Genomic DNA, 144,179 nt, shown 5'->3' with positions numbered 1-144,179 from the left:
CAAATCCCCAATCTTCCTGTCCTGAAAGTGCATTCTCTTTCTCTTACCGCTCTCTTAATCTAAATATCCAGCTTGTGCATAATAAAATCACAGCTTATAAATAATATTTATTCAAGTACTTGGAGTCATTTTCTTTAGTGAAATGTATAATTGTCCTAGATGAAAGCATGTATGTATAGAGTCAAACAGAAAGAAACAATCAGCTCACCACGGAACAGAGGAATCCCTGACGCACGGAGAAAACCATTGATATGACAAAGGGTCACTTAGGAAACATTTTTTCCTATGTATCTATATAGTGTCAATCTGTTCCACAGCACCCTCGCACTATGTTTTAGCATTTTATAGCTTTTATACATTATTAAGCAGCACTGTTCGCACTTGTGTCGAAGGCTCAGACGAAGGTCAGTCATTTTTTTTCAGAAAAAAAAACAAAAACCGAATGGATCTTACTGGGTTCCATCTGGCGTTATTTGTTTCCACGATCGGACATTTTCCTGCAGGAGTTGGGTTTCTTGTGTTCCTCTAACAGAACAGAGATACAAAACTCCGTGCACAAGTGTGATCCGCGCCGTATTTGCGACTTCCTGGAAGTCTCATTCCCTTTGCCCTGTGTACACAGTTAAAAATAGGCAGTGACCCTGTCAGTTTGCGCTGTCACACAATGATCTGAGGTCTTGTTCTGTGTATGTCCTGTTCACTAAATAACAGCCGGTGGCAGCATTGTGTTCATATTCTAGCACTGACTGGGACATGACGTTCCTGGAAGCTTGTGAAATAGTGCGCAGTAACCTGGGAAGCTGTCCAGATTGTTTGAGTTGGTTTCTGAGGTGCCGTGTGCTCTCTACTTAGCAACAAACCAGCCTTTACAACTGTATTTGGCAGGATTACATTGCTCCTCTGTTGCCCAGAGGAAGCCGCTAGGTGATGTGCAGCATCTGGAACATGTAGTTCCCAATTAACATCATCATTATACTCCACAGTGTAATGTCATGACACATACCCCTCAATATATATAAATATATATATATATGTATATATATATATATATATATATATATATATATATATATATATATATACACATGGTTGGAAGGGGGGAACATCCTCAAAGATGTTTGTTTCTTCAGTACTCACGGGAATTAAAAAGTCACAGTATTAATCTTTCATGTCATAACTTTCACAAAACCTTACAAGCATTTCAAAGTTTTTATGGAAATCCTCTATTCTGGCTTTGTATCAATGCTATGGCTTTCGGAGGTGACAGAACTTTCAAAAATGCATCCACAGATAATGACGTTTGTTCCTCTTCATCCCATATAGCTGCCATGTTTGTGGCTTTGAGACCGAGCTGAATGTCCAGTTTGTGAGCCACATGTCTCTTCATGTAGACAAGGAACAATGGATGTATTCAATTTGCTGCAGTACTTGTGACTTTGTCACCATGGAAGAAGCTGATATGAGAACTCACATTAGCACCAAACACTCAGGTAAGGAAAGGAGGCCCTCAGAGACCGAAATAATGGACCACAGAGGAGGAGAGCACTTTATTAGTGGAGTGAAATGCAAACGAATAAAAATAGACAAAAAGATGAGAACTTTATGTATAAACTTATCTTAAAGCTATAAAAGTAATATGCTGTAGAAATATTAGCAGGGTTACCAAACAATATGGGCTCAAATAGAAATGGACCAACCGGAAGGTAATAAAAAAAACAAAAAAAAAAAACGGTCCCAACGGACAAGGTGCACACTGTCCTCTCTCCCACTGTCTTTGACGCCACTTGCACTGTTGGATCTACTTTTTATATGTTTTTAATATGTTTATCAATACTTGGACCAAATAATATTTTATTATTTTTTTTGTATCCATTATTTTGGACATATTGCCTGAAAGCTAGCTAGCATTGCATCTTTCATTTATTAAGGTTAGGAAATGTTCACAGATTAAGTTACAAAATTAAGCAAATACACGTTTTGGGCTATGATTTGGTCACTTGTAATCTTATAATATTAGGAAAATGTACACAAATAATTTATTTCATGCAATATTTTCACAGTTTAAACATTTTATAAAATACCTAGAAATTCTATACAGTTCCTCCAATTCCCATAATGTATGTCTGTCCAATAAGGGCTGACCATTTTACTGTACAGGGGCACACCATGTTGACAAAGGGAATGGTAAGACTTTGGCATCAATTTCATGCAGGTATAAAAGAGGAATGGCATAATGGAAAATGTCAAGAAAAGGTTCTTCAGCATTATTGATGTATAGGAAGTACAAATATTTGCTAGTGCAAAACATGTCAGGAATTCTGACAGGTCCACTGCAAGCCATAATAACACCTTCACTGAGAAAACTCGTGCATCTTGGCCAGTATGGAAATCATCATGTGCACCCAGCTCATGTGTGACATGGAGCCCAGTGTCTAGAAAAATTGTCTAAAATCGTACCATTTAAAAGGGTGTTTATTTTTCTCTAGGAGATGAAAGAAAGACCCCCAGTGAATCCGTAAGCCCTTCTTCTTCTTCATTGTCAGCTCTTAGTGATTCAGCCAACAGTAAAGAAGACTCGGACACCCCACTAAGAAACCCGACTTCAAACAGCTTGTTGGTGATTTCTGTAGGACACAGCTCCCAGCCTTTTGTTAGCAGTGAAGAGAAATCTGACAAAGGTAACTGTGGCTCACACAAGCTGCTACAATGTCCTCTCCGTCCACCTGTAAGCGCCTCTTTCTGTGCAGCGACAATGTCATTCCGCATTATAAGGAGCTCTGAAGTGAGCGAGTGACTATATATTGTGGTATGAGGTGGAGAATGGCAACACTGATAGAGACGGGATAGGATTCAATGCTTAAAATGAGGACTAGTGATCAATATAACATTTACACTATTGGTAACACTAGAACAACAGATCTCCTACTTGTATGTACAATAAATGGTGAGATGGTGATCTGGTATTGCTTTGCGTAAATGAGATTTCCGTTGGTTAAAGAGGTTTTCTGGGACCCTTATGGCCTATCCATAAGATAGGCCATAATTATTAGATCATTAGTGGTCTGACGTTTGGTGCCAACACTGATCACCTAATTGATGGGGTCAGGCGACTTCTGCCTTCCCTTCAATGTTTCCCAGGTGTAGTACTAAACAGTTTGCAATGTTTATGCCTGATACTGCAATTCAGTCTCCTGAAGCCTGAGAGACAATGAAGGGGTCAGTTGATTGTGGGGGTGCTGTGAAGTGGGCTCCCATGTAACTGATATTAATGACCTATTCTATGCATAAGCCATTAATATCAAAGTCCTGGAGGAACGCTTTACACCTTTCTTTTTATTGGTTTCATGTTATAGCTACTTTCTGCCAATATGTTTTTGCATGTCAGTGTATAAATGGCTTTTCCCAGTTTAAATGTTTCTTTCCTTAGCATCCACTATCTAAACAAATAACAAAATGAGCCTTAGTTACAATGACACCTCAGCACTACCTGTCCACCGCCACCTTCAGTCTTCCATGACATGGTTGCAGCAGTAACGTCATGACTACAGTACATGACCACTGCAGCCAGTTACTTGGCTCATGATTGGCTGCAACGGTCACATATTGTAGTTGTGACATCACCGCTGCAGCCAATTAATAAAGAACGTGATGCTGTGCTACAGGTAAAGAGAGTAAATAAAGCATTTTTTTTATTTTTTGACAGAACACAAAATTAAAGCCGAAAACCCCTTAGATCATTGTACAGTTTATTACTTTTGTTTAATTTATTATATTAGGATATTAAAGTTTTATGCTAATGGATCTTTTATAATGGCAGGTTTTGAATGTGTGTTCTGCAATTTTGTCTGCAAAACAAAACCAATGTTTGAACGACACCTGCAGATTCACCTGATCACTCGAATGTACGAGTGTGACGTGTGCCATAAGTTCATGAAGACACCTGAACAGCTGTTAGAACACAAGAAATGCCACACAGTCCCTACCGGTGGGCTCAAGTAAGGAAAGCAAGTACAAAAACTTTTCCTGTGTTAAGCATATGAAACATTCTGTTGTATGAAAATGATTATTTTTGTATATGTCTGCAAGATATTCTCTGGTTATGTAGCTAGGAATACACAGTCATAGCATGCCCTCATTCCCAAAATATTATCATTGATAGCATTTCAAGGGGTTTTCCCATGAACAATGTGTATTTTAATTAATAGATCTTGTAATAATACAAGTTCCACAATTGGTTGTGTGGGGTAAAAAATGTTCCTGTGCTGAGAACTTAAATATGTGCCCCTGCTATATATTGTGTAATGACTGATCGTGCAAAGCTGCTCCAGCTTATGGCCGGCAGATATCATAGATCTTGGTAAAGGTAGAAGGATAAGTAACTTATGATAAGTGAGTATACAGATGAAAAAGCAATTGCTTCTTTCTGAGTTAACACATTTCCCTGCCTGCTTTATCACAGAAGCAAGTATTTCTGCCACATCACCAGTCCTGTGAGCTGATCATAAATCAAGCTAGTGACATAATAGCGCAGCGGCTGCTTGAGCTCCTACGTCACTGACTTGAGTTATGATGAGCTCAAAGGGCCGGAGATGGGTCACTCATTCCTGTGTTACCTCAGAACAGGGAAATGTGTAACCTCAGAAAGCAGCAGCTGCAAACCCCTCCTATTTTAGCTGTATACTCACTTATCATAAGTGACCCATGTTTCATCATCGGCCAGGTGCTGTGATATGTGCCGACCATGAGCTGAGGGAGCAGTGCATGGTTGGATGCAACCATTACACAGTACATAGCAGGGGCATATTTTCAGGTTTATCTCAGCATCGGAACATTTTTTTTTAGCCCATCCTATTGTGGAACTTCACTATTATTCCAAGATCTATTGATTAAAATGGGACAGCCTCTTTTAAGTTTATATTTTATTTGTAATATAAGGAAACTTCCTATTCTGTTATGGTTATTAACCTTAGTAATACCATTCACATCACTTTGTGAACGGTCCAGAAAGGACTGTAGTGAAAGTATAATGTCTGCAAAGCTGAATAGGTCACAGGTCCTCAAGTAGCATTAAGTTTATAGAGCTAAATAGTAGAACTCCGTGGTGATAGGCGCTTACTAAAGTGGATTTATTATTCAAGAGAAACTGAATAAATCCATCTTTTTACTGTATAAAATATAAGTGCTTAGAAAAAGTTGGTTTAAAGTGAACCTGTCATTACGGAATTCCCTCTGTAATGAATTCCAGGGCAGCACAGTTACCCTTATTCCATCTAGCATTATGAGTGGAAGGCTGAAAATAGTTTTATATCCCACTGTGTGCTTTTGTGTCCCAGTCATGTGAGCGGGCACAGCATGGAGCAGTCACAGATGCACACCGTGTCTGCTCTGTAATCATGATCACTGGTACTTAATTGACATTGTGATCAGCACAATCAATTATTTTAAAAAAGCAATATCACGCCCTGTAGTTCCCTTTAATGTAGCCTTCTATCCATTTTTGTTGTGTGTTGTCATATATGGAACGATGTTTCAATGTTTCATTGTCCATGTAGTAAGTGATAAGTGACAACTAAACGGTGTAACCAAAAGAAGTATTATATTATCTTGACGCAGAGGTCAAATCTGTAATGCGACCCTGTTGGAAGGCAGCTTAATTTTTCAATTTAATTTCAAATTTTTTAGTATTTTTATATAAAAAGCTGTATAAATGCTGCAAGGACTCACAGAGAAAGCTCAGGAGTCCGGATTCTCACCTCCCCTACACTGCTCCCAGACAGCACAGCACACCATTCTGTGTGGACCAGGGAGACCGGACTTACGTGCATTTTCTAAGTCTGTAATTATATAGCTTTTCATACTAAAATACCGATTAATATGGTAGAAAATTGTACATTTCATATCACCAAGCTCAACTTCACCTTCAATATTCTCTGTTGATCTCAAATACATAACAGTAGATCTGAAAGAGCTGAAAATGTCAGGTTCTTAAAGGGATTGTACCTTTTCAGAAAAGTTATAAGCGTTGTTAGTAGTTAAAAAAAAAACAGACTGGGCTTTATTTACCCTGCCAGGGTCCAGTGTTGAGTCACTACTGATTTCAGTGTCTGTGATTGTCTGCAGCGTTGATACCATGTTAACACTGCTGCAGCCAATAATTGAGCTTAGCGGCTTTGTGAGTGTACTTGGCATGAACCGTTGAGCTCACTGATTGGCTGTCAGTGTTGCAGACAATTACAGACACTGGGAGCAGCGCCGGTGAATCGACTAATATTAATGTCTTACAGATTTCACAGCAAGTACACCCACCTCATCAGGCCCAAAACATTTATTTAAATGTGTATGCAGTCTATATTGTAAAATATGGTGACATATCCTTTCAAGGTTGACTTGCAGCCTTTCCAGAAATCAGAGGCTGCTTTTTGACAGTCTGGACTGCAGGCACAGACTACATACTGCCAGAAACAGACTGCTGCAGTAAGTTCCTTAAAATGTTTCACAGTATTATTAGAATGCTCAAGCTGCTAAATCGTAGTTTTTGAAAAGTTGTTCGTAGCTATGCATAGTCGCCTTTAGTTAGCGTCAATATAATCTCATTTATGTCTGCTGACAAGACTAACTGTCTATATGATTTGCATGGCTTTCTTTGTAGGTGCCCATTCTGCATTTACTCCACAAACCGCCCTGCAGCCATGGAATGTCACTTGAAAACGCACTACAAGATGGAGTACAAGTGTCGGATCTGCAAGACGGTCAAGGCAAACCAGCTAGAGCTGGAAGTGCACATCCGCGAGCATCGGCTCGGGAATCATTACAAGTGTGACCAGTGTGGCTACCTCTCAAAGACGGCCAATAAGCTGATTGAGCATGTGCGTGTCCACACAGGAGAGCGCCCCTTTCACTGTGACCAGTGCAGCTATAGCTGCAAGCGCAAAGACAATCTCAATTTGCACAAGAAGCTCAAGCACTCTCCCCGCCAGACCTTCAGCTGCGAGGAGTGCCTGTTTAAGACCACCCACCCCTTTGTCTTCAGCCGTCATGTTAAGAAGCACCAGAATGGTGAGTTCCTGGAAGAAGAGAAGAAATTCCAGACCGCAGTCCAAAAAGAGGCTACCCCTGGGCTCTCCGTCAATGACACTAGGAGCCTCTTGTCACCTCTCTCTGTCATGTCTGCCTCACAGGCTCTCCAAACAGTGGCTATGTCTGCTGCTCAAAGCAGTGGCATGGAGACGCATTTAGCACTTAAAGCCTTTGCAGTAAACGGTAACTTATCATGCTTGGATAGGTACCAGAACTCAGAATTTGCTCATCTCATTCCCTTAACAATGCTCTTTCCTATGAACCATTATGATGTCACATTCCATCCTCCCAGACCTCAAACGGCACCCCCCGGTGTCCCCACGCCGAAGCACTCCTTCCTTGCTTACCTTGGACTGACAGAAAGGGCAAAAACTGTTTAACAATGGCCCTTATTTTGTCTCTAAAATCCGGCAGGTAAACATTGCTGCAAATTATATGTTTGATTGGTATGAAGATTAGTTATTGGGCTCTGTGTGTATACTTACTGCATTTACATAAAGCTGCTTAATGAAGTATTCAGAGAGAAAACCTACTGCATACGTCTACATATCGAGGGGCTGGTGCCCCAATGCCGCTGCTTTTGGTGACGGCTTCTGCACTTATTAAATGATAGTTTCATGTTTCATTTGTATACAAGTATGTTGCAGCCTGATAAAAGTACTATGGGGAGAAACATGTACTATCTATAATATAAGTACTGTGGAGAGAAATGTGTTCCACACTTAATAAGAAAAATCTGTTGATAGAAATGTACCACCCATAATAGAAGTACTGTGATGAGTAAAGTACCACTCATAATAGAAGTACTGTGGAGAGAAAACTAACAGCCATAATAGAAGTACTGTGGAGAGAAAAATACTACCCATTATAGAAGTACTGTGGGGAGAAAAGTACCACCCATAATAGAAGTACTGAGGGGAGAAAAGTACCATCCATAATAGAAGTACTGTGGGGAGAAAAGTACCACCCATAGTAGAAGTACTGAGAGGAGAAAAGTACCACCCATAATAGAAGTACTGAGGGGAGAAAAGTACCATCCATAATAGAAGTACTGTGGGGAGAAAAGTACCACCCATAATAGAAGTACTGTGGGGAGAAAAGTACCACCCATAGTAGAAGTACTGAGGGGAGAAAAGTACCACCCATAATAGAAGTACTGAGGGGAGAAAAGTACCACCCATAATAGAAGTACTGAGGGGAGAAAAGTACCATCCATAATAGAAGGACTGTGGAGAGAAAAGTACCACCCATAATAGAAGTATGGTGAGGAGAAAAGTACCATCCATATTAGAAGTACTGTGGAGAGAAAAGTACCACCCATAGTAGAAGTACCGTGGGGAGAAAAGTACCACCCATAGTAGAAGTACTGTGGAGAGAAAAGTACCACCCATAGTAGAAGTACCGTGGGGAGAAAAGTACCACCCATAGTAGAAGTACCGAGGGGAGAAAAGTACCACCCATAGTAGAAGTACTGAGGGGAGAAAAGTACCACCCATAGTAGAAGTACTGAGGGGAGTAAAGTACCACCCACAGTAGAAGTACTGAGGGGAGAAAAGTACCACCCATAGTAGAAGTACTGAGGGGAGAAAAGTACCACCCTTAGTAGAAGTACTGTGGGGAGAAAAGTACCACCCATAATAGAAGTACTGAGGGGAGAAAAGTACCACCCATAATAGAAGTACTGAGGGGAGAAAAGTACCACCCATAGTAGAAGTACTGTGGAGAGAAAAGTACCACCCATAATAGAAGTATGGTGAGGAGAAAAGTACCATCCATAATAGAAGTACTGTGGAGAGAAAAGTACCACCCATAGTAGAAGTACTGAAAGGAGAAAAGTACCACCCATAGTAGAAGTACCGTGGGGAGAAAAGTACCACCCATAGTAGAAGTACTGAAAGGAGAAAAGTACCACCCATAGTAGAAGTACTGAGGGGAGAAAAGTACCACCCATAGTAGAAGTACTGAGGGGAGAAAAGTACCACCCATAGTAGAAGTACTGAGGGGAGAAAAGTACCACCCATAGTAGAAGTACTGAGGGGAGAAAAGTACCACCCATAGTAGAAGTACTGAGGGGAGAAAAGTACCACCCATAGTAGAAGTACTGAGGGGAGAAAAGTACCACCCATAGTAGAAGTACTGAGGGGAGAAAAGTACCACCCATAGTAGAAGTACTGAGGGGAGAAAAGTACCACCCATAATAGAAGTACTGTGGGGAAAAAAGTACCACCCATAATAGAAGTACTGTGGGGAAAAAAGTACCACCCATAATAGAAGTACTGTGGGGAAAAAAGTACCACCTAGAAATGCTGCAAACCAGTTTGCAGGACCTGGTGCAGCTGCTGTCTCGGTGACCTGCCTTACTGGAACTCAGTGGACCGTCTCCTACCTGTTAGCATCCGCGGCTCTTTTTTGACTAGCTGGTCTAGCGCAACAACCGTAAAAATGACATTGTGCCAGGCCAGCTAATCAAAATATGATGCCGTCAGGTAGGAAGCTGTTCGCTGGGTTCCTGTCTGGCAGCCACAGATTGGCTTCTGAAGGATGAATCAATTTGCAACACCTCTAGTACCACCCATACATACTATGAAGAGAAATGTACCACCCATAATATAAGCCCTGTGGAGTATCTTTCCATGTGCATTCTCAACACAGCGTATTTAATCGTATATATTATATTTTCCTTTCCATCCAGTACCGCTCCTGAGATCTGTTATTGGCTTTTCTTATGCCCTATGTCCGTACTTTACATGATGGGCTTCAAGGGTCCCAGTATAAAACGCCTTCACTTATCCATGTTACAGTTTTCCTGTAGATGATGTTATTGCAAATGTATCAGTTACAGGTAAAGGAAACCCTTAGGAAGTGCAGCTGGAATCTTCACCAGAAAGTAGCGTTCTCTTTCATTTTTCTGGCACCGTACAGGCACCGAAAGCTGACATTTTGAAACCTGCATTACAAATGACTAGAAACTGGTGACGTCCTAGATCTTTGCTGCTTACCTTGTGTAACATACTCTATTGTTGCTTAGGAATTGGAAAATCCTATAATTTGCAGGGTGGGTTGCAGGAGAATGTTGACTGATTTGCTGCAGAATAATAGGTCATATTAGTTGTTCTTAGATGTCTAGAGATGTAAGACCATACACTAGTTACCGTATATAGATATATTTACTTTTTGCAGTATTGCCTTTGATTTGCAGTCCACCCTGTTCTGTTATTCAGATTACCAACACACCTCCCATATGTCCGGTAAAGCAAGACTGGAGGTTGTAGGTAGGAAACCCTGTGCTGCTCTGCCACCTAATTTGGCCTGAGTAAATTACCATTGTAAGCTCTGTGTGACAGAAGAAAACATGCAGCGCTTACAGACCGACAATGCTGGATGTTGAACTGGCAGCTGTGTACTCGAACGCGTGCTGCTTTTGCATGGTGTTTTTTAATCCACTTGTTTTAACATCTTCCTGTTGCAAAACAGGTCAAGGGCCCATTAAACTAGTCTGAATACGCAGTATTTCTGCTGCCATTGTCTTAAGTCGCTTGTGTGGAAGTTCACATAGCAACTGGTTACAATGGCATCGGGACAAAGGATACAGCCTAATCATGGTTTCCATGGTTGTCTGCAATGTAAAATGATTTATCTCACTAGAATGACACGCAAGGGTTAAATACGGTGAGTATGCAGTGGGTACCTTTTTGTACTGAATATATATATTGCCGGTAGAAATTGATGTGATTCTGTCCAGTAAGGGATTATAAAGGGTGTCCGAGACAAGCTGGGTGATGCACCCAGGATAAAACGGCAGTTTTGCACAGTGCTTTGCCTTGCGCTAGTTCATGTATCTCATTTCCTGAACCATAATATACCATTGATTGTCTAAAATGTCAGTCCGAAGCAAAATAATCTCACACGTTAAACGTATAAAATAAGATTTTGTTGGTATGTATTCCAGATGATTCCAATATGTGGATCAAAGCTTGTGTCTTGTCAGACAGGTATTTACCTATGATGATGTGACGGTACCTATTTAATGAGAAGTGATGATATATACAGCAAACGAGCTCCTAAACCCACAGAAGAATTTATATTTATTGACCATGTGGTTTTTCTTTGCAATGGAAGCCAGCAGATGTGGTTTTATTAAAACTGGTGCACCAGAAAAAGTAACTGATGGGAATTTAGCTTTTCATTTTGCTGATTGGCAGCTGTTCCATATTTGTTGGTGCCAATTTTAATAAATCCCCTGGATAGTAAGTTGGTTATTCTTTAACCTTTATTTATAGCTGCCAAGGCAAACAGGATCATGGGGTGCATTAAAAGAGGTCTGGATACACATGATGAGAGCATTATACTGCCTCTGTACAAATCCCTAGTTAGACCGCACATGGAGTACTGTGTCCAGTTTTGGGCACCGGTGCTCAAGAAGGATATAATGGAACTAGAGAGAGTACAAAGGAGGGCAACAAAATTAATAAAGGGGATGGGAGAACTACAATACCCAGATAGATTAGCGAAATTAGGATTATTTAGTCTAGAAAAAAGACGACTGAGGGGCGATCTAATAACCATGTATAAGTATATAAGGGGACAATACAAATATCTCGCTGAGGATCTGTTTATACCAAGGAAGGTGACGGGCACAAGGGGGCATTCTTTGCGTCTGGAGGAGAGAAGGTTTTTCCACCAAAATAGAAGAGGATTCTTTACTGTTAGGGCAGTGAGAATCTGGAATTGCTTGCCTGAGGAGGTGGTGATGGCGAACTCAGTTGAGGGGTTCAAGAGAGGCCTGGATGTCTTCCTGGAGCAGAACAATATTGTATCATACAATTATTAGGTTCTGTAGAAGGACGTAGATCTGGGGATTTATTATGATGGAATATAGGCTGAACTGGATGGACAAATGTCTTTTTTCGGCCTTACTAACTATGTAACTATGTAATTTTTGCCTATTTCCTCCATTTCCACATGTCTTCTGTATCATGAAACCCTCGCCACAGTTGTTCAATATATAAATCTATTCTTTTCCTACTCTTCCCAATTAGTACAAGGATAGATTGAATCATGTATGGTCTCCATGAGGTGAACTATTGAAAGGGAGACATTGACAGCTGCTTAGCCCAATTTTAAATGGGTTCTATAAGAATGTATTAAAATGGCCCCTGCCACATAATTCAAATGGCAGCCCATCCTATTGATGTATCAGTATGAGAAACACATCTCCCAAGACCTATGTCTCAACTGACAGAGGAGCTGTGTCTAAAGAACACTTACCTCTGTAAAGTAAAGAAAAGGCTATGACGTGCAAATAAATCTTTTCCTCATCTGATTGAGCACAAAGGATTTTTTTTCTAGTCTCAGTCCTCCATGAAGAAGTTGGTGTATTTCTTCTCATGTACCAGCAAATCACTGGTAGGTGTGCTTACTATGCAGCTCCAATGTTAGTTTAGACAAAAGTTTCGGGTCCTGTTTTTCTCCAGACTGCAGTCCATCCTGACTCATGAATGGGATGGGCTGATATTTTTGTGGCTGGGTCCATTTTATTCCATTGTGGAAAATCCCTTTAAAGGGAATCTTTCACCAAGTTTTTGCCACCTAATCTGAGAGCAGCATAATGTAGAGACAGAGACCCTTATTCTAGAGATGTATACCTTACTGGGCTGCATGGTGTAGTTTTGCTAAAATCACTATTTTATTAGTATGAAATTATAACTAGAGGATTTATAAACCTGCTGCCATGTAGTCCTGCATATTCAAGAGCTCTGTATAACCCCGCCCACACCACTGATTGGCAGCTTTCTGCACATGTGCACAGAAGTTGCCAATCAGTGGTTTGGGCGGGGTTAGACAGAGCTCAGCATTGAGAAAACTGGTAGATCTGCCACCTATAAAAGTGATTTTATAAAGAGTACATCAAGCAGCCCAGTAAGTAACACAGTCTCTGCCCCTACATCATGCTGCTCTCAGATGGTGCCAGATTCCCTTTAGTGACAGGTCCAACAATGGTCCTCTCATCAGTTATGGGATGATAAAAGCATGTGCTACAAGTGGGAGAAGTCCATTGCATGATGGCGCATTAATAAGGTGGTGATGATATATTCAGGTCCCCGGCACATGCATTTCGCAGCAGGGTTTCTCAAGCTGGCAGAGTAAATTACTTTTGAAGCCATTAGTATTCCTATGTAGGTAACCCCTTGCAATTCTTCCTCTGCTACAATTATTGTCAATCATAGATTGTTTCACAGATGCTAAACGGCTCATTACTTTCACAATAAATGTCAGTAACTGACTATTAAACAACTTTTAGCACTCTTACAATTAATTACATGCAAAGATCTGTCGTGATACAGGCTCCCAATAGTAAAGGTGGCACTTTATCTTCCTGCTGTTTTCCACTCCAATAGCAGTCACATGGATTGTGAAACAAATATATGTATATGTTTTGTTTTTATTTTTAATGTTGAAATACGACTTCATATACAATTCACAATTGTATGTTTGGGATCTGTGTGAATGAAAAATGTCCTGAATACACAGCTAGTGATTGTGTGTGGGCTTGTGGTCACTGCCATTTATGTGCATGGTAGAATGTCTTTATTCTAAAGTAAGGCACGCTAAGCTAAGGGCACATTCAACTGAAGCCACCCAATACCATTACACAGGCATGATGGGTGCTGTAACGTATTTTTCAGTTGTGTTGCCGGAGGTCCATAGGTATAAAGATGTTAGTACAATGCCCATAGGATTTTAGTTTTTTTTCCGACAGTATAGATAGTTTTGCACTGTGAATTCATCAAAATAGTGTTCTTTGCTGAGTTATCGTGGCTTGGATAAAAAATGGAGCATCCAATCAGGTGGCGTTACTTCAGTTAGGCTAAACGAAATGAACTTGTGTCTTATTTCTACACCACTATGTTATGGCTTCCTTTCTTGTGGCCGGAGATATCCACTATTCTTCACTGACGAAGGACCTATTCATTATCCAAGAACTTGCATGCATAAGAATGCTCTTGTAAACTCGCCACTAATCGGTTAATGAACAAGACACTCATTTTCCACCTAGTTTCATTATTTATGGTGGCCTAAAATCACTGGTGTCCATATCACATCATGTAAACAGGACATGTGCTGCCGATAATATGCCAACTGTATGGCAACCGAAGGACCAAGTTAACTTTCAGTCCCCATATAGTTTGAATCTTTCTGTGTAACTGCACCTTGCTGAATTTTTAAGTTTGCCCGCTGACAGACTGTTCATGTCTTTGTCAGTGGGCAAACTTACAAAATCAGCAAGGGGTCAAATAATTATTTCATTCACTGTATATGACCATGTGCACCCCAGCGCCCCCCACCTATACTCCTGTATTCTAGATGATACTATACCAAACTACAAAACGGAAGCAGCTGCTTTTATCATTGGACGTTCTCCACACTCGTGATATGAGATGAAGTGGTGATCACACGACTGAGATTCTCCAGCACTTCTTGTCCATAATCCTTTAGCAGAACATCACAGACCAGCCTACCTGTGTCTATGGTGGCTGATATTATACGATCCATACTGCTGCGCGCCCCTTTATTCTCCATTGATTTTACACTTGGTGTCCAGTATGACGTTGTTCTATCTTTATTTCTTTGTATCACCAGTTTTTCCATTAACTGCATGTAAACCTATTTTCACGCTCAAATCTTTATCAGTATCGTTACCTTTGATAAAGCCTGGACTATCCTTGCTGAGCCTTTTTTGGCCACAAAAAATAGTTTGCCTTTGGCTGTATATTTCTGGGGCCTCTGTTCAATTAAAGGGAACCTGTCACCACGTTTTTGGAAGATGGGATAAAAATAGCGTTAAATAGGGGCAGAGGTGGGCGTTACATTAGTGTGTGTGTTATGCGTTTATTACCCACCTAAGTTGCCGAAATAACTTTGCAAAGTCTCCATTTTCGCCTGTCAATCAGGCTGGTCAGGTCGCATGGGCGTTGTCTTCCCCCAGATTTGGCGTAGTTTTCCGTTGGTGGCGTAGTGGTGTGCGCATGCCCAAAGTCCGGAATCCTCTTCCAGGGGATTTAAAATAGCGCGGTGTTCGTTATTGCATTGGTGATCGGTGGGCGCGGCCATCTTCCTTTGGCTGCGCGTGCGCAGAAGCGGCGCTCTGCTGGCCGCGGCTTCAGGAAAATGGCCGCCGCGATATCCATCTGCGCACGCGCGGCATCCCGCGGCCATTTTCCTGAAGCCGCGGCCAGCAGAGCGCCGCTTCTGCGCACGCGCGGCCAAAGGAAGATGGCCGCGCCCACCGATCACCAATGCAATAACGAACACCGCGCTATTTTAAATCCCCTGGAAGAGGATTCCGGACTTTGGGCATGCGCACACCACTACGCCACCAACGGAAAACTACGCCAAATCTGGGTGAAGACACCACGCCCATGTGACCTGACCAGCCTGATTGACAGGCGAAAACGGAGACTTTGCAAAGTTATTTCGGCAACTTAGGTGGGTAATAAACGCATAACACACACACTAATGTAACGCCCACCTCTGCCCCTATTTAACGCTATTTTTATCCCATCTTCCAAAAACGTGGTGACAGGTTCCCTTTAAATAAATTCATAGTTGTAACACATGCTGGCAACTAATTATCAAGGTTTGATACTTTCTATAAAAATATTTTCTTTTCTCTTTGATGACGTAAATGCCTTAAAGGTGAATGGAGTGGATAAATGGAGTCCAACAACCGTAATGTAGTCACAATTGTGACATTTATCATATGATTTGTTTTATAGCCCTAATGCCAATTTCACATGTCCTAGAGCCATGAACTGTGCTCGGATGACAATACCGGAACCAACCTTCATATGCCTATCAGGCAGCTACAGTAACTCATGGCGGTCAGGAAAGGTACTGTGATTGGCCTAAGGAAACAAAATATTAATCTTGTAGATATACCTTTTTAGAGATTTGTTTAGGCTGTCACATCCATATATAGGGCAATTATTAGATTTTCGAGTCAGGGATGTCTATATTGAGTGGTTTTGAATGTTTATGGCTTGTAGCCTGGTGTATGAGAAAAGTGTATAGTACATTGGGACTATGTACTGAATTTACCTTTTTGGACAGCACCATAAAAATTCCAGAGCTCAATACAGACATTGAAAACCTATCGATCGGCCTGGAAATGACTATCCATATAAACATGAGCTTTGTTTGCTGTCTGTATAGCTTCTCATTAAGTTGATTCCGTCTGATTTATCACTTAGCTGGTAAAACTCCATTGTTACATGCAGTACGCACTTATTCTCTGTGTGATGACGCTTACAGACCAATCTTCTCGGTAACAATTGTGCGAGGCAGCTTTCCTTGCACACCATTGTAATCTCTCAGGCACCATTTCACGCTTCATTGGATAGACACACAGAGGGAAATTGCAAGTTGCAAATATAAGCTTAGATACACCCCTGAGTAAACTTGGCTGAATGAGGCAAGCTAATAATCACAAGGCACTTTGAAACATGATAAGAAAGGGACTCAATGTTAAGCTAACAAGCTTGGCTTTCTGATGACTTTTTAGAAAGGTGAATACCCCTCTACCTGTACTGAGGTCCTAGACGAGACCTCTTCTATGTGATGCTAAAAGCATGGATATAACAAATGTGGCAACTTTCTTGCACTTTACTGCTAGCTGAGGCAGCAACGGTTGCATAACATTTGGTTGTATTGATACGTAACCTTAAAAAAGGAGAATAAAACATTGATTTTCTGGAAAAAGAAAAAAAAAAAGTAGCAGTACTTTTGGGGATTTTCATAAAAATATACTTTGTCTTCTGTTAAACAGACCAGAAAGCCTAAAGATACTTTGACGATATTATGTATGTTGATCAAAAAGTGAACTGTAATGTATTATAAACTGAAATGTTTTCCCCATCCGATGACATAAACACTTTGGTGTATATGAATGCTTTCCTATATGATATTATTCTATATGATATTATTGCTATTCACAGCACTGTGTCCTTTATTTCTGCTCACCTTTGAGCATGGAACAGACTGGGTATATTAAAAAAGTTTTTTTTTCCCCTTTTCTCTGGGAGAATGGTTACCTAACTAGGTATAAAAGCAGCAAATATGTTTACAATTAAAGCTTTCAGTTTTCTGTATTTATTGTTCAATTATTTTACTGTGTGTCTACACATTTATTAAAGACTGAAATGAGACTGGGGTTTTAATTAGAAATAAACTAACAGTTGTTACAACTGTGAACACAAAGGTACGGTGGTCCAGAACGTGGTTTTGACGCTGGAGACACGGGGCAAGAAAGTACGATGTGTTCTTTCCGGAGGCAGCACTATACGATGTGTACTTTCCAGGACCAACACTATACGATGTGTACTTTCCAAGGGCAGCACTATACAATGTGTACATTCTGGGGGCAGCACTGCATGATGTGTACTTTCCGGGGGCAGAACTATACAATGTGTACTTTCCAGGGCCATCACTACATGATGTCTACTTTCCGGGGGTAGCACTATACGATGTGTACTTTCCGGGGGTAGCACTGTACGATGTGTACTTTCCGGGGCCAGCACTATACGATGTGTACTTTCTGGGGGTAGCACTATATGATGTGTACTTTCCGGGGCCAACATTATACCATGTGTACTTTTCGGGGGCAGCACTATACAATGTGTACATTCCGGGGGCAGCACTACATGATGTGTACTTTCTGAGGCCAGCACTATACGATGTGTACTTTCCAAGGGCAGCACTATACGATGTGTACATTCCGGGGGCAGCACTACATGATGTGTACTTTCCGGGGCCAGCACTATACGATGTGTACTTTCTGGGGGTAGCACTATACGATGTGTACTTTCCGGGGCCAACATTATACCATGTGTACTTTCCAGGGGCAGCACTATACAATGTGTACATTCCGTGGGCAGCACTACATGATGTGTACTTTCTGGGGGTAGCACTATATGATGTGTACTTTCCGGGGGTAGCACTGTACGATGTGTAGTTTCCGGGGCCAGCACTATATGATGTGTACTTTCCGGGGCCAGCACTATACGATGTGTACTTTCCGGGGCCAGCATCATGTCTGCCATCAGGGCATTACTGCTTTGACTGGCGTATGGGGCCCGATGACCAGAGGGGGCCTGCATAGGACCCCATCTCTTTTGGTCACCGGGACCCAGCGGCAGGATTCTGCCACTGCGGAAACTGAATCTGCGTCCAAGACCCAGGTTCAGTTAAACTCTTTTGCCGTGCCCGCACAGCAATAGTTAGAAGCCGTGTGAGCCAATCGTAGGTCTCCAGATGCAGCATACCAGTAGCCCGTAATGGAACTTCAGCACCTCTCATGAAATATTTCCTCTCCTTGCCTTTCTAGTATGAGTAAGGTTTGATAAAGACCAAGTGGGTCGAAACGTTACCTTATACCATTGGAATACCTCATTGTCTCAACTGCGGTGAATCATTTAATTTTGGTGGTTTGAAAATAAAATTCTAAATTGTTTGCAACTTAAAGGAATTCTGAGTGCGACTGTTTATCCTTGAGCCAAACGGAGGCTGGCAGCTGATGTCAGCGTGCACATCTGCGGCGTATGACATCATTATCATTCGCCGGCGAGTAGGCGCTTGAACTGCGTGGAGGGAACTTCGCCGTAGGAGCGCGGCAAGGTAAGAAGAAAGGTTTTTTATTATTGAAAGCGACACAGGGGGAAGAATAGAGACGGGGCAAGAATGGAGACACGGGGCAAGAATGGAGACAAAGGGCAGGATGATGGGGCATGTTGGAGACAGATGGGGCAGAATGGTTACTGATGAGGGCAGGATGGGAGAACATATGGCTGGAGCCAAGAATGAGACACACGGGGGCCAGGATGGGGGATACTATTACCATAGGGGCTAATTAAGGGATATTATTACTGCAGTCATGTATTTATTTTACTTTTTGAGGATACTGTTTTAACCCCTTAATCCCATATGACGTACTATCCCGTCGAGGTGACCTGGGACTTAATTCCCAGTGACGGGATAGTACGTCATATGCAATCAGCCGCGCTCCCCCCGTGAGCTGACTATCGCAGCTGACATCCGGCACTATGTGCCAGGAGCAGTCACGGACCGCTCCTGGCACATTAACCCCCGGCACACTGTGATCAAATATAGCAGCGTTCCGGGGGCATAGGGAAGCATCGTGCAGGGAAGGGGCTCCCTGCGGGCTTCCCTGAGACCCTCGGTACAAGGCGATGTGCTCACCTTGTACCGAGGGTCTCCTCCCTGCAGGCCCCTGATCCAAAATGGCCGCGGCGCTACTTCCGGGTCCTGCAGGGAGGTGGCTTACAAGCGCCTGCTCAGCCTGGAGCATTGCCTGTCAAATCGCTGATCTGACACAGTGCTCTGCAAAGTGTCAGATCAGCGATCTGTCACTATATAGTGATGTCCCCCCTGAGACAATGTGATAATGTAAAAAAAAATATTAAGATGGGTAAAAAAAAATAATAATTCCTAAATAAAGAAAAAAAAATATTGTTCCCATAAATACATTTCTTTATCTAAATAAAAAAAACAATAAAAGTACACATATTTAGAATTGCCGCCTACGTAATGACCCGACCTATAAAACTGTCCCACTAGTTAACCCCTTCAGTGAACACCGTAAAAAAAAAAAAAACGAGGCAAAAAAAAAACTCTTCATAACCATGGTACCACTGAAAACGTCATCTTGTCCCGCAAAAAACGAGCCGCTATACAGCATCAGCGAAAAAATAAAGTTATAGTCCTCAGAATAAAGAGATGCAAAAATAATAATTTTTTCTATAAAATAATTTTTATCGTATAAAAGCGCCAAAACATAAAAAAATAAATGAGGTATCGCTGTAATCGTACTGACCTGAAGAATAAAACTGCTTTATCAATTTTACCAAACATGGAACGGTATAAACGCCCCCCACAAAAGAAATTCATGAATGGCTGGTTTTTGGTCATTCTGCCTCACAAAAATCGTAATAAAAAGCGGTCAAAAAATGTCATGTGCCAGAAAATGGTACCAATAAAAACGTCAACTCGTCCCGCAAAAAATAAGACCTCACATGACTCTGTGGACCAAAATATGGAAAAATTATAGCTCTCAAAATGTGGAGACGCAAAAACTATTTTTTGCAATAAAAAGCGTCTTTTAGTGTGTGACAGCTGCCAATCCTAAAAATCCGCTAAAAAACCCGCTATAAAAGTAAATCAACCCCCCCTTCATGACCCCCTTAGTTAGGGAAAAATAACAAAATTAAAAAATTGTATTTATTTCCATTTTCACATTAGGGCTAGGGTTAGTGTTAGGGTTGGGGCTAGGGTTGGGGCTACAATTAGGGCTGGGGCTAAAGTTAGGGTTGGGGCTAAAGTTAGGGTTGGGGCTAAAGTTAGGGTTGGGGCTAAAGTTAGGGTTAGGGCTACTGTTAGGATGGGGCTAAATTTAGGGTTTGGATAACATTTGCGGTTGGGATAAGGGTTAGGGGTGTGTCAGGGTTAGGGGTGTGGTTAGGGTTGGGATTAGGGTTAGGGGTGTGTTGGGGCTAGGGGTGTGGTTGGGGTTAGGGGTGTGGTTGGGATTAGGGTTAGGGGTGTGTTTGGGTTAGGGTTTCAGTTACAATTGGGGGTTTCCACTGTTTAGGCACATCAGGGCTCTCCAAACGCGACATGGCATCTGATCTCAATTCCAGCCAATTCTGCGTTGAAAAAGTAAAACAGAGTGCTCCTTCCCTTCTGAACTCTCCCGTGCGCCCAAACGGGTTTACCCCAACATATGGGGCATCAGCGTACTCAGGACAAATTGGAACAACTTTTGGGGTCCAGTTTCTCTTGTTACTCTTGGGAAAATAAAAATTTGGGGCTAAAAAAAAAACATTTTTGTGGGAAAAAAATGATTTTTTATTTTCACGGCTCTGCGTTATAAACTGTAGGGAAACACTTGGGGGTTCAAAGTTCTCACAACACATGTAGATAAGTTCCTTAGGGGGTTTCTACTGTTTAGGTACATCAGGGGCTCTGCAAATGCAACGTGACGCCTGCAGACCAATCCATCTAAGTCTGCATTCCAAATGGCGCTCCTTCCCTTTTGAGCTCTGCCATGCGCCCAAACGGTGGTTCCCCCCACATATGGGGTATCGGCGTACTCAGGACAAATTGGACAACAACTTTTGGGGTCCAATTTCTCCTGTTACCCTTGGGAAAATACAAAACTGGGGGCTAAAAAATAATTTTTGTGGAAAAAAAAAAGAATTTTTATTTTCACGGCTCTGCGTTATAAACTGTAGTGAAACACTTGGGGGTTCAAAGCTCTCAACACATCTAGATAAGTTCCTTAGGGGGTCTACTTTCCAAAAGGTGTCACTTGTGGGGGGTTTCAATGTTTAGGCACATCAGTGGCTCTCTAAACTCAACATGGCGTCCCATCTCAATTCCTGTCAATTTTGCATTGAAAAGTCAAACGGCGCTCCTTCCCTTCCGGGCTCTGCCATGCACCCAAACAGTGGTTTACCCCCACATATAGGGTATCAGCGTACTCAGGACAAATAGCACAACAACTTTTGTGGTCCAATTTCTCCTGTTAAGGCCCCGTCTCACATAGCGAGATCGCTAGCGAGATCGCTGCTGAGTCACAAGTTTTGTGACGCAACAGCGACCTCCATAGCGATCTCGCTATGTGTGACACGTACCAGCGATCAGGCCCCTGCTGTGAGATCGCTGGTCGTGTCGGAATGGCCTGGACCTTTTTTTGGTCGTTGAGGCCCCGCTGACATCGCTGAATCGGTGTGTGTGACACGGATCCAGCGATGTCTTCACTGGTAACCAGGGTAAACATCGGGTTACTAAGCGCAGGGCCGCGCTTAGTAACCCGATGTTTACCCTGGTTACAAAAAAAAACAAACAATACATACTCGCCTTTCGGTGTCCAGGTCCCTTGCCGTCTGCTTCCTGCTCTCACTGACTGCCGCCGTACAGTGAGAAGTGAGAGCGCAGCAGTGACGTCACCGCTGCGCTCTGCTCTCACTGTACGGCCGGATCTCAGTCAGAGCAGGAAGCAGACGGCGAGGGACCTGGACACCGAAAGGCGAGTATGTACTGTTTGTTTTTTTTGGTAACCAGGGTAAACATCGGGTTACTAAGCGCGGCCCTGCGCTTAGTAACCCGATGTTTACCCTGGTTACCCGGGTGCTGCAGGGGGACTTCGGCATCGTTGAAGACAGTTTCAACGATGCCGAAGTCGTTCCCCTGATCGTTGGTCGCTGGAGAGAGCTGTCTGTGTGACAGCTCCCCAGCGACCACACAGCGACTTACCAACGATCACGGCCAGGTCGTATCGCTGGTCGTGATCGTTGGTAAATCGCTTAGTGAGACGGGGCCTTTACCCTTGGTAAAATAAAACAAATTGGAGCTGAAGTAAATTTTTTGTGAAAAAAAGTTAAATGTTCATTTTTTTTTTAAACATTCCAAAACTTCCTGTGAAACACCTGAAGGGTTAATAAACTTCTTGAATGTGGTTCTCAGGTGACGACTATGCCTTACGTGCTTTATAAACGGTATTGGGAAGACACCGATATTACTCGTGGCCCCGATGACGATTTCACCATAATAGCCAGTAATGGTCAGCCATTGCCACAAGTGGGGTATAAAGAGGTCACCATCAAAGTGGGGCGGGTGGAATTGAAAGCCCAAGGGATTGTAATTGTTGATATTGACCGCCGTGAATGTAATCCCATGATGACCATTGGTACTAATGTTATAGAAAATTGTCTTGCAGAAATTATTGTCCTATTACAACAGGTAGCAGAAACAGCTGGCTACAGCGAACAATGTGCCCTGCAAAAAGAAATCAGGGCCCTGATGCAAAGACAACAGGTGGAGTTGACTGGTGGTGAAATTGGTTGTGTCACAGTGAGTGATTCAAACCCCATTGCGATACCCCCCAGGAGTGAAATGTTAATCTGGTGTCGGGCAGCCATAGGCCTCAGGGGTAAAGACTATCAGGCCCTGGTAGAACCTGTATATTTGGATAATAGGCCTACCCTCCTGACAGCCAGAGGGGTGGTTGACCTCCGCAAGGGGAGGGTGCCAGTATGTGTTCTCAATTGAGGGGAGGAAGAAGTCCAGCTAGCCAAATATGCCACACTTGCCAAACTGTTTATTGTTAATAGTAGTGAGGTACAGGCACCTGGGCCCTTGGTCCCATCCAATCCGGCGGAGAACGGTTCTGCAGGGCAACCGAAGGATTGGTGTTGGGAATTACACGTGGGCACTGACTCTACCCCACCTCACCAGAAACGGGGCTTACAGGGTGGTTCATGAGTACGAGCGGGTCTTTAGCAAACACCCCCTAGATTTTGGGCAGGTAAAAGGGATCCAACATCATATCCCCACAGGGGATAACCGACCCATAAAAGAGATACCGTCCTGTACCCCCAGCTCATTATCAGTACGCCAAGGACATGTTGCGAGAGATGAAGGAGGCTAGGGTAGTGAGGGACAGTTGTAGCCCCTGGGCAGCTCCATTAATCCTCATTAAGAAGAAAGATGGCACAATGAGAATGTGTGTGGATTATAGGCAGTTAAATCGCATTACACATTAAGATTCATACCCACTGCCCAGGATAGAGGAGTCCCTGGCCGCTTTAAAATCTGCTAACTACTTCTCTACCTTGGATCTCACCAGTGGGTACTGGCAGGTTCCCGTAGCGGAGGCAGACAAGGAGAAGACGGCCTTTAACTACATGCCCTTCGGATTATGCAATGCCCCGGGGACATTTCAGAGGATGATGGAGTGCTGTCTGGGGCACAAGAACTTTGAAACCGTACTGCTGTATCTGGATGTCTGCATTGTCTTCTCTAAGACCTATGAAGACCATCTGAAGCACCTGGCTGAGGTGTTTGAAGCCCTGTCCAACTTTGGCTTGAAGGTGAAACCATCCAAATGCCACCTGCTGAAACCCAAAGTGCAGTATCTAGGCCATGTGGTGAGTGCTGAAGGAGTGGCCCCAGACCCCGACAAGGTTACGGTGATTAAGGACTGGCCGAAACCCAGCAACCTCCATGAAGTCCGGCAGTTCCTCGGGTTGGTAGGCTATTACAGGAGGTTCATCAAGGACTTCACCAAGAAGGCTGCGCCATTGCAAGATCTGTTGGTGGGCCAATCCAAGAAGACCAAGGGGAAGAATACCCCATTTGATTGGAACGAAGGACTGGAAGGATCATTCACTTGCTTGAAGATGGCGCTGACGGGAGAAGAGGTACTGGCCTACCCTGAATATGATCAGCCGTTTGTACTGTATACGGATGCCAGCAACGTAGGACTGGGAGCTGTGTTGTCCTAGGTCCAGAAAGGCAAGGAAAGGGTAATCGCTTACGCCAGTAGGAAACTTCGTCCCACAGAAAGGAACCCTGACAACTACAGTTCCTTCAAGCTGGAATTCCTCGCCATCATTTGGGCAGTGACAGAGAGGTTCAAGCACTACCTGGCTTCAGCAAAATTCACCGTCTTCATGGATAACAATCCACTAACACACTTGGACACAGCAAAACTCGGGGCCTTGGAACAGCGGTGGATGGCCCGGCTGTCCAATTACGACTTCACCATCAAGTACCGGGCAGGACGCAAGAATGCGAATGCCGATGCCTTGTCCCGGATGCCCAATTTGCCAGAAACAGGGGAGGACCCGGAGGCACTTGAAGAATTAGAGCTGCCCGCTTTCCATCGCCCCAAAGCCACTCAGTGCTCCCATCATGTGAAGAACAAGCACGGAAACAACCAGGATGCCACGCTGAATCCCCTGCCCCACCACGGGTGGGCAGAGACCCAGGATGGTGACCCTGCGGTCCGTCAGGTGAAAGAGCTCCTGACGGAGGCAGGTTTGCATCCCGGCCCGGATGACCCACAAGAAACCCAACAGCTGTGGAAGGGGAGAAGCAAACTTTATTCACGATGGTAAGCTGTGCCGAAGAAGTATTGACCCCCGCACTCATGAATTGGTGTGGCAGATAGTGGTTCCCAGGCAAGATGCACCAATGGTTCTGGGAGCATACCACGATGGGGCTGGACACTTCGGGTGGAGGAAGTTGGAGAGACTACTCCGAGGGAGATTCTATTGGATTGGCATGAAAAGAGCCATCGAGAAGTGGTGTCGGGAGTGTGGCCCTTGCAGCCTACGCAGGAAGGACCGTGACAGCCAACGGGCTCCTTTGCAGCCCATCATCACCAAACGGCCGTTAGAACTGGTCGCGCTAGACCACGTGAAGCTGACGCCTAGCCGGTCGGGCTATATTTATGCTCTCACCATCGTGGATCACTACTCCAGGTTTCTGGTGGTTGTACCTGTCAAGGATCTAACGGCCAGGACGGCCGCCAAGACCTTCCAGCAGTACTTCTGTAGGCCCCACGGGTACCCAGAGAAGGTACTGACCGATCAGGGACCAGCGTTTGAAGCGGAGGTGTTCCAGGAGTTCTGCAATCTGTACGGGTGTAAGAAGATCAGAACCACACCGTACCACCCACAAACCAACGGGATGTGTGAAAAGATGAACCAAGTGGTGATCGACTTATTGAAGACCTTGCCTGTAGAAGAACGGAATTTGTGGCCAACAAAGTTGCCCGACCTGGTAGACATGTACAACCACATCCCAGTGAATTCTACTAACTGCACTCCGGCGTACCTGATGCGAGGAAGGTCCAGCAAGTTGCCCGTTGATCTGGACATGGGGGTTCTAACCCCCGAAGATACCTCGCCGGATGCCGATTGGGATACGGAGAGGCAGCAAAGGTACCGCAAAATACAGGAATGCATGGAAAGAAGTCTCACTCAGGCCAGGCAAAAACAGGAAAGGGACTACAACCAGCATGCTCCTGCGATTCCCTTGCCACCCGGTGAGCAGGTACTCAAGCGGAAGAGAAGGCTACACAAGCTTGACGACCAATGGGAAGCAGAACCGTATACCATCCTGCCGTCTGATTTCGACAATATTAAAGTCTGTCTCATCAGCAAAGATGGAGGGGAAACCTCAACGGCAATATCCAGAGACCACCTTAAGGTAAGCCCTGATAAGTTGAGGGAGAAGGAAACATCCAAGAGCCTCTCCACCTGTAGAAGAGGAGAAGATGATGCACACTGTTCTTGGCGATTTTCCCCAGTCTTGGACTCAAATAAATCAGGCCATCGTGGTACCTGTCTTAACGTTTCGTCAACCGAACCCGCCTGAACTAGACGTGGTGCCAGATCCTCCGGACCCGCAATCACCACAGACCCCACCGGACGATGCCATGCCCACCGTCGGACCCTCCCTCGGCTATCGGCGAATCTGCCGTACCCACTGTTGGTAGCAGCAGCTCTGAGAGATCCAGCATGCCAGTGCTACCCAGACTCACTAGAAGCGAAGCTAGAAGGCAGTGCACTACACCAGTGGTAGCGAGCATAGCGAGCCCTGCTAGGCCAATAGCAACCCCTGCACTACAGAGGTCTACACGTAGCACCAAGAATCAAACTCCCCTTTGCTACAAAACTTGGAGGTATTAACTAAAGTTGCTAATTGTATTTGTGTAAATATCTTTGTTAAAAGTTTTTAAAAAAATGGACAACGGAGCAATGGACAGTGAATTGCTCCAAAACTCTCAAAAGGGACCCCTTTGTTTACCCGGGGTCCCTGCTGTTTTAAAGTTTCAACCACTGAACTGAGAGTCATGAACTGTGCATGACGAAACTTTTGCAACGTTCAAGCGTCCTCACCTCCCATAAAGGGAAGCACTGTTATAAATTCACTTGTTCATAGCATTTACTTGTTTATAGTGTTTCAAAAATTTTGTCTGTTTTCTAATAACATGTAATGTTGTTTTTCTTTTCTCAGTCCGTGAGTACTGGATTTAACCGGGGGGGGGGGGGGGGGGGATGGGGGGGGGAGTGCAGCGCCACAGTGTCCTGGTCGTTGCAGTAATGTCGCTCTGCCACTAAGGGGAGTGATGTTACGTCTGATTGCACTAAAAGAGTTCACCTGACCAAGTATCACAGACACACACTACACTCCACACTCCGGCCACCAGGGGGGTGGCTCTATTAGGCCACTCCTCACACTTTGGTAAAACTGGGGGTTGGACAGGAAGTCAGGGAGAAAGCAGCTAGGGAGAGCTGGAGAGAGGTCCTGTCAGGGGTGGGATCCTGACAGCGGCCTAGGACAGACAGAACGTTACGGAGCCGTGCTTGAGTGTTACAGCGGCAGACTCCTAAGAAAGGACACGAAAGCGGAGTATATTGCAGAGAAGTGAGAAGCGAAATCACAGCGCAGAGGAGATATAACCAGAAGGAGTCATGCTTTTAAGACCGTGGCAACATCCTTCTGAGGCACGTAGCCGGTGGCCGGAGCACCGAGGAAGTAAGGGACTCTACGTATTACTTCAAACAGCGGCAGGACAGTTAACTATAGGTTGGCTGTCTCACCTAAATCTCCTACGAAGACAAAGGAGGCAATTGTGGGAGAGGGGCGTCTCTAGGGTCCCAGAATAACTCCAGGCCTACCCCGTCATACGGGTGCGTCCTAGCCATATCATCTGGGGGACGGAGAGAGAGAGAACATCAGAAACAGACAGCAGTTGTGAGGACTATCCCGTGGTGCTCAGCAGGGAAGAACAACAACACACAGGTGCTAGAAGGTAGGCACTGATTTCCACCTGCAAAGGGAACTCTGGATGTGCCTTCGGACCGGCCGGTCTCAGCCAGCCCTGTTAGCAGTGCTCTGGATTGAGGATCCTGAAGCCTTCAGTAAAGAGACTGCAACCCTGGGTCCTCGTTATTCATCGCGACCTGCACCACGCACCACCATCACACCTTTTCATTGGACGCACCTTAGCAGGGTCACGGACCGGGTCTAGCCACCGTGACAACCCCAGGACCGAAACAGAGAGGCCCGGTACCGAGTACCCCGCGGCCCTGCGTCTGGGGGCGCTCCATATGTGTATATATATATATTATACTGCTCAAAAAAAGGGAACACTTAAACAACAGAATATAACTCCAAGTAAATCAAACTTCTGTGAAATAAAACTTCACTTGGGAGCAACACTGTTTGACAATCAATTTCACATGCTGTTGTGCAAATGGAATAGACAACAGATGGAAATTATTGGCAATTATCAAGACACACTCAATAAAGGAGTAGTTCTGCAGGTGGAGACCACAGACCACATCTCAGTACCAATGCTTTCTGGCTGATGTTTTGGTCACTTTTGAATGTTGGTTGTGCTTTCACACTCGTGGTAGCATGAGATGGACTCTACAACCCACACAAGTGGCTCAGGTAGTGCAGCCCATCCAGGATGGCACATCAATGCGAGCTGTGGCAAGACGGTTTGCTGTGTCTGTCAGCGTAGTGTCCAGAGGCTGGAGGCGCTACCAGGAGACAGGCCAGTACACCAGGAGACATGGAGCGGGCCATAGACGGGCAACAACCCAGCAGCAGGACCGCTACCTCAGCCTTTGTGTAAGGAGGAACAGGAGGAGCACTGCCAGAGCCCTGAAAAATGACCTCCAGCAGTCCACAAAAGTGCATGTGTCTACACAAACGGTTAGAAACCGACTCCATGAGGATGGTCTGAGTGCCCAACATCCACAGATGGGGGTTGTGCTCACAGCCCAACAATGTGCAGGACGATTGGCATTCGCCACTGAGCACCAGTATTGGAAAATTTGCCACTGGCGCACAGCCCTCCATGTGCTCGCCAGAGGTAGTTTGACTGCCATTAGGTACCGAGATGAGATCCTCAGACCACTTGTGAAACCATATATGGTGCGGTTGGCCCTGGGTTCCTCCTAATGCAGGACAATTCCCGACCTCATGTGGTTGGAGTGTGTCATCAGTTCCTGCAAGATGAAGGCATTGAAGCTATGGACTGGCCCGCTTGTTCCCCAGACCTGAATTGGATTGAACACATCTGGGACATCATGTCTCGCACCATCCACCAATGTCACGTTGAACCACAGACTTTCCAGGAGTTGGTGGATGCTTTAATACAGGTCTGGAAGGAGATCCCTCAGGAGACCACCCGCTGCCTCATCAGGAGCATGCCCAGGCAAAGTAGGGAGATCATACAGGCACATGGAGGCCACACACACAACTGAACATCATTTCCTTGTCTTGAGGCATTTCCACTGAAGTGGGATCAGCCTGTAATTTGATTTTCCACTTTGATTTTGAGTATCATTCCAGACCTCCATAGGATGTTCATTTGGACTTACATTGATCATTTTTATGTTTTATTGTTCTCAACACATTCCACTATGTAATGAATAAACATTTGCAAATGAAATATTTAATTAAGCGATATCTAGGATGTGGTATTATAGTGTTCCCTTTATTTTTTTGAGAAGCGTGTGTGTGTGTGTGTGTGTGTGTGTGTGTGTGTGTGTGTGTGTGTGTGTGTGTGTGTGTGTGTGTGTGTGTGTGTGTGTATATATATATATATATATATATATATATATATATATATATATATATATATATACAGTACAAAGCAAAAGTTTGGACACACCTCATTTAAAGATTTTTCTGTATTTTCATGACTGAAAATTGTACATTCACAGTGAAGGCATCAAAACTATGAATTAACACACGTGGAATGATATACTTAACAAACAAGTGTGAAACAACTGAAAATATGTCTTATATTCTAGGTTCTTCAAAGTACCATATATACTCGAGTATAAGCCGACCCGAGTATAAGCCGACCCCCCAAATTTTGCCACAAAAAACTGGGAAAACTTATTGAATATCCATATTGAATCAGGAGCCCCATATAATGTTCCATACAGATCATGAAGGGCCCCATAAGATGCTCCATACAAAGTACGCCCCATATAATCCTGCACAAAGGTTAATAATGGCCCCATAAGATGCTCCACACATTATGGCCCCATGAGATGCTCCACACATTAGGGGCCCCATGAGATGCTCCACACATTAGGGGCCACATGAGATGCTCCACACATTAGGGGCGCCATGAGATGCTCCACACATTAGGGGCCCCATGAGATGCTCCTCATATTATGCCCCATAAGATGCTCCACACATTAGGGGCCCCATGAGATGCTGCACACATTAGGGGCCCCATGAGGTGCTCCACACATTAGGGGCCCCATGAGATGCTCCACACATTAGGGGCCCCATGAGATGCTCCACACATTAGGGGCCCCATGAGATGCTCCACACATTAGGGGCCACATGAGATGCTCCACACATTAGGGGCCACATGAGATGCTCCACACATTAGGGGCCCCATGAGATGCTCCACACATTAGGGGCCCCATGAGATGCTCCACACATTAGGGGCCACATGAGATGCTCCACACATTAGGGGCCCCATGAGATGCTCCACACATTAGGGGCCCAATGAGATGCTCCACACATTAGGGGCCACATGAGATGCTCCACACATTAAAGGCCACATGAGATGCTCCACACATTAGGGGCCACATGAGATGCTCCACACATTAGGGGCCCCATGAGATGCTCCACACATTAGGGGCCACATGAGATGCTCCACACATTAGGGGCCACATGAGATGCTCCACACATTAGGGGCCCCATGAGATGCTCCACACATTAGGGGCCCCATGAGATGCTCCACACATTAGGGGCCACATGAGATGCTCCACACATTAGGGGCCCCATGAGATGCTCCACACATTAGGGGCCCAATGAGATGCTCCACACATTAGGGGCCACATGAGATGCTCCACACATTAAAGGCCACATGAGATGCTCCACACATTAGGGGCCACATGAGATGCTCCACACATCATGCCCCATAAGATGCTCCACACATTTGCCCCATTTGCTGGTGCTGCGATTAAAATAAAAAAAAATCACATACTCACCTCTCTTCGCTCAGGCCCCCGGCACTTGCGATAGTCACCTTCCACATTCCATCGCTGCGCGCTGCTCTGTCTTCTATCCTCTGCACTGACTGTTCAGGCAGAGGGCGGCGCGCACACTAATCGTGTCATCGCGCCCTCTGATCTGAACAGTCACAGCCAGAGGACGGAAGACAAAGCAGCGCGCAGCGATGGAACGGGGGACAGGTGACTATCGCGCAATGCTCCCCCTCCCCTGATATACTTATGCAGCGCCCCCACCGCCGCAGGGCCGAGGGGTACCCGGTACCGAGCCTGTGAGTCTCTGCTCTGGGGTTGTCACGGTGGCTAGGCCCCGGTCCGTGGCCCTGCCGAGGGGCGCACAGTGGAAGGATATAATAATTGATGGTGGTGGTGATGCTGTAGTGGTGCAGTGCAGTAAATAACGAGGACACCAAGTTGCAGTCTCTTTACCTCTTTACTGAAGATCTCTGGGTCCTCAGTCCGGAATCCGGATAACCAGGCTACGCAAGTCCGGCCGGTCCAATGGCACCTCCAGAGTTCTCTTAACAGGTGGAAATCTGTGCCTTCCTTCTAGCGCTAATGTGTTGCGGTCCTTCCCTGCTGTGCTTACGGAAAGTCCCCACAACTGTTGTGTCCGTTTCTTAAGTTCCCTCACAACTCAATTAGATGATGTTCTGCTAATTCTCCGTTCCTCCCTGATGTTACGGTTAGAACGGCACCCGTTTGACGGGTAGGCTCGGAGCTCTTCCGGGACCCTAGAGTCGCCCCTCTCCACAAGTTGCCCCCCAAGACTGCATAGGTGATTTAGGTGAGACAGCCCGCCTTAGACTGACTGTCCTGCCGCTGTTTATATTGCTTGAAGCTGAATATTGTAATACTCCCTCGGCGTTCCGGCCGCCGGTTGTGCGCCTCAGTAGAATGTTGCCTCGATCTTACAGCACGACCCCTACTGGTATTCTCCTTGTTGCTTTGATCTCGTTTCTCACTCAGCACAATCTATCTCGCTTCCAATCCTTCCTTGGGCACCGCCGCTATACTGAGCAGGCACGGTCCCGTTACGTTCTCTCTAGTTGCCAAGTCTCTGTCAGGATCCCACTCCTGACAGAGACCCTACCGAATCTTCTCCCGCAACACCCTCTGCCACAAGGTGTTGCCTGGCTCCAACCCAGTCAGCTTTCTGTCTAACTTCCTGCCTGACCCCCAGTTTTACCAGTGTGTGAGGAGTGGCCTAATGAATAGAACCCTTAGCTCCCCCTGGAGACCCGGCGGTGAAATGTATTGGTGTCTGTGATACCTGATCAGATGAACTCCTTCAGTGCCATCAGACGTACCATAGCTCCCCTTAGTGGCGGAGCCACAGTACTGCAACGACCAGGACTCTGGGGCGCTGCACTCCCCCCTGGTTAAATCCAGTACTCCGGGACTGGGAAGAAAACAACAATACAATTTAGCAAAAAGACATACAATTTTGTTGAGTGCAATAACAATAAGTATATTTGAACAGAGATTCCCTTTATGGGAGGTGAGGACACTTGAACGTTACAAACATGGTTAAATATCATAGCAACATGCTATAAATAACTTTTCTTACCCAACCGGGTATTCTACTTAGTACAAATTCTTGAACAATAATTTAACATTGCCTTTAAGGACGTACACTCTAAATCCGCTAAAGACCTTCTTATAATCACATTATAAGGCAATTTAACTTTTACATTCTCCTTCTTTAAATCTGCAGGACCGCCTGTCCTAAGGGCACCAGACCTACTGCCTCTCCTTTCTTACAGGACCGCTCCTTTCAGCCCGAGCCTTCTGTCTTTTCAACTACTATACATAGTATAGAACATAACATTACTTTCAGTTTAGGATCAATGAGCCATTTCTTCAAGGCTCCTAAGAGGACTCACTAACTAACCCCATACGGGTTCACTCTCTGTCCTCATTCTTCTATCAACATTATCAAACATTTTTCACAATTAACTTGTTAAATACACATAACTTTCTCATGCAAACATTATCATCACTTTCTTTTTGTCAAGACATTATTGCTATCTGTCAGTCTTAAAGCAATACCATTCTTTAAGTGCAACTAATGGACATCCCCTTTAAGAGGGGACCAAGTCTTTATGAGGTAGCATATCTTCTCAAGCTACCAGTCCATACTCAGCAAAGGTTCCAGTGTGGTATCTTCACGAAGAGTCCTTTTTGAAGTAAAACCAGTAGGGAGCACCTTTAATAAGGTGCAAACTATTTACAAAAAGTTTGTATCATGCACTGTTCATGATTGCGGCAGTTCTTTGTAAACTTGGGTAAACAAGGAGCAAAAGGAAAATAAAACCAAAAATAAAAGCAATAGGGATCCCGGGTAAACTAAGGGATCCCTTTAAGAATAACCCAGGTCGGGTATTAGTAGCAAAAAGCAGGGAAACAAACAGTTAACTATGTACAGTTTCAGGTTTCCGAGGTTTAGTTGGATGGCTTCCAGGACTGCACCTGGCACTTAACCCTTTCTGGCCTGGGAAAAGTGAGGTCCAGGGCTACACCCAGTGCTGGACAAACGCCGTTAATCCGTCTTTCATGTACGGTTAAATCATGCGCGACGATGGAGGTCTGCGCAGCTTGAGTATGGACATTTGCTGCAGCAGAGGTAGCGGCTGCTGCAAGATCAGTCACTGGAACGGAGTCAGCAGCTGTGGCACTAGCAGTCACTGGAGTGGTGTCGGTCGTCGGGGCAGGGTCGTCTTTCATACCTGCTTCAGATGCGGTCCCTCCGATGCCGGTCTGCTCCGTCTCCGCTGGGGTCTGGAACGCTGGTTGCGGGGCCTTGTGCTGCGGCGTTGTCATCTCTGCATGCAGCATACCGCTTTCCGGCAGGGCCTTGCTTTCCAGCTTCGGGCCAAGCGAGGCTGCCGACAGGCGTCTGGTAAGGCTCCCGATGGTGGTCTTCTTCCACCCGGCCTCAGTGCTCAGCTGCGTCTGCAGGAGTTGGTGGGTCAGCTCGTCCGCTCCGGTCTGCAGGAGGTCAGCGTCAGCTATGGAGGTCTGGCTGCGGTGCCTCTTCGGGTAGCTGGGGGAGTCCTCGGCTCCGACCCCACGTTCCGGCTCCAGGCGGCTGGCCATGGCATCCTCCATGTCGTTGACTTCTTCTTCCTGGTCCTTTTCCCGCTCTCTCCTTCGTGGGCGGTTTCGTTTTCTCTGTCTCTGCCCACCATTGAGGATCAGGAGGCGGATCTCGGCTGCTGACGGACACGTCCTCAAGGGGCCGAGATATTTAGACTGGGTGGCCATTGTCTTTCGCGCTCTTCAGCTTGTTCACGCCCACTTCCACGCCCTTCTTCTTCTCCTGCGCTCTCCTTAGCGCTGTAATGGCGGCGGTTTTGGCGCGAACTTTTGGCGGCAAGTGACAATCCACAGTCTTTGCAATAAAGTACAGTCCAAGCACAATAAATCACAGTTCCAAGTATAATAAATCACAGTTCCAAGGCACACATGACCTGATTCTTCAGGCTTAAGTAGATCCTGTTCGTGACGCCAAATTTGCAGCGCCCCCACCGCCGCAGGGCCGAGGGGTACCCGGTACCGGGCCTGTGAGTGTCTGCTCTGGGGTTGTCACGGTGGCTAGGCCCCGGTCCGTGGCCCTGCCGAGGGGCGCACAGTGGAAGGATATAATAAATGATGGTGGTGGTGATGCTGTAGTGGTGCAGTGCAGTAAATAACGAGGACACCAAGTTGCAGTCTCTTTACCTCTTTACTGAAGATCTCTGGGTCCTCAGTCCGGAATCCGGATAACCAGGCTACGCAAGTCCGGCCGGTCCAATGGCACCTCCAGAGTTCTCTTAACAGGTGGAAATCTGTGCCTTCCTTCTAGCGCTATGTGTTGCGGTCCTTCTCTGCTGTGCTTACGGAAAGTCCCCACAACTGTTGTGTCCGTTTCTTAAGTTCCCTCACAACTCAATTAGATGATGTTCTGCTAATTCTCCGTTCCTCCCTGATGTTACGGTTAGAACGGCACCCGTTTGACGGGTAGGCTCGGAGCTCTTCCGGGACCCTAGAGTCGCCCCTCTCCACAAGTTGCCCCCCAAGACTGCATAGGTGATTTAGGTGAGACAGCCCGCCTTAGACTGACTGTCCTGCCGCTGTTTAGAGTATTGCTTGAAGCTGAATATTGTAATACTCCCTCGGCGTTCCGGCCGCCGGTTGTGCGCCTCAGTAGAATGTTGCCTCGATCTTACAGCACGACCCCTACTGGTATTCTCCTTGTTGCTTTGATCTCGTTTCTCACTCAGCACAATCTATCTCGCTTCCAATCCTTCCTTGGGCACCGTCGCTATACTGAGCAGGCACGGTCCCGTTACGTTCTCTCTAGTTGCCAAGTCTCTGTCAGGATCCCACTCCTGACAGAGACCCTACCGAATCTTCTCCCGCAACACCCTCTGCCACAAGGTGTTGCCTGGCTCCAACCCAGTCAGCTTTCTGTCTAACTTCCTGCCTGACCCCCAGTTTTACCAGTGTGTGAGGAGTGGCCTAATGAATAGAACCCTTAGCTCCCCCTGGAGGCCCGGCGGTGAAATGTATTGGTGTCTGTGATACCTGATCAGATGAACTCCTTCAGTGGCATCAGACGTACCATAGCTCCCCTTAGTGGCGGAGCCACAGTACTGCAACGACCAGGACTCTGGGGCGCTGCACTTATCTGGCAGCGTCTCACTGTCAGATGGTCTCCGGGAGCCGGCGGCATCAGCGGTCATGTACCGCACATTACAGTCATGAATATGCGTGCATATTCATGACTTTAATGAGCGGTACCACGTGACCACTGAACACAGGAAGAGCTGCCCGGAGACCATCGGAGATGCAGGGACAGCGCCAGGAACAGGTGAGTATATCACAGCCGCCGCTGCCCCTCACCCGCCGACCCCACACCGACACTGACTCGAGTATAAGCCGAGAGGGTCACTTTCAGCCCAAAAAAGTGGGCTGAAAATCTTGGCTTATACTCGAGTATATACGGTAGCTACCTTTTGATTTGATGACTGCTTTGCACGCTCTTGGCATTCTCTTGATGAGCTTCAAGAGGTACCTAGAATAGAAGACATATTTTCAGTTGTTTCACACTTTTTTGTTAAGTATATAATTCCACATGTGTTAATTCATAGTTTTGAAGCCTTCAGTGTGAATTTACAATTTTCATAGTCATGAAAATACAGAAAAATCTTTAAATGAGAAGGTGTGTCCAATCTTTTGGTCTGTACTGTATGTATATATACATAAATAAATATATATATATATATATATATATATATATATATATATATATATATACATAATATATATATTTTGCATGTTGTGCTCCCCACAAGGTGAAAAAAGATCTTTGAGGGCGTTAAAACCTTAAAATACTTTTTTTTTCTATTGCTAGTTGTCCCTGTAACTGGGACTGACATATCAGTCCCAGTAACAGGGTAAATTCAGCCTCCTCCTGGAACTGAAGAGCTGATTTGAGTATGCTCCTATCCAGCAGTGCCTGCTCCTTTTCGGCACACAACAATCACAAGATCACTAGGATGGGAGGATAAAGTGCTTCCTAAAATTTATACACGGGGCTTGATCAGAGCTGTGAATATTGTAATAAACATCTCTGCCTTTTCTATGGAATGTCAGGCCGAGCATGGCAGCAAGCTGTGTCTCAGTGCAGCTGCTGACTCTGTTAGGACGTTCTTGAACATCCCAGGATCATGGGTGATTCTCTGCCAGATGCTGCATTTAAAGTATTTGTCCAAGCTTAGAAAACCATGGCTACTTCCTTCCAGAAACAGTACTGGTCCATAAAGTGTGTCTGACGTTCCAGCTGGAAGTGAATGGTGCCGAGCTGCCATACCACACTGGCTGTGGACAGATCTGGCACTTGTTTTAGAAGAAAGCAGCAACGTTTTAAACCTGGAATGCTACTATAATCAAACAAAAACTTGGTGAAGCGTAAAGCTCATTATATTTATGCCTGATACAGTTTCCAAATTCTAGACCTCATAAAAAGCCACCCACAGTCAGCTCATTTTCTTAATCATTCTTTTTTTTAAGCCTATGTCATGTCTGCTGGCAATGTCCTAAATATTGGAGAAATGCAATTTTGGGAACTGCAGTGACAAACTTTCACACTAGTCCATGTGGACTCATTTCTAATTCCATGGTCACTTCCCTTCCAGCTGTGTAAACATCCAGTGATATCATGGCTGGAGTGTTACGGAATACCAAGAGGAGGAGACCCACCACGCTTTTCAGTTCAGGTAGTGCAATAATCAGCATCTCAGCAGCATACACTAATGTGCTATGTGACTTCTGTGCACAAGGCTGATGCAGCTACTCCGCTAAAGTATCATTGAAATATAGTTTAAAAGCACGTATTTGGTGTCCTTGAGTTCATTATTTATTCACAAAAAGGAAAGGATTCAGGGAAAATGGAAAATTATTGTTCTGGTAGACGTATTCTTTTTTGCTGTGATCCATTCACATTTTCATGTAAAATGCAGGAGTCAACAGGAGACAAAGTATGCAAAGTGAGCTAGCCCTTAGTTTCAAAGCAATGTGTCAAAATACAACGATCAGTGTAGACATCTTACTGAAATAAATGCTCAATGTAGACATCTTCCTGAGAAAAACACTCATCTTAGGGTTCGCTCACATCTGCATATATAAAATTGCTCAGATTCTCAGCCAGAAAAGTTGGCGAGTGTCCTGCGCTTGTCATTCCGTATGTCATGTGAGTGCTATGCGAGCATGCGTTTCTTTCTCGCCTAGCATCCATATATCATGCGTATGCATCTTTTACATACTATAATACTCTATGTAAATTTTTAAAAAAACTGCATGAACTGGGATATAAATTGGTGTGCATGCAGTGTGTAAGCGCATGTTCACACTGGTCACTAAACAGAAAAAAACAAAGACAGAAACATAAAGATTAAATATCCTACAGTACATATATAAATAGCATAGTGCATGAAAATAATATACGGTATTTAGTTAACATGTTTTTTTTAATCAAAAAAATGCGAAAGCCATCCCGTCACGGTGACCGTAATTGGGACAGTCCTAACTCTAATATTAAAAACCTTACAATTTGTCAAGTGACATGCATGTGGATAAGGGCTGAGATGGACTGAGCCCAAATGATGGACACACAGCCACAGGAGACCACATCAATAATGCCCAGCTCAAAGGAAGGCAGGCCACACATTTATGTCAATATCGGGTTTTTTCTGCCTGTTTGCATCATGTGTGGCCTGCCTTTCCTTTGAGCTGGGCATTTTTGATGTGGTCTCCCATGGCTGTGTGTCCACTATTTGGGCTCAGTCCGTCTCAGCCCTTATCCACATGCATGTCACTTGACAAACGGTAAGGTTTATATTAGAGTTAGGACTGTCCCAATTACAGTTGCAGTGACGAGGTGGGATGGCTTTCACATTTTGGTTAATAATAAAACATGTTAAATAAATACCATATATTATTTTCATGCACTATTGCTATTTAATTATTTATTTACTGGTATTTAATGGTATTTAATCATTATGTTTCTCTCTTTGATTTTTTCTATGTAAATTCAATCTAGTTGTTATAAATAATAAAGCAATCATATATAAAGATACAGATAGATGATCGAAAGATAAAAGATCTATAATAGATATACATATTTATTTTAGATAGATATATATCCTGCATATTTATAATTTCACAAGCCCCGTACATATTATAAACTTGCACACTTTAGTGTCTTTCATGTGACACTAAAGGGTGTTTAGTAGTGATGAGCGAATATACTTGTTACTCGAGATTTCCCGAGCACGCTCGGGTGTCCTCCGTGTATTTTATAGTGCTCGGAAATTTAGTTTTTATTGCCGCAGCTGAATGATTTACATCTGTTAGCCAGCATAAGTACATGTGGGGGTTGCCTGGTTGCTAGGGAATCTCCACATGTACTTATGCTGTCTAACAGATGTAAATCATTCAGCTGCGGCAATAAAAACTAAATTTCCGAGCACTAAAAAATACTCGGAGGACCCCTGAGCGTGCTCGAGAAATCTCGAGTAACGAGTATATTTGCTCATCACTAGTGTTTAGCCTTGTTTAACCTAATAAATAATTGAAAAATACCAACCTGGGGTTCCCCCTATTTTTGATAACCAGCAAAGGTATAGCAGACAGTTGTGGGCTGATATTATCAGACCGGGAAGGTCCATGTTTACTGGACCCTTTATTATTATTATTATTATTATTATTATTATTTTTATTAGTGCAATGTTTCACACGCACCCATAGACTTAGAGTACAGACCAAAAGCTTGGACACACCTTCTCATTTAAAGATTTTTCTGTATTTTCATGACTATGAAAATTGTACATTCACACTGAAGGCATCAAAACTATGAATTAACACATGTGGAATTATATACTTAACAAAAAAGTGTGAAACAACTGAAATTATGTCTTATATTCTAGGTTCTTCAAAGTAGCCACCTTTTGCTTTGATGACTGCTTTGCACACTCTTGGCATTCTCTTGATGAGCTTCAAGAGGTAGTCACCGGAATGGTTTCCACTTCACAGGTGTGCCCTGTCAGGTTTAATAAGTGGGATTTCTTGCCTTATAAATGGGGTTGGGACCATCAGTTGTGTTGTGCAGAAGTCTGGTGGATACACAGCTGATAGTCCTACTGAATAGACTGTTAGCTGCTTTTTTCTTGCCGTAATACAAATTCTAAGTAAAGAAAAACGAGTGGCCATCATTACTTTAAGAAATGAAGGTCAGTCAGTCTGAAAAATTGGGCAAACTTTGAAAGTGTCCCCAAGTGCAGTTGCAAAAACCATCAAGTGCTACAAAGAAACTGGCTCACATGAGTATCGCCCCAGGAAAGGAAGACCAAGAGTCACCTCTGCTTCTGAGGATAAGTTTATCCGAATCACCAGCCTCAGAAATCTCAGGTTAACAGCAGCTCAGATTAGAGACCAGGTCAATGCCACACAGAGTTTTAGCAGCAGACACATCTCTACAACAACTGTTAAGAGGAGACTTTGTGCAGCAGGCCTTCATGGTAACATAGCTGCTAGGAAACCACTGCTAAAGAGAGGCAACAAGCAGAAGAGACTTGTTTGGGCTAAAGAACACAAGGAATGGACATTAGACCAGTGAAAATCTGTGCTCTGGTCTGATGAGTCAAAATTTGAGATCTTTGGTTCCAACCACCGTGTCTTTGTGCGACGCAGAAAAGGTGAACGGATGGACTATACATGCCTGGTTCCCACTGTGAAGCATGGAGGAGGAGGTGTGATGGTGTGGGGATGCTTTGCTGGTGACACTGTTGGGGATTTATTCAAAATTGAAGGCATACTGAACCAGCATGGCTACCACAGCATCTTGCAGCGCCATGCTATTCCATCCGGTTTGCGTTTAGTTGGACCATCATTTATTTTTCAAGAGGACAATGACCCCAAACACACCTCCAGGCTGTGTAAGGGCTATTTGACCAAAAAGGAGAGTGATGGGGTGCTACACCAGATGACCTGGCCTCCACAGTCACCAGACCTGAACCCAGTCGAGATGGTTTGGGGTGAGCTGGACCGCAGAGTGAAGGCAAAAGGGCCAACAAGTGCTAAGCATCTCTGGGAACTCCTTCAAGATTGTTGGAAGACCATTCCTGGTGACTACCTCTTGAAGCTCATCAAGAGAATGCCAAGAGTGTGCAAAGCAGTCATCAAAGCAAAAGGTGGCTACTTTTAAGAACCTAGAATATAAGACATAATTTCAGTTGTTTCACACTTTTTTGTTAAGTATATAATTCCTCATGTGTTAATTCATAGTTTTGATGCCTTCAGTGTGAATGTAGAATTTTCATAGTCATGAAAATACAGAAAAATCTTTAAATGAGAAGGTGTGTCCAAACTTTTGGTCTGTAATGTATATATAGACTTATCTGTTTGATTGCGATCCGAATTTGGCATGCAATCACAGCATGCTGCAATTTTTTTTCCTTTCCAATCGCAATTGTTCCACTCCTGTTTTTGGTTTGAAAATATTGATGTAAAATATTGACTAAATACTAAACGTGTGAACATGGCCTTTCTGAAATAAGCGTTCAGTGTACACATCTTAGGCCACAATCACATGTTCAGTATTTGGTCAGTACTTTACATCAGTATTTGTAAGCCAAAATCAGGAGGGGAACAACCAGAGGAAAAGTATAATAGGCACTTGTGCACCACTTCTGTATTTATCACCCTCTCCTGGTTTTGGCTTATTAATATTGATGTCAAATACTGACCTAATACTGAACATGTGTATGTGGCCTTACTGAAATAAAAGCAGTGTAAATTGACTACGGGCAGTAGCCATGGCCGAGCTGCTACTTCACAACACCTTGGCTCTTCACAGGAAAAGATGGGTTCTGGCACGGTGTTGGTAATGTGAGGGCCTTGCGCCCATGCAGGTCACCTTAACCCAATAGTGTTGGCTGGCCAGGACCCCGAATTTCACAGTTTAATAAAGTAGAATCCCATTCACACATGGGTACTTTACTGATCTTGATAAGGGTTATGTACAAAGGATAGCGGGTAGACAGTTGTAAGCATGTTTCCTTCACACTGAAAAGTATTTTCACACACATCATTTACTTCCATTGTAGTCTACTCCAAGGCCAGGGAAACACACTGTTTTTCCCTACTTCACCACCACAACCCATCTTCTAGGCCCCAGTCCTGATCAGCAAGTTTCTCTCTACTCGCTCAGCAGTTCTGCCTCCTATTACTATGGAAGCCCTGGATCTACTGCTCCGGACCCCCACTAGTTCCACAATCTCAGTCCCCTTTAGGTCAGATACCTTCCACACTAGAAAGCTCTCAGGTTTCTCGTGGCACATTGTCCTATGCAAGGACTCCTTTAAGGTGGAAGGCAACTCTGTCTCGTCAGTAATTCTCTTCAGGATCTCACTATCCCTGTCCGTACATCTCTTTATGCTGTGAATCACCCCTTGGCAGCACTGCACATTTGTTACTTCTTCAGACTCTAACTGCTATCTCTTCCTAACCAGGAAATGCAGTCCTTTTTACCTATCACTAAGCCCTCCCCCTGTGGGCTAGTTCCAAATGTAACTGTGTCTGACACTGCTGTCTGTTGCTGGGCAGATGTAACCTTTCACCTACATTCTATGCAAACACTACAACATCTATCTATCATGCATTACATCAGTATAGCTTATACAATACTTTACATTATCACATGCTACATTATACATTACCAACATTATCTATAACACTATCTACAACATTATCCATAACACTGCTGTACACTATGGATTACATTGTAAATGTTTATATATATTGTGGACTCACTCAGCTGGTTGAAGGTAGTCACATGAACACTTTCCGTTTAAGTTTTCAGTTGGTTTATTAAAAACCTATTGCGTAAACCAGTCCAAAATTAGGTAAATAAACATGGCTCTTCTGGCATAACAGGAAGAAAACAAAATAATATACAGTATGGTTTGTGTGGCTGTGGGGATCCGCCCGCTCAGGAGAACAAAAACAAGGTTCAGTTCTCTTTAACATGAGCACAGCTCGGGAGATCTCATCTCCAGACACACCAAACACTGAACAAGTTCAAGGGCTCCACATTTACCTTCTGGACCACACCCTGGGATTGCAAATAATGGGTACAGCCTCCCACCTACTCTTGAGGTGTCCCCAAATCTCAGCCCTTAATATGTCCGATTAACCCCTCTCACCACATAGTGTGCTGGAGCATTTTTCCAGGTTCATATCACTGAGGCTAACATCCTTAGTGACACATGTTTTCCCTCCAGTATTTTACCAGTGACCTTCTCACAATATAAGTATATATCAAAATATATGTAAAAGCCACATAACACTTTTACAAATAACATGATTGGTGTCTTCAGGGATAGGAACACGACAGTCATTGTCCACACTCCTAACAGCTCGGTGTAGACATGTTACTGAAATAGAGTTTAAACAGTTTATTTCTGTGCCCTCCAGTCCGGGTGTATTAGATATTCTTTCTTTTGTGGTCTGTAATCAGGTGGATAAGATCCAGAAGTTCCTTTAAATGCTGTTGGAGGTCCCGTAGACAAAGTCCTAAGCAACCTCTCCATAGCTTTCCCTTCTGAAATTAAGTAAAATGATGTGTTAGATATGGATATATAGTAATATAGTAATAACACCAGCTTGTGGCATGTATATATACATATATACACAGTGGGTACGGAAAGTATTCAGACCCGTTTAAATGTTTCACTCTTTGTTTCATTGCAGCCATTTAGTAAATTCAAAAAAGGTCATTTTTTTTGCCATCAATGTATAGTACACTCTGCACCCCATCTTGACTGAAAAAAAACAGAAATGTAGAAATTTTTGCAAAATTAGTAAAAAAACAAATCCTTAAATATAATATGGTTATAAGTATTCAGACCCTCTGCTCAAACACTCATATTTAAGTCACATGCTGTCCATTTCCTTGTGTTCCTCCTTGAGATGGTTCTACTCCTTCATTGGAGTCCAGCTGTGTTTAATTAAACTGATAGGACTTGATTTGGAAAGGCACACACCTGTCTATATAAGACCTCACAGCTCACAGTGCATGTCAGACCAAATGACAATCATGAGGTCAAAGGAACTGACCAAGAAGCTCAGAGAAAGAATTGTGGCAAGGCACAGATCTTGGTCTGGCCAAGGTTACAACAGAATTTCTGCAGTACTCAAGGCTCCTAAAAGCTAAGTGGCCTCCAAAATCCTTAAATGGAAGAAGTTTGGGACCACCATAAGTCTTCCTAGACCTGGCCGTCCAGCCAAAGTGGGCAATCATGGGAGAAGAGCCTTGGTGAGAGAGGTAAAGAAGAACCACAAGATCACTGTGGCTGAGCTCCAGAGATGCAGTAGGGAGATGGGAGAAAGTATCACAAAGTCAACTATCACTGCAGCCCTTCACCAGTCTGGCCTGTCATGATTCTCAATGGCGAGAGAACATAGCCCAGCATATATAAGAACTAGCTCTTGGAAGATGGAATCTAAACTGACCATGAACTAAACCTGCCGCACAATTAACAGTGGCCGGGTAGCGTGCCTACGTTTTATCCCTAGACGCCCAGCGCCAGCCGGAGGACTAACTAATCCTAGCAGAGGAAAATACAGTCCTGGCTCACCTCTAGAGAAATTTCCCCAAAAGGCAGACAGAGGCCCCCACATATATTGGCGGTGATTTTAGATGAAATGACAAACGTAGTATGAAAATAGGTTTAGCAAAATCGAGGTCCGCTTACTAGATAGCAGGAAGACAGAAAGGGCACTTTCATGGTCAGCTGAAAACCCTATCAAAACACCATCCAGAAATTACTTTAAGACTCTAGTATTAACTCATAACACCAGAGTGGCAATTTCAGATCACAAGAGCTTTCCAGACACAGTAACGAAACAGCAGCTGTGAACTGGAACAAAATGCAAAAACAAACAAGGACGAAAGTCCAACTTAGCTGGGAGTTGTCTAGTAGCAGGAACATGCAAAGAAAGGCTTCTGATTACATTGTTGACCGGCATGAAACTGACAGAGGAGCAAGGTTATATAGAGACTCCCACATCCTGATGGGAACAGGTGAACAAAGAGGATGATGCACACAAGTTCAATTCCACCAGTGGCCACCGGGGGAGCCCAGAATCCAATTTCACAACACTGGCCTTTATGTCAGAGAGGCCTGACGAAAGCTTCTCCTCAGTGCAAGACATATGAAAGCCTGCATAGAGTTTGCTAAAAAAAACACATGAAGGACACCCAGACTATGAGAAATAAGATTCTCTAGTCTGATGAGAAGAAGATTTTTTTTGGTGATAATTCTAAGTGGTATGTGTGGAGAAAACCAGGCACTGCTCATCACCTGCCCAATACAATCACAACAGTGAAACATGGTGGTGGCAGCATCATGCTATGGGGTGTTTTTCAGCTGCTGGGACAGGACGACTGGTTTTCATTGAAGTAAACACAAATGCGGCCAAGTACAGAGATATCCTAGATGAAAACCACTTCCAGAGTGCTCTAGACCTCAGACTTGGCCGGAGGTTCACCTTTCAACAAGACAATGACCCGAAGCACACAGCTAAAATAACAAAGGAATGGCTTCAGAACAACTCTGTGACCATAATTGACTGGCCCAGCCAGAGCCCTGACCTAAACCCAATTGAGCATCTCTGGAGAGACCTGAAAATGGTTGCCCAGCAACGTTCACCATTCAACCTGACGGAACTGGAGAGGTTCTGCAAGGAAGAATGGCAGAAGGTCCCCAAATCCAGGTGTGAAAATCTTGTAGCATCATTCCCAAGAAGATCCATGGCTGCACTAGCTCAAAAGGGTGCTTTTACTGAATACTGAGCAAAGGGTCTGAATACTTATGACCATGTAATATTTCAGTTTTTCTTTTTTAATAAATTTGCAAAAATTACTACATCTCTGTTTTTTTTCAGTCAAGATGGGGTCCAGAGTGTACATTAATGAGAAAAAAAATGAACTTTTTTGAATTTATCAAAGGCTGCAATGAAACAGAGTGAAAAATTTAAAAGGGTATGAATACTTTCCGTACCCACTGTATGTATGTATCCAGAGAACAAATTTTTAAAAATCATTGAAAGCAGATATTGTAAAACAAAAGTTGGTGATAAAACTTAACTTTTAATTATAATTCATATCAAAAATATATGCTGACCACCAATGTTCTTTTTAGCAGATCACAACACCATAGTCACAAAAAACACAAAAATCCATTAGCATAGAGCTTAAAAAGTCAATAAGAACAAATGGTATTGAACCTTATTATACACAGGTCATAACGAAAACAAGTAATGTTCAAATCAAGTGACACAGAGATACCACTAACAAGTAAGAACATGCGTTTCCCTGGTTGTTAGGTAAGCTTCATCAGGGAGCCCTTCTTGTTACATTCTGATCAATCAGTGCATCTAAAAAGGAAAGTGCTTTTTTTGTCCAGCTCATAGGTAAAATTATACCTCATAGTACTTTATAACTCATAGGTATTATGATTGAAATAATCCACAAGTCTTTTAAATGCCTGCTCAGTGCCAGACCAGACAATAAAAATATCATCAATGTATCTACTCAAAATGTAAATCGGACGTAGAATCTGAAAAGACCACAGTATCGTCGCACCAACCCAGGAATAAGTTAACATAGGCAAGTGCCACAGGACTACCTACAGCTGTGTCCCTTAGCTTGTAATATGCACCTTTTCTGACATTATCCTCCTGTTTGGCACCAAAAGAGAGAAAATCTGTTGGACTAAGGTAAAACTCTGGGGACATCACAGGTTACATTAAAAGCTACCATTAGCCATGTTCAAGGTGCTATCTTACCTCCGCTATATTTGTGGCCCCTATTACCTGGTTGTGAGTATGTATCTATTCTACATCTTTACCTTTGTTCATACCTTTAGGCTATGTTCACACTTTGCGGTTTTTGCTGCGGATCCGCAGCGGATTTGCAGCTGCGGATCCGCAGCCGTTTTCCATGCAGGGTACAGTACAATGTTACCCTATGGAAAACAAAAACCGCTGTGCCCACTTTGCGTTTTTCCGCTTGAAAATCAGCGCGGATTTTCTGCGGAAAAAAAGAAGTAGCATGTCAATTCTTTCTGCGGATTCCGCAGCGGTTTTCCACCTGCACCAATAGGAAAGTGCAGTTGGAAACCCGCAGTGGAATCCGCAGTAGAAACCGCACCCAAAACCGCAGTGAAAACCACCGCGGATTTGCACTGCGGGTTTTCCAAATCCGCAGCTGAAAAATCCGCAGCAAAAAAAGGATAGTGTGAACAAGCCCTAAAATACACAGTTTGTGAATTGTCCTGTTGTGTTAGATACAGCCACTGATCAACTGGACCTAATGACAGGTGAGACGTGTCGATTTTCTCATTTGTTAGTTGTACCTTTATGTCACTTGATTTAAATATTTGGTTTTGACCTATGTGTAAAAAGGTTTAATACCATTTTTCCTTATTAGCTCTTTGGGCTCTATGACAATGGCTTTTTGTGACTGGTTGGAACATTATTGTGACTTTCATTTCCACATTCCTAGACAAACATATGCCCACTAGAAAAGGTGCACATTGGGGAATATTTATGTCCACTCAACACTGAATCCAGATGGATGAAAATTTTGGTGTTAGTATTTATTTTTAACCATGAATTTTAAAGGGAACCTTTCACCCCCCAGGCGTTTGAAACTAAAAGAGCCACCTTGTGCAGCAGTAATGCTCCATTCTGACAAGGTGGCTCTTTTAGTTATTGGTGCTGTAACTGCAGAAATAATCCGTTTTGTAATTTGTCCCAAATACCTTTCTTCAGTCCTGGAGGCAGGCCTTTCCCCCCCTGCTGCAGATGCCACACAGCCGTCACTCAAGTCTTCTTGGCGCCGGGCGCCGCCTCCTCACCGCTGTTTTGAAATCAGCCGGCGCTGCCTGTGAATCCCAGCTCCGCAGTGTCTTCTGATTTATTCTCACCGCGGGGCTGGGATTCACAGGCAGGGCGACCGCACAGGCGCAGTCAGCTAGACTGCATATGAGGACAGACGGGCAGCGCTCACTGCGCCTGCCCAAGGCATGACAAAAGAGCGCAGGCGCCGGCTCATTTCAAAACAGCGCTGAGGAGGCGGCGGCCTAGTCACACATCACGTTGCTCAGTTAGGACACTCTTCCTTGGGATTCAAATTGTGAACCTCTAGCATGGCTTGTAACAGCTTTAGTATTGAGCTACAGGCAGCACTGCTAAGTAGAGGTGCATTTTCTCTGCATAAAGCTCCAAATAGTATGGTTCCACATTACAGGCATAATGTACTAGTAGATAGAGATGTATTATGCATATAGCGCCATCATATTCCACAGCACTTTACAGGCATTATCATTGCTGTCTCCAATGGACTCACAATCTAAATTCCCTGTCAGTAAACATGGGGAGAACATACAAACTCCTTTCAGATGTTTACCTTGGTGGGATTTGAATCCTGGACCCCAGCGCTGCAAAGCAACAGTGCTAACCACTGAGCCACTGTGCTGCCCTCGCTATATACCAGTACATCTCTATATGCATATAGTGGAGAAAATAAGTATTTAATACTTTGCCAATTTTGCAAGTTTTCCCATATACAAAGAATAGAGAGGTCTGTAATTTCTATCAACCGTGAGAGACAGATTCTTAAAATAAAAAACAGAAAATCACATTGTATGATTTTTAAATAATTAAATTGCATTTTATTGCATGAAATAAGTATTTCATCACCTACCGACCAGGAAGAATTCTGGCTCTGACAGACCTGTTAGGGTATGTGCACACGCTGCGGATTTTGCTGCGGGTCTGCAGCAGTTTCCCATGCGTTTACAGTATAATGTAAACCTATGGGAAACGAAATCCGCAGTGCACATGCTGCAGAAAAAAACATGCGGAAACGCAGCGGTTTACAAATCCGCCGTGGACCAATCTACGTGTGCACATACCCTTAGATTTTCTTAAAGAAGCCCTCCTACTCTGCACTCATTACCTGTATTAATTGCACCTGTTTGAACTCGCTGCTTGTATAAAAGAAATCCAGAAAATCACATTGTATGATTTTTACATAATTCATTTGCATTTTATTGCATGAAATAAGTATTTGATACAGTAGAAAAGCAGAACTTAATATTTGGCATAAAACCTTTGTAATTACAGAGGTCAGACGTTTCCTGTAGTTCTTGACCAAGTTTGCACACACTGCAGCTGGGATTTTGGCCCACTCCTCCATACGGATCTTCTCTAGATCTTTCAGGTTTCGGGGCTGTCACTAGGAAATATTGAGTTTCAGCTCCCTCCAAAGATTTTCTATAGGGTTCAGGTTGGGAGACTGGCTAGGCCTATGCATAATGCTTCTTCCGGAGCCACTCCTTAGTTGCTCTGGCTGTGTGTTTTGAGTCATTTTTATACCGGAAGACACAGCAACAACCGATCTTCAATGCTCTTATTGAGGGAAGAGATTGTTGGCCAAAAGCTCACGATACATGACCCCATCCATTCTCCCTTCAATATGATGCAGTCATCCTTCCCCCTTTGCAGAAAAGCATCCCCAAAGTATGATGTTTCCCCCACCCTGCTTCACAGCAAAGACGGTTTCCTTGGGGTTGCACTCATCCTTCTTCCTCCAAACACGGTGAGTGGAGTTGATACTAAAAAGTTCTATTTTAGTCAAGTTTGACCACATTACCTTCTTCCATGCCTCCTATGGATGATCCAGATGGTCATTGGCAAACTTCAAGTGGGCCTTGGCATGTGCTGGCATGAGCAGGGGGTACCTTGCAAGCCCTGCAGGATTTTAATCCATGATGGTGTAGTGTGTTACTAACATTATTGATTGAGACTGTGGTCCCAATTCTCCTCAGGTCATTGACCAGGTCCTCCCGTGTAGTTCTGGGGCTGATTCCTGACGTTTCCCAGAATCATCCTTACCCCACGAGGCGAAATCTTGCAAAAAGCACCAGACCGAGGAAGATTGACTTGATTTAAGTCATCTTATGCTTCTTCTTTTTTCTAATAATTGTGCCAACAGTTGCCTTCTCACCAAGCTGCTTGCCTATTGTCTTGTAGCCCATCCCAACTTCGTACAGGTCTACAATTTTGTACCTTGTGTCCTTAGACAGCTCTTTGGTTTTAGCCATGGTGAAGAGGTTGGAGTTTGATCAATTTAGTGTGTGGACATTATTATTATTATTATTATTATTTATTGTTATAGCGCCATTTATTCCATGGCGCTTTACATGTAAGGAGGGATATACATAATAAAAACAAGCACAATAATCTTAAACAATACAAGTCATGACTGGTACAGGAGGAGAGAGGACCCTGCCCACGAAGGCTCACAATCTACAAGGGATGGGTGAGAATACAGTAGGCGAGGATAGAGCTGGTCATGCAGCGGTTTGGTCGATTGGTGGTTACTGCAGGTTGTAGGCTTGTCGGAAGAGGTGGGTCTTCAGGCTCTTTTTGAAGGTTTCAATGGTAGGCGAGAGTGTGATGTGTTGTGGTAGAGGGTTCCAGAGTAGGGGTGATACGCGAGAGAAATCTTGTATACGATTGTGGGAAGAGGAGATAAGAGGGGAGTAGAGAAGGAGATCTTGTGAGGATCGTAGGTTGCGTGTAGGTAAGTACCAGGAGACGAGGTCACAGATGTATGGAGGAGACAGGTTGTGGATGGCTTTGTACATCATGGTTAGGGTTTTGTACCGGAGTCTCTGGGCAATGGGGAGCCAGTGAAGGGATTGACAGAGGGGAGAGGCCGGGGAATAGCGGGGGGACAGGTGGATTAGTCGGGCAGCAGAGTTTAGAATAGTTTGGAGGGGTGCGAGAGTGTTAGAGGGGAGGCCACAGAGCAGGAGGTTGCAGTAGTCAAGGCAAGAGATGATGAGGGCATGGACATATTCTTTTATACAAGTAATGAGTTCAAACAGGTGCAATTAATATAGGTAATGAGTGCAGAGTAGGAGGGCTTTTTAAAGAAAAACTAATAGGTCTGCTAGAGCCAGAATTCTTGCTGGTTGATAGATGATCAAATGCCTATTTAATTTAATAAAATGCAATTTAATTATTTAAAAATCATACAATGTGATTTTTTTATTTTTATTTTTAGATTCTGTCTCTTACAGTTGAAGTGTACCTATGATAAAAATTGCAGACCTCTCCATTCTTTGTAGGCCAGAAAACTTGCAAAATTGGCAGTGTATCAAATATTTTATTTTCCCCACTGTATATACTTGGAGTAAAATACAGGTTAGAGGGTATAAAAGTCTTATTTTTAAAGGGGTTTTTCAGACTCTAGACAAATTTCTGCAGTCACTGTGTGAGCATGTAAGAGGGTGGTGCTGTTATGGACAGTAAGGAACACGCTGTCACTTTAAGAGACTGCACCCCCTTGTCTGGCGTGGTGGAATGTTCTGTTGGTTGGCAGCAAACAACCAGATCAACGTCTCTTTTTCTGGCTTGGCCAGGGCCTGAACCAGTCCCGGGGGGCCCCCAGCAGTCTAGTACGGTGGTGCGCACGGCTTTCTGCCAGCTCCGGGGTCCTGGAGGTGCTCCTGGAAACTGTAAATCCCTTTCTCGGTATCTTCGTGGCTTCTCAAACTCAGACAGGACAGCCACTCTTGCTGCACCCAGAAAAGTCTGTCAAATTTCACACATTCACTCCGTTATAGGCTGTGGGTCCTCTCATGCAGCAAACAGCACAAAGTTTTCTCTGCAGCAGCTTCAGTTCTCACACGCTGTCCAGGCTCCACCCCCACCCTCTGCTCAGTCCAGTTCATTCTACACAGTCTATTGCAGGGGAGAAGCAGAACATTCCATCACGCCAGACAAGGAGGTGCAGTCTCTTAAAGTGACAGTGTGTTCCTTACTGTCCATAACAGCACCACCCTCTTACAAGTGGGTGGTCAGCTAACTGCAAATGTGCAAATCACAACTGTCAGCTAGATTCTCATTCACTTCTCTCAATGTTCTGTTGAGAAAAGCAGAGGAGAATCTTAACGTCAAGTATGCAGATCACGTAATCGCCTACTCGCACCAGAAAAACGGGAATATTGATGGTGTGCATAAAGAGAGACTGCAAAAATTAGTCTAGAGCATAGAAAACCACTTTAATACTTTTTTTAAATCAATGTCACAAATCATCAAATAACATTGACATATTTGGTATCTTTGAAATCAAAACAACCCATACACTACAGTGAATAGAATATAGAATAAATGGTAAATGGCATGAAAAAATAGCCATGATTGTTTTTTTTAATAAATTAAACCCCATAAAAAAGTTAATACAAATTTAACCCCTAACCGCGTGTTTGGTAAAATTTCATTTTACAAAAATGACAGCTTGATTTGTAAAAAAAAAAAACTTACAGTGAAGCTTACATACAAATTAAAAGGTTATGGCTGCTACATCTATGAATGAGTGAATGAAAAAAATCATCTAAACGTCTGAACAAATGCATCACAAAAATGTGCAGTGTATACCCAAGGTGGGCCTGATGGGGGATGGACACCAGGCGCAAATCCTGCAGCATGTCACAGATAATAGTGTATATACTGTATAATAAAGTACACGAGAAAAAAACATCTACAAACGTTTTGGCCAATGTATTGCATTTTCATCTCATTGCCATTGATGCTAATGTACAATACATGGTCTAAAGTACTGAACATTATATTTACTCTACGAAGATCACAGTTGTAAGACGCATATTAGAAAAGTCATTTATGTTCACATCTCATATTGAGAAATATGTTTCAAAATAAATAATTCTGTAACCTTGGTGATTTGCTAGTAATAAGTGTTATATTTTCAGGCCCAATATTCACACATTTATTTTGCCTCTTTATACTTGTAATTTACTACATGAACTGTACGTAGGAGGTCTTGATGCCATTCATATTAATTTTACCTTCAGGCCGAGCATTTAGTAACCACCGTTGGGCTGAGGGAACATATTCCAGTTTCATATATTGTTCCAATGCCTGTTTAAAATATATAAAATGTTATGAACAGTGAATTATAGAAACTGTGCTGCTTTCTTCAATCAAAATGAACCCCTCTTTCCCACCCAACAAAAAATAAAATAGAAAATATGGAGATCGGGACAGGCCATATAGGTCAAACAACAAGGCTTTAGGTGCATGTCAGGCATTGAAACGGGGCAGTTCATTAGGGAGTTTATTCCAGAAATCTGGCATAAACACCATAATAAGTCCCAACACTGTATTTTCTGCAACTTGGCATATTGGGACTTTTAGCATTTAAACGTCAGTCCTGGCCAGTTATGTCAATATAGGGCATGGGTGGAGCATGGGTAGGAAGTCTGACCCTCAAATTCATCATAAGTTATGCCACTAAAGTGGAGTAGCATACTCCATCAATGTACACCAGCCTCAGGTTTGCATACATTTCTGGCAACTGCAGACTGTAGATTATCATGAGTCAGGACAGTCTACTTAGGTGAGAGCTTCAATAATGAATCACCAAAAAGGCATCTTTACTCCGGGCACATGGATAAAACATAAAATGTTTTCTATTGAATATTGAGTTAAATCATGTTGTAAAAAGTTACATCATAAAATGAAGTTTGGAGCCGAATTTTATGGCGTTACTCTGTTAGTTGTTTTTATTCAACATTCAATAAAGTAGATTTCATGCTTTACTCGTGTGGCTGGACTAAAGATTAATTTTTGGATTTTGATTGGAAAACTACACAAGAACATGGTCTGTGCCTTGAATTAAGCCTAGCTACACCCGTTGAGCTGGTACTGGCTTTGCTTTTATGTCTTAATGAATTGCTCTCAATGTCCTTTCTTTAAACTACTCTTCTTGACATAAATCGGCATAGTGGCCATAATGCATGTCTTACCATATCCTACCCCCCTCCTCAAGAGATGCCCCCTGGTGCACTTATTGTTACAGAAAATTAAGAGTCAGGTAAACTGTTAGATAGTTATAATTACATGTAAAATCAGGAATTACAATGTGAACTTTTGTTTTATCTATTTTACAAAAATATCAAAACTCTTACCTGGTTGAGTAAATTCTTCTTTGCTCTTGGATCCTCACTCATTGCTTGTTTGTCACTTACAAATTTTATCATATTCATAACTGCAGAATAGTCTGTAGTTATCACAAGAAGAATGGATCGTTTAGTAAATATATAAAGATCAGAAAAGGACCAGAAGCTAAAGATTTGGAAAACATTAAAAGCATAAAATGAGAACTAAATGGATAGAAAAGGAATATATAATATACAGATCTGGAGAGGAGATAGGAGTAGATATGTAGAACAGGAACAGAAGGATAGACTACTATGGGAACAGATTAGATTAGTAATGGTATTAAAAAATAATATGAAAGGATGTGAAAGAATAAGATAAAATGGATTACAAAAGATAACATTATAAAGCAACAGATAGGATAGGGTGAATAAGATTGGAAAGGATGGAGGATTAGATGAGATAAGAAAGGATGAAAGAATAAAGGACAGCATAGTGGAGTAATGAATTGTATAAGACTATATATGATAGGGGCAGATAAATTAGGTGTAAATTAGGATGACCTTACCCCTGCTGTATTACAGAACACCAGTGACTGTCTGTCCCCAGTCTCCAACATCATGTCCATTCTCTATCTGAAACTCAACCTTTCCAAAACTGAACTTCTTCTGCTCCCAGTGCCTACTAACTTCCCTATATCTGACATTTCCCCCTCCGTGGGTGGCACCATAATAACGCCCAGCAGCAGTCGTGCTGTCTGGGTGTTATGTTTGGCACCAATCTCTCCTTCACCTCCCATATACAATCTCTTGCCTGTGATGACATGGGATTTTGTGTAAAAAATTGATGGGCAAACAAATTTGTCTGGGCCACCATAACACTTATTATAGAATTTGAAAAAGTCAATTTCCATGAGGCCTTTAGTGTCAATTTGGATTCCTGCACTACCCATGAAATCCGGAATAACAGGCTGATAATTTTCAGGGGCTGGAGTCCACATGGGATTGATTGCAGAAGGGGCTGCCTTAGTCATAGGGAACATTGATGGGGGTCCCTCTTCAATAGATGAGGAGGAGGAAGAAAAATAGAGGAATGTGGGATCTTCCTCACTGCCGGAATCCGTGTCAGAGGCAAGGAAAGCTTACGCCTCCTCTGGTGAATAGTGTCTTCTTGACGAATAGGCCACTTTTATTTTATTCTTCAAAACACTGGGGATGTGTGTGTGCTTTTATACGCGTGTTGTGTGGGGAGTCTGTAAAGGGTACTATTTATTATTGAATTTACTATAAAAAGTAGAGAGAAAAAAAGGGAGAGCAAAAATGTAGAGAAACAAACAGATACAAAAGAAGTAAAAAAAAGTAGAGAAAAAAAGTAAAAAGGAGACATTTAGAAGAAACACTTTAGTCAGCGCTAACTAATCTTTTTTTGTGCAAAAGAAAAACAGACATCACTTAGGCCTCTTTCACATTTCCGTCGTGGGGCCTCCGTCGCAATGCGTCGTTTTGGGGAAAAAACGGATCCAGCAAATGTGCCCGCAGGATGTGTTTTTTCCCATAGACTAGTATTGCCGACGGATCACGACATATGGACATACGTTGCGTCCGTCGTGCACTGGATCCGCCGTGTTTTGGCGGTCCGTCAACACAAAAAAATGTTCAAGGGAACGTTTTTTCGTACGTTGGATCCACCATTTCTGACCGCGCATGCGCAGCCAGAACTCCGCCCCCTCCTCCCCGGACTTTAGAATGGGCAGCGGATGCGTTGAAAAACTGCATCCGCTGCCCATGTTGTGCCAAATTTACCCAGTGGTGTTTGGTAATGATCAATATGGTGGAATTCAATCACTATGTGGGGACGTTATTTAACCTTATGTAGCGGTATTATTGGTAATATTAGTTTGTAGTACATCTTGATTTCTTTTATCTTCAGGCAGGGTCATTTCCTAAATTGTGATCCTCATCTAGGAAAATGAGTATGGGCCTCTATGGACTGTGGGCTTTTGATTACTAGGACTGAACTTCAGTCCCAGTTCGGCCCTGCCGGCAATACATATGCAATGCAAGGTATTAGATCTGTCAGTGTTTCATTTAGAGGAAGCTTATTAGACTTTGCATATGGCAGGGTCTAACAGGCCACTATATCTGGCAGATCCGCAGGTTTTTGTTTGACCTCCGATTTCCAGAGCATTCATTGGTACCACGCGATCACGATATAGTGGTGACGACAGAGTTTAAGAAAGAGAACCTTCTCTATCACAACCCTTTGGATGCTGCGACCAATATTGACCACATAATTGAAAGGGTTCAACAGCCAAAGATGGTGCTGGCACTGGCCCTGGCAGTTGCTGCAAAAGCTTGGCTGTCAGTTAAGCAGAGCTCCACGGGTGATCTTTCAGTTAAGGAAAGCTTCTATACCCACACCATCACCTAGACATGTTAGTTGGTCCATTTGCTGGGACGTTGGAGAGCGAAGCCAGACAAATTCTTCATAATTTACGCCACAAAAGTTCTCAAAGTTACGACAGAAATGTACTTTGGTCCATGGCTGTTGTACAATTCTGATAATGGTGCACATCAGCAGAAAGAGAAGGAGCACCAGTTTCGGTGAATGGGTCCCTTAGTGTTTCCATTTACAGCTATATAGATGTCTGCGCTGGACAACAAGTTACATCTGTTTACAATGCTGGAACTCTTAGACTCTTCAGCAAAGAGGACCGATTTCAGGCAAATCAAATTCAAGTCAAATTTCCTGATATCCACAGGTCCTGTCAAATTTGAACAATGTGCGATTTGATTCTTGTGAATTGTCCTAAAACGGCCATTACTGTTTTACACATTGTAGCAGATTTTATATGTCACAGACCCCATGGTCTCTTTCTCTCCTTCCCTCTCTACTTCCTCTCTTTCTGTCTCCTACTTTCTCTCTCCCCATCACTCTCTCTACTATACTGAATCCAACTGAACGCCTGCTAAGAATTTAGGTAACACAGCACAAAGCGCTCATCACACATCCACACTAACGTCTTTCTTCCTATTAATCTTGTCTCATTTCTCCTCTGCGTTTCTTTTTTCCCACTTATCGTTTCTCTTACAGCTAGTTTGAAAAATTTTAACATTTTACACAATGACTACGGAGAACAGACACAGGCTTCACATGTCCTTAAGGGCATCATGACAACCACAGATTCTCCTACGCCAGAACTGTGCCCGTCTCTATTCACATCTGACTTCCGACTTACAGAAGCCACTTAAACACATTAAAACAAGCATGAAACCTCACACTGCTGGCCATATTATCTCAGCACAATGTAACTACCTGCAATTCCCAGCAATTTTTTTCATCACATATTGAATGTTTTTTGAAAAATTATCAAAAACCAGGTAAATTTGAAAATGTTCTATCAGCTCTACTCTTCAGTGTGCAAACGTAGATTAATTGTAAGTAAGGAACACTTTGCAGCACCTATTGATATGCAGTAAACCTCCCCTGCATAATCTTCTCCGAGAGTCGTTCCCTTAGATCACTTTTCAATATAATGTTGGATTTTCCACAGTTTTTGAGGGAATAATTCATGACAAATAGAACACTAAATAGAAACTCCCTGAGTTTTGCACATTCCCTTCACGTCCTGGACTATGCATAACATGGAAAGCTGAATACACATCTTACCTTCAACATTAGCAAGTTTGAGCCAAGCCTGGGCTGCCATATTGGAGTTTACGTCATTAAATATCTGTACCTGTGAAAGTACAAAACACCCTGTGATGGTTCTTATGTCATTTTCCAACAGGTTATATATATATATACATAACACAAGAACACAATATATATATATACATATATAAAGAGGTCAGCATAAATGAGTACACTTTCTCTGAAAAGTAAATATATATATAACATTTTTCCAGTGGGTTCTAATTTAAAAACTTGGACAGTTTGGCTTCAATGGTCTGTGTATCACAGTGGAAAAGGGAATTAACAGCTCACCTATGTTTTGAACTTGGGATTTTGGAGAGACTGAAGTGGGGGCTGTTGCAAAGTGGTGATCGGTTGAAAAAAGAGGTTCCCCAGTTCAACCCAAAGGGATTTGAGAATGAGTTACCAGTCATTCCATTAGTGAGCTTATTCTAATGACAGGGTGCATACCTCTTACCGTATGTCTCTTCTACGCTGGTTATTGACCAGTTAAAGAGGTTTTCCAATTACAGAACAGTGGACCCCAATACTCTAAAATAAGAAATAGAGAAGGTCTTCACCTCCCTCATGTCCAGCCTCAGCTCTAAGCAGTGATGTGCACTGTCGATGTGATGTCACTGCTATAGGCAAAAACCAAGGCGCAAGCAGTGGAGCGTAGCCGGCATTAGTTTAGGTATTTTAGAGTGTTTGAGGTCCAGTTTCTTGAAAGTGGAAAACACCTTTTAACAGTTTAACTTTTTTTGATCATAAATCAACTTAGAAGTTGGTTTATATGAGAAATTTAAAGGAATACTATTTAAAAATACCCTTTTTGGATGTAAGAAACATTAGAAGTGTGACCTTCAGATGGTTGCATTTGTTTTACCATACCTTGGTCTTGTCTCCACGTTGGAGTTTTTTAGGTCTAGTGGGAGAAATGTTTGTTTGTTCTTCACCTGCAAGAAACCATTTCTTAAATTATTATCACAATTGGTTTACTTACATCTAAAACATCTGGAGCTGAGATGCGTGTTAGGCCGAACGCTATTTCTCCTGACTGCACCAGGTATCCATGTTTATTTAAATTGTGGAAGAGGTAACAGGGACCTGGCATGTTGAAATCCAGCAGTAATCAGAGTGTCTAAGGCTGTCTTCACACTACTTTTTTTTGTTTTTCTTTTTAACTGCTTCAAAAATGCTTGTAAAACAATTATTTTTTGTGTTCATTTACACATTGCTTTTCATATGAAGAGTTGTTTGAGCATTTTGTTTTCCTAAAGGGGCATTGTGGAAAATAAATGCAAGTCAGTTCTTTGAAGAGGATCCTGATGGAATTCATTCTAAGGCGACATTCACATGCTCAGTATTTTACATCAGTATTTGTAAGCTAAAACCAGGAGTGGGTGATATATACAGAAGTGGTGACGTGTTTCTGTTACACTTTTCCTCTGATTATTCCACTCCTGGTTTAGGCCTGTTTCACACGTCAGTGGCTCCGGTACGTGTGGTGACAGTTTCCTCACGTACCGGAGATACTGACACACGTAGACACATTAAAATCAATGTGTCTCTGCACATGTCAGTGATTTTTCGCGGACCGTGTGTCCGTGTGCAAAACACTGAGATATGTCCGTTTTTCTCCAGCAATACAGTCCGCAAAGCATCCCGCACACATGCACACGGAGAACAGTGTGCACTCTCCTCCGTGTGCACTTACCGCCGCAGGAGAAACAGCGCTAGAGTTAAGCGCTGTCCCCCCTGCGTGTGGTGCTGAAGCCGGCATTCATTCCTTCTCCCCAGCGTCAAAAACGCAGCGTTTCCTGAACGTGGACACATACCCTGATCCTTCATATATTCCAAGATGTTAAGATATATTCAGTGCACAGACCTTACCACTCAATGGTATATTCCATGTTGAATTCCTTGAACTAACTTATTCACTATCATAAGCTAACTTTAGAATTCAGCAAGGTAAGGAATTAAATAAAACATAACTTTTAAATTATACCATACAATGTACAAATCCAATATATATATATATATATATATATATATATATATATATATATATATATATATATATATATATATATATATATAACCAATGCAACACATAAAGTGCTAATGCTCAAGATAATCAGTGGTCAAAATAAAAATTGGTTTGATCTCACCAATGTGGTTTTCTTTCTGCCCCAGGCACACAAAACAGGATCAGGAGAGGAACAATGATAGCAGGGGGTGGTTTGAAGTTACTCTTCTCCTCTAAAACTCCTTGTCATGCCCCTGCATTCTGCATTGCTCCTGCCCTTACAAGGGCAGTACCCAAGTACAGCCTGCCCTCAAATTACCCATAGGAATTGTATGGTTTCCCAACGCGTTTCCCCCTCCGTTCAGGGGGTTCATCAGGGAGGGGATTAAATAATATATGGGAATACAGGTTGGACTCTTGGAGTGGCAAGTATACCAAAAAATGAGTCTAATTGGGTCAGTGTCCCTACATGGGATTTGGTCTGCTTCATCATCATGTCCGGTGTCATGTTTTATAAGTTCAGTAGATTCACCTCCCACTACAGAGGCGTCTGATGCCATTTCCAGTCGCTGGAATGCAAGTCCATATGCCTGGAACGCATGCCCCGACAGCAGTGTGGCTTCTGGACCGCCGGAAGATCATGTGATCGCAAATGCTGTCACTTCTGGTCTTTGGATTGCGTTTCTCCTGTGTTGAGACACATACAATTTCCGTAGCATCACTTCACTTCCAGTTCAAAGGTAGATGATGTGACTGGGAATCTCCTCCACATTACATCTCACATATACTGTAATTGAGCCGCACGGAGAAACGTTTAGTGTAAACTGTGGAGTATCTATAGCAACCATAGTATCATACTTATAGGGAAATTCCTATACTGGTAAATCTAGCCCAGACATACACTCCTCTGACCTATTCTATGTTTGACTTTTTCCACAATAAGTGCATAGTAAAAAACAGGGGAGGAGGAGGAAGCTAAACTGAAGTATTGCTGAAGATACTGCTCAGTATAATCAAAGGGAAGGTTACATTGGTCAACACAAAAAAAATCATCAGCAAAGGTAATATGTCTGTTTTATGGAGTTTGATGTGCTGATTCAAAAAATAAGCTTAGTTTTGCTCTATCACATAAAGTTTCTGAGATAGAAGTAATTTTGTTACTACGTTATTTCAGCATTTTCAATGTATGTGGTTTTTTATATGTTATTCTCATTTCTTTGCTTGTCTTACTTAATTGTGAATTTTCTTACAGGGACAACATCATTAAAGGTTTTGGTGAGTTTTATGGGAAGGAGTATTGACAGTGCAGTCAACCAATGACTGCTTCTCAGAAAGTCACATGTTATAGGGAGGAGCTAACTGTTATGAGACGGTAAGGTTTGAGTTAGTCAGAAAAGGATGGTGATGGCAGCAAGGACTTGTATGTGAGACTCTGACAGGAGACAGGCCTCTACAGGGATCTGATTCCTGCCACAGGGAGATAGAACGGAAGGCAGCGGACAGCCGCCATTGTGAGAGAATTTTCACTGCATTTCTGGGAGGGCAAGTCACCTAGACTTGACTAGAGGGAAGAAAACAGCTCAGCCACTGAGGTGTAACTGAGTGAGGGTCTCCACAGAGAGAGAACCTGAAAGCAGCCAATATCACACTGAGAAACTGCCTGTCTGCAAATGTTCATCTGTAAGGAATAGGCTGACCCGTTTACCTCACAACTTTATATAGTTATCTACCAGGTTACCTCCAGTAAAATCAGTTCTAAATACAAGCTGCCTCTGTCATCTCTGGGGAAATATCTACATATAGTTGGTCGGCTCGTCGCATTTTTTTCGAGTTTGTCACCACCATTGAACTGAACTTACTGTTTGATCTGATTTAAAAGAGAAAAATGCCCCAACAGTGTATCAATCCAAACAGATTCTGCTATGTGTATGGTTCTTTTACACCAAAAGGCCAAGTATGTTCAATCACTCATGATAAACCCCTACGTGACATGCGCCGTACTAGTACGGCGCTGCGGGAACTGCATTTGTGCCAGCAGTAGTACTAGTACGGCGCCGTGATCACCGCAGTCTCACGGTGAGAGCCGCGGTGAGCGCGTGCGGGTGTCAGCAGTATGTGACAGCTGACACCCCGCAGCAATTCCCACAATTGGTGCTAGTAGTAGTAACAGCGACATAGAGGGGCATTGGGCAGGGACTCCCTGTGCGCTTCCATCAGAATAACGCGATGTGATCGCGTTATTCTCATGGTCTCCATGGAGACCCTCAGCCCCAAGATGGCCACGGTGTCCTTCTGGGTCCTGCAGTGAGGTGACTTGCGAGCGCCTGCTGAGAACAGGTGTCGGCAAGCCTCCTTTACTGCCTGTCAGATTATGTTCAGCATAATCCTTTAGTTGCTCCAACAAAGATCTTTCTTCCTCCACTACATATAAAGTTGTGATTGATTAAAAACTTTGTGAAAGCCATGGCAAAGACAAATTCACAAGGGTTCCAGTATATTTCACAGAAATTCTCCGGCATTTCACCAGCAAAACTGAAGGAAGGGGTATTTGTTGTTCCTCAGATCAGAGAGCTTATGAGAGATGATGTGTTTGAAGGAACTCTAAATGATAAGGAACTGAGATCTTGGAATAGCTTCAAGTGGATCTGTGAAAACTTCTCAGGAAAGAAAAATCTCCAGAATATGTTGAAGGTATTGAGGAACTGCTAAATGCATTCCAGTGTCTTGGATGTCACATGTCTCAGAAAATGCAGTTTTTGCATTCACATTTAGATTTCTTCCCTCAAAATCTTGGAGATGTAAGCGATAAACAAAGCGAGCGGTTTCACCAGGACATGAAAGTAATGGAACACCGCTACCAGGGTTTTTGGAATGACTCAACGATGGCAGATTACTGTTGGTTATTATATAGGGACAACCCTAAAAAATCATATCAACAACAGTCTAATGTCAAGCACTTTTAATTTTTGCCCATATTTTGGTTTCTATTTTGCATATATAAATCCATTTTAATTGACTGGTTTCATGTATACAATGCCCCTAATATCAATAAATGTACAAAAATATATAAGGACAAGATCAGGATATGTTCAAATATAAGGAAGGGAGAAGGAGGGGTGGCAGGAGAAATATTGGGGGACTTGAATTTTGAATTGAATTTTTGTATAAAGACTACTACAGTTGGAAGAAAGAGATATTCTTTAAAGCGAAGTGTGAGGGGGACATCAAGTTTTATGAGGTTGTGGAACCAATGTGTCCCTTATAGCGCTGTTTCCACAATGGATGGATTCTCTTAGAGGAAGCAACTATAACTAAGTTGTTTTTTGTGTGTCCAAATGGAAGATCCATCGAGACTCCCTCTGCAACACCATCCTGTCAAAGTCTCCTCCTCTAATTAATGGTTTAATTTTGTCAATGCCCATGAATTTGATCATTTTGATATCCACCCCCCCCTTCCATGATGATCATTGACATGTTTCACTAGTGGTGTGTCCCTCTCATTGCGAATGTCCCCCCAAGTGTTCCCCCACCCTTCTCCCGAATTCCCTAGTTGTTTTTCCAAAATATGATTTACGGCATCCGCAAGATGCCTCATAAATAATCCCCTTAGTTTCACAATTTATGAAATCTTTCACTTGGAAAGTTTCATTGGTAATGTCATTGTTGAATTCTTTCCTAGTCTCAATAAATACACATGCTACACATGTGCCACACCTAAAATATGCTAACTTTACAATAAGGGAGATATTAGAGTCAAAATGGATATAGATTAATTCAATTCTCACGCAGTTGATGCTAGGTCCGTCAATGAGCCATAGACAGGTTTAATTCTGATTTTAATAGCATGATATGAATGTAAGTCGTTTTTAGTGATGGGCAAATCTGTGGATGTTCGGGTCTGGCAGGTTCAGCCGAACATCTAAAAATATTTTGCCTTTGGTACCAGAACCAGAATGGTACCCAAACCTGAACCCAAACCACATTCAGATGAATGGGTAGCCAGAACATCTGTTGTTTGCAATGTTGTCATCTGCATAACAGCATGGCAAACCCAGGCTCTGATCTGCGGTAAGATCGTTGCCACTGGTCACAGAGCTGTGGTTCTCATGCTATCAGATGACAGTGATTATCAGGAATAGAGGGGTCCCTCTGTTTTTTTAAATTATTAAAATAAATTATTTAAAAGAAAATACGTTGTGGATTCCCTCATTTATGACAACCAGAAAAGCTAAAGCAGACAGCTGGGGGCTGACTGGTAAGGGGCCATGGATATTTCACCCCCTAGCCTAAAAATAGTAGCCTTGCAGCTGCCCCAGAAAAGGCGCTGTCTTGCTAATCTTTGCTTTGGACAGGTGAGGGATATGGTTGTTTATTTTTTATTTATTTTTTTTACAGGTGACAAGGGCTTCAATGGATGAGGCATAAGTTGAGTAAAACTGTGTTTTTTATTTGTATTTCAAATAAAGGAGCCTGTGTTTTTCTTTCAATTAAAGTACTTTATTTTGACTGTTTCTTTTTTACAATCTAACTATGGGTTTAGTAATGGGGTGTATTATAGACAGCTCTCCATTACTAACCTGTGGACTTGATGTCAGCGGCCGTAAAACAGCTGGCATCAACTCCACAACGATTACCCCACTTGCCACCGCACCAGGTCAAGTGGGAAGAGCAGGGCAAAGATCCAGAATTGGCACATCTAGTAGATGCATGTTTTCTGGGGTGGCTGCAGGCTGCTATTTTTAGGCTGAGGGTAATATCCATGGCCCCTTACCAGCCTGAGACTACCAGCCCCCAGCTGTCTGCTTTAGCTTAGCTGGTTGTCAAAAATGTGGGGAACCCCATGTCATTTTTAAAAATTACTTATTTAAATAATTTTAAAAAACAGTGTGGGGACCCCTCTGTTCTTGACAATCAGCTATGAAAAAGCTGTTAGCTGAGGTTTGCAGCCCACAGCTGTCAGTTTTGCCTGCTCTGGTTATCAAAAATAGAAGAGACCCCACGTAATTTTTTTGTATCATTATTTATTTTTAGCACACGCACCAGCTGATGAATATTCCCATCAGCGGCGCCTTCTCTTGCTGTTATCAGCAACAGGAGGCATAGGCTGATAGGAGTAGTACTATCTCATCAGCCAAAGCATGTAACCAAAGGTAACCTTTTTAGCGCCAGTCACAGCTGCTGGCTCATGCTGTCATCTTACAGCGTGGAAACTGTAGCTCTCTGACCGGCGGTAGTGATTTTACAGCCTATCAGAACCACCGGTGTTTCTCACTCTGTCATCCAGATGTCAGTATGGGAAACACCCGATTTTCAGGGTGATGAACCCAAATAGTAAAATGGACTTCTTGGAGAACAACGTGTTTGGGGTTTTGTGCCAGAACAGTAGGTGTTCCATATGGACCCCGAACTTTACTGTTTGGGTTCACTCATCGCTAGCAGTGATCAGCGAGTGTGCTCGTTACTCGGGATTTACGAGCATGCTCGGGTGCTCTCTGAGTATTTTGGGCATGCTCGTAGATTATGTTTGTGTCGCCGCATCTGCATGATTTGCGGCTTCTAGACAGCCTGAAACATGTGGGGATTCCCTAAAAAACAGACAACCTGAAGACATGCAGGGATTGCCTAACAGCCACAAATCATGTAGCTGCGGGACACCAACATAATATACGAGCACGCCCAAGGTACTCGGAGACCACCCGAGCATGCTCGGAAATCTCGAGTAACGAGCACACTCGCTCATCACTAATCGCTAGTCATATTACTGTATACCAAAGTAATATATAAAAACCCATTTACATATTTGTTTAAAACAATGTACTGTATACATGAAATACATCTTCAAACAGTAGAGATATAAACATTGGATACAAACGTATGCAATGCAGACTTTCATTGGCATAAACACCTGAGTGATCCCCTGTAGTGAAAAAAAGGATTCATGACATACCAAACAATTAGCCCATAGACTATAAGGTACTTAGAGAATATATCTCTACATTTTTTGGGGGGATGGATGAAGTTAGCTAATGTGCATGAAATATGATGGGTTTCTTTGTAGTCATCATTTCCTGAATACGATTACCTTTTTCTTCCAAAGAGATGTTTTTCTTACAGTTGTAATGACCTGGGATGTTATGTAGTGTCGTAAATAAGAATACCCTATAAAAGACATTAAAAAAAAACCATGATCACATGTTTTATTAGATTATAATCTGCTACTAGTATTACCACTGACAGATCTTCATCATGACAGGGTTTTCTGTAGGCATAAAAACTAACAGGCAGGCAGTTGGTAAAAGAGGCAACTACCTAACTGTCCTACCTGGTGCCAGCTCAGAGCAGTCACCGACCGCTCCTGCTGGTGATTTAGCTGCTCTTAGTCATTCTTCCAGTCTGCTCTGTGTACGGGGCGAGACTGCTGGCATCACGCTGATTGACAGCCGGCTCCCCGCAGTTAGGCAATGGGAGCCTAACTGCTCCCATTTGCCCTTTGGGGCAACTGTTTTTCCTTTTTTTTACTTCTATGCCTGTATTTTGGGCTAACATATTTTTTACAATTAGGTTTCATAAAAAATTTGGCAAAATTTACGTTCCATAGCCTCGGTGATGTACGGTCCCTTGCTGGATGCAGAATAAGTAAAATAAGAATTAATCAGGGAGCTCATTCTGAAAGAGAGTTTGTAACTCTCTTATCTATCTTTTCCTGAGCTTTTATGTGCTAATTTTTGATCACAAAAATGGTCAACTTTCTTTGGATGTGATGTGTGGTCATAAATCAGTTCAGAGGAGCTCAGCAAACGACAGATAAAACAGTTATAAACTCCCTGTCATAACAAGCAGATTTGTAGCCAGCAATGTGCAGAGAAATAAACAGGTGTAAAATCTGTTACCAGTTTTTTGTCACACAATTTTCCAGCAGATTAGGCTGGAATAAGACATTGGATCACAGGTATCAAGATCTCATTATATTCAGCTTCCTATGCCCTACATGCCCACATAGACGGCTTAGGGGGCTGATCCTACTGATTCCCTTACAATTACTTTTGGCCATACAGTGTCTACATTCGGTGACAATTATTATGAGCCAGCCAGTTTGGAGCTGGTTATGGTGGAAATGGTGTGTCAGGAATACAACGTTTTGGAGAACCCAATATTAGGGTTGAGCGAAACGGGTCGATCATTTTCAAAAGACGCCGACTTTTGGCTAAGTCGGCGTCTCATGAAACCCGATCCGACCCCTGTGCTTGTCGGCCATGCGGTACGCGACTTTCGCGCCAAAGTCGCGTTTCAATGACGCGAAAAGCGCCATTTCTCAGCCAATGAAGGTGAACGCAGAGTGTGGGCAGCGTGATGACATAGATCCTGGTCCCCACCATCTTAGAGAAGGGCATTTCAGTGATTGGCTTGCTGTCTGCGGCGTCACAGGGGCTATAAAGGGGCGTTCCCGCCGACCGCCATCTTACTGCTGCTGATCTGAGCTTAGGGACAGGTTGCTGCCGCTTCGTCAGAAGCAGGGAGAGCGTTAGGCAGGGTCCACTAACCACCAAACCGCTTGTGCTGCAGCGATTTCCACTGTCCAACACCACCTTCGGTGTGCAGGGACTGTGGAAGCTATTTTTATTTTTTTTTCCCCTCAGCGCTGTAGCTCATTGGGCTGCCCTAGAAGGCTCCGTGATAGCTGTATTGCTGTGTGTACGCCACTGTGGAAACCAACTGCTTTTTTCAAAGCACATATCCTCTTGTTCCTTCCTTTCTGCACAGCTATCTTTTTTGTTTGTCCACACTTTTTATTTAATTTGTGCATCAGTCCACTCCTATTGCTGCCTGCCATACCTGGCTTACATTACTGCAGGGAGATAGTAATTGTAGGACAGTTTTTTTTTTGTTTTTGTTTTTTTTTGTGGGAGATTAAGATTGGCATTTCTGCTACAGTGCCATCCCTGTGTGTGCCATCTCTCACTGAGTGGGCCATAGAAAGCCTATTTATTTTTTCCGTGATTTGTGTTCTAAAATCTACCTCAACACAAAAACACTACATCAATCAGTGGGAGAAAAATATTGGCCTCAGTCAGGGCTTGTGTGCCACTGCTGTGTGTGCTATCTCTCATTCAGTGGGCTATAGCAAGCCTATTTTTTTTTTTTTTTTTTTTTTTTTTTAATATTATTTGGTTTCTAAAGTCTCCCTGAAAAAAAAAAAAAAACCTAAAAAAACAGTGGGAGAGTAATATTGCCCTTTCAGCTTGTGTGCCAGTCTTGACTCCTGGGTGTGCCACCTCTCTCCCTCTCATTCAGTGGGCCATAGAAAGCCTATTTATTTTTTTTTTTTAAATATTATTGGGTTTCTAAAGTCTCCCTTAAAAAACAAAAAATACATAAAAAAACAGTGGGAGAGTAATATTGCCCTTTCAGCTTGTGTGCCAGTCTTGACTCCTGGGTGTGCCACCTCTCTCCCTTTCATTCAGTGGGCCATAGAAAGCCTATTTATTTTTTCCGTGATTTGTGTTCTAAATTCTACCTCAACACAAAAACACTACATCAATCAGTGGGAGAAAAATATTGGCCTCAGTCAGGGCTTGTGTGCCACTGCTGTGTGTGCTATCTCTCATTCAGTGGGCTATAGCAAGCCTATTTTTTTTTTTTTTTTTAATATTATTTGGTTTCTAAAGTCTCCCTGAAAAAAAAAACAAAACCTAAAAAAACAGTGGGAGAGTAATATTGCCCTTTCAGCTTGTGTGCCAGTCTTGACTCCTGGGTGTGCCACCTCTCTCCCTCTCATTCAGTGGGCCATAGAAAGCCTATTTATTTATTTTTTTAAATATTATTGGGTTTCTAAAGTCTCCCTTAAAAAACAAAAAATACATAAAAAAACAGTGGGAGAGTAATATTGCCCTTTCAGCTTGTGTGCCAGTCTTGACTCCTGGGTGTGCCACCTCTCTCCCTTTCATTCAGTGGGCCATAGAAAGCCTATTTATTTTTTCCGTGATTTGTGTTCTAAATTCTACCTCAACACAAAAACACTACATCAATCAGTGGGAGAAAAATATTGGCCTCAGTCAGGGCTTGTGTGCCACTGCTGTGTGTGCTATCTCTCATTCAGTGGGCTATAGCAAGCCTATTTTTTTTTTTTTTTTTAATATTATTTGGTTTCTAAAGTCTCCCTGAAAAAAAAAACAAAACCTAAAAAAACAGTGGGAGAGTAATATTGCCCTTTCAGCTTGTGTGCCAGTCTTGACTCCTGGGTGTGCCACCTCTCTCCCTCTCATTCAGTGGGCCATAGAAAGCCTATTTATTTTTTTTTTTAAATATTATTGGGTTTCTAAAGTCTCCCTTAAAAAACAAAAAATACATAAAAAAACAGTGGGAGAGTAATATTGCCCTTTCAGCTTGTGTGCCAGTCTTGACTCCTGGGTGTGCCACCTCTCTCCCTTTCATTCAGTGGGCCATAGAAAGCCTATTTATTTTTTCCGTGATTTGTGTTCTAAATTCTACCTCAACACAAAAACACTACATCAATCAGTGGGAGAAAAATATTGGCCTCAGTCAGGGCTTGTGTGCCACTGCTGTGTGTGCTATCTCTCATTCAGTGGGCTATAGCAAGCCTATTTTTTTTTTTTTTTTTAATATTATTTGGTTTCTAAAGTCTCCCTGAAAAAAAAAACAAAACCTAAAAAAACAGTGGGAGAGTAATATTGCCCTTTCAGCTTGTGTGCCAGTCTTGACTCCTGGGTGTGCCACCTCTCTCCCTCTCATTCAGTGGGCCATAGAAAGCCTATTTATTTATTTTTTTAAATATTATTGGGTTTCTAAAGTCTCACTTAAAAAACAAAAAATACATAAAAAAACAGTGGGAGAGTAATATTGCCCTTTCAGCTTGTGTGCCAGTCTTGACTCCTGGGTGTGCCACCTCTCTCCCTTTCATTCAGTGGGCCATAGAAAGCCTATTTATGTTGTGAATTTGGATTCTGGCTCCCCCGGTGGCCGCTTGTGGAATTGGACTTGTCATCCTCTTTCCTGTTTCACCTGATTCCATCAGTAGTGGGTGTCGCTATTTAAGCTCATTTCTCTGGTGGTTTCTTGCCGGTCAACAATGTTATCTGATGCCTCTCAGTGCTTGTTCCTGCTTCTAGACAACTATTAGATAAGTTGGACTTTTGTCCATGTTTTGTTTTGCCTATTTGTTCCAGTTCACAGCTGAAGTTTTGTTACTGTGTCTGGAAAGCTCTCGTTTATCAGGGATTGCTACTCTGGCGTTATGAGTTAATGCCAGAGTTTAAGGTAATCTCTGGATGGTGTTTTGTTAGAGTTTTTCTGCTGACCATGAAAGTATACTATCTGTCTTCTGCTATCTAGTAAGCGGACCTCAAATTTGCTAAGACTATTTTCCTGCTGCGTTTGTTGTTTCATCTGAACTCACCGTCATTATATGTGGGGGGCTACTGTCTTCTTTGGAATATTTCTCTAGAGGTGAGCCAGGTCTTATATTTCCCTCTGCTAGCTATTTAGGTCTTAGGCCAGAGCTGGGCATCTAGCGATAAATAGGAAATGCTACCTGGCTATTTCTAGTTGCGCGGCAGGCTTAGTTCATGGTCAGTATAGTTCCATCTTCCGAGAGCTTGTCCCTCTATAGGCTTGCTATGATCTCTGCCTGCAGAGATCATGACAGTTTGACCGGCCCATAAAGTGTTAAAGACCCAGGTTGAGAAAGGAGAGTTATAAGAAGTCTGCTGGAATTTTTTTTTTTTTTTTTTTTTTCCTCCAGTCTGCCTTGCTGCAGTCTTTTTTCTATCTCTCCTCCTAATCTCTGTATGCTCTGTGTGCACCTGACAATAATGGATCTCCAGAGTGTAACTGCGGGTTTGAATAATCTCATCACGAAAGTACAAAATTTACAAGATTTTGTGGTACATGCTCCGGTATCTGAGCCGAGAATTCCTTTGCCGGAGTTCTTCACAGGGAATAGAGCTAGCTTCCAGAATTTCCGAAATAATTGTAAGCTTTATTTGTCCCTGAAGTCTCGTTCAGCTGGAGACCCTGCTCAGCAGGTTAGGATTGTGATTTCCTTGCTCAGGGGTGACCCTCAAGATTGGGCCTTCTCATTGCCAGCAGGGGATCCTGCGTTACGCGATGTGGATGCGTTTTTTCTGGCCTTGGGCTTGCTTTATGAGGAACCTCATTTGGAACTTCAGGCAGAAAAAACTTTGATGGCACTATCTCAGGGGCAAGACGAAGCTGAAGTTTTCTGCCAAAAATTCCGTAAATGGTCTGTGCTTACTCAGTGGAATGAGTGCGCCTTGGCGGCAACTTTCAGAGAAGGTCTCTCTGATGCCGTTAAGGATGTTATGGTGGGGTTCCCTTTGCCTGCAGGTCTGAATGAGTCCATGACAATGGCTATTCAGATTGATAGGCGTCTGCGGGAGCGCAAACCGGTGCACCATCTGGCGGTGTCTATGGAAAAGACGCCAGAAAGTATGCAGTGTGATAGAATTCTGTCCAGGAGCGAGCGACAGAATTTTAGACGGAAGAATGGATTGTGTTTCTATTGTGGGGATTCTACTCATGTTATATCGGCATGCTCTAGGCGTACAAAGAAGCTTGATAAGTCTGTTTCCATTGGCACCATTCAGTCTAAGTTTATTTTGTCTGTAACCCTGATTTGCTCTTTGTCATCCATTGCCACGGACGCCTATGTTGACTCTGGCGCCGCTCTGAGTCTTATGGATTGGTCCTTTGCCAATCGTTGTGGTTTTGATTTAGAGCCTTTGGAGACTCTTATTCCTCTGAAGGGGATTGACTCCACCCCATTGGCTAATAATAAACCACAATACTGGACACAAGTAACCATGCGTATCAATCCGGATCACCAGGAGATTATTCGTTTCCTGGTGCTGTATAATTTACATGACGATTTGGTACTGGGATTGCCATGGTTGCAGTCTCACAACCCAGTCTTGGACTGGAGAGCAATGTCTGTGTTGAGCTGGGGATGTAAGGGTATTCATGGGGACGTACCTTTGGTTTCTATTTCGTCGTCCATTCCCTCTGAAGTCCCTGAGTTCCTCTCTGATTATCAAGACGTCTTTGACGAACCCAAGCTTGGGTCGTTACCTCCGCACCGTGAGTGCGATTGTGCCATAGATTTGATACCGGGTTGTAAATATCCAAAGGGTCGTTTGTTTAATTTGTCTGTGCCGGAACATGCTGCTATGCGGGAATATATAAAGGAGTCTTTGGAAAAGGGACATATTCGTCCATCTTCTTCTCCCTTGGGAGCTGGGTTTTTTTTTGTCTCAAAAAAAGACGGCTCTTTGAGACCATGTATTGATTATCGGCTTCTGAATAAGATCACTGTTAAGTATCAATACCCATTGCCATTGCTTACTGATTTGTTTGCTCGTATAGAGGGTGCTAAGTGGTTCTCTAAAATTGATCTTCGTGGGGCGTATAATTTGGTGCGGATCAGGCAGGGGGATGAGTGGAAGACCGCATTTAATACGCCCGAGGGCCACTTTGAGTATTTGGTCATGCCTTTTGGTCTTTCTAATGCCCCTTCAGTTTTCCAGTCTTTTATGCATGATATTTTCCGCGATTTTCTGGATAAATTTATGATAATATATCTGGATGATATTCTGATTTTTTCTGATGACTGGGACTCTCATGTCCAGCAGGTCAGGAGAGTTTTTCAGGTTCTGCGGTCTAATTCTTTATGTGTGAAGGGGTCTAAGTGCGTTTTTGGGGTCCAGAAAATTTCCTTTTTGGGGTATATTTTTTCTCCCTCTTCCATTGAGATGGATCCCGTCAAGGTGCAAGCTATTTGTGACTGGACTCAGCCCTCCTCTCTTAAGGGTCTTCAGAGATTTTTGGGCTTTGCCAACTTTTACCGCCGATTTATTGCTGGTTTTTCGGATGTCGTTAAACCACTGACTGATTTGACCAGACAAGGCGCTGATGTTGCTAATTGGTCCCCTCATGCTGTAGAGGCCTTTCAGGAGCTTAAGCGCCGTTTTGCCTCTGCCCCTGTGTTGCGTCAGCCTGATGTGAATCTGCCTTTTCAGGTTGAGGTTGACGCTTCGGAGATCGGAGCTGGGGCAGTGTTGTCGCAGAAAGGTTCCGACTGCTCCGTCATTAGGCCTTGTGCCTTCTTTTCTCGCAAATTTTCGCCCGCAGAGCGGAATTATGATGTTGGGAATCGGGAGCTTTTGGCCATGAAGTGGGCGTTTGAGGAGTGGCGCCATTGGCTCGAGGGGGCTAGGCATCAGGTGGTGGTATTGACTGACCACAAAAATTTGATTTATCTTGAGACTGCCAGACGCCTGAATCCTAGACAGGCGCGCTGGTCTTTATTTTTTTCTCGCTTTAATTTTGTGGTGTCATACCTACCGGGTTCTAAGAATGTTAAGGCAGATGCCCTTTCTAGGAGTTTTGACCCGGACTCTCCTGGTAATTCTGAACCCACAGGTATCCTTAGGGAGGGAGTAATTTTGTCGGCCGTTTCTCCTGATCTGCGGCGGTCCTTGCAAGAGTTTCAGGCGGATAGACCGGATCGTTGTCCGCCTGATAGACTGTTTGTTCCGGATGATTGGACCAGCAGAGTCATCTCTGAGGTACATTCTTCTGCATTGGCAGGTCATCCCGGAATTTTTGGTACCAGGGATTTGGTGGCAAGATCCTTCTGGTGGCCTTCCCTGTCACGAGATGTGCGAGTCTTTGTGCAGTCATGTGACGTTTGTGCTCGGGCCAAGTCTTGTAGTTCTCGGGCTAGCGGACTGCTGTTGCCCTTGCCTATTCCTAAGAGGCCTTGGACACACATCTCGATGGATTTTATTTCAGATCTGCCTGTTTCCCAGAAGATGTCTGTCATCTGGGTGGTCTGTGACCGTTTCTCTAAAATGGTCCATTTGGTTCCTCTGCCCAAGTTGCCTTCTTCTTCTGAGTTGGTTCCTCTGTTTTTTCAGAATGTTGTCCGATTGCACGGTATTCCTGAGAATATTGTTTCTGACAGAGGTACCCAATTTGTGTCTAGATTTTGGCGGGCATTCTGTGCTAGGATGGGCATAGATTTGTCTTTTTCATCTGCTTTTCACCCTCAGACTAATGGCCAGACCGAGCGGACTAATCAGACCCTTGAGACATATCTGAGGTGTTTTGTCTCTGCTGACCAGGATGATTGGGTTGCTTTTTTGCCATTGGCAGAGTTCGCCCTCAATAATCGGGCCAGTTCTTCCACCTTGGTGTCCCCGTTTTTCTGTAATTCGGGGTTTCACCCTCGATTTTCCTCCGGTCAGGTGGAATCCTCGGATTGTCCTGGAGTGGATGCGGTGGTGGAGAGATTGCATCACATCTGGGGGCAGGTTATGGACAATTTGAAGTTGTCCCAGGAGAAGACTCAGCGTTTTGCCAACCGTCATCGTCGTGTTGGTTCTCGGCTTTGTGTTGGAGATTTAGTGTGGTTGTCTTCTCGTTTTGTCCCTATGAGGGTCTCTTCTCCTAAGTTTAAACCTCGGTTCATCGGCCCTTATAGAATATTGGAGATTCTTAATCCTGTTTCTTTCCGTTTGGACCTCCCTGCGTCCTTTTCCATTCATAACGTTTTTCATCGGTCGTTATTGCGCAGGTATGAGGTACCTGTTGTACCTTCAGTTGAGCCTCCTGCTCCGGTGTTGGTTGAGGGTGAGTTGGAGTACGTTGTGGAGAAAATTTTGGACTCTCGTGTTTCCAGACGGAGACTCCAGTATCTGGTCAACTGGAAGGGTTACGGCCAGGAGGATAATTCTTGGGTCAATGCATCTGATGTTCATGCTTCTGATCTTGTTCGTGCCTTCCATAGGGCTCATCCTGGTCGCCCTGGTGGATCTGGTGAGGGTTCGGTGCCCCCTCCTTGAGGGGGGGGTACTGTTGTGAATTTGGATTCTGGCTCCCCCGGTGGCCGCTTGTGGAATTGGACTTGTCATCCTCTTTCCTGTTTCACCTGATTCCATCAGTAGTGGGTGTCGCTATTTAAGCTCATTTCTCTGGTGGTTTCTTGCCGGTCAACAATGTTATCTGATGCCTCTCAGTGCTTGTTCCTGCTTCTAGACAACTATTAGATAAGTTGGACTTTTGTCCATGTTTTGTTTTGCCTATTTGTTCCAGTTCACAGCTGAAGTTTTGTTACTGTGTCTGGAAAGCTCTCGTTTATCAGGGATTGCTACTCTGGCGTTATGAGTTAATGCCAGAGTTTAAGGTAATCTCTGGATGGTGTTTTGTTAGAGTTTTTCTGCTGACCATGAAAGTATACTATCTGTCTTCTGCTATCTAGTAAGCGGACCTCAAATTTGCTAAGACTATTTTCCTGCTGCGTTTGTTGTTTCATCTGAACTCACCGTCATTATATGTGGGGGGCTACTGTCTTCTTTGGAATATTTCTCTAGAGGTGAGCCAGGTCTTATATTTCCCTCTGCTAGCTATTTAGGTCTTAGGCCAGAGCTGGGCATCTAGCGATAAATAGGAAATGCTACCTGGCTATTTCTAGTTGCGCGGCAGGCTTAGTTCATGGTCAGTATAGTTCCATCTTCCGAGAGCTTGTCCCTCTATAGGCTTGCTATGATCTCTGCCTGCAGAGATCATGACAATTTATTTTTTCCGTGATTTGTGTTCTAAATTCTACCTCAACACAAAAACACTACATCAATCAGTGGGAGAAAAATATTGGCCTCAGTCAGGGCTTGTGTGCCACTGCTGTGTGTGCTATCTCTCATTCAGTGGGCTATAGAAAGCCTATTTATTTATTTTTTTTTTTAATATTATTTGGTTTCTAAAGTCTCCCTGAAAAAAAAAAAAAACCTAAAAAAACAGTGGGAGAGTAATATTGCCCTTTCAGCTTGTGTGCCAGTCTTGACTCCTGGGTGTGCCACTTCTCTCCCTCTCATTCAGTGGGCCATAGAAAGCCTATTTATTTATTTTTTTAAATATTATTGGGTTTCTAAAGTCTCCCTTAAAAAACAAAAAATACATAAAAAAACAGTGGGAGAGTAATATTGCCCTTTCAGCTTGTGTGCCAGTCTTGACTCCTGGGTGTGCCACCTCTCTCTCTCATTCAGTGGGCCATAGAAAGGCTATTTTTTTTTTGTTTTTTTAATATTATTTGGTTTCTAAAGTCTCCCTGAAAAAAAAAAAAAAAATACAAAAAACAGTGGGAGAGTAATATTGCCCTTTCAGCTTGTGTGCCAGTCTTGACTCCTGGGTGTGCCACCTCTCTCATTCAGTGGGCCATAGAAAGCTTTTTTTTTTTTTTCCTTGATTTGTGTTCTAAAATCTACCACAACACAAAAACACTACATCAATCAGTGGGAGAAAAATATTGGCCTCAGTCAGGGCTTGTGTGCCACTGCTGTGTGTGCTATCTCTCATTCAGTGGGCTATAGAAAGCCTATTTATTTTTTTATTTTTTTTAATATTATTTGGTTTCTAAAGTCTCCCTGAAAAAAAAAAAAAAAACTAAAAAAACAGTGGGAGAGTAATATTGCCCTTTCAGCTTGTGTGCCAGTCTTGACTCCTGGGTGTGCCACCTCTCTCTCTCATTCAGTGGGCCATAGAAAGGCTTTTTTTTTTTTTGGTTTTTTTTAATATTATTTGGTTTCTAAAGTCTCCCTGAAAAAAAAAAAAAAAACATACAAAAAACAGTGGGAGAGTAATATTGCCCTTTCAGCTTGTGTGCCAGTCTTGACTCCTGGGTGTGCCACCTCTCTCATTCAGTGGGCCATAGAAAGCTTTTTTTTTTTTTTTCCTTGATTTGTGTTCTAAAATCTACCTCAACACAAAAACACTACATCAATCAGTGGGAGAAAAATATTGGCCTCAGTCAGGGCTTGTGTGCCACTGCTGTGTGTGCTATCTCTCATTCAGTGGGCTATAGAAAGCCTATTTATTTATTTATTTTTTTTCTTATTATTTGGTTTCTAAAGTCTCCCTGAAAAAAAAAAATACATAAATTAGGTGGGAGATTAATATTGACATTAGTGCTTGAGTGACAGTCCTGCGTGTGTGTCATCTCTGTGATTTTGTGCCACAGAAAACAGAGTGTGTAACATTGTGCCTGATTTTCCTTGTGGTCTCACCAACCTGTTAAGGGATATTGAAATCATACTGAAGTTATAGCTCACCGTGTAAGTTGTTTGACAGCAACAAATAAAGTTACTTTGGTTAAGATTTTAAAACAATGAGGAAGTCTGGTGCAAGAGGTCGTCGTGGGCGTTCATTGTCAGCTGGTAATGATGGTAGTGGTAGTGGAGCATCAGGTGGTCGTGGGGATAAAAATATTCCACCTAAGTCTGGAGCTGTGGAGCCAGTTTCGTCGTCAGGCTACACAAGGCCTCGAACGCTCTCTTTTCTGGGAGTAGGAAAACCGCTTTTAAAGGCGGAGCAGCAACAGCAAGTTTTGGCTTACATTGCAGACTCAGCCTCTAGCTCTTTTGCCTCCTCTTCCGAAACTGGTAAATGTAAAAGCAGCGCGTCGCTTGTGGATGTTCACGGTCAGGGACAAGTCGCTTCCTTGTCCTCCTCAGCAAAAACTACAACAAGAGAGAAGGATGCAGCAGGCGACACAACGGGTCACTCCATGGAGCTCTTTACACATACCGTCCCTGGCTTAGAAAGTGAAACATTTAACAGGCCATGCCCATTACAAGTATATTCTGACATGGAGTGCACTGATGCACAGCCACAGCCAGAGTACTATGCTGCTCCTTTGACTCAGACCACCACATTGCCCTCTCAGGGTACAGATCCACAATCAGACCCTGATGAGACTATGTTGCCCCGCCACGAACGCTATACCACCGACCGACACAGTGACACAGACGAAGTTGCACACGAGCTCGAAGAGGAGGTAATAGATGACCCAGTTATTGACCCCGATTGGCAGCCATTGGGGGAACAGGGTGCAGGCGGCAGTAGTTCAGAAGCGGAGGTGGAGGAGGGGCCGCAGCAGGCATCAACATCGCAACAGGTTCCATCTGCCGGGCCCGTATCTGGCCCAAAACGCGTGTCAAAGCCAAAACCTGTTGGAGCACAGCGTTGCCATCCGGTTAAAGCTCAGTCTGCAATCCCTGAAAAGGGATCCGAGTCTAGGAAGAGTGCAGTCTGGCATTTTTTTAAACAACATCCAACTGATCAGCGCAAAGTCATCTGTCAAAAATGTTCAACTAGCTTAAGCAGAGGTCAGAATCTGAAAAGTCTAAATACTAGTTGCATGCATAGACACTTAACCACCATGCATTTTCAAGCCTGGACTAACTACCAAACGTCCCTCAAGGTTGTAGCACCCTCGGCCAATGAAGCTAGTCAGCAACGCAACATCCCTTCCGTCACTGTAAGGCCACCATTTTCCGCACCACCGGCAGTATCTGTGCAGGTTTCTTTGCCAGCCAAAAGCGGTCAGGGAATCACCAGTTTTGTAGGAGGAAATATTGCATCTAGGGCACCGGCGGAAACAATACCGTCTCCAACCGTCTCTCAGTCTGCCATGTACACCGGCACACCCGAAAGTTCCACGATCTCCAGCTCTCCAGTCCAGCTCACCCTACATGAGACTCTGGTTAGAAAAAGGAAGTACTTATCCTCACATCCGCGTACACAGGGTTTTAACGCCCACATAGCTAGACTAATCTCGTTAGAGATGATGCCCTACCGGTTAGTTGAAAGCGAAGCTTTCAAAGCCCTGATGGAGTACGCTGAACCACGATACGAGCTACCCAGTCGACACTTTTTTTCCAGAAAAGCCATCCCAGCCCTGCACCAGCATGTTAAACAGCGCATCGTCCATGCACTCAGGCAATCTGTGAGTACAAAGGTGCACCTGACTACAGATGCATGGACCAGTAGGCATGGCCAGGGACGTTATGTGTCCATCACGGCATACTGGGTGAATGTGGTGGATGCAGGGTCCACAGGCGACATCAATTTAGGGACAGTTGTGCCTAGCCCACGGTCTAGGAAACAGTTGGCTGTAGGCGTTCGCACCCCCTCCTCCTCCTCCTCCTCGTCCTCCTGCAGAAGCTACAGCTCTTCCACAGAACGCAGTCTGCCAACCACTCCATCGGCAGATGACACTGTTGCACACCAGTTGTCCCATTATGGGCCAGCTACTGCCAAGCGTCAGCAGGCTGTATTGGCTATGAAGTGCTTGGGCGACAACAGACACACCGCGGAAGTTCTGTCCGAGTTCTTGCAACAAGAAACACAGTCGTGGCTGGGCACAGTAGATCTTGAGGCAGGCAAGGTAGTGAGTGATAACGGAAGGAATTTCATGGCTGCCATCTCCCTTTCCCAACTGAAACACATTCCTTGCCTGGCTCACACCTTAAACCTGGTGGTACAGTGCTTATTGAAAACTTATCCTGGGTTCTCCGACCTGCTCCTCAAAGTGCGTGCACTTTGCTCACATATCCGACGTTCGCCTGTACACGCCAGCCGTATGCAGACCTATCAGCGGTCTTTGAACCTTCCCCAGCATCGCCTAATCATAGACGTTGCAACAAGGTGGAACTCAACACTGCACATGCTTCAGAGACTGTGCGAACAGAGGCGTGCTGTTATTTATTTGTGGGAGGATACACGGGCAGGCAGTAGGATGGCAGACATGGAGTTGTCAGGTGTGCAGTGGTCTAAGATACAAGACATGTGTCAAGTCCTTCAGTGTTTTGAGGAATGCACACGGCTGGTTAGTGCAGACAACGCCGTAATAAGCATGAGCATCCCCCTAATGCGTCTGCTGATGCAAAGTTTGACGCACATAAAGGAGCAGGCGTCTGCACCAGAGGAAGAGGAAAGCCTTGATGACAGTCAGCCATTGTCTGGTCAGGGCAGTGTACAGGACGAGGTAGCGGGCGAAGAGGAGGTGGAGGACGAGGAGGATGATGGGGATGAGTATATTTTTAATGCCGAACCTTTCCCGGGGGCACAGGAAATTGGTTGCGTGTCACGGCCGGGTTCTGGTTTTTTGAGGGACACAAGTGACGTAGATTTGCCTGCAACTGCCCCTCAACCAATCACAACCGGAGATTTGACAACTGGAACTTTGGCCCACATGGCGGATTATGCCTTACGTATCCTAAAAAGGGACACACGCATTACGAAAATGATGAACGATGACGATTACTGGTTGGCCTGCCTCCTTGATCCACGCTATAAAGGCAAATTGCAAAATATTATGCCACATGAGAACTTGGAACTAATATTAGCAACCAAACAATCAACTCTTGTTGACCGTTTGCTTCAGGCATTCCCAGCACACAGCGCACGTGATCGTTCTCACACGAGCTCCAGGGGGCAGCAGACTAGGAGTGTTAGGGGTGCACACATCAGAAGTGGCGTTGGACAGAGGGGTTTTCTGACCAGGTTGTGGAGTGATTTTGCTATGACCGCAGACAGGACAGGTACTGCTGCATCAATTGAAAGTGACAGGAGACAACATTTGTCCAGTATGGTTACTAACTATTTTTCATCCCTTATCGATGTTCTCCCTCAACCGTCATTCCCATTTGATTACTGGGCCTCCAAATTAGACACCTGGCCAGAATTGGCAGAATATGCATTGCAGGAGCTTGCTTGCCCGGCAGCAAGTGTCCTATCAGAAAGAGTATTCAGTGCTGCAGGTTCAATATTAACCGAAAAAAGGACTCGTCTGGCTACCCAAAATGTTGACGATCTAACATTCATTAAAATGAACCACAACTGGATTTCGAAATCTTTTGCCCCACCTTGCCCGGCCGACACCTAGCTTTCCTATGAAAAGCTCTTGCCTGTGAATTACTTTTCTAATGTCTAATTTGCTGCAGCTGATTGTACAGCATACGACATGTTTACACCTCCCAAAATGGCAAAACTCCCCACACGGGGCCGTGGTATCGCGACTTGGCGCAAGCACCCGTGAGACTGCTGTTTGTCTGAAGAGGTGGGTGTGCTCGCTTTTGGTTGACGGCATTGCTACTGGGTCCCTCATAGTACAATGTAGTGTCTCTGGCGGTGGTGGTGCGCACCCAACGTCAGACACACCGTTGTAACATGAGGGGCCCTGGGGCGGTCCCGCCGGCCTCAAGAGAGTTCCCCCCTACCCCAGCTCAAAATGTGCTCTACCACGTCCAAAATTATGTCGCACAGCTCCACCAATCTTTAGTCTATTCGCTGACATCATTCAATGTCTGGCACTGACAATACAAATTTGTAGACATCTATGATGCAACTTAAAGTAGTCTGTGTCTGTGTCCTATATTGGCACCATTAAATAGTTACTGCCAAATTACTATGTCAGAAACTCAGTAGATGAGCCCACTCCTGTACCTAAGTATGCCACCTTTTTTTTTGTTTTGGTTGTTTTGCGAGACATTAACATCTATTTATATTTTGGGAGTACTGGGACAGACACTCCTTGCACTACTCCTCCACTCACCACCAAGCTGCCTGTGTATCCATGTAACCGCTGTAAAGCTGCCATGAGCCTATTGTTTGTTATTTTAGGCCTTTGATAGCCTGTCTGCGGTCCCTACTTTAAATACTCCTCCACTGACCACCAAGCTGCCTGCCCGTGTATCCATGTAACCGCTGTAAAACTGCCATAAGCCTATTGTTTGTTATTTTAGGCCTTTGATAGCCTGTCTGCGGTCCCTACTTTAAATACTCCTCCACTCACCACCACCAAGCTGCCTGCCCGTGTATCCATGTAACCGCTGTAAAACTGCCATGAGCCTATTGTTTGTTATGTTAGGCCTTTGATAGCCTGTCTGCGGTCCCTACTTTAAATACTCCTCCACTGACCACCAAGCTGCCTGCCCGTGTATCCATGTAACCGCTGTAAAACTGCCATAAGCCTATTGTTTGTTATTTTAGGCCTTTGATAGCCTGTCTGCGGTCCCTACTTTAAATACTCCTCCACTGACCACCAAGCTGCCTGCCCGTGTATCCATGTAACCGCTGTAAAACTGCCATAAGCCTATTGTTTGTTATTTTAGGCCTTTGATAGCCTGTCTGCGGTCCCTACTTTAAATACTCCTCCACTCACCACCACCAAGCTGCCTGCCCGTGTATCCATGTAACCGCTGTAAAACTGCCATGAGCCTATTGTTTGTTATTTTAGGCCTTTGATAGCCTGTCTGCGGTCCCTACTTTAAATACTCCTCCACTCACCACCACCAAGTTGCCTGCCCGTGTATCCATGTAACCGCTGTAAAACTGCCATGAGCCTATTGTTTGTTATGTTAGGCCTTTGATAGCCTGTCTGCGGTCCCTACTTTAAATACTCCTCCACTGACCAGACCACTGCTGCCCGTGTACCCCTGGAACCAATTATAAAGTGCCTACAGCCAGCCCATTTTCTTATGTTAGGCCTTTGAAGCCTGTCTGCGGTCCCTACTTTAAATACTCCTCCACTGACCACCAAGCTGCCTGCCCGTGTATCCATGTAACCGCTGTAAAACTGCCATGAGCCTATTGTTTGTTATTTTAGGCCTTTGAAGCCTGTCTGCGGTCCCTCCTTCCACTAGTCCTCCACTGACCAGACCACTGCTGCCCGTGTACCCCTGGAACCAATTATAAAGTGCCTACAGCCAGCCCATTTTCTTATGTTAGGCCTTTGAAGCCTGTCTGCGGTCCCTACTTTAAATACTCCTCCACTGACCACCAAGCTGCCTGCCCGTGTATCCATGTAACCGCTGTAAAACTGCCATAAGCCTATTGTTTGTTATTTTAGGCCTTTGATAGCCTGTCTGCGGTCCCTACTTTAAATACTCCTCCACTGACCACCAAGCTGCCTGCCCGTGTATCCATGTAACCGCTGTAAAACTGCCATAAGCCTATTGTTTGTTATTTTAGGCCTTTGATAGCCTGTCTGCGGTCCCTACTTTAAATACTCCTCCACTGACCACCAAGCTGCCTGCCCGTGTATCCATGTAACCGCTGTAAAACTGCCATAAGCCTATTGTTTGTTATTTTAGGCCTTTGATAGCCTGTCTGCGGTCCCTACTTTAAATACTCCTCCACTCACCACCACCAAGCTGCCTGCCCGTGTATCCATGTAACCGCTGTAAAACTGCCATGAGCCTATTGTTTGTTATTTTAGGCCTTTGATAGCCTGTCTGCGGTCCCTACTTTAAATACTCCTCCACTCACCACCACCAAGTTGCCTGCCCGTGTATCCATGTAACCGCTGTAAAACTGCCATGAGCCTATTGTTTGTTATGTTAGGCCTTTGATAGCCTGTCTGCGGTCCCTACTTTAAATACTCCTCCACTGACCAGACCACTGCTGCCCGTGTACCCCTGGAACCAATTATAAAGTGCCTACAGCCAGCCCATTTTCTTATGTTAGGCCTTTGAAGCCTGTCTGCGGTCCCTACTTTAAATACTCCTCCACTGACCACCAAGCTGCCTGCCCGTGTATCCATGTAACCGCTGTAAAACTGCCATGAGCCTATTGTTTGTTATTTTAGGCCTTTGAAGCCTGTCTGCGGTCCCTCCTTCCACTAGTCCTCCACTGACCAGACCACTGCTGCCCGTGTACCCCTGGAACCAATTATAAAGTGCCTACAGCCAGCCCATTTTCTTATGTTAGGCCTTTGAAGCCTGTCTGCGGTCCCTACTTTAAATACTCCTCCACTGACCACCAAGCTGCCTGCCCGTGTATCCATGTAACCGCTGTAAAACTGCCATAAGCCTATTGTTTGTTATTTTAGGCCTTTGATAGCCTGTCTGCGGTCCCTACTTTAAATACTCCTCCACTCACCACCACCAAGCTGCCTGCCCGTGTATCCATGTAACCGCTGTAAAACTGCCATGAGCCTATTGTTTGTTATTTTAGGCCTTTGATAGCCTGTCTGCGGTCCCTACTTTAAATACTCCTCCACTCACCACCACCAAGTTGCCTGCCCGTGTATCCATGTAACCGCTGTAAAACTGCCATGAGCCTATTGTTTGTTATGTTAGGCCTTTGATAGCCTGTCTGCGGTCCCTACTTTAAATACTCCTCCACTCACCACCAAGCTGCCTGCCCGTGTATCCATGTAACCGCTGTAAAACTGCCATAAGCCTATTGTTTGTTATTTTAGGCCTTTGATAGCCTGTCTGCGGTCCCTACTTTAAATACTCCTCCACTGACCAGACCACTGCTGCCCGTGTACCCCTGGAACCAATTATAAAGTGCCTACAGCCAGCCCATTTTCTTATGTTAGGCCTTTGAAGCCTGTCTGCGGTCCCTACTTTAAATACTCCTCCACTGACCACCAAGCTGCCTGCCCGTGTATCCATGTAACCGCTGTAAAACTGCCATGAGCCTATTGTTTGTTATTTTAGGCCTTTGAAGCCTGTCTGCGGTCCCTCCTTCCACTAGTCCTCCACTGACCAGACCACTGCTGCCCGTGTACCCCTGGAACCAATTATAAAGTGCCTACAGCCAGCCCATTTTCTTATGTTAGGCCTTTGAAGCCTGTCTGCGGTCCCTACTTTAAATACTCCTCCACTGACCACCAAGCTGCCTGCCCGTGTATCCATGTAACCGCTGTAAAACTGCCATGAGCCTATTGTTTGTTATGTTAGGCCTTTGATAGCCTGTCTGCGGTCCCTACTTTAAATACTCCTCCACTCACCACCAAGCTGCCTGCCCGTCTATCCATGTAACCGCTGTAAAACTGCAATGAGCCTATTGTTTGTTATTTTAGGCCTTTGATAGCCTGTCTGCGGCCCCTACTTGCAATACTCCTCCACTGACCACAATGCTGCCTGGAGTGCCTGCCTGTGTATCCATTTAACCGATGTAAAACTGCCATGACTGCCTACTGTTTGTTATTTTAGGCCTTTGATAGCCTGTCTGCAGCCCCTACTTGCAATACTCCTCCACTGACCACACCAATGCTGCCCGTGTACCCCTGGAACCTATTTAAAAGTTCATAGAGCCTAGTTATATATTTTATTTACTATTAATAAGGCCATGATGGACTACGCTGTACCACGCTACAAGCTAACCAGTCGACACTTCTTTTGCGAGAAAAGCCATCCCAACCCTCCACCAGCATGTAGAAGACCGCATTGTCCATGCACTCTGGCAATCTGTGAGTACAAAGGTGCACCTGACAACAGACGCATGGACCTGTAGGCATGGCCACGGAAGATTACGTGTCCATTACGGCGCAATGGGTTAATGTGGTGGATGCATGGTCCACAGGGGACAGCCTACTAAGTCTGTCTGCAGTCCCTAATTCAAATTGTCCTCCACTGTCTAAATCGGAGCTTCCACCTTCTGGCTTTCGGCCTATAGTATCAGAAATTAAACTGCATTTGGCCTTCAACTTTGGTTAGGGCCTACTAACGGCTTCTGCCCCTCCCTGGTGTTGCAATCAACTAAATAAAGCTGAGCTTCAACCTTCTGCTCCAAATTACCATTTTGAAAAATGCAATAGGCTTTTCCGGCCTACTAAAGGTGTCTGTCTGTGTGCCCCTGCCTGGTGTTGTCCTCAACTAAATAAAGCTGAGCTTCAACCTTCCGGCTCTCATTAAGTGGTTTAAAAAAAAAAAATGGTGGTTAGGGCCTACTAACGGCTTCTGCCCCTCCCTGGTGTTGTCCTCAACTAAATAAAGCTGAGCTTCAACCTTCCGGCTCTCATTAAGTGGTTTTAAAAAAAAAAAATGGTGGTTAGGGCCTACTAACGGCTTCTGCCCCTCCCTGGTGTTGCCCTCAACTAAATAAAGCTGAGCTTCAACCTTCTGCTCCAAATTACCATTTTGAAAAATGCAATAGGCTTTTCCGGCCTACTAAAGGTGTCTGTCTGTGTGCCCCTGCCTGGTGTTGTCCTCAACTAAATAAAGCTGAGCTTCAACCTTCTGCTCCAAATTACCATTTTAAAAAATGCAATAGGCTTTTCCGGCCTACTAAAGGTGTCTGTCTGTGTGCCCCTGCCTGGTGTTGCCCTCAACTAAATAAAGCTGAGCTTCAACCTTCTGCTCCAAATTACCATTTTGAAAAATGCAATAGGCTTTTCCGGCCTACTAAAGGTGTCTGTCTGTGTGCCCCTGCCTGGTGTTGTCCTCAACTAAATAAAGCTGAGCTTCAACCTTCCGGCTCTCATTAAGTGGTTTTAAAAAAAAAAAATGGTGGTTAGGGCCTACTAACGGCTTCTGCCCCTCCCTGGTGTTGCCCTCAACTAAATAAAGCTGAGCTTCAACCTTCTGCTCCAAATTACCATTTTGAAAAATGCAATAAGCTTTTCCGGCCTACTAAAGGTGTCTGTCTGTGTGCCCCTGCCTGGTGTTGCCCTCAACTAAATAAAGCTGAGCTTCAACCTTCTGCTCCAAATTACCATTTTGAAAAATGCAATAGGCTTTTCCGGCCTACTAAAGGTGTCTGTCTGTGTGCCCCTGCCTGGTGTTGTCCTCAACTAAATAAAGCTGAGCTTCAACCTTCCGGCTCTCATTAAGTGGTTTTAAAAAAAAAAAATGGTGGTTAGGGCCTACTAACGGCTTCTGCCCCTCCCTGGTGTTGCCCTCAACTAAATAAAGCTGAGCTTCAACCTTCTGCTCCAAATTACCATTTTGAAAAATGCAATAGGCTTTTCCGGCCTACTAAAGGTGTCTGTCTGTGTGCCCCTGCCTGGTGTTGTCCTCAACTAAATAAAGCTGAGCTTCAACCTTCTGCTCCAAATTACCATTTTAAAAAATGCAATAGGCTTTTCCGGCCTACTAAAGGTGTCTGTTTGTGTGCCCCTGCCTGGTGTTGCCCTCAACTAAATAAAGCTGAGCTTCAACCTTCTGCTCCAAATTACCATTTTGAAAAATGCAATAGGCTTTTCCGGCCTACTAAAGGTGTCTGTCTGTGTGCCCCTGCCTGGTGTTGTCCTCAACTAAATAAAGCTGAGCTTCAACCTTCCGGCTCTCATTAAGTGGTTTTAAAAAAAAAAATGGTGGTTAGGGCCTACTAACGGCTTCTGCCCCTCCCTGGTGTTGTCCTCAACTAAATAAAGCTGAGCTTCAACCTTCCGGCTCTCATTAAGTGGTTTTAAAAAAAAAAAATGGTGGTTAGGGCCTACTAACGGCTTCTGCCCCTCCCTGGTGTTGCCCTCAACTAAATAAAGCTGAGCTTCAACCTTCTGCTCCAAATTACCATTTTAAAAAATGCAATAGGCTTTTCCGGCCTACTAAAGGTGTCTGTCTGTGTGCCCCTGCCTGGTGTTGCCCTCAACTAAATAAAGCTGAGCTTCAACCTTCTGCTCCAAATTACCATTTTGAAAAATGCAATAGGCTTTTCCGGCCTACTAAAAGTGTCTGTCTGTGTGCCCCTGCCTGGTGTTGCCCTCAACTAAATAAAGCTGAGCTTCAACCTTCTGCTCCAAATTACCATTTTGAAAAATGCAATAGGCTTTTCCGGCCTACTAAAGGTGTCTGTCTGTGTGCCCCTGCCTGGTGTTGTCCTCAACTAAATAAAGCTGAGCTTCAACCTTCCGGCTCTCATTAAGTGGTTTTAAAAAAAAAAAATGGTGGTTAGGGCCTACTAACGGCTTCTGCCCCTCCCTGGTGTTGCCCTCAACTAAATAAAGCTGAGCTTCAACCTTCTGCTCCAAATTACCATTTTGAAAAATGCAATAGGCTTTTCCGGCCTACTAAAGGTGTCTGTCTGTGTGCCCCTGCCTGGTGTTGTCCTCAACTAAATAAAGCTGAGCTTCAACCTTCCGGCTCTCATTAAGTGGTTTTAAAAAAAAAAATGGTGGTTAGGGCCTACTAACGGCTTCTGCCCCTCCCTGGTGTTGCCCTCAACTAAATAAAGCTGAGCTTCAACCTTCTGCTCCAAATTACCATTTTGAAAAATGCAATAGGCTTTTCCGGCCTACTAAAGGTGTCTGTCTGTGTGCCCCTGCCTGGTGTTGCCCTCAACTAAATAAAGCTGAGCTTCAACCTTCTGCTCCAAATTACCATTTTAAAAAATGCAATAGGCTTTTCCGGCCTACTAAAGGTGTCTGTCTGTGTGCCCCTGCCTGGTGTTGCCCTCAACTAAATAAAGCTGAGCTTCAACCTTCTGCTCCAAATTACCATTTTGAAAAATGCAATAGGCTTTTCCGGCCTACTAAAGGTGTCTGTCTGTGTGCCCCTGCCTGGTGTTGCCCTCAACTAAATAAAGCTGAGCTTCAACCTTCTGCTCCAAATTACCATTTTAAAAAATGCAATAGGCTTTTCCGGCCTACTAAAGGTGTCTGTCTGTGTGCCCCTGCCTGGTGTTGCCCTCAACTAAATAAAGCTGAGCTTCAACCTTCTGCTCCAAATTACCATTTTGAAAAATGCAATAGGCTTTTCCGGCCTACTAAAGGTGTCTGTCTGTGTGCCCCTGCCTGGTGTTGTCCTCAACTAAATAAAGCTGAGCTTCAACCTTCCGGCTCTCATTAAGTGGTTTTAAAAAAAAAAATGGTGGTTAGGGCCTACTAACGGCTTCTGCCCCTACCTGGTGTTGTCCTCAACTAAATAAAGCTGAGCTTCAACCTTCCGGCTCTTATTAAGTGGTTTTAAAAAAAAAAAATGGTGGTTAGGGCCTACTAACGGCTTCTGCCCCTCCCTGGTGTTGCCCTCAACTAAATAAAGCTGAGCTTCAACCTTCTGCTCCAAATTACCATTTTGAAAAATGCAATAGGCTTTTCCGGCCTACTAAAGGTGTCTGTCTGTGTGCCCCTGCCTGGTGTTGCCCTCAACTAAATAAAGCTGAGCTTCAACCTTCTGCTCCAAATTACCATTTTGAAAAATGCAATAGGCTTTTCCGGCCTACTAAAGGTGTCTGTCTGTGTGCCCCTGCCTGGTGTTGTCCTCAACTAAATAAAGCTGAGCTTCAACCTTCCGGCTCTCATTAAGTGGTTTAAAAAAAAAAAAATGGTGGTTAGGGCCTACTAACGGCTTCTGCCCCTCCCTGGTGTTGCCCTCAACTAAATAAAGCTGAGCTTCAACCTTCTGCTCCAAATTACCATTTTGAAAAATGCAATAGGCTTTTCCGGCCTACTAAAGGTGTCTGTCTGTGTGCCCCTGCCTGGTGTTGCCCTCAACTAAATAAAGCTGAGCTTCAACCTTCTGCTCCAAATTACCATTTTGAAAAATGCAATAGGCTTTTCCGGCCTACTAAAGGTGTCTGTCTGTGTGCCCCTGCCTGGTGTTGTCCTCAACTAAATAAAGCTGAGCTTCAACCTTCCGGCTCTCATTAAGTGGTTTTAAAAAAAAAAAATGGTGGTTAGGGCCTACTAACGGCTTCTGCCCCTCCCTGGTGTTGCCCTCAACTAAATAAAGCTGAGCTTCAACCTTCTGCTCCAAATTACCATTTTGAAAAATGCAATAGGCTTTTCCGGCCTACTAAAGGTGTCTGTCTGTGTGCCCCTGCCTGGTGTTGTCCTCAACTAAATAAAGCTGAGCTTCAACCTTCTGCTCCAAATTACCATTTTGAAAAATGCAATAGGCTTTTCCGGCCTACTAAAGGTGTCTGTCTGTGTGCCCCTGCCTGGTGTTGCCCTCAACTAAATAAAGCTGAGCTTCAACCTTCTGCTCCAAATTACCATTTTGAAAAATGCAATAGGCTTTTCCGGCCTACTAAAGGTGTCTGTCTGTGTGCCCCTGCCTGGTGTTGTCCTCAACTAAATAAAGCTGAGCTTCAACCTTCCAGCTCTCATTAAGTGGTTTTAAAAAAAAAAATGGTGGTTAGGGCCTACTAACGGCTTCTGCCCCTCCCTGGTGTTGTCCTCAACTAAATAAAGCTGAGCTTCAACCTTCCGGCTCTCATTAAGTGGTTTTAAAAAAAAAAAATGGTGGTTAGGGCCTACTAACGGCTTCTGCCCCTCCCTGGTGTTGCCCTCAACTAAATAAAGCTGAGCTTCAACCTTCTGCTCCAAATTACCATTTTGAAAAATGCAATAGGCTTTTCCGGCCTACTAAAGGTGTCTGTCTGTGTGCCCCTGCCTGGTGTTGTCCTCAACTAAATAAAGCTGAGCTTCAACCTTCCGGCTCTCATTAAGTGGTTTTAAAAAAAAAAAATGGTGGTTAGGGCCTACTAATGGCTTCTGCCCCTCCCTGGTGTTGCCCTCAACTAAATAAAGCTGAGCTTCAACCTTCTGCTCCAAATTACCATTTTGAAAAATGCAATAGGCTTTTCCGGCCTACTAAAGGTGTCTGTCTGTGTGCCCCTGCCTGGTGTTGCCCTCAACTAAATAAAGCTGAGCTTCAACCTTCTGCTCCAAATTACCATTTTGAAAAATGCAATAGGCTTTTCCGGCCTACTAAAGGTGTCTGTCTGTGTGCCCCTGCCTGGTGTTGTCCTCAACTAAATAAAGCTGAGCTTCAACCTTCCGGCTCTCATTAAGTGGTTTTAAAAAAAAAAAATGGTGGTTAGGGCCTACTAACGGCTTCTGCCCCTCCCTGGTGTTGCCCTCAACTAAATAAAGCTGAGCTTCAACCTTCTGCTCCAAATTACCATTTTGAAAAATGCAATAGGCTTTTCCGGCCTACTAAAGGTGTCTGTCTGTGTGCCCCTGCCTGGTGTTGTCCTCAACTAAATAAAGCTGAGCTTCAACCTTCCGGCTCTCATTAAGTGGTTTTAAAAAAAAAAATGGTGGTTAGGGCCTACTAACGGCTTCTGCCCCTCCCTGGTGTTGTCCTCAACTAAATAAAGCTGAGCTTCAACCTTCTGCTCCAAATTACCATTTTGAAAAATGCAATAGGCTTTTCCGGCCTACTAAAGGTGTCTGTCTGTGTGCCCCTGCCTGGTGTTGTCCTCAACTAAATAAAGCTGAACTTCAACCTTCTGCTCCAAATTACCATTTTAAAAAATGCAATAGGCTTTTCCGGCCTACTAAAGGTGTCTGTCTGTGTGCCCCTGCCTGGTGTTGCCCTCAACTAAATAAAGCTGAGTTTCAACCTTCTGCTCCAAATTACCATTTTGAAAAATGCAATAGGCTTTTCCGGCCTACTAAAGGTGTCTGTCTGTGTGCCCCTGCCTGGTGTTGTCCTCAACTAAATAAAGCTGAGCTTCAACCTTCCGGCTCTCATTAAGTGGTTTTAAAAAAAAAATGGTGGTTAGGGCCTACTAACGGCTTCTGCCCCTCCCTGGTGTTGCCCTCAACTAAATAAAGCTGAGCTTCAACCTTCTGCTCCAAATTACCATTTTAAAAAATGCAATAGGCTTTTCCGGCCTACTAAAGGTGTCTGCCCCTCCCTGGTGTTGTCCTCAACTGAACAAAGCTGAGCTTCCACATTCTGGCTTTCGCCCTATACTATCAGATATTAAACTGCATTTGGCCTACTAGTGTGGTTAGGCCCTTGAAACAGTGTCTGCTGCTCTTGGGTTTGCTACTCCACTGAACAAAGCAATGCCGCCTGTTTAGTCCTGTTACCAATTTTGAACTGCATGTAGCCTACTTTATTCTTTGGCCCTATATCTGTTTCCTCCTCATCCTGCCCATTGCCCAGCCACTGCTAAATGAGTCTGCTGGTACATTGACCTAGACCACTACATTCCCCTTGTACTCTACACAGCCAGAATCTGTCCCTGCTGAAAGTAAGGTTCCCCTTCCCGCATGTTATACCACCTTACACAGGGACAAAGAGGAAGGTGCAGATGAAAGTGCAGGTTCCTTCATCAGGTGGGGGGGCATACTCGTTGGCGACGTCACTGGCACAGGGCCCCTCAGAGTACGCAAAAGTGTCGCTGCTGGTGGGAGGCGCCCCCGCCATGCAAACACACCGCCGTACTTTGAGGGGCCCTGTGCCAGTGGCAATGCGAACGAGTGGGCCCCCCCCTGCTTGCTCAGGATCACAGCACTTGCAACTTTTAAATACTTACCTTTCCCTGCAACACCGCCGTGACGTAGTCCGCATTTCCTGGGCCCACGAAAAACTTGAGCCAGCCCTACTCCCCCCACAACTTTCCCCCAATTCCCTATGCCCAACTATTATTATACAGTTAATTAAGATTGGCAAGCTTCAGAAACAAGAATGGATGTTTTTGGCATTAAAATGGGCACTGTAGGTGTTTTCCTGGCCTCCACTCACTGCCGACTATGCTTCCCCATTGACTTGCATTGGGTTTCGTGTTTCGGTCGATCCCCGACTTTTAGCGATAATCGGCCGACTGCACTCGACTCGACTCTGGACAAAATCGGGTTTCCCAAAACCCTACTCGATCTTAAAAAAATGAAAGTCGCTCAACCCTACCCAATATTATTATTGACCATATCCCAAGACCGTCCCCAGCATAGAGTGGCCACAGCTCGCGTCATCGCCATTCTTACTCAGGTGGGTGAGGCTTGTTCATCCGGGTAGGTGAGCTTGGTCTCATCGATGATTGGCAGCTGTCATCCAGCTCCTTCCTCCGGTAGTCACCAGCGTATACTGTGGCACTTTTCTCTTTCTTTCTGGCATCGCGGATGTGCTGCAGCTGCGCTTCAACTCTAATCTCAGCATATTTCTCCTTGGCAGGCCTAGGCTGGTAACTTAGACTAACAAATGACTGAAAGTTGGCATTGTGGTATAGGGAATATCCTGCCATTGTCATGATGAAGAGTTCTAGAGAGTAAGAAGTGTCGCCTCCACTACTCTGCGCTCGTTCAGCAGGCTCTGCTCTGTTGTTAATGGTTGCTTAGCAACACTCATATTGCTCGCTACTTGACCCTCGTTACTCGGTGACCACCACATGAAAGGTGTATCTGAGCAAGCACTACATATCAATTACTATGCAAAGTGAGCACAAAACACAATAACGGTCTCTACCATGTGAAATGACTAATATAGAGCGCAGAATCCGGTATCTTACAGTATGCCAGTCACTTCTAAATAATCTTACTTATATACGAGTTCTATCCTAGAGAAACTAAGCCTAAAGCTTCCAGGCACCGATGCCACGCTGTTTGGTCCTACATAACAACTGTAGGATTTACATACAGTAAAAGTGTATAGCTATATATATCCGATGTCATTGTATTGATGTATATTAGGCTAGGGTCACAAGATCGTATTTTCTCTCATCCGAGAGAATCCGGTTGATTTTTACAAACGATACTCAGATCAGAGTATGATTATAGTGTGATCTGATTTTCTCAAATGAGAAGATGGAAAAAGATTCTCCATTCAGTCAATGTGTGAAAATTGGATCGCATTCGAATGGCATCCGAGTGCAGTCAGGACCCATTGACTTGGATGGCTGAGTGCAATCCAAATATTTTATGCAAAATGTGCATGTTGTATTAGGAAAAAAATCGGACCTATGCACGGCGCCATAGACTAAAATTGATCTGAAAATACAGTCGTCTGCATAGAAGACCTTGTCTTTACAATTTTCCCCTAGAGTGCCTCTCTCGACACATAACGAGGGGCATACAGGTAATGCAGGCATATAAAAGGCCTGAAATAAAATGTCATATTTCCATGCAAATTTCCATACCCAATTTTTAAAGAACATCTTTTTTTCTTTTTGTATCCGGCTTTCAGTCATATAGGCACTGCTTCAGTCTCCCCTCAGTATGTAACAAGAAGCCATGAGACCCTGCATAATCTGTGCAGGATGTGCCATCAAGGAGGAAAGCCTGCCATCTGTTGGCCAGCCGAAATCAAGCCGAACCATGCCATATGCTGGAAGATTTTCAGGGGGAACGATCTTGTATGCTGGACTGTATCAGGTGACCCACTAGAAGGACTTCCCTAATATAAAAGCCCTGCCGCCCAGCCACGATGAGATTTGGCGCCAGGGAAGATCGGGGCAGACATGCTCTAGAGACACCGTTGAGACCAACGTGGCAGGCCTCAGCGGGAAGTCTGCATCACCCAGGAGCCACTCATCCCCTGGCAAGGTCCGGAGTCCCCAGAAGAAATCCCCAAGTACCGCTTACACTGGTCAGTCAGGATCTGCACCCTGCGCTGGTCAAGCCTTTGAGGCCCGACTCCACCTGGCAAGAGCTGAGGCCCAAGCTTCTCTGCCCTGAGCGGTCAAGCTGAGAAGAGCCATGCGGAGACTGCAACAGGAGAGGGATGCCTGCGATTGTGGAGGAACAGTACGAGTGAGCAGGGCCGTCACTTCCAGCCAGGCGTCTTATTCATCTAATAATCTACCCAGGTCATTGTTCTGTAAATTTGTGATTGAGGATAATGTCACATTTGCTTGAAGCTGAAAAGTGGGGCTCTGGAGTTAGTTACTGGTGGGTTCTTGGCAACCCATGCCCGACACTGCTTCCAGCCATCATCTACGGTACCGGGATCGGTTGGCATTAGGAGTGCAGGTTGGGAAGATGCCGGTTGGTGCGTCAGAATCTCAACAAGCTTTGATAGACTACATCAGGAAGAGACTTGCGGCCTAGCGGGAAAACCCGGTGATTACCGCTAGGGCCAGCGCTTTGAGTGAGAACTCATGTGGTGACTCCCAAAGGCTAGGCGCACCACCTCTGTGAAAAGAACACTAACATTATGTAGTGACTTTCTTATTTATTCTAAACCTGTTGTTATTCCTTCTACTGTTAAATTGCATAGCTACTAACACTAATTGTTTAAACGTTACTGTTGTATATAAATAGCATTATATCAACCCCTGGCTGTTTCTGCCTCGTGATCGCTGCTCACTGCATCCAGACACCTGCATTACAAGTACATAGTGAGCAGCAGCTGTAACCACACCCCGGCACTGACTGACAGCTGGCTCCACAGTGCATCAGTGCTGAGCCTGCTGTCAGTCAGTGCCGGAGCGTGATTTCATCCGTCGCTCAATATGTACTGAGCAGTGACTGAAGCCACGCCAGACTCCATGACTGAAAGCCAGGGGCTGCTTGGAGGAATAAAGTTCATTTACTCCCAGAAGGGGGCTTTCATGGCAGGCGCCAGGCAACTTCAAAATGCTACTAGCCTGAAGATTAACCCTATATCTGAAGATTAAAAGCATTTTTCACATAACAGGTTCCCTTTAAGGAAGTTCAGTGACCACCAGCTTGTTTAGACTTTGAACGGCAGTAATTTAAGAGCTGTATAATTAAGATACGGTCCAAAACAAATCACTACCCAACTTTATTTGTACACATATAGTAATTCACTTGCAAAAAACAGATATAAATGATTATAAATGAGTGTAGACGGAAGAAAATGAAGATAAGACATAAGATATGAGTAATTTATGCGAGGAGACAATCCCACACGCAGAGGTGTATGCTGGAACAAGTGCTTCCCCCAGATTATTCATTCTGGTGGGTGAGGACTCAGGAGGGCTCCGCTGAACCTTTGAGGCATATAGACTTCAGGCATATCTCTGTTTGCGGTCATTTTTTTCACTTCCTTGGGAAATTTGCAATGTAAAAATGATTTTTCGTTATCTACTCTTAGTCCGCATTCACAAGTCTGTGTGTCACAGTCTTTTTTTTTTTTTTTTTTTTTCCTTTTTTAGGATAGAATATGAACCCTTTGTAGAATACAGGCATCTTCACAAGCCATTTTATTTATATTTTTAAAGACCATCGTTCCACAAATAAAAATGAACATGTCCGACTTTGATCCGATTTGCACATCAAAATCAGCCGTTCAAGTTGGTGGGTCCATAAAAAAAAAAGGACAACAAAGCAGACAGTTTGGGGTCGGCTTTTCACTGTCTATTCTATTGGGTAGGAGAAGCTTCGGAATAATATAGAGATGCAGCACTGATAGTGGAAACAGAAGGGTCAAAAACATACAAAACACTGATCAAAATTGATTCGTGTTTTTTTAGCGTATGTAAAAATAAAAGTATATGTGAATCCATCCTAATGCTGTGCAACATATACATGAGAATTTCTCTGTCTCTATGTGGGTTTGTCCCATTCATTTTGTTCTTATCCTAGGTGTCTCTGTTTTTCCCTATGTCCAGACTTATTTTAATGGTTTGCACACATTTTTATATCAATGAATTAATACACTATAACTCTGTGTCGCACATGCATTCTTGGTTGGTATTATATTGTCTAAATTCAGCATTAAGGGACCATCTCTGAAGGAGAAAATGAAGCATGTATAAAATCGCTAGAGAATAATCTCGTACCTTTTTTAATATATATACAATACCCAAATATCTATTGGTATCAGGCTTAAACACATAAATGTTGTGTTTAAGTCACCTCACCAGGTAGAACTCAATTCCACATTTTAGAGAACCCATGTGTGCATACCCTGATATGGCCAGCAGGTGGTGCTACAGAACTCTTCTATCTGCTCTCCTACTCGCCGATTGTACTTTTATACAGTTAATGGTCCCTTTATATGAAGATGTCATTGGTAAGAAATCATGAAGTCGCCGTGCCATTCTGTTGCATGAGACTTCTGCTCAGTCCTAATTAGTGTCAATAACAATAATACCGTACATTTCTATTCATAAACATAGATTTGAGCAAACTCTTCTCATTAATTCATCAGCTGACTGGTACACACTGGGCAATTATCACTATAAATGCTTGAAATCAGGTTAGTTTGTGTAATTGGCTCCTAACAGTTATATTATCTCTATTATATCAATTAAAATCTTTTTTAAAATATATTTTTATGATTTCAGCTTTATTTTATGAAGATATTCGTTCCATATATGAACTTAACCAATATTTGTTATATTTTATGGCTCGAGAGCTAGGAAACCAAGAGAGATCATTTTTTTTCTTTACAGAATGCAGGATAGTTTCTGAAGCAACAATTTCGCTGGTGGAAGAACCACTGGTGGGCTGTTCCATAGCCACGTCCACACCTAGCAATAGTGGGGTGGCATTCATTGGACAAGCTGACCGTTAGGACTTATTCAGACGTGCTTGTTGTCCACGTGCTGATTGAACACCTAATCGGCCACGTGGTCCCTTTCCCATTTCTGAACCCCCATTTACCTTCTGCCTTTTTCCCCACTTATCAGCCCACTCCCCAGATGAGACCAAACCTACCATGTCTGTAGCCTAGCTGACCATGCGGCCGGCCAACCACAACTCCAGATCCCATCCTTACCTGGATCGCTCAAGTTTGTCATTGTTTCCAGCTTGGAGAACTTTGCAGAAAAAATTTCAAAACAAAATCTGTACTAACACATTGTACTTTTATCCCAGTGGTCAGCGGCTGTGTAGTGAACGATCCTCCTCAGTAGCTGACAGGCGTTCCTACCAAGCACGCATGGTACAGATAAGCTTACATGTTTTACTTCAATGGGAGGAAGGAAATAAACCGCTGCCAAGCTCATCTGGCGGCAGCTCATCTCCTGTGGGAACAAAGGATCAAGCATGTTGTAGCCACCGTGCACATTCAATGAAGGACGGCTAAACCCGCCTTTTTGGCGGACTGACCATCTGTGATGTTTGGCGGCCTCCCAATTCTTCCCCAACAGATGAGGTCAAGGGAATGTTTTCAGAGAAGACAAGCTGCTGCCATCAGGTATCTGGCAGCGGCTTTCTCCTCTACCCATTGAAAACACATTCGTCTGAGCACTCGTGTTTAGGTGGCTCTCTCACGTGTATGTCAAGGTTCAAAATTAAATATGCCAATACTTTTCCCCCCACTCTCGATGGATTTCGCCGATATAACTCTACGAGTATGGCCACCCTATATCTCTCACGTCACCTGCTAGTCTCAGCATATTTGCACAGGTTGTTCTGTACTTGTAAACGACTTGACAACTGCAGCCAATAGATCTGGTATAACTTGCACAACATGGTCCTATTGACATATTTTGTCTTTCTATTTGCATGGGACAGTCACTTGTGCTGGCAGTGGAATAATACGGCAGGAGATGTGATTGGCATGTTTCTGGTGGAATGAGTTTCCTTATGTAAATCTTCCATTGATTCGCTCGGTGTGAATATTCTTGTGTACATAGGTGTGAAAAGCAACAGGCAAGACTTGTTTTGTAGTTGCATCCAGGCATGGCCGTTCTACCCCAGTTAAAGAGCTCAATTCTGGTGCCCTTAAAGTGTACCATAATAACGCCTTCGGTCTCAGGATACGTGACTGCCCTAACTTCTCTTTATATTAGTGCCAACTATGTGTAGCCTTCTCTTACGTATAAGGAAAATCGTAAAATATATTATCTGTGCAGAGCTGGCAATAGTAAGACAGGCGGGAAGGGCGGGTTTAGCACTGTGAGACTGCCTGTGAATTCATAGCAATGTGCAATTATGGAAAGGAAAATACTGCACTACAATAAAAAACAAACAAAATAAAACAAATGCACTCGGATTGTGGTTATTTTGACTCCACAATCAGCATGTGACATAACCTTTGTCATTGTAAGCTGAGCCTGTTCAAGTGACTTGTATATTTAGTATCCAAGTATAGCTCAGGAATAATATAAAAATACAAGACCAGTGACAAAGAGATTCTCCAAGAATGTAATAAAATGGCCCTCATCACATAATTTAAACTGCAGCCTGTCAAAGTCACATGTCAAAATGGGCTGCAATCTGAAGAAAAACAGCTTCAGTGACCTGTGTCTTAACTGCCAGAAGCTGTATTATAAGCACACTTGTACTTCCATGAGCTGAGAAGTGTGGGAGGTGTAGAAATAAATCTCCTCTAGCTGTCTGAGCACAGAGGCTGGAGATAAAAATCCTTTGGGTATGTTTCCACGTTCAGGAAACGCTGCATGTTTGACGCTGTGTAGAGCCGCAGCGTCAAACCCGCAGCGTCCAGATGTAACAGCATAGTGGAGGGGATTTCATGAAATCCCGTCTCCACTATGCAGTAAAAACGCATGCGGCAGACACGCGAAAACGGACATGCGGCGCGTCTTTTAAGAACGCAGCCTGTCCTTACATTGCAGAAACAACGCAAGGACAGCGCAGGTGACCTTCCAGTAACCTCAGGTGCAGATTTGGTCAGGATTTTACCTGCATAAAATCCTGACGCAATCCTGAACGTGGACACATACCCTTTGTGCTGTTTGCGAGAAGCAGATTTCTTTCTTCTCCTGCCACACACTTCTCTTTGGTTTATGGAGGTGTGTGTGATACAGCGCCCGTCAATTGAGACACAGGTGTCGGGGGCAGTATTCCTACAGACTGCAGCCTGTGCAAGCACATGACTAGGACAGGGGACATTTTATTACATTCTTGGAGAACCCCTTTAAGTTTTACAAACTAAACATTCACTTACATGTTGAGTGGTCACATTATAATATGTCTGATATTTGGATTAGTGTGACCTCTGGATGGCACCCAAATTTATGTTACCAAATCAATTCCTACTCTAAAGAATGAATTGGATACCTTTTAATTTAGAAGAGTGGTCAGCCGTGTATGAAACTTGCACACTTCTTGGATACGTTTTGTGATGAATTCAGCTGACCGGTCTGCTATAAATTCTTCAATATTCATCATACAGTTATACTTCTTTCTTCAGCTAATATGCATCTCATTAATGTCAAATTGAAAAACACAAAGTTAGGTATTTAATATTTTTTATAAATAAAAGTTCAAAATCTACATTAGGATTTTATCACGAGTTTTCAAGAATTTGACGATTAACATGGACCATTCTGAATACCGTATATACTCGTGTATAAGCCAAGTGTTTCAGCATATTTTTTTGTGCTGAAAATGTCCCCCTCGGCTTGCTTATACACGAGTCATTGTCCCAGTTTATGGTGGGGGAGGGGGGAGAGGCAGGTCACAGAAGGTAGGAGCCAGCGGCTGCGGCTAAAGCCTGTGCCCGCTGCTAAAGAGAAATTAATATTCACCGCACTGGCAATGAATATTCATTTCTCTTATAGCGCACAGTTACAGCCGCAGCCTGCCAGCAGTTGCCGGGCTCTCACGGGTGCCCGCTCATTAAGGCAATGAATATTCACCTCTTTCCACTCCCATAGGCAAACGAGATGCTGCGAGGGAGTGCAGGGAAGGTAAGTAGGATGCTTTTTTTTATGCTTTTCTCATGGGGGGCATACATACAAGGATGGGGATGAGGACCCATGCAGAAAAGGATGAGAATAAGGAGCCATGCAGACAAGGATGGTGATAAGGAGCCATGCATACAAGGATGGGGATAAGGAGCCATGCATACAAGGGTGGGGTATAAGGAGCCATGCATACAAGAGTGGGAATAAGGAGCCATGCATACAAGGATGGGAATAAGGAGCCATGTATACAAGAGTGGGGATAAGGAGCCATGCATACACGGATGGGGATAAGGAGCCATGCATACAAGAGTGGGGATAAGGAGCCATGCATACAAGGATGGAAATAAGGAGCCATGCATACAAGATTGGGAATGAGGAACCCTGCATACCAGAATAGGGGTAAGGGGACAATGCATACCCGGCTTATACTAGAGTCAATACGTTTTTCGAGGCGCCTCCGCTTATACTCGGGTCGACTTAAACACGAGTATATAAGGTAATTAATGTGTTCATTTTATTTACAAGGATGTGTCTGATATTTCAGCTGCTTTCAGAAAATGCTTGGAGAAGCATGTCCGCTGCATGACCAGGTGACAAGACACCAGCAAGGACCTGCTCCTCAAGGAGGGGTATCTGATCCTTAACTGCAGGATGATTTCTAAAGTGCAGAAGAACATTTTCCTGAATAAGACTCCACATCCAGACCTTCTGCTGACTCCTACGCCTGGCTATAAGTTCTCCACTAGTGATCATGATATTCTGAAAGTCCATCATCTTTTTCGACAACTCTGGTATGCCTTCTCCAGTCTTAGCAGAAATGCGTAGAACCTGCAACAGAAAGCATTTCATGGAATGGGCAACACAAGAAAAGAACATAACATGCTACTCTAAAGCTGGATAAATTATTGTTCCTGAATGCCACTTTTTCCCCCCCATTTCTATTTTATGGGTACAAATGCTGCGATTGAGAGTGATCACAACATTTAGGCCGGCGTCACACTAGCGTGTTTTACGGACGTATGAGAGGCGCAGAAAATACGGATTGCATACGGTACAATGATTCTCTATGTCCCAGCTCCTATCTGCCGTATTTTACGGATCCGTATTATACGGTCTTGTACGACCGTAGAAAATCGCAGCATGCTGCGTTTGTCAGCGTATTGCGCAAAAAAATCCGCCAATGAAAGTCTATGGGGGCGAGAAAAATACGGATTACACACGGACCATGCGTGTGACTTGCGAGAAATATGCAGTGGTGTTCTCTAGAAAAGCCGGCAATTCAGTGCGGTGTACAGTAAAATCACACTGACAGAATAGAATAGAATAGGTAGAATAAATGTGTACACACATATAATATACCTATTCTATGTCAGTGAGACACATATATACATATATGATCAGCCAAAGAAAAAAGGAAAAGGTGGCACTCGCCCAAGCGATATATAAAAGATCCTTTACTCATCCAAATATCGGAGTAAGGACATGCCTTCCGGGCTACAGGTAAAACGAGAGGGTGCGGGGAGTGAGCCGGACGACGGCCATTTCGCTTCAACGGGTCCAGATATGTGAGTGGGATACAAGACCATTGCATCCTTTCTCGAGCGTGGGAAATATTCTGAAAAGTTTCCAGGCTCGAGTTCATATGAGTTCATCCAGCAGGGGGCGCATCACCGCGACTCGAGGTAACTACAGGACATTCCCCTGCATTCCATTCATTCACCAAGTTTTACAGACAGGAGCACAGCTGCATTAGCAGAGCTCCTGAGTGTAAAATGATTTAACCCCTTCAGATGGATTTACAGCATGGGACAAGACTGAACGACGGAAGGTATGGAATATTGTTGTTTGTTTAACTTTATTTCAGGTGACAAGGGTCTTCAGGTGGATTAAGAGTATAATAAAATATTAAAACACCATGTGTCTTTATTTCATTAAAATACTTTTTAATAATGTGTGTGTGTTTTATTAACCATTTCGTACTATTGGATTAATAATGGATAGGTGTCATAATTGAAGCCTCTCCATTATTAACCTGGCTTAACCCCTTCATGACCGTGGGATTTTTCGTTTTTCCGTGTTCGTTTTTCACTCCCCTCCTTCCCAGAGCCATAACTTTTTTATTTTTCCGTCAATTTGGCCATGTGAGGGCTTATTTTTTGCTGGACGAGTTGTACTTTTGAACGACATCATTGGTTTTATCATGTCGTGTACTAGAAAACGGGAAAAAACTCCAAGTGTGGTGAAATTGCAAAAAAAGTGCAATCCCACACTTGTTTTTTGCTTGGCTTTTTTGCTAGGGTCACTAAATGCTAAAACTGGCCATTATGATTCTCCAGGTCATTACGAGTTCATAGACACCTAACATGACTAGGTTATTTTTTACCTAAGTGGTGAAAAAAAATTCCAAACTTTGCTAAAAAGAAAAAAAAAAAAAAATTGCGCCATTTTCCGATACTCGTAGCATCTCCATTTTTCATGATCTGGGGTCGGTTGAGGGCTTATTTTTTGTGTGCCGAGCTGGCGTTTTTAATGATTCCAATTCTGTGCTGATACGTTCTTTTGATCGCCCGTTATTGCATTTTAATGCAATGTCGCGGCGACCAAAAAAACGTAATTCTGGCGTTTCGATTTTTTTTCTCGTTACGCCGTTTAGCGATCAGGTTAATGCTTTTATTTTATTAATAGATCGGGCGATTCTGAACTTGGCGATACCAAATATGTGTAGGTTTGATTTTTTTTTAATTGATTTATTTTGATTGGGGCGAAAGGGGGGTGATTTAACCCCTTCACCCCCAAGGGTGGTTTGCACGTTAATGACCGGGCCAATTTTTACAATTCTGACCACTGTCCCTTTAGGAGGTTATAACTCTGGAACGCTTCAACGGATCTTGGCGATTCTGACATTGTTTTCTTGTGACATATTGTACTTCATGATAGTGGTAAAATTTCTTCGATATAACTTGCGTTTATTTGTGAAAAAAACGGAAATTTGGCGAAAATTTTGAAAATTTTGCAATTTTCCAACTTTGAATTTTTATGCCCTTAAATCACAGACATATGTCACGCAAAATACTTAATAAGTAACATTTCCCACATGTCTACTTTACATCAGCACAATTTTGGAACCAAAATTTTTTTTTGTTAGGGAGTTATAAGGGTTAAAAGTTGACCAGAAATTTCTCATTTTTACAACACCATTTTTTTTTAGGGACCACATCTCATTTGAAGTCATTTTGAGGGGTCTGTATGATAGAAAATACCCAAGTGTGACACCATTCTAAAAACTGCACCCGTCAAGGTGCTCAAAACCACACTCAAGAAGTTTATTAACCCTTCAGGTGTTTCACAGGAATTTTTGGAATGTTTAAATAAAAATGAACATTTAATTTTTTTTCACACAAAATTTATTTCAGCTCCAATTTGTTTTATTTTACCAAGGGTAACAGGAGAAAATAGACTGCAAAAGTTGTTGTACAATTTGTCCTGAGTACGCTGATACCCCATATGTGGGTGTAAACCATTGTTTGGGCGCATGGCAGAGCTTGGAAGGGAAGGAGCGCCATTTGACTTTTCAATGCAAAATTTACTGGAATTGAGATGGGACGCCATGTTGCGTTTGGAGAGCCCCTGATGTGCCTAAACATTGAAACCCCCTACAAGTGACACCATTTTGGAAAGTAGACCCCCTAAGGAACTTATCTAGATGTGTGGTGAGCACTTTGACCCACCAAGTGCTTCACAGAAGTTTATAATGCAGAGCCGTAAAAATAAAAAATCATATTTTTTCACAAAAATGATCTTTTCGCCCCCAATTTTTTATTTTCCCAAGGGTAAAAGAAGAAATTGGTCCCCAAAAAATGTTGTGCAATTTGTCCTGAGTACGCAGATACCCCATATGTTGGGGTAAACCACTGTTTGGGCGCATGGCAGAGCTTGGAAGGGAAGGAGCGCCATTTGACTTTTCAATGCAAAATTGACTGGAATTGAGATGGGACGCCATGTTGCGTTTGGAGAGCCCCTGATGTGCCTAAACATTGAAACCCCCTACAAGTGACACCATTTTGGAAAGTAGACCCCCTAAGGAACTTATCTAGATGTGTGGTGAGCACTTTGACCCACCAAGTGCTTCACAGAAGTTTATAATGCAGAGCCGTAAAAATAAAAAATCATATTTTTTCACAAAAATGATCTTTTCGCCCCCAATTTTTTATTTTCCCAAGGGTAAGAGAAGAAATTGGTCCCCAAAAAATGTTGTGCAATTTGTCCTGAGTACGCAGATACCCCATACGTTGGGGTAAACCACTGTTTGGGCGCATGGCAGAGCTCGGAAGTGAAGGAGCGCCATTTGACTTTTCAATGCAAAATTGACTGGAATTGAGATGGGACGCCATGTTGCGTTTGGAGAGCCCCTGATGTGCCTAAACATTGAAACCCCCCACAAATGACACCATTTTGGAAATTAGACCCCCTAAGGAACTTATCTAGATGTGTTTTGAGAGCTTTGCACCCCCAAGTGTTTCACTACAGATTATAACGCAGAGCCGTGAAAATAAAAATTCTTTTTTTTTTTCACAAAAATGATTTTTTAGCCCCCAGCTTTTGTATTTTTACAAGAGTAACAGAATAAACTGGACCCCAAAAGTTGTTGTCCAATTTGTCCTGAGTACGCTGATACCCCATATATGGAGGGTAACCACTGTTTGGGCGCATGACAGAGCTCGGAAGGGAAGGAGCGCCATTTGGAATGCAGACTTAAATGGATTGGTCTGCAGGCGTCACGTTGCATTTGCAGAGCCCCTGATGTACCCAAACAGTACAAACCCCCCACAAGTGACCCCATATTGGAAACTAGACCTCCCAAGGAACTTATCTAGATGTGTTGTGAGAACTTTGAACCCCCAAGTGTTTCACTACAGTTTGTAACGCAAAGCCGTGAAAATAAAAATTCTTTTTTTTTTCACAAAAATGATTTTTTAGCCCCCAGCTTTGTATTTTTACAAGGGTAACAGAATAAATTGGACCCTACAAGTTGTTGTCCAATTTGTCCTGAGTACGCTAATACCCCCTATGTGGGGGGTAACCACTGTTTGGGCACATGACAGAGCTCGGAAGGGAAGGAGCGCCATTTGGAATGCAGACTTAAATGGATTGGTCTGCAGGCGTCACGTTGCATTTGCAGAGCCCCTGATGTACCCAAACAGTACAAACCCCCCACAAGTGACCCCATATTGGAAACTAGACCTCCCAAGGAACTTATCTAGATGTGTTGTGAGAACTTTGAACCCCCAAGTGTTTCACTACAGTTTGTAACGCAAAGCCGTGAAAATAAAAATTCTTTTTTTTTTCACAAAAATGATTTTTTAGCCCCCAGCTTTGTATTTTTACAAGGGTAACAGAATAAATTGGACCCTAAAAGTTGTTTTCCAATTTGTCCTGAGTACGCTGATACCCCCTATGTGGGGGGTAACCACTGTTTGGGCACATGACAGAGCTCGGAAGGGAAGGAGCGCCATTTGGAATGCAGACTTAAATGGATTGGTCTGCAGGCGTCACGTTGCATTTGCAGAGCCCCTGATGTACCCAAACAGTACAAACCCCCCACAAGTGACCCCATATTGGAAACTAGACCTCCCAAGGAACTTATCTAGATGTGTTGTGAGAACTTTGAACCCCCAAGTGTTTCACTACAGTTTACAACGCAGAGCCGTGAAAATAAAACATATTTTTTTCCCACAAAAATGATTTTTAGCCCCCCAAATTTTTATTTTCCCAAGGATAACAAGAGAACTTGGACCCCAGAAGTTGTTGTTCAATTTGTCCCGAGTACGCTGATAACCCATATGTTGGGGTAAACCCCTTTTTGGACGCACGGGAGAGCTCGGAAGGGAAGGAGCACTGTTTTACTTTTTCAACGCAGAATTGGCTGGAATTGAGATCGGACGCCATGTCGCGTTTGGAGAGCCCCTGATGTGCCTGAACAGTGGAAACTCCCCAATTCTACCTGAAACCCTAACCCAAACACACCCCTAACCCTAATCCCAACGGTAACCCTAACCCTACCCCTAACCTCACCTCTAACCGTTTAATGAACATTTTCTGACAGTCATAAGTGCCACGTATTTAAGTGCCACGTATTTAAGTGCCACATATTTAAGTGCCACAAATTTAAGTGCCACATATTTAAGTGCCACGTATTTAAGTGCCACGTGTTTCAGTGCCACGTGTTTCAGTGCCACGATATTTCAGTGCCACGTATTTCAGTGCCACGTACTATAAATACTATAACTATGTGGTTATACGTGGCACTGAAATATCGTGGCACGTAAATACGTGGCACTTAAGTACGTGGCACTTAAGTACGTGGCACTTAAGTACGTGGCACTTAAGTACGTGGCACTTATATACGTGGCACTTATATACGTGGCACTTATATACGTGGCACTTATATACGTGGCACTTATATACGTGGCACTTATATACGTGGCCACTGAAATATCGTGGCACTTATATACGTATATAAACGTATATTTTAGTGCCACGTATTTCAGGTTAGGGGTAGGGTTAGGGTTAGGGTTTTTTTTTTTTTGTTTGTTTTCTTGTGTTTTTCTATAAAAACGCATGCGTCTAAAAACGCATGCGTTTTACCACGTTTACATGCGTTTTTTCACACATGCGTTTTTTTAAAAAACGCATGCAGATAAAAACGCAAGTGTGAAACCAGCCTAAAAGACGCTTTTTATAGCAAAAAAGTTTTTGCGTCTCCACATTTTGAGACCTATAATTTTTCCACATTTTGGTCCACAGAGTCATGTGAGGTCTTGTTTTTTGTGGGACGAGTTGACGTTTTTATTGGTAACATTTTCGGACACGTGACCATTTTTGATCACTTTTTATTCCGATTTTTGTGAGGCAGAATGACCAAAAACCAGCTATTCATGAATTTCTTTTGGGAGAGGCGTTTATACCGTTCCGCGTTTGGTAAAATTGATAAAGCAGTTTTATTCGTCGGGTCAGTACGATTACAGCGATATCTCATTTATATAATTTTTTTATGTTTTGGCGCTTTTATACGATAAAAACTATTTTATAGAAAAAATAATTATTTTGGTATCGCTTTATTCTCAGGACTATAACTTTTTTATTTTTTTGCTGATGATGCTGTATGGCGGCTTGTTTTTTGCGGGACAAGATGACGTTTTCAGCGGTACCATGGTTATTTATATCCGTCTTTTTGATCGCGTGTTATTCCACTTTTTGTTCGGCGGTATGGTAATAAAGCGTTGTTTTTTGCCTCGTTTTTTTTTTTTTTTCTTACGGTGTTTACTGAAGGGGTTAACTAGTGGGGCAGTTTTATAGGTTGGGTCGTTACGGACGCGGCGATACTAAATATGTGTACTTTTATTGTTTTTTTTATTTTATTTAGATAAAGAAATGTATTTATGGGAATAATATTTTATTTTTTTTTTCATTATTTTGGAATATTTTTTTTCTGAGCAGGCGTCTGTGAAGCCACCTCCCTCCCTGCAGGACCCGGATCCGCGGCCATCTTGGATCCGGGTCTGGGAGCTGCAGGGAGGGAGGTAAGACCCTCGCAGCAACGCGATCACATCGCGTTGCTGCGGGGGGCTCAGGGAAGCCCGCAGGGAGCCCCCTCCCTGCGCGATGCTTCCCTGCATCGCCGGCACATCGCGATCATGTTTGATCGCGGTGTGCCGGGGGTTAATGTGCCGGGAGCGGTCCGTGACCGCTCCTGGCACATAGTGCCGGATGTCAGCTGTGATAATCAGCTGACACCCGGCCGCGATCGGCGGCGCTCCCCCCGTGAGCGCCGCTGATCGCGTATGACGTACTATCCCGTCGGCGGTCATACGGGCCCACCCCACCTCGACGGGATAGTACGTCGGATGTCAGGAAGGGGTTAAACTTTTATATTTTTTTTATTTTTTTCACATTTTTTTAACTTTTTTTTTTTTTATATTTGCCATGCTTCAATAGCCTCCATGGGAGGCTAGAAGCAGGCACAGCACGATCGCCTCTGCTACATAGCAGCGATCTGGTGTTCGCTGCTATGTAGTAGAAAATCAGGTGTGCTGTGAGCGCCGACCACAGGGTGACGCTCACAGCTACCGGCGATCAGTAACCATAGAGGTCTCAAGGACCTCTATGGTTACAATGGAGAAGCATCGCCGACCTCCGATCATGTGACGGGGGTCGGCGATGCCGTCATTTCCGGCCGCCCGGCCGGATGCGGTAGTTAAATGCCGCTGTCTGCGTTTGACAGCGGCATTTAACTAGTTAATAGCGGCGGGTGAATCGCGATTTCACCCGCCGCTATTGCGGGCACATGTCAGCTGTTCAAAACAGCTGACATGTCCCGGCTTTGATGCGGGCTCACCGCGGAGCCCTGCATCAAAGCAGGGGAGCTGACATCTGACGTACTATCCCGTCCGATGTCAGTAAGGGGTTAATGTCACCTTACAATAGCAAGGTGACATTAACCCTTCATTACCCCATATCCCACCGCTACACGGGAGTGGAAAGAGAGAGGCTAAGTGCCAGAATAGGCACATCTTACAGATGTGCCTTTTCTGGGGTGGCTGGGGGCAGATGTTTTTAGCCAGGGGGGGGGGGGGGGGGGGGGTCCTATAACCATGGTCCCTCTCTAGGCTATTAATATCTGCCCTCAGTCACTGGCTTTCCCACTCTGGTGGAGAAAAATGCTCGGGAGCCTACGCCAATTTTTTCCGGGATTTAACCCTTTAATTTAATAGCTAGAGACCCCAAATTTCACACAGACACACTTGTTACATTAGTAAAGAGGAATATGTAATAAAAGAAGGGCTATGAGATGGTTTACTGTATGTAAACCATGTCTCATATCATGTCGGGTTTGTGAAGGAGAGAGCAAAAGCCGGCAACTGAATTACCGGCTTTTCTGCTATGTAGCGCTGAATTAAATATATATATATATAGAGATATATATAGATAGATATATATATATACATAGATATATATATACAGAGATATATATATATAGATATATATATAGAGAGATATATAGAGAGATATATAGAGAGAGATAAATAGAGAGAGATATATAGAGAGAGAGAGATATATAGAGATCTATATATATAATTGTCTAAGGGTTTTTCCGTCTGTCTGTCTGTCTGTCTGTCCTGGAAATCCCACATCCCACATCCCCGCCAGGCCTCGACCAATCAGAGACGGGCACAGCATGGCGACGATTATGTCATAATGGAAATCCCGCGTCTCTGATTGGTCGAGGCCGCCAGGCCTCGACCAATCAGCGATGGGCACAGTATCGACGTAGATGTCATAATGGTTGCCATGGCGACGATGATGTCATAAAGGTTGCCTCGACCAATCAGCGACGGGCACAGTCTGCCGCGAATTCTGCAATCATCATTGTCCATATACTACGGGGACATGCATATTCTAGAATACCCGATGCGTTAGAATCGGGCCACAGTCTAATATATATTATATATATATATATATATATATATACACATACACATATATATATATATATATATATATATATATATATATATATATATATATATATATATATATATATATATATATATATATATATATATATATATATATATATATATATATATATATATATATATATATATACACATATACATACACACACAGTTAGGTCTATATATATTTGGACAGAGACAACATTTTCCTAATTTTGATTATAGACATTACCACAATGAATTTTAAACAAAACAATTCAGATGCAGTTGAAGTTCAGACTTTCAGCTTTCATTTGAGGGTATCCACATTAAAATTGGATGAAGATTTTAGGAGTTTCAGCTCCTTAACATGTGCCACCCTGTTTTTAAAGGGACCAAAAGTAATTGGACAGATTCAATAATTAAAAATAAAATGTTCATTTTTAGTACTTGGTTGAAAACCCTTTGTTGGCAATAACTGCCGGAAGTCTTGAACTCATGGACATCACCAGACTCTGTGTTTCCTCCTTTTTGATGCTCTGCCAGGCCTTCACTGCGGTGGTTTTCAGTTGCTGTTTGTTTGTGGGCCTTTCTGTCTGAAGTTTAGTCTTTAACAAGTGAAATGCATGCTCAATTGGGTTGAGATCAGGTGACTGACTTGGCCATTCAAGAATATTCCACTTCTTTGCTTTAATTAACTCCTGGGTTGCTTTGGCTTTATGTTTTGGGTCATTGTCCATCTGTAGTATGAAACGACAACCAATCCGTTTTGCTGCATTTGGCTGGATCTGAGCACACAGTATGGCTCTGAATACCTCAGAATTCATTCGGCTGCTTCTGTCCTGTGTCACATCATCAATAAACACTAGTGACCCAGTGCCACTGGCAGCCATGCATGCCCAAGCCATCACACTGCCTCCGCCGTGTTTTACAGATGATGTGGTATGCTTTGGATCATGAGCTGTACCACGCCTTCGCCATACTTTTCTCTTTCCATTATTCTGGTAGAGGTTGATCTTGGTTTCATCTGTCCAAAGAATGTTCTTCCAGAACTGTGCTGGCTTTTTTAGATGTTTTTTAGCAAAGTCCAGTCTAGCCTTTTTATTCTTGATGCTTATGAGTGGCTTGCACCGGGCAGTGAACCCTCTGTATTTACTTTCATGCAGTCTTCTCTTTATGGTAGATTTGGAGATTGATACACCGACCTCCTGGAGAGTGTTGGTCACTTGGTTAGCTGTTGTGAAGGGGTTTCTCTTCACCATGGAGATTATTCTGCGATCATCCACCACTGTTGTCTTCCATGGGCGCCCAGGTCTTTTTGCATTGATGAGTTCACCATGCTTTCTTTCTTTCTCAGGATGTACCAAACTGTAGATTTTGCCACTCCTAATATTGTAGCAATTTCTCGGATGGGTTTTTTCTGTTTTCGCAGCTTAAGGATGGCTTGTTTCACCTGCACGGAGAGCTCCTTTCACCGCATGTTTACTTCATAACAAAACCTTCCAAATGCAAGCACCTCACCTCAAATCAACTCCAGGCCTTTTATCTGCTTAATTGAGAATTACATAACAAAGGGATTGCCCACAACTGTCAATGAAATAGCCTTGGAGTCAATTGTCCAATTACTTTTGGTCCCTGTAAAAACAGGGTGGCACATGTTAAAGAGCTGAAACTCCTAAACCCCTCATCCAATTTTAATGTGGATACCCTCAAATGAAAGCTGAAAGTCTGAACTTCAACTGCATCTGAATTGTTTTGCTTAAAATTCATTGTGGTAATGTCTATAACCAAAATTAGAAAAATGTTGTCTCTGTCCAAATATATATGGACCTAACTGTATGTATATATATATATATATATATATATATATATATATATATATATATATATATATATATATATATATATATATATATATATATATATATATATATATTCAAATTCAAAGAAGCTTTATTGGCAGGACCAAATACACATCAGCTTTGCCAAAGCAAGTGTATATATAGATATAGATAGATAGATAGATAGATAGATAGATAGATAGATACACTGTGTTCCAAATTATTATGCAAATAATATTTCCTCATATTTTCTCTAAATTACCTATCTGAATTGCAGTCATTGTTCTTTTCCAGTCATCTACTATTCTAGTATAATTGCAATGTTTTGGAACAAACTGCCTATGAAAACAGTATCTTTTTAAAAAAAAAAAAAACACTCAAAATGCATGTTCCAAATTATTATGCACAGCAGAGTTTTCAACTTTTTTTTTTTATTTTGAACAAAAAAATGGTCAATTGTGAAGTTAAAGGCATTATTAGCTTATTACAAAATGAAATCAAACAGTTTTCAAGTGAAAACTTTATTCTAGGTGATGTTACATTTGCACATAGGACCCCTTGTTCGAAAGAAGCTTCTGAACTCTCTCGTCCATTGAATTTGTCAGTTTTTGGATGGTTTCTGCTTCAATTGCTTTGCATGTGGACAGAATACCCTCCCAGAGCTGTTGCTTAGATGTGAACTGCCTCCCGCCATCACAGACACTCCTTTTGATGATGCTCCAGAGGTTCTCAATGGGGTTGAGGTCAGGGGAAGATGGTGGCCACACCATAAGTTTGTCCTCTTTTATGCCCATAGCAACCAGAGATGCAGATGTGTTTTTTGCAGCATGAGATGGTGCATTATCATGCATGAAAATGATCTTGCTGCGGAAAGCACGGTTCTTCCTCTTGAACCATGGCAGGAAGTGTTGTTTTAGAAACTCCACATAGATTATGGAGTTCATCTTTACCCCTTCAGGGATCATAAAGGGGCCGACAATCTCTCTCCCCATGATTCCAGCCCAAAACATTACTCCACCTCCTCCTTGTTGGCGGCTTAGCCTTGTTTTCATGGGGTGTCCATCAACCAGCCATCCTCCACTCCATCCATCTGGACCATCGAGCGTTGCACGGCACTCATCGGTGAACAAAACAGTTTGGAAGTCAGTCTTCATGTATCGTTTGGCCCACTGGAGCCATTTCTGCTTGTGTGCAGTGGACAGAAGTGGTCGACAGGATGGCTTACGCACAGCTGCAAACCTCTGAAGGACCCTGCATCTTGTTGTTCTGGGGACGTTGGAGGCACCAGCAGCTTCAAAAATTTGTCTGCTGCTATGACAAGGCATTTTTGCAGCTGCTCTTTTAACCTTACGCAATTGCCTGTTGGAAAGAGTCCTCAATTTTTCCTTATCAGCACGCACACGTGTGTGCTGGGAATCAGCTACATACTTCTTGATTGTGCGATGATCACGATGAAGTGTCTTGGCAATGTTGATTGTAGTCATGCCTTGACCTAAATACTCCACAATTTGTTGCTTCTCAGCAGCCGACACATCCTTTTTCTTTCCCATTTTGGCAAAAAATGTAGGCTGCTTAATAATGTGGAACAGCCTTCTTAAGTAGTCTTGCCTTTATTTGGACAGGTATCTGCAATTGCTTTCAGTGATATAAAGAGCCCTGACACACATCACCATCAATGAGTTTAAATGACAAACCAAAAAATTCTAACCTTATCACTCCTAAACTCTTTGTGCAGAATCATTTGGAACACGGTGTATATATAGATATACATATATATAGATAGATATACATATATATATAGATATATATATATATATATATATATATAGATATAGATATAGATATAGATATAGAGAGAGAGAGAGAGAGAGAGAGAGAGAGAGAGAGAGAGAGAGATACACTGTATATATGTAGAATATTAGAGGCGATGGATCCATGATAAGTCCATTTTGCAAGCCTGCGAGAAAAAAACGCCATACGGATGACACGGATAAATTTGTCCGTAAAAATCGCATCCTCGCATTGAATACGGAACAGTGTATTGGGACAATTACTGCGTATTACGGCCGTAAAAAACGGACCGTATTTTCATATGCCTAGTGTGACGCCGGCCTTAGGAGGCAGGCAGGGGGGGAGCTCCCCCTGCCTTCAGATCGGTGCCCCCGGAAACTCATCGTGGTGGCCTGATCGTTGGCAAGGTTTCAGAAGCTACCTGCAATCAGAGTAAAAAAGTGAAAAAAAAGTTAAAGTCCCCTAAAGCACCTAAGTAAAAAGGTTAAAAAGAAAAGAAAGAAAAATAGTAAAAAATTAAAAGAAATAATACCGGTATATATATATATATCTTACAAAATAAAAATAATAAAAAAATCATTACACTAATACACATTTTATGTAAAAAAGAAAAAAGTACACATTTCTTTCATTAGATATGAAATATGCAATGCAATAATAATTATTTTTTCTATAAAGGTTTTTAATGTGTAAAAGCGCACAAAAGTAAAAAAATGGCATAAAAGATGTATCAATATAATCGTACTGACGCGAACATTAAAGCTGCCTCATCTAAAAAATTAATAACTAAAAAATTCCTGAATGAATGATTTTTGTTCACTCGGCACAATAGAAAGTGATGAAAAAATGTCATGTGTCCGGAAAAGATACCAATAAAAATGTTAACTCATCCCGCAAAAAAGAAGCCCTCACATGTACAGTAGTTAGCCGAAATCTGGAAAAATTATAGCTTTGAAAATATGGCGATGCAAAAAGGTTTTTTTCAGCAGACAAATAGAAAACCCAGATATAAATCTGGTATCCATGTAATCGTACCAACCTGAAGAATAAAGTCCCTGTAATGAGGCAGATGTAGGTACTGTGGACGCCATAGGACCTGTTATCTGGCGGTGTCCGTCTCTTAAGGCGTGCATAAAAGAGCGAGCCGTCACAGTTTTGTGCACTTCTGAAAAGGACACTGCTGAGCAAAGAACAGACGGAGTCCAGAGTAACTCATGCTGCCTCATGATAGAGAATGGATCCCTCGGAGGTCTCATCTGAATCACGTCACTTGGAGATTTAGATTGAAACTCTGATGTAAGTGCTCAGCGTAGAGCGCAGGATAAATGTGATCCCAAATGTTATGTAAAAATGTTCCCTAACAACAGCTCCAAATCAATACACAAAAATGCAAGTCCCCACTCAGGTCCGTCATCTGTTAATGGAAATATACCATACCATGTTACTGGTAGTGCAAAAGCTCTGGAAAAGTGAAATGGCTCCTAGCCCCCCAAAGGAAATCCAACAAATTCTGTGCTCCCAAATCCAAATACTCTCTCCCTTCTGAGCCCCAGTGTGCCTAAACCACATTTAGCATCCACATGATTGGCATGGGTATAATTTCCAAAAAGAGTATTCTGTTCTTCTACTTAGGGGCTCTGTATATTGAGTCCGCAAACTATTCTAGGAAAATCGGGATTGTATGACACATTTTGGTGCCATTTTTACCTATTTCATTGTGTAAAAATGAAAAATCTGAGGCTGAAACATTTTTTTTGTGGTACTTTTTCTTCACTGCCCAATGGTATAAAATTCTGTGACACACCCGTGGTGTCAATATGATCACTGCACCTCCAGATGTATTCATTGAGAGGTGTAGTTTGTAAAATGGTGTCACTTATAGGGGGTTCTGCTGTTTTAGCACCTCAGGGGCTCTTCCAGTAGGTCATTACACCCACAAGTGGGTCAATTCTTAAATAAACTGAGAGGTCAATTTTTCTCCTATTAGCCCCTATAAAAATTAAAAATTTGGGGCTAGAACAACATTATAGCAGTAAAAATGTATTATTCTTTCTTCACCGCCCAATGGTATAAATTTCAGTGAGGCACATGTGGTATCAACATGCTTATTGCACTCCTAGATGAATACATTGATAGGTTTAGTTTGTAAAAGAAGTCACTTATGGGGGTTTCTGCTGTTCTGGCACCTCAGGGGCTCTACCACTGTGCCATCACACCCTTCTCCTTCCCTTCCGAGCTTTGCACTGTGCCTCTAAATTAGTTTTCAACCACATATGGGAGGTCCATTTTTTCCTGTTACCCTTGGGAAAATAAAAAAAATTTAGGCTAATTTTTTTCAGGGGGTGGGGTGAAATGTGCTTTTTTTATTTTCATGGCTCTAGGTTATAAACTTCTGTGAAACACCTGGCAGTACAAGGTGCTCACCACACATCTAGATACATTCCTTAAAGGGTCTATTTTCCAAAATGGGGCCACTTGTGGGGGGTTTCCAGTTTAGGCACATCAGGGCCTCTCCAAATGCGACAGGGCATGTAGTCTCAATTGCAACAATTTTTACATTCAAAAAGTCAAACTGTGCTCTTTCCCTTCCGAGCCCTGCCATGCACCCAAACAGTAGTTTTCCCCCATATATGGGGTATCGGCGTACTCAGGAGAAATTGTGAAACAAATTTTGGGGTCCATTTTCTCCTGTTACCCTTGTGAAAATAAAAAAATTGGGGCTAAAGTAAATTCTTTGTGAAAAAAGTTATATATTAATTTTTTCCTTCCACATTCCATTAATTCCTGTGTAGCACCTTAAGGGTTAATAAACTCGTTGAATGTGGTTCGAGGGGTACAGTTTTTAGAATGGTGTCACTTGGGTATTTTCTGTCAAATGGGCCCCTCAAAGTCACTTCTAACTTGATGTTGTCCCTAAAAAAATGGTTTTGTTAATTTTGTTGTAAAAACAATAAATTGCTGATCAACTTTTAACCCTTCTAACTTCCTAACAAGCTTAAAAAATTGTGCTGCTGTAAAGTAGATATGTGGGAAATGTTATTTATTAACTATTTTGTGTGACATAACTCCTTGGTTTAAGGGCGTAAGAATTAAAATATGAAAAATAGTGAAATTTTCACCAAATGTCCAATACTTTCACAAAAGCACGCACATAAATTTTTTTTTACCACTATCATGAAGTACAATATGTGACGAAAAAATAATCTCAGAATCAGTGGAATCCGTTGAAGAATTCCAGAGCTATAAGCTAATAAAGTGACACTGGTCAGATTTTTAAAAAATGAGGCCCGGTTATTAAGGGGATAAATGAAATTGGTTTCAGTTTAAAACTATGGAACAAATATGTCCCCTGGTCATCAAAGGGATAAACAGAGGGCCATCCCAAAATGACGTTAAAATCACACACAGGTGCTTGGCGCACCCTTGCGTGGCCAAATAATTAAATGGGCCTACTTGTTTTGTGTTTATCGCTTCCACCCTCTTGATTGACAGCTCTGTCTTTACGACGCATAAGGAAGGAGGACATGTTGCACAAGCAGGTGGGAAGGTGCACTGAATGGTTTGGCCACGCCAAGAGTGAAGAAAGCGGCGGTGCTTGGTTTGAAGAGTCATTTTGTGCTACAGACTCCCATTAATGGTATATGCCAATATATTAAATATAATGAGGCAAAAGTATTAATTATAACATTTAGATGGCATAAAACTGAACATGGTGGTACACGCTGTGTGATAAATGTGGTGTATCCTGGCAAACGTGGGCATACAAAACAATGGCACCCTGTGTTAAAGAATCAGGAACATTTTGTCAATTATCCTTTTGGGTTGTTTTTGATGCAGCCACATTCGCAATTCTGCTGCATTTCCAAGTTAAAAAAAAATCACATTGAAAAACATGATCCCAGGGTCTACAACCCCTGGCAAAAATTATGGAATCACGGCCTTGGAGGATGTTCATTCAGTTGTTTAATTTTGTAGAAAAAAAGCAGATCACAGACCTGGCACAAAACTAAAGTCATTTCAAATGGCAACTTTCTGGCTTTAAGAAACACTAAAAGAAATCAAGAACAAAAAATGTGGTAGTCAGTAATGGTTACTTTTTTAACCAAGCATAGGGGAAAAATTATGGAATCACTCAACACTGAGGATTGCCTGACATACACAGGCAATCCCCGCATCTAGGTGGCTGTCTAATAGCCATGAAACATGCGACCGCGGGGACTCAAACATGTCACTCGATCACCCACGATACTCGGTCGAAACCCGAGTAAGGGTACATTTCCACTGCCGAGAGACAAATCGGTCCGTAATCTGGACCGAAAAAACGGATGTAGCGTATGCGATTGTCATGCGAGTGTCATGCGAGTGCAATGCGATTTTTAATCGCACCATCCGTTTTACATCCGTATGACATCCGTATTACTGTCCGATTTGTAAGCACCGGTGTCCTTTGAAAAGCCGGCAAATCAGTGCTGTGTACAGTAAAATCACACTGACAGGTTAGAATAGAGTAGATATATACACATAGAATAGGTATATATACATATATATATATGTCAGTGAGACACCTATATATGTATATTTATATTTAATGCAGCGCAAGATAGCATTAAAGCCGCTAATTCAATTGCCGGCTTTTTCTTTCTCCTTCCCATACCCGACAGGATATGAGACATGGTTTACATACAGTAAACCATCTCATATCCCCCTTTTTTTTGCATATTCCACACTACTAATGTTAGTAGTGTGTATGTGCAAAATTTCGGCGCTGTAGCTATTAAATTTAAGGGTTAAATCGCGGAAAAAATTGGCGTGGGCTCCCGCACAATTTTCTCCGCCAGAGTAGTAAAGCCAGTGACTGAGGGCAGATATTAATAGCCAGGAGAGGGTCCATGGTTATTGGCCCCCCCGTGGCTAAAAACATCTGCCCCCAGCCACCCCAGAAAAGGCACATCTGGAAGATGCGCCTATTCTGGCACTTGGCCACTCTCTTCCCACTCCCGTGTAGCGGTGGGATATGGGGTAATGAAGGGTTAATGCCACCTTGCTATTGTAAGGTGACATTAAGCCAGGTTAATAATGGAGAGGCGTCAATTATGACACCTATCCATTATTAATCCAATTGTATGAAAGGGTTAAAAAACACACACCCATGATTAAAAAGTATTTTAATGAAAGAAACAAACAGGTTGTTTTAATAATTTATTGCTCTCTCAATCCATCAGCAACACCCTCGCTTGGCAAAATAATAAACACACAATATACATACCCTCCGATAAACTGTCACGTCCCACGAGGTAATCCATCTGAAGGGGTTAACTAATATTACAGGCAGGAGCTGTGCTAAGGCACTTCGCTCGTGTCTGTAATCCCCGGGTGCTGAAAGGAAAGCAGAGTGATCTATACTTACATTCAGTCGCGGTGATGCGCCCCTGCTGGATGTTCTCATGAACTGCAGCCTGGGAACTTTTTCCCACGCTCCAGGTCATATGAGGACATCCACCAGGGGGCGCATCACCGCGACTGAAGGTAACTATAGGTAATTGACCTACATTTCCTTCATTCCCCGGGGCTTACAGACACGAGCACAGCTGCATTAGCAGAGCTCCTGCCTGTAAAATATTTTAACCCCTTCAGATGGATTTACATCGTGGGACGTGACAGTTCATCAGAGAGGGTATGTATATTGTTGGTTTATTATTTTTCCAAGCGAGGGTCATCACATGGAGTGAGAGAGCAATAAAATATTAAATCAACCTGTGTGCTTATTTCATTAAAATACTTTTTAATCATGTGTGTGTTTTTTTAACCCTTTCATACAATTGGATTAATAATGGATAGGTGACATAATTGACGCCTCTCCATTATTAATCTGGCTTAATGTCACCTTACAATAGCAAGGTGACATTAACCCTTCATTACCCCATATCCCACCGCTACACGGGAGTGGGAAGAGAGTGGCCAAGTGCCAGAATAGGCGCATCTTCCAGATGTGCCTTTTCTGGGGTGGCTGGGGGCAGATGTTTTTAGCCACGGGGGGGGGGGGGCCCAATAACCATGGACCCCCTCCTGGCTATTAATATCTGCCCTCAGTCACTGGCTTTACTACTCTGGCGGAGAAAATTGCGCGGGAGCCCACGCCAATTTTTTCCGCGATTTAACCCTTAAATTTAATAGCTACAGCGCCGAAATTTTGCACATACACACTACTAACATTAGTAGTGTGGAATATGCAAAAAAAAGGGGGATATGAGATGGTTTACTGTATGTAAACCATGTCTCATATCCTGTCGGGTATGGGAAGGAGAAAGAAAAAGACGGTAATTGAATTAGCGGCTTTAATGCTATCTTGCGCTGCATTAAATATAAATATACATATATAGGTGTCTCACTGACATATATATATGTATATATACCTATTCTAGGTGTATATATCTACTCTATTCTAACCTGTCAGTGTGATTTTACTGTACACCACGCTGAATTACCGGCTTTTCAAAGGACACCGGTGCGTAAAAATCGGACAGTACTCGCATGGTGCGAGTGCTGTGCGATTTTTTTCTCGCACCCATTGACTTGCATTGGCGAGTCTCGTCCGAGAATCGCAGCAATACGCAGCTTGCTGCGATTTTTTTCTCAGTCCGATTTCGGCTGAGAAAAAAATCGCAAATGAAAAGACACCTATTGAATAACATTGGTCCGAGTGCAATCCGATTTTTTATCGGATTGCACTCGTCCGTTTTCCTCACCAGTGGAAATGAGCCCTAAGGCTGAAATACACGACTTTAATTCCTCATCCTGCCATTGTGCTTACCTGAGGTCTCCAGGTCTTGGATCGCGTCCGGAGTAACTTTAATGCACTCACATACTCCGCCTGAATCTTCCTTGCAGGAATAAGCAAGTCTCCGTCAGCCTTGGTTATAGTAACTAGGTCAGCCATTTCCACTATCCCTCGCTTTATGCCCTGAGGGAAGAAAGATCATTACGTACTTGAAATCCCGGCTGTTGACCACTTTATCAATATGTGTACACACTGGGGAAGCAGGAATTGTGTGGAGTAGCCCATTAAAATTAAATTACTTCCTTTTAGGCAGGCAGAATAAGAAAAAAAATCCTTAAAGTGTCTTGTTATAATATTAAAACTAACAAAAAATAAAAAAATCACCAGTGAATATAATCTTCTGGGATCACTTCTATCAGCTCCGGCATATTTCCTAATCGAATAATGTAGGGATATGATGGCAGGAGATGTGTCAGTCACTGCATCAATTTTGACATTCAGGGTATAGGAAAGCTGGGTGACCAATCCTAAGCAATCTATCATGGCAGTCATATAACCAGTTAGCCAGAAAATCTCTACAAGTCATCCCATCTGACCGTGGGGGACGGAGCGGGACGGCGTCCGCCTGAATGTATGTTCTCCCTTTGTACATTGTCCAAACACGCCAACACCTGGTTCCAATCTGCGGCACACATTTCAGTTCCTCCATGATTGTAACAGGAAGGCAGAGGAGAAAGTCCGAGTCTCCAGAATCCAGATGACGCTCGGAGCCGTGGGCTTGATTTGCATACTCGTTTGTGACTTCCAGTGATTTAAACCATCAGTTCCCAACTAATGCCACATAAAACTTCCTGTGCACTCCAGGAAGCAGACAGAGGTGAACGCTAATGCAAATTACAAGTCATCCAACCTAACTCACATGGAACCGAAGTGATTGCTCCCATATGGTCAGCGTTCTGGAGCGGAGGCAGCTGATTTATATTCCTTGGCTAACCGGGTGGATAAATATTTAAAGAAGAGACAACAGAGAGAGAATTTATTGGAACCGATGCAGATTAACAACATCGCTACAGGATATGTGCTTTTTTTTTTGGTAACGTAATATATAGCAAACCCTGCATAATAATAAAAAGGAGGAACGATCTCTGGTAAATGTCAGCAACACACACGCCGTTCCACCATTCCCTCTATTCTACTTATTCCATAGTCAGAGACCGAATTACCTACCTGCAACTCGTCGCCCCCTGCTGGTGGCAGAAGTAAAACAAACATGTCCACCATGTCAGCCACAGCAAACTCCGACTGCCCCACTCCTGCGTGATGACACAAATGCGGAGATTCTTACTGTGTGTACAGAGCATGCTCAGATCATACAGTAGAGTAGACGATAGGGGCAGTAACAGCCAACATTGTCCACCATAAGCATATGGCCGTCAGGTGCATTTAGATGGGCCCATTACTGCCAATTAATGAACAACTATATAAAAGTCCATCAAACATCGCTTCCTCAGGAAAACCAGACCGATGGATGCAGATCGATTTTTACTATGATCATTCTGTCTCCATACACCATTATGTTATCGGCAGAACATCAACTGTTTACATGGGCCAATTTGCTGCCAATATTCAGACATCCTTAGATCTCCATCCATACTGTAAGGACAGGCCACGGGGGTCTCCCGACACAAACTTGACAGCCTGATATATGTCTTCTGAATTTGTGTCAGGAGACCAGCGGTCCATACTCCACGGACACACGGATGTGTGAATATAGCCCAAAGCTGATTTTTACATGCGTTTTCTTTGCTCTCGAGGTGATTATCAACTAATCGAAATGCATGATTACTCAGGAACAATGCTGGGTTGGAGATGGAGAGTCCAAGAAGTCTGGTAGTAAGCCGATGAAGATGGAAAAGCAGCGGATACAGTGGCTTTCTAGCTGTGGACTTATGTGCATTTATAAGTCACTATCGTTGGTTTAGAATTTTATTAGCAGATATCAAAAAATTGGATAAAAGACTACCAAGAGTTTAGGAAGCTGTGGCTTATAAAAAGCACAGGAGGTGCTAAAAACACATAGCAGAAAACCACAGTACATGAAACCCATTCACACACAAAGCTGAGTAAAAGTCTGAATAAGGACAGCTATATATATTTTTTGGGGGGTACATGTGCAATCCATTATTTTTAGGGATAGATCACGGACCCATTACTGTACCACTTTTCACAAGTTTTTGCAGACTAATTGTCCATTAAAAAAACAAATGAAGAAAAAAATAAAGCGGAGACATATCCTACTTTGATCTGTATTACGTATCAGACTCAACAATGCAAGTCAGTGGCCTTGTGAAAAAAATGGAGACAACATGGCTGTCATGTCCATATTTTACTGTTTAATGCGTAGAAAGAGCCAAGACCTTTTTTTTCAGTACCTGATAAACCGATGCAGCAAGGGTTGTAAATAAAAAAAAAAACTTACATGAACCAAGAACACTGAGGAAAAAAAAAAAGGACCGTTTTTGATATATGAGAAAAAGAAAAAAAATGACATGTGAAACTGGCCTAAGATCATTTCCAATTCAATAGCAATAAACCTTTTGGTAATCTGTCACTAGGTGTTTTCTACCTAATCTGAGAGCAAAATAATGCCCGATTCCAGAGATGCGTCACTTATAGGGCTGTTTTATAAGCAGAAGATTATGACTGGAGGACTAGTAAACCTGCTGTCATGTAGTCCTCCATGTTCATGAGCTCTGTATAACCCCGCCCCCACCACTGATTGGCAGATTTCTTTGCACTCTGCGCATAGGCAGAAAGCTGCCAGTTAGTGGTGTGGACGGGGCTATACAGAGCACAAACTTAAAGGGAATCTGTCACGCCATTTTAGGCCTATAAGCTGCGGCCACCGCCATCAGGAGCTTATCTACAGCATTCTATAATGCTGTAGATAAGCCCCCGATGTAACCTGAAAGAAAAAGCAAGTTAGATTATACTCACCCAGGGGCGGTTCGGTCCGATGGGCGTTGTGGTCTGGGGCCTTCCATCTTCATACGATGTATTCCTCTTCTTTACTTCCGGCGCAGGCGTACTTTGCCCTGTTAAGGGCAGAGCAAAGTACTGCAGTGCGCAGGTGCTGGGCCTCTCTGACCTTTCCCGGCGCCTGCGCACTGCAGTACTTTGATCTACCCTCAACAGGGCAGACAAAGTACGCCTGCGCCGGAAGTAAAGAAGAGGAATACATCGTATGAAGATGGGAGGCCCCGGACCACAACGCCCATCGGACCGAACCGCCCCTGGGTGAGTATAATCTAACTTGTTTTTCTTATCTTTCAGGTGACATCGGGGGCTTATCTACAGCATTACAGAATGCTGTAGATAAGCCCCTGATGGCGGTAGCCGCAGCTTATAGGCCTAAAATGGGGTAACAGATTCCCTTGAGGAGAACTGGTAAATCTGCAGCTGATAAACAGTTTTTAATCAAAACTGCAGCAGTAAGTGACATCGCTGGAATCAGGATCTCTGCCTCTACATTATACTGCTCGCAGATAGGGTAACAAAAACCTGATGACAGATTCCCTTTAAGAGCAATAAATAATGGGAACTTGTCAGCAGTCGCCAGTGGCATCAACAGTGACACTAAATGCCTATTGGATGACATCCCTACGATACATATTAGTATTACTGATTTGCGTTCCTGTAGTTACCTAAATGTTGATGAAAAGACCATTGCAAACTGCGGAGAACTGTCTTATTCACAATATAGAATTTAAATGTTCTATATTATGCAACACATCAATGAAGCTGTGAAGGACAAGGACATCCATGTGGAGCGCTCATGTCCCAATGTGGAGCGCTCATGTCCCAATGTGGAGCGCTCATGTCCCAAAATTCTGAGCACTCTAGATGGCTGTATCTTATAGTACACATTTTATTAAAACCTATTCTAATGGTCTTCCAGGAATGTGCCCAAATAGGCAGTTATCTGCTATGGTGTGCCATACCTGAATAGAATAACACAGAATTACTTAGTCCTCAAATATGTTGTTCACTGTTATTATTTATGTAGGGAAAGACACTATTAAATGTTCCGTATTTGAGTGGTCCAATATAACGTTTACGGTGGGATGAATGGTATAAGGCTTAGACCTTGCCCTATTGTTGTGCAGCACTCTGCCAACTTTTAGGCTGCCTTGACATCATAGGCCCCCATCTCTATTTCCCTTTTCTACTAAGGGTCTTGAATTTATTTTACCCCCTTTCTATTGTTTCCATTTATTTTTTGAGTCCCCCATTACAGGTGGACAAAATGCGTTGGGCGCAGGAATTAAGGACATTAGTGGGACAGGATCACACTTGAGTACTGTCCTTGTCAGGAAGAGGGACCTCACATGGGGTACAACAGGGTACACATTAATACCTGCATGACCACTGTCCCTTCTTGAATGTATGGCTGGCCTCCTCTGACAGCATTATGGGTGAGACCGAACCATTTTATTAATTGCACTTATTTGGGCGCTTCCGTGTGTTTTGTTGTGTTATGTTGTTATTATCATCATGTAGGTTAAGCCTCAAGTTTTACCTTTGACATTATTAAAAGTCAGGTTTTATTGATCTAATATATAGCTTCTCCTGCTGATTTATATTGCATTGATTGGCTTCCTACACCCTTGGTTTGGGGTATTGCTTAGTATTCTGCGGTGCTTTTGGACAACATCAAGGAGCTATCTTTTTTTTTTTTCTTACCTACAGTTTCCACAAGGACAATGTCGTAGCCCCCACTCTCGCACAGTAGAATGGCTTCATTAGTTGTTCGTGTGACCCCTCCCAAGGTCCCCCTGGTTGGAGAGGGTCTAATGTAAGCATTCATATCTCTGGACAGCTCAGTCATTCTTGTTTTATCTCCAAGAAGAGAACCTAAAATGCACATGAAATTTATTTTGTTAAGCTTATAACTACGTTTTCTGGGAGAATGAGTCTAAGTGTAATGCCAAGAATCATCATAGAGAATGAAGAGCAGATTTCCCTAAGAAATAAAAACTCTTAATAATTGCTAAATTGGTGGGGGTTCCTCTGCTCCCCCACCAACTGAATGAGGGCCCCTCCATTCACTACCTATGATCGTCTGCTGAGCCCCCATCATTCACCTATGAAACTAAGAAAGCAGCGTACCGCGCTCGGCTATCTTTGTCAGTCCCATAACCTTCGAATAGAGAGGCAGTGGGACCACTGCACCATTCAATCAAAACACACAAGACCCCCATACTGGCAATAAATTGTGGTCTCACCCCCGCCAGTCTAATGGCTATTTGGTATTACCAGATAACCCCTATAATTTTAATCATGCTTGATAGCTATAACAGCACCCATAAGTGCTTTAATCCAGCTTTCTAGACACCTAAATACAAAATCTACAGCGATAACCTCTCCAGTTTCTGTACTGCAGCATGACGGGCAAGGTTTACCATTCAGAAGTCCAGGAAAGATGTGTAACCATGTCTCAGGGAGCTGTAGTAATAATCACGTTCCCAGAATAAAGATTTAATAAGGAAATATCTGTGTAAGGTCTGCATATAAGTAAATGGTAAAAAATAGGACATTTTTTCATACGCACAAAGATCACACTGCTGAATGATGATTGTACAGGTTTTATGACCAGGTGCTGAGCAACCATTGCACCCAAAGGTTACCATGGGAGAGACTGTCACCATGACCCTCCGCACTGGTCCAAGTGTGCTGATAGTTATGAGGGAGGGGATTTTGGCAGCAGTTCTGTTCCCTGAAACCCAATACTGGCATGCAAACAATAATATAAAAATACAAAACCACCGGACATGTCCCAACATCTCCCACAAAGACGCGATAAACAAAATCCACAGCCCAAACAAAGGCTCACAGGAGCCACATGAGGTGAAGTCCTAGCACTGAATGCTCGAAGGTGGTAAATGGTGGCGCTCACCATGTGTCTTTCAAGCCTTTATTTTTTTTTCATTGTCAGGATGAAGATACAGATTAAAAAAAAAGGCTTTGGCCATTTCACTCCCTGTAGAGCTCCGTCTTTTCCTTCAGATGAAGCTCTTCAGGGTGAGAAATGGCTGTATGTTTAGTCCGGGTCCTGAAGTCCCAATGTTGTCTCAGATGGGGCATAGCTGGCACCATGGTCTCATCTACTACATGCTTGGGCCTACACTCTCCAATAAAGCCTGAATAAAGTTTTCTTCTATATGGTGGCCAAGTTATCTGTACGTGTCCTCAGTCAACGCTAGCTGTAAGAATAAATCATTCAACTTACCACCACTAGTACTGGAGGAAGGATCCACAGCTAAAACCGCAACTTTATGTCCCTGTCCTGTCAGCATTTTCCCAAAGTATTCAATAAATGTGGACTTGCCAGCACCAGGAGGACCGGACAGACCTGTGACCGGGATGACAGAAACAAAAGACGCTATATATTTGGTCTATGCATCCGAGCATACAGCTACAGAGATGTAGAAAGAAACGTAGATAGGAAGAGTGTTGTGGCAGCCCACATAAGGTGGTCAAGTTCACAGTCCACTTCTTGTCTTGACTGAAACACAATTGTAGAAATCTCAATCTGAGGTTGGGGAAGCGATTGGAGATATTTTTTGTTTCAGTAAAAACAGTGATGTAATCCCCCCAAATACCCGTGTATTGCTCATAACGCAGCAAATATGCCATAGAACGCAATATGTGAGTACATCCATATTAAGCGCAAATTTCGATAATAAAGGCACAGAAAATGAAAGCCTATAATACGGGGATTAAATTTAATTGAATTTGACATTGTCAGATTGAAGCAATTCCAAGGGCCGCAACAAGACATAAAGCGGGAATTAAGATCTGGGCTATTTATAAAATATTGTAATTAAATGCCATATATGTGCAATATATGCAAGTATATGATCCTACCTATGATGAAAATAAGTCACCATCTCACTGATCGCATTCTAGAAAGGAACAGACCATGCATGTGCCTAATGTCATTTGCTAAAATATGTTTCACTCCTCCTATAAAACTATATTGAGGAGAGCATGATTCATGTATGACCACGTCTCCACATCATCTGCTCCTTCCTGGAGTGCTACTCACTGGCAGGAGACGGCCGGTCTGCTAACATTTGGGGGTTGCAGAGAATCAAGTATCCCTGCTCTGCACTACACCACTCCTCTTCTCTCTGGCAAGGAATATACATGTAAGAAGCCGCCATACTCAGACAAGAAGGTGTATGATCAGGCGGCTGGAAGCCACAGAACAGCATCGCAGGCCGTTTTCCCTCTGTGGGCTTCATATCCTACGGCCAGGGTTTCCTGAGCTCAGCTCCAGATTGGAAGGAAACTAGTTGATTGATGCCTCCTATCCCTAGCTAAGTTAGGTACACTTAAAGGGAACTGGACAGCTGACAAATGCTGCCCGATCCATGGACACCATGAATCGGGCACTGGTTGTGTGACCTCAGCCAGGTATGTTCGACTCTGAAATGCTACGCCATTTCAGAGAAAAATATCTAATATATAATTGCCTAGAATACTACTTCCTGCAATTTGTGCCAACTTCCGTGGCTTTGTCCGGAGCTAATGTCCGGAGCTAATGTCCGGAGATAAGTGACGTCACCAGTGTCCTACACCCAGGCAGAGCACAGGGGCCCCAGGCAGCATATGGGGCCCCAGGCAGAGCACAGTGGCCCCAGGCAGAGCACAGGGGCCCCAGGCAGCATATGGGGCCCCAGGCAGAGCACAGTGGTCCCAGGCAGAGCACAGGGGCCCCAGGCAGCCAATGGGGCCCCAGGCAGAGCACAGTGGCCCCAGGCAGAGCACAGGGGCCCCAGGCAGCATATGGGGCCCCAGGCAGAGCACAGGGGCCCCAGGCAGAGCACAGGGGCCCCAGGCAGCATATGGGGCCCCAGGCAGAGCACAGGGGCCCCAGGCAGAGCACAGTGGCCCCAGGCAGAGCACAGGGGCCCCAGGCAGAACATGGGGCCCCAGGCAGAGCACAGGGGCCCCAGGCAGCATATGGGGCCCCAGGCAGAGCACAGGGGCCCCAGGCAAAGCACAGGGGCCCCAGGCAGAGCACAGTGGCCCCAGGCAGAGCACAGGGGCCCCAGGCAGAGCACAGGGGCCCCAGGCAGAGCACAGGGGCCCCAGGCAGAGCACAGGGGCCCCAGGCAGCATATGGGGCCCCAGGCAGAGCACAGGGGCCCCAGGAAAAGCACAGGGGCCCCAGGCAGCATATGGGGCCCCAGGCAGAGCACAGTGGCCCCAGGCAGAGCACAGGGGCCCCAGGCAGCATATGGGGCCCCAGGCAGAGCACAGGGGCCCCAGGCAGAGCACAGGGGCCCCAGGCAGAGCACAGGGGCCCCAGGCAGAGCACAGTGGCCCCAGGCAGAGCACAGTGGCCCCAGGCAGAGCACGGGGCCCCAGGCAGCATATGGGGCCCCAGGCAGAGCACAGGGGCCCCAGGCAGAGCACAGGGGCCCCAGGCAGAGCACAGGGGCCCCAGGCAGAGCACAGGGGCCCCAGGCAGAGCACAGGGGCCCCAGGCAGAGCACAGGGGCCCCAGGCAAAGCACAGGGGCCCCAGGCAGAGCACAGGGGCCCCAGGCAGAGCACAGGGGCCCCAGGCAGAGCACAGGGGCCCCAGGCAGAGCACAGGGGCCCCAGGCAGAGCACAGGGGCCCCAGGCAGCATATGGGGCCCCAGGCAGAGCACAGGGGCCCCAGGCAGAACATGGGGCCCCAGGCAGAGCACAGGGGCCCCAGGCAGCATATGGGGCCCCAGGCAGAGCACAGTGGCCCCAGGCAGAGCACAGGGGCCCCAGGCAGCATATGGGGCCCCAGGCAGAGCACAGTGGCCCCAGGCAGAGCACAGGGGCCCCAGGCAGCATATGGGGCCCCAGGCAGAGCACAGTGGTCCCAGGCAGAGCACAGGGGCCCCAGGCAGCTTATGGGGCTCCAGGCAGAGCACAGTGGCCCCAGGCAGAACATGGGGCCCCAGGCAGAGCACAGTGGCCCCAGGCAGAGCACAGGGGCCCCAGGCAGAACATGGGGCCCCAGGCAGCATATGGGGCCCCAGGCAGCATATGGGGCCCCAGGCAGAGCACAGGGGCCCCAGGCAGCATATGGGGCCCCAGGCAGCATATGGGGCCCCAGGCAGAGCACAGTGGCCCCAGGCAGAGCACACACCAAATCGGAGGCCGAGGGGCCCCGCCAACCAAATCGGAGGCCGAGGGGCCCCGCCCACCAAATCGGAGGCCGAGAAGCCCCGCCCACCAAATCGGAGGCCGAGGAGCCCCGCCCACCAAATCGGAGGCCGAGGGGCCCGGCCCCGCCCACCAAAGCGGAGGCCGAGGGGCCCCGACCACCACATCGGAGGCCGAGGGGCCCCGCCCACCAAATCGGAGGCCGAGGGGCCCCGCCCACCAAATCGGAGGCCGAGGGGCCCCGCCCACCAAATCGGAGGCCGAGGGGCCCCGCCCACCAAATCGGAGGACGAGGGGCCCCACCAACCAAATCGGAGGCCGAGGAGCCCCGCCCACCAAAAGTAAGTGCGGCCCCAAAAGTGCGCCCCCGGGTGCAAAAGTAAGTGCGCCCCCGGGTGCAAAAGTAAGTGCGCCTCCAGGTGCAAAAGTAAGTGCGCCCCCGGGTGCAAAAGTAAGCGCGCCCCCGGCCCCGGGTGCAAAAGTAAGCGCGCCCCCCAGTCCCGTGTGTGAAAAGTGCTGCTGTAAAGCTGGTAGCACTGTTCAAGCACCATGTATTTCCTTCAGGAAATGCCCATCTAATATATAATTGCCTAGAATACTACTTCCTGCAATTTGTGCCAACTTCCGTGGCTTTGTCCGGAGCTAATGTCCGGAGCTAAGTGACGTCACCAGTGTCCTACACCCAGGCAGAGCACAGGGGCCCCAGGCAGCATATGGGGCCCCAGGCAGAGCACAGTGGCCCCAGGCAGAGCACAGGGGCCCCAGGCAGCATATGGGGCCCCAGGCAGAGCACAGTGGTCCCAGGCAGAGCACAGGGGCCCCAGGCAGAGCACAGGGGCCCCAGGCAGAACATGGGGCCCCAGGCAGAACATGGGGCCCCAGGCAGAACATGGGGCCCCAGGCAGAACATGGGGCCCCAGGCAGAACATGGGGCCCCAGGCAGAACATGGGGCCCCAGGCAGAACATGGGGCCCCAGGCAGAACATGGGGCCCCAGGCAGAGCACAGGGGCCCCAGGCAGAGCACAGGGGCCCCAGGCAGAGCACAGGGGCCCCAGGCAGCATATGGGGCCCCAGGCAGAGCACAGGGGCCCCAAGCAGCATATGGGGCCCCAGGCAGAGCACAGGGGCCCCAGGCAGCATATGGGGCCCCAGGCAGAGCACAGTGGCCCCAGGCAGCATATGGGGCCCCAGGCAGAGCACAGTGGCCCCAGGCAGAGCACAGGGGCCCCAGGCAGCATATGGGGCCCCAGGCAGCATATGGGGCCCCAGGCAGCATATGGGGCCCCAGGCAGAGCACAGTGGTCCCAGGCAGAGCACAGGGGCCCCAGGCAGCCTATGGGGCCCCAGGCAGAGCACAGGGGCCCCAGGCAGAGCACAGGGGCCCCAGGCAGCATATGGGGCCCCAGGCAGAGCACAGGGGCCCCAGGCAGCATATGGGGCCCTAGGCAGAACATGGGGCCCCAGGCAGAACATGGGGCCCCAGGCAGAACATGGGGCCCCAGGCAGAACATGGGGCCCCAGGCAGAACATGGGGCCCCAGGCAGAACATGGGGCCCCAGGCAGAACATGGGGCCCCAGGCAGAACATGGGGCCCCAGGCAGAACATGGGGCCCCAGGCAGAACATGGGGCCCCAGGCAGAACATGGGGCCCCAGGCAGAACATGGGGCCCCAGGCAGAACATGGGGCCCCAGGCAGAACATGGGGCCCCAGGCAGAGCACAGGGGCCCCAGGCAGAGCACAGGGGCCCCAGGCAGAGCACAGGGGCCCCAGGCAGAGCACAGGGGCCCCAGGCAGCATATGGGGCCCCAGGCAGAGCACAGGGGCCCCAAGCAGCATATGGGGCCCCAGGCAGAGCACAGGGGCCCCAGGCAGCATATGGGGCCCCAGGCAGAGCACAGTGGCCCCAGGCAGCATATGGGGCCCCAGGCAGAGCACAGTGGCCCCAGGCAGAGCACAGGGGCCCCAGGCAGAGCACAGGGGCCCCAGGCAGCATATGGGGCCCCAGGCAGCATATGGGGCCCCAGGCAGAGCACAGTGGTCCCAGGCAGAGCACAGGGGCCCCAGGCAGAGCACAGTGGCCCCAGGCAGAGCACAGTGGCCCCAGGCAGAACATGGGGCCCCAGGCAGAACATGGGGCCCCAGGCAGAGCACAGGGGCCCCAGGCAGAGCACAGGGGCCCCAGGCAGAGCACAGGGGCCCCAGGCAGCATATGGGGCCCCAGGCAGAGCATAGTAGTCCCAGGCAGAGCACAGGGGCCCCAGGCAGAGCACAGGGGCCCCAGGCAGAGCACAGGGGCCCCAGGCAGCATATGGGGCCCCAGGCAGAGCACAGGGGCCCCAGGCAGCATATGGGGCCCCAGGCAGAGCACAGGGGCCCCAGGCAGCATATGGGGCCCCAGGCAGAGCACAGCGATATTTTGGACCACTGTGCGGTGTTTCAGACCCCCTGTGTGATGTCTGGGGCCCTGTTCTTAAGTATATTAAAGATTAAAGTAACGTATATTAAAGTATATTATAGATCAAATTTGACACGTTTATGAGCACCATTGAGTGATATACTCAAGAATGACATAATTTTTCAACATTTTATGGTTTCAAACTGTAAACACTCAGTTTTTTTTTACTTCAACCAGAAAACCTTAACGGTTCATAAAAAACTTGACTGTTCAGGATATGATAAAAGTCATAGTATTCTGAATCTTTAACTTATAAAGATACCTTTACATGGGGTGATTATTGGTTCAGAGAGGCTTTCGGCTGATAATCGTACACATGGCTGGTGACAGGACAATACAATATAAACGTTCAAAGGTAAACACTGATAACATTAAAATCTAATATATAATTGCCTAGAATACTACTTCCGGCAATTTGTGCCAACTTCCGTGGCTTTGTCCGGAGATAATGTCCGGAGATAAGTGACGTCACCAGCGTCCTACACCCGCTCAGGGTGGACAAAGATATATGCCTTCGTGGTGCGCGGCACTTTTCTGATTGGTTGCCGCCTGCCGCGAGCGACCAATCAGAAATGTGCCGTACTGTCAAGAATTGTCAAGAGCTGGTGAGTGCAGCCATTTTTTGTTCTTTCTTACTATTATTTATTAATTGTATTATTCTTACATTTGAATAAATAAAGTATATATGGATTCTAGACTCCCGATTCTTTAGAATCGGGCTGCCATCTAGTACTCTATAAGCCACAAGAGTCACTAGTCAGTGGGTAATCACATATGAGAATTTGGGTGCTGGAACTTTATGTCTGACCTGGCATTTGTACCACACCCAGAGAGTATTGTGCCCACTACAATGTAGCCATTACAGATCATTTCTCTACACTTAATGTCAGGTCAGAAGTGTAGGTCTTTAACAATTGCTGAAATTTCACAATGTGTGCCCCCTTAATGATCATAAACAGTAACAGTGGTCATAATGGTGGTCAGTTGTTTTATATATGGCCACATTTAGGATAATCAATCACTGGGGTCTTCTAGGTGAGCGGGAATACTGAAAAAGGGTTTTCACATCCCAATTACGACCTATTAATGACACACACAGTACACTGGGGCAGAACGGAGCAGCTGTCCATCATTCCTGGTAACATTAACCCTTACCACTCTGAATGTAAAACACACGTATAACCATTAATAACACAGAGATGGAACACATGATTATATGTGTTACATAAAGAAGCAGGAAATCCAACACTGACCCACTCTAAACGCTAGAGGCTTTCCGTTATTTAATTGCTCCTGCTCCCGGTGATGGGATAGTACCTTCTGCAACAGTATTTGTGCGATCTGTCTCTTCCGCAGATGAGTAGACTCCACCAGTGTTATGGCTTCAGCCAAGCAGGCTCGCTGGCCATTTATCAGCCCTTTATAGATGTTACTCAGCCGTCTCTGTTCTTTCCCTTCTAGAGGCTCGGACTCTCTTAGTGATATGGAAGAAGACCACCGAGACCTTCTACAGCCAGAATAGTCTGTTGGAGATGGGTGCTGCTTAGTGCCCGGTCTGTGTAAGGATGCTAACATCAACGCCCTCCGACGTACAGTGCTTGTTAACATCCGCAGCTGGCACAGCGCTAATCCTGACATGTTGGCAAATTATTAAGGGTCAGATAATGATGAAGAACAAGCCGTTCTCCAGCTCAGGGGAATGGACACTCCGCTCCTCTCAATGGCTTCCTTCAGCTGTAAAGACAATGAACATCAGAAAAGGGAGATATTGTCCGACGATATTACCCAACAATAATAATGACACACTTATTTATCAGCACACACAAACTAGACAGGCACAGAAAATGATAATGTGATGATCTCATCAGAAGATGGGTGCTTGGCAGTGAAATTCTAAAAATCAACGTAACGTAGCAGTTACACAGGCACTTGTGCCATCGGGGTCCCATGGTTTTTGCCGCCAGGCATAGAGAGTAGTGATGAGCAAATGTGGTCGGAGAAAGTGTTATCTGAGCATGCTTGGGTGTTAAACAAGTGTCTTTCGAGTGCTCGAATAATATGTTCAAGACCTCGTGCCTGGCACTTGGATGTCATCCATGTTATCTCCTTTTGTCATAAATCCATATGCTTCAGAAGAGAACCAATTACGATTTTTAATTGCTCAAATATCGGCAACAAATCTGCCAAGTGTGCATTTACCCTTAAGATCTGAAAAAAAAATGCAGAATGCTTTGGCCGATGTGTCCCTGCAATCAGAGGGGTCTCAATACAACAAATCTCTGACACTTCTACAATAAGTTCTCTCTAAATGATGATTTAAAAGAAATGTGTTTGTTGCATTCTGTTGGATGGAGTTTAAAGGAAACCAGTTAGGGCTGTTTTTTATATATGCTGGTAATTGGTACGGCTGTATAAGCAGTCGCCGCCTACAAATAACACCTTATGTGCAGCAATCTGATGTGCCAGCCTTGAGATATGTAGTGAAGACATATGCAGATCAGGCTGGAAGTGCACTGGGGGTGTGGTAGCACAGCTGGACGGCTTCTCCCAAGCTAACACGCCCCCAGTGCACTTCTAGCCTCATTTGCATTCGTCTTATACACTAGATTCCTCATGTCAGGCAAATCAGATCTTTAAAAAAAAAGTGTGCATCTATTTTCCAGTGTATGGATTAAAATATCAATGGACATCCATAGGGGTCTACCTAATACAACCTAATAAGATGAAGGTCTGGGGGTCTCACTGAGGCGCCTCTGCCATCGCTGTTTGGTAATATAGGGGTGTAAGCGGCCATTATCTGTCAGTCCCAGACCCCCTGACTAGGACACGTGTATACAATATATATATATATAACCCTGTACTTAACCCCTTTCTGATGTACAGCACCATGGAATTAATGGTGCTATATAAATAATAATAATAATAATATACATATGGGATCTCTGGGAGATGAGCGGACGCCCACCGGCCCTAATATCTTCAGAACAGAATATGTACAATACATGAACATGGTCCCTCATTATCAGGTCCTCCATTTGGGCACTAATTACTAAGCCCTTTATTGGTTTTATTATCACCTGTGTGTATACAGGTCATAAGGAAACTAACAAGAAATAACTAAGGCAGGACCTGCGGCCCATACACTGGGGGCAGCTGCCATTATGTATGCAGCACCAGCCAGCACGGCAGCTTACCTGCTCCAGGGTGACATTATGCCTGGGTCCTTCTCCTCCATGCTTGTCCTGCTGCCTCCTACCAGGTCCTCAAAGGTCCATAGCGCCTATTGGCCAAGGACGCCCCATGGCTGTACGTACTGCCGGGAAATGTAGTTCTGCGTGCTTCCCTGTACAGTACCTCGGGCGCAGCCAGAACTACACGTCCCATGATGCACCCCGTACGTTTCACGTGACCGTCTGCTGTCGGCTCCCTGGCCGGTAGTAGATGCGTCTTCTTTCCCCCAGTTATGAGGGGAGGCAGGGCTGGGCCCGCACAGATGGAGCCGTATTGTGCTTGCAGGTGTGCATGGTGTCCCAGTGCCTGCTGAGGGAAGAGGGAGGGTGTACTGTGCTGTACTGGTTTAGATGTCAAATTCACCTAAGCCTATGTAAATGGATTTTCCACGACTTTTAAAAACTTGAGAATGTTCTAAACTAATTGTTGCATACCCCTTGAAGCCCCTGACACAGGGTGGTCTCCGGTGGCTGAATGATGATAATGTCCCGTCAATATTTCATGTGATCTCCGCAGCCAACACTGATCCCAGAGGTCACGCGCCAAACGTGTCACCGCTGAGGCCAGTGACTAGCTGTGGTGGCTAATGGTCGTGATCAATGCTGGACCGCCGCGGCCAAAGGAGTAAGGCTACGTTCACATTTGCGGCTAGCGCCGCAGCGTCGGGCGCCGCAGCGGCGCCGCATGCATCATGCGCCCCTATATTTAACATGGGGGCGCATGGACATGCGGTGCACTTGCTTTTTGCGCCGCATGCGTCCCTGCGGCGCCCGCGTCGGGGCGCGGAGGACGCAGCAAGTTGCATTTTTGCTGCGTCCAAAATCAATGGAAAAAAGGACGCATGCGGCGCAAAAAGCAGCGTTGTGCATGTGTTCACATTTGCGCTGTGCGTTGCGGCGGCGACGCTGCGGCGCACACCGCAAATGTGAACGTAGCCTTAGGCCGGCCTTTTCATTATTTTAGAATATTTACCCCTTGGCCAGCTTTTTACAAATACTGGAAAGCCCCTTCAGGCCATGTGCACACGTTGCGGATTGGTGTGCGGAGTTTTCCCGCACTGTTTTTGCAAAGTCAGCAGGTAAACGGCACTGCGGATTCCCCGCGGTTTTTGTGCGGATTCCACCTGCGGTTTTACACCTGCAGATTCCTATTGAGGAGCACGTTTTTTTCCTCAGCATGTGCACTGCGGATTTTGTTTTCCATACGTTTACATAGTACTGTTCAACGCATGGAAAACTGCTGCAGATCCGCAGCAAAATCCGCAATGTGTGCACATAGCCTTAAGGTTCCCATAGCGTTTTTTCAGCCATTTTTTTTAGGTATTTTTGGGAACCCAGCCTAAGACTATAGTTGCCAATATTTGCAAAAGGGCTTTCCGGGGAAGTATAAGATTGCGGAGTGATATGATTTGCAATGTTTAGACACTTTTTTTCCAGGTCACACCCCTTGTTGCATCATCATTTTCCAACTCTGGTGGCATCCGGCACATTTGCAGTCATGGGGGATCTACTGTCCTTGGGTTCACAGGTGACTCGGAGACCTGCAATTTAATCCTTGAGTTTTTTCCTTTTCATTTTTTTTCTAGGAGAGTTGGAAACTATGCGTAAGGCCGTGTACACACAGTCAGTATTTTGCATCAGTATTTGTAAGCCAAAACCAGGACTGGCTGAAAAAGTGGTGACGTGTTTCTATTATACCTTTCCTCTGACTGTTCCACTCCTGGTTTTGGCTTACAAATACTGATGTAAAATATTGACCAAATACTGAACGTGTGAACGAGGCCTAAGGCCGGTGTCACACTACCGCATAGCACGCCTGAGTGCAGTCTGATATACGCCAAGACAGGTCATGGAGGAGACAGAGAAATTCCTTTCTCCATCTCCTCCGCAGCTGTGCTCCGATCCTGTCATGCAAGAGCATCGCATCACAGACGCATGACACTCGGCTCCCACTCGCAGCAGAGCAGGAGCCCAGGGTCATTAGCATATCACATCCGATGCCATGCACTGGTGTGAATCCAGCCTAATTGGTAATCTCACAGGTAGTGGAGTGACAAGGGCTTGCATCTGCCAAAGCGTAACAGGGTTGAATTTTTATTTCAGCTGCCATCTCCTATCTTAGTAAAGGGAAAGTGTTCACTGAATACAGATTTTACATCAGAATTGAGAATTTTGATAATTTGATCATTTTGATATACTGGGTTTCCAGGATTTTACAACCTTTCCCCTAGAGTTGGGAATATTAAATAAATAGCAACTAGTTATCATGATATCTCTTACCGCTCTAGTGGTTCCTCTCTAGTGATTCCTGAAGAGCTTTCCACGATCATGGCTCATCCAACAGTCAATGAACGCTGCTGCCAATCACTGCATATACAAAAAATAACAACCGAGGCCAGTGACTGATTGCTTTGCCAACTTGTCTGATAGATGGGGCATTCAAAATTATAATCACAGGACTAGTAAAGACCACCACAGCAGCAAAGGATTCGATGGGAAGCATGCTTATTACTTTGCTTTCCCCTTTTAAGTCACTGAGCTCTTCAGTATGAACGATCCTACTACTGCCATCGGTTGGCTATGATTATTGCATTTCTGTGTTCTTAATTGTAATGCAGGTGTTTGCAGTAGATGTGCTTCTAAATTCTGAACTCAATAATTATGAGAGTATCCACATACTTCCTGCCATATAGTGTGCTTCCACAGGATATACCAGCTTCAACGTTCATTCTGCAGCACTGTGCAAAAATTAATTTGCAGATTATCCAGTATGTAGTTGGAGCAAACAAACACCAACATTGGGAGAACAGACAAACTCCTTGTAGATATTACCCTTGGTCAGGGTATTTGGAGGAAACACACAAACGTTGGAAGAACATACAAACTCCGTGTAGATATTACCCTTGGTCAGCGTATTTGGAGGAAACACACACAAATGTTGGGAGAATATACAAACTCGGTGTAGATATTACCCTTGGTCAGGGTATTTGGAGGAAACACACAAATGTTGGGAGAATATACAAACTCCGTGTAGATATTACCCTTGGTCAGCGTATTTGGAGGAAACACACACAAATGTTGGGAGAATATACAAACTCCGTGTAGATATTACCCTTGGTCAGGGTATTTGGAGGAAACACACAAATGTTGGAAGAACATACAAACTCCGTGTAGATATTACCCTTAGTCAGGGTATTTGGAGGAAACACACAAATGTTGGAAGAACATACAAACTCCGTGTAGATATTACCCTTAGTCAGGGTATTTGGAGGAAACACACAAATCTTGGAAGAACATACAAACTCTGAGTAGATATTACGCTTTGTCAAATTCAAACTCAGGACATCAGGCCAGCAGATAACAGTGCTCAATACCAAGACACTTCGCTTTACTGAGCATGATTGGCGTTGATCACCTACAGACATGGCTATTCTACTCGGTTCATCCCAAATTAAGTTGAAATCTCTTCTGTAATGCTGAAATATGTGTTGATGTTCTCCATGTGTTTTTCTTTTTTTACTAATGCCTCTTCTGTTATCTGCTACTAAACAAAAAATCAATTAACTCCAGGGAGCCAATTAATAAGAAATAAAAACTGCAAAACAACCACTAAAAATAATCAATCTAATTAATATTAAAACCACTTTTAGGCCGGGATCACACATGCAAGAAATACGGCCGAGTTTCTCATGTTAATACCCGACATTGCAGCCGGCACTCAGGAGCGGAGCGTGCGGCTGCATGTACTGCTATGCGGCCACACGCTCTGCTCCTGAGTAATGGCGGCAATGCCGGGTATTAACATGCGAAACTCGGCCGTATTTCTCGCATGTGTGATCCCAGCCATATAGTGAAAACAGCACAAAGGAACTTCGAAGGGAAATTATATACTCAAAAGCACCACTACCACCAGTACCAACATATATTAATAATCGGTATAATAATCAGTAGGTATGCCTAGCTACATGTGTACATATATGACCAGATACAAGGGTTCAATAGACAAAAAGAATAAAACAGATACCATTATATTGTAATTGAGTCACTCCGTAAGTTCTAAAAGGGTGATAAAAGCTATCCTCATTAATTGCTATATAGTGAGTACCTGACTGCAAAGGTAGGCACCCTGAATAAAGTCATATGGCGCCCTGGGTTAACGTGGTTTGTCCCTAACTGACGCAAGCAAAAATATCAAAAAAAGTAACTCTTCGAGAAAATCGAGCATGATAATTGTATCTATAATACTATTGAGCTATGTCCTACATAATCATAAATAGTCTATGAGGCGGTCGGACATACCAGCTCCTGAACAGGGGGAGAGGGTGGAGGAAGCTAAATGTGGATTTAAAATAAATTGGGTGGTGGCGAATGAAAGATGCGAAGTCCCTTTTTGCATCCTCCCAAACACCGCAATTCCTTATAAGGCCCTGAGATCATAGTAACATAGTAACATAGTTAGTAAGGCCGAAAAAAGACATTTGTCCATCCAGTTCAGCCTATATTCCTATATTCCATCCTCTCCTGAGATCGTCCTCTCACAGCACAATTAATTATAAGACCCTGATAAAGGTTAGGGTGGGTGGAGGACACAGGCTATGTGTACACGTTCAGGATTTGCAGCTGAAAATACTGCTACAAATCCTATGATGGCAGGAAGAATGAGGTAACTGTACCACCGGCCCTGACTGACACTGCATTGGGGAAGGCTGTTTGTCAGGGTGTCTGATACACAGCTCTCCATTACTAACATCAGGGCTTGATGCCATCTGTGATTTTTGCCAACTACTATTACCCTGATTGCCACTGCACCAAGTCAATCGGGAAGAGCCGGGCAAAGCGCCAGAATTGGGGCTGCTGAGGGCTGGTATTTTTAGGTTGAGAAGGACCAAATAACCATGGACCTTCTCAGCCTGATAATATCGTCTCACAGCTGTCTGCTTTACCTTTGCTGGTTTCATAAAATAGAGGGTAGACCCTCAGTAATTTTTTTTAAATTATTTATTAGGATGGACAAGCCTAAAAAGTGATAGAATAAACTCCACATGAAAGGGTGCAAGTTTATTATATGTAGGGGCGTAGTGAACTTACTTCTAGAGGATATCTATCTGATCTATATATCTAACTATTCTATATATCCACAGTATCTGTTCTATCTATTCTGAGGGTTCTGGCTGTGAATTTACAGTTATTGGCTGATTGAATTTTGTGGTTGCTTTGAGATGTGTGCTTAAAGGGAACCTGTCTCCAGGTTTGTGCGATATGAGATGCGGTCACCACCTTTCAGGGCTGATGTACAGCATTCTGTAATGCTGTATATTGGTCCCCAACCCGACCTAGAAGAACTGAGAAAAATAACTGCAGGGCGGTCCGGTCCTAGGGGTGTCGCTCTTCTTGGTCCGGTGCCTCCCATATTCTTACGATCACCGTCCTCCTTCTTGTTTTGTTTGGATGACGCGTCCCTGCATCACTACACAGGCTCCCCGGCATCGCGCTCCTGCGCAGGCGTACTTATCTGCCCTGTTTAGGGCAGAGCAAAGACCTGTAGTGCGCAGGCGTATTTCCTCTCTGACCTTTCCTATTGCTGCGTATTGCAGTACTTTGCCCTCAACAGTTATTTTTCAGTTCTAGGTCGGGTTGGGGGCTGATATACAGCATTCTATAATATAATGAAAGGCAGTGGTCGCATCTCATATTGGCCAAACCTGGTGACAGGTTCCCTTTAATAACCGGACAGCATAAGCATGGTCTGTGTGCTATCCTTTCTTTTTTTCTCCCACACATTGAATTGGATTGGTGAGTCTCGTCCGATATACAAGAGCAATTGCAGCATGCTGTGATTTTTTTTCCCTCAAGTCCGATTAGAGCTAAGCAAAAACTTGCAGATGAGCCATGACTCATTGAATAACATTGGTCAGAGTGCAGTGAGATGTTTTCTCACATTGCACTCCTCCGTGTTATACGCCGGTGTTGAGCAAGCATTAATAATGATGAAATAAAGTTATTGTTCCTTCTGTTGTTTACTGCAAAATATTTTCAACCTCATGAACATATTAGGCTGAGTATATTAGATCTTAGAAGGTAAGCTTCCTGCAAACAGGTTTCCCTGGTCAGGGTGAACATATTCGTAGTATGAGTGAGAACTCCAGTCACCCACATAATCTACACTCCTACACCAAGAAGGAAAAACCGTTGGAGGTATGGAAATCACAGGATCGATAGACATGTTAATGATATGCAAACAATGAAAAAAATTGGAAACAAAATTTCTCAAAAAATCTCTATTCATTATCGAGTATGAGCATCATGTGCAAAAATGCACGCACTTAGAACACCTTGCTTCTGTGAGCAGCCTGCATGGCCTAAACGTGCTTCCATGGCCTGCAGTGTCTCCAGACTTGTCTCCCATCGAGCTTATCTGGGATGTCACTGGTCATCAACTGCAAAGAGAGCGTTCACCACCTGATCTTGATGACATGTGCCCAAGAGCTTTCAGTGTGGCAGAACATTCCTCAGACCATTAACTCCTTCACGACCAGAGGTATTTCTGTTTTTGCGTTTTCGTTTTTTGGTCCCCTTCTTCAGAGAGCTATAGCTTTTTTATTTTTCCATCAAAATGGCCATGTGATGGCTTGTTTTTTTGCGAGACAAGTTGTACTTTTGAAAGACACCATTGGGTTTAACATACTGTGGGGAAAAAAATTCCAAGTGCGGTGAAATTGCAAAAAATGTGCAATTACACAGTTGTTGGGTATTTTTTTACCATGTTCACTTAATGACTAAATGTTAAACTGACCTGCCATTATGATTCTTCAAGTCATTATAAGTTCATAGACACCAAACATGTCTAGGTTCTTTTTTATTTGTGGTGAAAAAAAAATCCAAAGTTTGGTTAAAAAAAAAGAAAATGGCACCATTTTCCGAGACCTGTAGCTTCTCTATTTTTCGTGATCTGGGGCTGGGTGTGGGCTTATTTTTTGCGTGGTGATCTGACGTTTTGGTGTAGATATGATCTTTTGATCGCCCTTTATTGCATCTTATTGCAATGTAGTGGCTACCAAAATAATGTAATTCTGACGTTTTGACTTTTTTCTTGTTATGCCGTTTAGCGATCGGGTTAATTCTTTTCTTATATTGATAGATCAGGTGATTCTGAACGCGATACCAAAAATGTACATGTTTGATTTTTTTATTCTATTTTGAATGGGGCGATAGGGGGGGCGATTTGAACTTTTATATATTTTTTAAATATTTTAAAAACATTTTTTTTTTACTCTTTGCGTGCTTCAATTGTCTCCACGGGAGACTAGAAGCTTCACTACTTCAATCGCCTCTGCTACAAATAGGCGATGATCAGATCGCCTGTGTGTAGCAGAAATGCTCACTTGCTCTGAGCACCGACCTAGTTCTCTTACTCTCTGAAGAGACAATTTGCATAATTAGCATATTTTCCAGACGAGCATTGCGGCTTTAAGTCTCCTCATCTCGGCATGCTTAGCATGTCAATCTCCGCAAGGAGAAACGATACTTCTTGGATATCGGTCAGATACCTCTCACTCAGCCAAACCAGATCTCCACTTTGCACTGACAAGGGGCAGTACCCCGAAACACAGTGTCTGCAAATTGAGATTCTGGTTTGACTTTTATCCTGAGTCATGTGACAAGGCTCTTTAAAGGGTCGACATTGACTTGTAGGATTGCTACCTTCCAATAGGTGGCACTAGAGTTCTAGTTCTCTTCCTCTCTGAAGAGACAATTTGCATAATTAGCATATTTCCCAGAGGAGCATTGCGGCTTTAAGTCTCCTCATCTCGGCATGCTTAGCATGTCAATCTACACCAGGAGAAACAAAACTGAAAAGTTGAAATTTTTTGAACGGAAAGGATTTTTTTTAAGAACATGTTCACTGATGGTGAAACTTCTAATGTAAGCAATTTCGAAAGAAAAATCAAAAGTTGCTAACATTCCTTGGAGCTATCCTTATCCAAAGACAATATTTTTTTTTCGAATCTCCACACTCCTGCCAGAGCATAGATGTAAAGGTGTACATAATCTTGTTCTTATTCCATTTCGGCAGTCTAGCATTGCCAAATCATGTGATCATTGTCTAAGGCATGTTTTCAGACTATTGTGAATTACAATGGACCACGGTTGTCTCTATGTGACTGCAGACTTCTGAGTCCTCACAGCGTGCTCACCGCACATTGTCTAGATTCCCCGATTTTGCCAGCCAGAGCCGATGGTCACTTGACCGTGAGCTTATGATTTGCATACTTATGGCCACATGCCAACTAGAGATGCTCTCTTGCTAAGTTTGCTTGTATTAAGCAAGGGTGAGTACGTCTAGTTGGCACGTGACTGCTTGTATGCAAATGACATACTTGTGGTCAGGTGATTGTCTTTTGACAACACCGACACATTTTTGACACCCTGTGGGGTGCACGCTGTTAGGATTCAGAAGTCTGCAGTCACAAAAAAGATGACTTTCTTCAGAAGACTGGTAAAGCTCTTTAAGGCTGAAGTTACAATGTGGCAGTTGTGCAGCATAGTTTGTTTAAGCAAATGAAGTAAAACTGCAACACTTTTCGTGCTACACAAAAATAATGCCGCTACTATGTGTAAATGCAGCCTAATGGTTTCTGTAAATAAAATATGAAGTTCTCCATCTGCAGCCTAGGCACACAATGGCGATTGCTAGATTTTTCTAGCAGAGAAACGTCTGATCTCCTACAGTCACACTTTTGGCAATCTTAGTCCACTGTATCTCAAATGTGATTTGGGTGCATTTTCTTCTGATGCCGTTAATTCATGTCGTTGGACTCGACATTTAACCCTTTTACCCCCCAAGGCTGTTTGCACCTTCATGACCAGGCCAAATTTTACAATTTTGACCTCTGGAACTGTTCAACAGATCCCAATGATTGTGAGACTGTTTTTCTGTGAAATATTGTACTTGGTATTCGTAACATTTCTTCAATATCAATAGCATTTATTTGTGGGGAAAAAAAAACGGAAATTTGGTGAAAATTTTTAAAATGTTGCAATTTTCAAACTTAATTTTTATGACCTTAAATCAAAGTTGTGTCACCCAAAATAGTTAATAACATTTCCCACATGTCAACCTTATATCGGCACAATTTTGAAACATAATTTTTTTGCTAGGAAGTTATAAGGTTTAAAAGCGATTTCTCATTTTTTCAACAAAGTTTACAAAACTACTTATTTTTGGGGGAACACATCACATTTAAAGTGACTTTGAGGGGCCCATATGACGGAAAATGCCCAAAATTGACACCACTCTAAAAACTGCATCCCTTGAGGTGTTCAAAACCACATTCAAGAAGTTTATTAACCCTTCAGGTGCTTCACAGGATTTTTTGGAATGTGAAAAAAATGGAAGGAAAAAATGAACATTTAACTTTTTGTCACAAAAATTGTACTTTAGACCCACATTTTGTTATGTTCGTAAAGGTAGCAGGAAACAATGGACCCCAAAATTTGTTGTTCAATTTCTCCTGAGCCTACTGATACCTCATATGTGGGGGAAAACCACTGCTTGGGCACACAGCAGGGCTCAGAAGGGAAGGAGCGCCATTTGACTTTTTTAATGCACAATTTGCTGTAATAATTAGTGGACGTCATGTCTCATTTAGAGAGCCCCCGGTGCCTAAGCAGTGGAACCCCCCCCACAAGTGACACTATTTTGGAAGCTAGATCCCTCAGGCAAATTATTTACATGTGAATCCCCATGTGCTTCACAGAAGTTTGTAACATTAAGCTGTGAAAATAAAACAAAAAATCTAATTTTTACCATAAAAATGTTATTATATTTTCACAATTATGGCAGGAGAAAATTGCCCCCAAAATTTGTTATTCAATTTCTCCTGTGTGCGCGTATACCCCATATATGGGGGTAAACAACTGTTTGGGCTCACGGCAGGGCTCAGAAAAAAAGGAATGATGTTTTGGAACTTTGACTTTGATAGAATGGTCTGCGGCGTCATGTTTCGTGAGCCCCTGAGGTGCTTAAACAGTGGAAAACCCCCACAATTGACACCATTTTGGAAGCTAGACCCCTCAAGGACACATCTAAATGTGTGGTGAGCACCTTTAACCCTCATCTACTTCACAGAAGTTTATGACGTAGAGCCGTGAAAATAAGTCAAATTTTATCCCCAAAAATGTTATTTTAGCACCAATTTTTGTTATCTTCGCAAGGATAGCAGGAGAAAATGGACCCTAATTGTCGTACAATTTA

The 144,179-nt window shown here is 44.0% G+C and overlaps 3 protein-coding genes across 6 annotated transcripts in view; 1 reads left to right on the top strand and 2 right to left on the bottom strand.

Annotated features, from left to right (window-relative positions):
- Nucleotides 1–7,535, top strand: part of ZNF827 (zinc finger protein 827) — a 299,492-nt gene extending 291,957 nt beyond the window's left edge. Inside the window, exons 11-14 of one of the 2 annotated variants that reach the window (XM_077279284.1) lie at nucleotides 1,324–1,490; nucleotides 2,487–2,678; nucleotides 3,818–3,995; nucleotides 6,650–7,535. In XM_077279284.1, the coding sequence (XP_077135399.1) occupies nucleotides 1,324–1,490; nucleotides 2,487–2,678; nucleotides 3,818–3,995; nucleotides 6,650–7,457 (1,345 nt within the window). In that variant the 3' untranslated portion in view covers nucleotides 7,458–7,535. Of the gene's footprint in view, nucleotides 1–1,323; nucleotides 1,491–2,486; nucleotides 2,679–3,817; nucleotides 4,009–6,649 lie in introns of both variants that reach the window. The other variant, XM_077279285.1, reaches the window with a different exon arrangement.
- A 35,447-nt stretch (nucleotides 7,536–42,982) lies between these two features.
- Nucleotides 42,983–96,486, bottom strand: LOC143792044 (uncharacterized). Of its 3 annotated transcripts, none has more exons than XM_077279281.1 (7): nucleotides 91,547–91,861; nucleotides 65,366–65,442; nucleotides 58,146–58,210; nucleotides 57,249–57,318; nucleotides 53,609–53,700; nucleotides 52,487–52,559; nucleotides 42,983–43,143 (listed from the first exon to the last, which is right to left on the bottom strand). In XM_077279281.1, the coding sequence occupies exons 1-7, from the start codon at nucleotides 91,807–91,809 to the stop codon at nucleotides 42,998–43,000; spliced, it is 786 nt and encodes a 261-aa protein (XP_077135396.1). In that variant the 5' UTR covers nucleotides 91,810–91,861; the 3' UTR covers nucleotides 42,983–42,997. The 3 variants fall into 3 exon arrangements, with proteins under 3 accessions (XP_077135396.1, XP_077135398.1, XP_077135397.1); XM_077279282.1 differs by lacking the exon at nucleotides 42,983–43,143 and adding an exon at nucleotides 50,056–50,609; XM_077279283.1 differs by lacking the exons at nucleotides 65,366–65,442; nucleotides 91,547–91,861 and adding an exon at nucleotides 96,243–96,486.
- A 2,179-nt stretch (nucleotides 96,487–98,665) lies between these two features.
- Nucleotides 98,666–134,023, bottom strand: MMAA (metabolism of cobalamin associated A). Its single transcript, XM_077279280.1, has 7 exons — nucleotides 133,889–134,023; nucleotides 131,948–132,428; nucleotides 125,314–125,436; nucleotides 123,768–123,938; nucleotides 120,252–120,337; nucleotides 119,058–119,207; nucleotides 98,666–99,948 (listed from the first exon to the last, which is right to left on the bottom strand). The coding sequence occupies exons 2-7, from the start codon at nucleotides 132,330–132,332 to the stop codon at nucleotides 99,661–99,663; spliced, it is 1,203 nt and encodes a 400-aa protein (XP_077135395.1). The 5' UTR covers nucleotides 132,333–132,428; nucleotides 133,889–134,023; the 3' UTR covers nucleotides 98,666–99,660.
- Nucleotides 134,024–144,179: the final 10,156 nt, after the last annotated feature.

Source organism: Ranitomeya variabilis, chromosome 1 (genome assembly GCF_051348905.1).
Source record: "Ranitomeya variabilis isolate aRanVar5 chromosome 1, aRanVar5.hap1, whole genome shotgun sequence".
Taxonomy (NCBI): domain Eukaryota; kingdom Metazoa; phylum Chordata; class Amphibia; order Anura; family Dendrobatidae; genus Ranitomeya; species Ranitomeya variabilis.
This window is presented reverse-complemented; position numbering and strand designations above follow the sequence as displayed.

Excerpts from the sequence above, each read along its gene's own strand:
- LOC143792044 (XM_077279281.1), bottom strand. The coding sequence starts at position 91,809 with ATGACAATGGCAGGATATTCCCTATACCACAATGCCAACTTTCAGTCA. Across the intron at positions 65,443-91,546 it reads AACAAGCCTCACCCACCTGA|GGTATTCTTATTTACGACAC; the intron begins GTAAGAATGGCG and ends TGTCTTTTATAG. Across the intron at positions 43,144-52,486 it reads ACTAAATGCTCGGCCTGAAG|AAGGGAAAGCTATGGAGAGG; the intron begins GTAAAATTAATA and ends ACTTAATTTCAG.
- MMAA (XM_077279280.1), bottom strand. The coding sequence starts at position 132,332 with ATGTCAGGATTAGCGCTGTGCCAGCTGCGGATGTTAACAAGCACTGTA. Across the intron at positions 119,208-120,251 it reads CAGGGGGCGACGAGTTGCAG|GGCATAAAGCGAGGGATAGT; the intron begins GTAGGTAATTCG and ends TTCTTCCCTCAG. Across the intron at positions 99,949-119,057 it reads CCAAGACCTGGAGACCTCAG|GTTCTACGCATTTCTGCTAA; the intron begins GTAAGCACAATG and ends TTTCTGTTGCAG.